This window comes from Mobula hypostoma, chromosome 1, assembly GCF_963921235.1.
Source record: "Mobula hypostoma chromosome 1, sMobHyp1.1, whole genome shotgun sequence".
Lineage (NCBI taxonomy): Eukaryota > Metazoa > Chordata > Chondrichthyes > Myliobatiformes > Myliobatidae > Mobula > Mobula hypostoma.
In genome coordinates, this window is record NC_086097.1 from 203,322,001 (window position 1) to 203,466,179 (window position 144,179).

At 41.1% G+C, this 144,179-nt stretch overlaps 1 protein-coding gene across 1 annotated transcript; it reads left to right on the top strand.

Annotated features, from left to right (window-relative positions):
* The first annotated feature begins 531 nt into the window (after window positions 1–531).
* LOC134342966 (chloride channel protein C-like) lies at window positions 532–91,333 on the top strand. The gene is made up of 17 exons (XM_063041718.1): window positions 532–977; window positions 3,927–4,379; window positions 10,734–10,863; window positions 11,550–11,630; window positions 15,584–15,759; window positions 17,330–17,422; window positions 18,022–18,265; window positions 20,061–20,255; window positions 21,494–21,582; window positions 22,725–22,864; window positions 27,044–27,215; window positions 28,256–28,427; window positions 42,801–42,967; window positions 74,094–74,273; window positions 81,161–81,254; window positions 85,846–85,938; window positions 87,951–91,333. The coding sequence occupies exons 2-17, from the start codon at window positions 4,150–4,152 to the stop codon at window positions 88,155–88,157; spliced, it is 2,463 nt and encodes an 820-aa protein (XP_062897788.1). The 5' UTR covers window positions 532–977; window positions 3,927–4,149; the 3' UTR covers window positions 88,158–91,333.
* Window positions 91,334–144,179: the final 52,846 nt, after the last annotated feature.

Below are 144,179 nucleotides of genomic sequence, written 5' to 3' on the forward strand. Positions count from 1 at the left end.
TTTCTTGCAACAGTCTGCATTCTCTTTACAAATTTGTTCCTCTAAATCCCTAGGATTGTTGGCTGGTCTGTAATATAGCCCTATTAACATGGTCATATCTTTCTTATTCTCAGTTCCACCCATAAAGCCTCACCAGTCGAGTTCTCCAGGATGTCCTGACGGGGCACCTGCCATGGCATTTTCCCTGACCAGTAATGTTCCCCTTCTCCTTTAAACCCTCCCATTCACATCTAAAACAACAGAACCCTGGAATATTGAGCTGCCAGCCCTGCCCCTCCTGCAATTAAGTCTCACTAATGGCTATAATATCATAATTCCAAGTGTTGATCCATGCCCTGGGCTCATCAGCTTACACTTGTTTTCAATGCCTTGATCAGTGAAGGCAAGCATGCCATACAGCATCTTTACCACCCTTTCAATTTGTGTGGGCACTCTCAGGAAGAGATGGACTGGGTCTCAAAGATCATTATCAATTCCTCCTCATTGTGTAATGCTTATTTCAGTATTCTTTAATAAATACTAGAATCTGCTAATGCACCAGTTTTATGATAAATTATTCCTATAATGTAGAGATCAAAATTTGCATTAGTTTTACTTGTTGTCTCAATACTGCAATCTTTGAGCTGAATGTTCATTACAGTTCCTAAAAGTTTGGTGTAATATGTTAGCCTTCCATATTTCATATGCAAGAACATACAATGCTCCCAGACAGCAAAAACTAATCATTTTCTATACAACCTCACATTTTCCTGAAATGCGAGCAGCAACGTACACCTTCATTAATGTCTCTATTCCTTTTCACATATTATTTCCTCACAGGTTACCTTGCAACGCTTCAAGTGAACAAGTAAATCTTACCAACACACATCAAAGTTGCTGGTGAACGCAGCAGGCCAGGCAGCATCTGTAGGAAGAGGTGCAGTCGACGTTTCAGGCCGAGACCCTTCGTCAGGACTCAGAATTCCTGTTGTTTGCAAGTAAATCTTACCATTCTGTCTTTTAATCAATGATTTTTGAGGACCTCCATTGGTCGGGATCAACCATAAATATTGCCTCCTAGCTGTCTACGTGCCAGGGCAGTACGATATGGAGAGCAAGCTGTTGTCCATGCAGCAGACTCTCCCTCTCCACGCAGCTGATGAATGCAAAGGCAGAGACTGACAACAGCCTGGTACCAGTGCCATCGCCAGAGTTACCAGTCAGCATTGTACCCAATGTAGGACTGCCTTAGGGACTCCAGCTTCAGATTTTTCCTTGGGGTTTACCCCCAAAGCCTTCTCCATGAGTGGTTACAGCTGCAAGGCAGTAGAGGTTTGAGATCAGAGCTTTCATTCTGCTAGATGTGCAGCCAATCACAGTTGATGAGCCTCAACTGCCCAAAATGACTGGTTTTACGGTACCAGTAACCCTTCTCCTGTCAGTCAAAATGGTTCCACTGGACTTAGTAGCTAAGCCACACATGAATGCTAGGAGTTGGACTTGGTTATTGGCAGTTCACACCATTGAGAGCCTTTAATAGGTAGTGGAAGCTTATCCCCACTACCTCCCTCGGCTATGACAACTTTAAGGAGCCATCAATAATTTGAACATGCTATCAGCACCTTATTTCCTTTAACATCTGCTGGACGATGCTGAGGATGTTCCTTTAACATCTGCCAGACGATGCTGAGGATGTTCTACGAGTCTGTGGTGGCCAGTACGATCATGTTTGCTGTTGTGTGCTGGGGCAGCAGGCTGAGGGTAGCAGACACCAACAGAATCAACAAACTCATTCATAAGGCCAGTGATTTTGTGGGGATGGAACTGGACTCTCTGACGGTGGTGTCTGAAAAGAGGATGCTGTCCAAGTTGCATGCCATCTTGGTCAATGTCTCCCATCCACTACATAATGTACTGGGTGGGCACAGGAGTACATTCAGCCAGAGACTCATTCCACCGAGATGCAGCACAGAGCGTCATAGGAAGTCATTCCTGCCTGTGGCCATCAAACTTTACAACTCCTCCCTTGGAGAGTCGGACACCCTGAGCCAATAGGCTGGTCCTGGACTTATTAAATAATTTATTGACATAATTTACATATTACTATTTAACTATTTATGGTTCTATTACTATTTATTATTTATGGTGCAACTGTAATGAAAACCAGTTTCCCCTGGGATCAATAAAGTATGACTATGACTATATGAGCCCTTGTGTTTAACAACCTCACATGTTGTCCACAAAAAAATGCTCATGATTGTATGGTTACGTACAGCTCAAATACAGACAAATCAAAGGTGGTGACAAATTGGCATACAGGAGGGCAAATGAAAATCTGATTGACTGGTTCCACAACAACCTCTCATTCAGCATCAGCAAAACCAGAGAGCTGCTTATTGAATACAGTGGGAAGAAGCTGGAGGCCCATGAGACTGTGCTCATTAGCGGAATGAAGGTGGAGAGGGTCGATACTTAAAGGACTTGGTGTTAACATTTCAGAGACTGGAGACGAGCATATTAAGTATCATCACTAACGCCACTATAGAGCCTCCACTTTCTCAGAAGTTGGTGCAGATTAACATAGCACCAAAAATTCTGACAAACTTCTATAGATGTATAATGGAGAGTATCCTAACTGGTTGCATCACAGCCTGGTATGGAAACACCAATGCCCAAGAATGGTAAAGAGCAGAGAAAGTGGTGGATACAGCCTAGTCCATCACAGGCAAAGCCCTCCCCACCATTGAATACATTTACATGGATCGATGTCACAAGAAAGCAGTATCTTTCAACAAAAAACCTCACCATCTAATTCATGCCTTCTTCTTTCTACTACCGTCAGTTAGCAGCTACAGAAACTTTGCATCCCACACTACCAGATTCAAGAATAGTTATTACCTTACAATCATTAGGCTGCTGAACTGGCATGGATAACTTCAATCACCACTACTCTGAACTGATTCTATGACTTACAGACTTTAAGCAGACTTCAGACTCTGATAATACATTTTACTTTGAACTTTAAACTATATGATAACATGCTATCTGATCATAATTTACTTTGGACTTTGAAAATGGTGAATAAAACTGACAAAGAGCTAGTCAATAATAATGATTTATAATTATGAAAAAATCCAAAACCAAAAGAAAAATCAAAGAAACTCTGTACACAAACCAACATATAGGCTTCCAGAGATTATGGAAAATTCTAAACTGAGTACTGTTCATCTCAGTGAAGTGAATGGAATGCCAGTGCCAGGCCCATATAGACCAATTCCCTCTTTTCTCCAGGTTCTGATGGAAGCCTTTGTCTCCCATGTCATTCTTTAAACGCTAAGTGCTTTATTTACCCTGGTGGGAGTGATTTTGGAATTACTAAATTGGTTTCCAGGGGGTACATTAGAAATGAGAACATCTGAGCAAGGGTTAACTATCCTGGAATGTCAGAATTTGGCTAAGACTTCACTGATGCTTCAGGGTCAAATGGCTGACAAGCGGACTGCTGCTCCTGAGAGCCATGTTGGGTGCTGCGGTGTCTCAGTTCCAGGAAACTAGATTTCACCTGGATCGCAGGTGTTGTATGTGTGGAGCTTGCATTTTCTTCCAACAATGTGGATTTCTGCTCAGGCTTGATCACCCATTCCCAAAGATGTCCTGACAGGTCAATTGGCTGCTGTAAACCACTGCATAGTCCAGATAAGTGCCAGAAGAGTAATAAGGGGAGTTGATAGACATATTGAGAGGGAATAAATTTCACATGGAAATCAGAAGCATGGTTCTGATGGAAGTAATCTGCTGAGAGCAGGCATGGATCCGATGAGCTAAAAGGACCTTCTCTCTCTTACTATCGTAGGCAATCTACCTGAGATTGGTGGCAGTAATTAGTTCACAATGTCGTGTAACTTATATGTGATCCTCTTACACCTAGAAAATTTCTATGTTATTAGGAAGGCTGTGCCTCTGTTGACTCATTATCTGCTGACAAAACTGGAAAAAGCAGGTTCATGGAAGCTCTCACCAGATGGTTCTATACATTACAAGAAGCAACCAAAATCTAGTTCCGACATCATTTTCTCTTCATATTAATACGCACTGACAGTTCAGCAAGGATCACAGCTGTTTTGACTTTTTGAAGCTGGATACAGAGTCTCTGAAAGCCAGTGGAGCTAAATGACTTCTCTGTTTAAACCTATCAAGAAATGGAGGGATTCTGAGGAAGATCCCTTGATCAGACCAGTGACAGATAAACTGAATGCTCAGAGAAGAAATGCTGGGGCTGATTTGATAAGAGTTAAGTACACTCAGAAGGATCGAGAGAGACTGGCATCACATGAGAGTCTGGATTATTTGCCTTCTCACAGTGAAGTTTATAAAAAATGGCTGAGAGAAGAGCCTTACAGGTAATGAACACAATTTCTAACCATTCTTCGTTTTTCCTTTCAAAGTTAAGAAATTAATGTCGACATATAAAAATGGAAGAATTATAAAGGTTATCACTACTTTCCTCTACTTAGTCAAGGGGCAGAAGAGTAGCCAGCATTTTTACAATCAACTCTAAAACTATGAGTAATACATATGGGGTACTTGTGTCACGTACAAAAATTGACTGTGGAGGAGATTGGTCTCAGATGGGATTTCTTTCATGATGGAATAGCCCACATATGCTTCCTGCATGCACGAAGAAAGGGTACTTAGCCAAAGGGCTGGTGGTACTTGGTGTCCATAGAATTGTATCCTAGCAGAAGTAAATGGCTTTGTATGAAAGTACTAAAGATGAAAAAGGGAGAAGCCCTTTTTCAGAAAATAATCACTTAAATTCATGAGTTCAGAATCAGAATTAGGCTTAATATCACTGGTATATGTAGCAAAATTTGTTGTTTAGCGGGGAAGAAGCAGTTCCTGAAACATTGAATGTGTGTCCTCTGGTTCCTGTACCATTTCCTTGATGGTACCAATTGGAAGAGGATGATAGGGGTCTTTAATAATGAATGCTACTTTTTTGAGGCATCACCTTTTGAAGATGTCCTCGATGCTGGAGAGGCTTGTGCCCATGATGGAAATGGCTGAGTTTACAACTACTTGCAGCTTTTTCTGCTCCTATGCAGTGGCCCCTCCATACCAAGCAGTGATACCTCCAGAGCACATCAGTGGAAATGTCTTTGGTTACATACCAATTATCCTCAAACTCGTTATGAAATGTGGAAAAAAGTACAGTTGATGTTTTGGCCCATTCTTTTTCCTATAGATGCTGCCTGACCTGCTGATTTCCTCCAGCATTTTGTGTGTGTTGCTTGGATTTACAGCATCTGCAGATTTTCCCTTCCTTATGGCACTGTCATGCCTTCTTTGTAACTGCATCAATATGTTGAGCTCAGGATAGATCTTCAGAGATATTGGCACCCAAGAACTTGAAACTGCTCACAATTTCTACTACTGATCCCTTGATGAGAACTGGTGTGTGTTCTCTAAAAACTGTATGGGAATTCAGTTTGTATTCAGCTAGTTCCAGTGGGCAAGATTTTCCATTTATTATTTGGTGGCCTTTTAAATTCGCTGGAGAGTTTTCTCAAAACCCATCCATGAGATTTGTTGGACATTGTTACAAATTTATACGCAGCTACTGTGTGGAGAATTGGTGTGTGTCTTGGAAGTGATATGCTATAATTAGATAATTTGTTATTGTGTATATTCATGTTAGAAATAAGCTATTGGCATATAAATAAAGACAATCTTTATTTACAGAACTTTGGATATAAAACAGATACAGAATTATTATTTTCCTGGCTGATGATAGTAGTAATATTATCTAATAACATTTACAACTCATTCACAAGAAGATGTCTTTCAAATTACTGATTTAATTGCATAGTATTTTCTAATTGGTCACTAGTTCTAAGAATTACTTCTCTCCATCTATTAATGAATATTTCCTCTTTTCGACGTTCAAGAAACGATGGGAGTCGGATGGTGTACATGGTGGAAGCAAGTAGAACATAGAACGGTACAGTACAGTAACAGGCCCTTTGGCCCGTGATGTCTGTCACTTGCAGGGAGAAGCAGGCAACATGGTGCAGGAATAACAAACTAGCTATTATACTGCGGCTACAGGAAACACCACTTACTTCGCAAACAGAATAGTAAAATAACTTACCTTACAAATCGGAATCAGGTTTAATATCATTGAAATTTGTTGTTTTGCAGCAGCAGCACAGTTCAATACCTAATCAACTTTAAAATATAAGATATATGTCCTGGGCATTGGGGTCCTTAATGATGAATGCCGCTTTTTTGAGACATCGCCTTTTGAAGGTGTCCTTGATGCTGGGAGACTAGTGTCAATGATGGAGCCGGCTAAGTTTGCAACCCTCTGCAGCTTTTTCTTATCCTCTGCAGTGGCCCCTCCAGACGAGATGATGCAACCAGTTAGAATGCTTCCCATAGTACATCTAGGGAAACTTGCTGGAGCCTTTGGTGACATATCAAATCTCCTCAAACTGCTAATGAAGTATAGCCGCTGATGTGCCTTCTGATGTAGTCCCATTTCACCTGCAAGCTATCATTAAAAAAGAATTCTTGTTAACATGAAGACATGTAGTCTCATTCAAGAATTTCAGAGGCCCTACAGCCTCCAGTGAGCAGATCACTCCTCTGGCCTTCTTTCTGTCTTCTGATGGGTTAGCATGCAGTTCCAGATTTTTTTGAGTTTCAATCTCTGATCCAGCCCTTGCCCAACTGTTCTGAGAAGTTAAAATTCAGCCCCTGGTGTCTGTGAGATCTGAAGGATAACCCTTCAGATTTGCTCTCTGATTGCAACTTCCAAATCAGTATTTCAATATACTATTGCCCTGCAACTGTTAGACAGATTACCCACCATACTAGCGGCACGCTGTGCTTTAAAAATACACTAAAAATACCTTATGCTGAGCTGAAATATTCTGTAAGTTGCAAATCGTTATTAATGTCATGTGATGTGCTGTGTCACTGTTAGTCTCATATGTGTTGACCAATTATGAGATTTGTGCTGTAAGCACAAACTAAATAGTGCAAGAAGATAGAGCTGCTAATTCACAATGGAAACACCCTGATAAGGAAATAAGGAAATAAATTAAAATCATGAAATGCCAGTTAACTTGGGAGGCCCTTAAAAGGAATAATTGAAGTTGTGAACTCTTATATTTCAAATAGTGGATTGATGGTAGGGTTTGTTAAATTTTAAATTTTAACCTCCTTTATTGATTTATTTTCAACGCAAAGTCCTGACGAAGGGTCTCGGCCCGAAATGTCGACTGTACCTCTTCCTAGAGATGCTGCCTGGCCTGCTGCGTTCACCAGCAACTTTTATGTGTGTTGATTTATTTTCAATCTTATTCCAATCTTATTTCTCTTCCTTTTACCTGCTTCTCTATCTAATTTGAGACTTATTTCCTTTTCCAACATCTTCCAGTTATTTTGTGTACCCTTAAAATATTATTGATTGTGACAGACTTCAAAATAATATTTTAATTTTACAGAAAGTAAATGGCAAATGATTGAGAAGAAAATGAGACAGGAATATTTCCAATTAAGTACAGAAGTCAAACACTAGGTTAATATTCCCCACTGTCCACATTAACAGTTTGCATTGTTAGATATCCAAAGTTGAATATAATTGGAACTGAAGGAAAGGAAGACAGTCCCATTCAGGGCACAGGGAATCAAAGAGAAAGGAAGAAAGGTCAACTAAAGGCAAACCACAAGATGAGCATTAGTTCTCCAACATTGGTGCACGAAACTCTTAGATTTAATGAATTGGAACTTGTTAGAAAATGACATCTGCTGTGTTTCCCAGTGTGTTAGAAGTTTAACAAGTTTAGCTAAGCCTGGGCAAGTTTAGGTTTCTGTGTGTATGTAGAAGTACTGAACCTGTTGAGCATGCTTCAGCTGTGATTCCCTGAACAAGTTGCAATTCCCCAGAAATTTTGCTATGGATTCTGCCTTCTAAGTCTGCAGTGTGTTAGATTTGAAGTAGAAACATCAATTAGAATCATTTGAATAGAGAACTATTGCAAGAGGCAAAGGCAACGTGCATTGTTTTAATCAATGGAGTTTGTTTTTAAATTCTTAATGCTCTTTTTTAAGTGATTTTGAAAATATATGTATATAAATGCAATTTAGTTTTTAAGTTGTTTGATTCAGTTTTAAAATTCTTCTGATTGTCAAGGAAATTTTAACTCTTATCTGTGGATAGTCCTATTGATGTGTCTTAGCTGGCTGTCTAAAATTTTTAGGGTGTTTCATGTGTAGGGTTTACACTGCCCCACCTATATGAAAAGTTATGCTGTGTAATAACTTACCAGCACTGGACCTTAACATTTTGGATTGAGACGACTTTGGGATGCAAGTTAGCATTGTGAGATCTGGACAAAGATGGTCTATATTTGTAAGCATATGGGCAGGGAGTGCATGTGGTTGTCTCTGGCAGCATTTATGGCCATAGTATTTTCCATTCTTTCATTATTGATGTATTATTCTGGATGGCCCAAGAATTGGCAGAAAAGGAGGAGCAATAACCGCGTCAACCTTTACCAAAAACTTCTCTATCTTTCTAAGGACAGGAAACAGAAGCTATAAGACCTATGTAATTGAGGAGCAGTACATGAGACTTAGCAGCTCAAAACCAGGTACCCACGAGCAGTCTGTAAATTTTCAATCCAACACTACCTGTAACCTTGAAAGCTGGCATACCATTCACTCTACTAATACCATCAAAGTTAGGGATTTGAAAGTGTTCAATAAAGAGTGTGGAAGAGAATGGCAGGAACAGCAACATCCATCCTACAGATGCACTGTAGAAAGTACCTTAATCGGGTGCATCATGGCCTGATAGATTAATTCCAACACACAGGAACACAAGACCCTGCAAAGAGAGGTGGATGCAGCCCAGTCCATTGTGTGCACAACCTTTCCCACCAATGACAGCATCTACAGGAGGTACAGCCTCAAAATGGCAGTATCTATCATCAAGGATCTCCACCATCCAGATCATGCCATCTTCTCACTGCTACCATCAAGCAGGAGGTACAGAAGCCTTGAGTCCCAGATCGCTGGGTTCAGGAACAGTTGTATTCCTACAACCATCAACCATTCTTGAGCTGATCTGCATGACCCTAACCCTGGGCCAGCAATGGGACACCAAAGATCACTTTTTGCACTGTCATTGACTACGTCTGATTCTTTTTTCCTTTCTTTCTTTCCTTGCTGTCTTGCATTATTTATATTTTGTGTTGGCTGTGCCCATATGCCTGTGATGCTGCTTCAAGCAAGATGTTTATTGTACCTGCACCTCAATGTACTTAGGCATGTGCCAACAAACTCAGCAGAAAGTTGCCTTCTAAATAGCAGCAAACTGTGAAAGGATTAAATGATCAAAGCTCTGCAGACCTGCCACATCCATGTGTGTGATAATGTACAATCAATGAGGGGGAGCCTCCATGAAAGTCACCCTCCTCAAAAAACAAGGTCAAAGCATTTGTGATGTTCTTTTGCCAGAAGAGCAGAGTCTTTGGTCACTCCCTGATGTTATCTCCTTCACAGAGGCTAATCTTTATCAAATGTTGTTCTATTCACATGATGTCAAGAGCGGCTTAGAACAGTGGTCACATTAGAGGCTATTGTGCCCCAAAAACATCCTTGACTTGGTACTGTGGAGTCATACTCCGGCACTAGCTGTGCCTCCCACCAAGCCAATCCAGTGCATCAACTCAACAATGTGGAACATTGCCTAGTTAATTAATACTCAGAACACACAGGGCAAATCTATATGCTAGTTTGTTCTCAATTCCGATGGTGCAAGTTCACACTCAATAATGATCAAAACAATGAAAGGTAATGTCCACTAACAAATTAGACATAATGTGACTCCAGTAGAAAGCACTCTAATGGCTTGAAGTAACCCCAGCCCCAGGAAAGTCCCCAAATGTTGTTTTAACTGTTTTATCAACTACCTTCTCTCTATTAAAGTATCTTAACTGGTGGTGTTCATTAATGACTGCACAATAATAAAATTATGAAGACCAGTTGTGTAGAATTAGCATGTGCTTCCTCATGTTTAGGAGAAGGAGTGGTATGTTAAGGCTATTATTTCCTCTTGTAGAAATATCCAGAATGAGTAACTCTTCAATGAATTTCATTAATTTGTGAGTGAAATTACTGGGTACTTTTTAGAATATAGAGCATGCAGCACAGGAAAAGGCCCTTTGGCCAACAATGTCTGTGCCAAACATGAAGCCGAATTAAGTTAAATCTCTTCTGCCTGCACATGATCTATATTCCTCTATTCCCTACATTTTCACGTGCCTATTTCAAAGCCTTATAAATGCCACAATTGAATGCCTCCACTAGTACCCATGGAGCTGGTTCTAAGCACCTACCACACTGTACAAACAGACATCCTGCCCTCACATCTCTTAAGCTTTCCCGCCTCTCACCTTAAATGCATGTCCTCTATTATCTGAAGTTTCCATTCTTTGCCAGAAAGGTTAGATGTAATTTGGAAATTGCTCACCCAAGAAGCTCCAGGCACTGGATCAATTGAATCTTCAAGTCTGAAAGCGACAGTTTTTTTGGTTAAATACAGGGGTTGTTTGACATGGATGAAAAAACAAGTAAATGGAATTGTCAGTCAAGATTTGATGTTAAACCAGCATGGTGGAGCAGAATAGTTGAACTTCTCATGTGCCTGTTTGAGTACACTCATTTTTTCCCTTCTCTTCTAGGTCAGACTGGGACCACTGGTTTATGATGGGATTGATTGGAATAGCAGTTGGAATCCTGGGTTTTTTTGTATACCAGGCCATTGACACAATTAATACATTGAAATGGAAGTTGGTTCTGCATTATATCCAGGTAAAGAACAATTACAAAAGACTGTGTGTTAATGAATACTAAATTTTCTTTTCAGTTTCTGAATTGTAATTTGTTTTCTTTGTGTTTAAATTATGCAACTGTGAAAGCAGAAATAACACAGTTCCACTTGTTTCTAATTTTCTTGTTAAGTTAACTCATTACTTTATAATAATTTTATTTCTGGCACAGCAGGCCAGATGAAGAGTCTCGACATAAAATGCTGACTGTCCATTTTTCTCCTCAGATGCTGCCTGACCCATTGATTTCCTCTGGCATGTTTGTTGCTCCAAGTTCCAGCATCTGTTGTCTCTTGTGTCTCTAAAACATTTCTCTACTTTTATATATAAACATTGAGCAGTCATTTTCCTCCTTAGCTCGTATGTCATGCATCATTTCTGGCTGAGTGCCAAGAGATAGGCTGTGATCAGTTAAGAGAGTGTTGCGAGGGAAGAGTGGGTGTGTTGGGCAGTCTGGATGGGTGGGTTAGTAGTGCCTCCCTTGAAATACACTGATCAGCACCATGAAAGACACAGATCAGTCCCATGGTAAGCCACAGTTCAAGGAATGTGTATACTTAATGTTTCATTGATGAAATGTACCCCATCTTTCCTTAGGAATAATTTACATGAGAGATAACATATTCGGTTTCCAACCTAACCAAACTTATTTTTAAAAACTATATATAGAACAATCAATTTTTCCTCACGTGGATCTATGTCGTTGGAATTGGAGCAGTAATGGTCACACTGTCATCTGGAGTGGTGCTGGTAAGCTCCTCTCTTGTAAACTTTTCACAAGCTAGTTTCTAATAAGTTAATTATGAAACATTGTAGATCAAATGGTTCATATTTAATGAGATGGATAATGAAGTGGGACTGGAGAATCAGAATCAGGATCAAGTTTAATATTACTGGCATATATCGTGAAATTTGTAACTTTTCAACAGCAGTACAATGCAATACATGGTAAATATAGGAAAAAAGCTGAATTACAATAAGTATATATGTATATTAAATAGTTCAATTAAAATAAGTGGTACAAAAACAGGAATTAAAGAAAATAGTGACGTAGTGTTCATGGGTTCAATGCCCATTTAGGAATCGGATGGCAGAGGGGAAGAAGCTGTTCCTGAATTGCTGAGTGTGTGCCTTCAGGCTTCCATACCTCCTACCTGATGGTAACGGTGAGAAAAGGGCATGCCCTGGGTGCTGGAGGTCCTTAACAATGGACCCTACCTTTCTGAGGCACCGCTCCCTGAAGATGTCTTGGATATTATGGAGGCTAGTACCCATGATGGAGCTGACTAATTTTACCACTTACTGCAGCTTACTTCGATCCTGTGCAGTAGGCCCTCCATACCAGACAGTGATTGTTTAAGGTGACAAACCCTTGTCTTACCTTTCCTGAAGTCCACAATCAGCTCTTTGGTCTCACTAACGTTGGGTGCAAGGTTATTGCTATGTCACCACTCAACTAGCTGGTAGTCCTCTCATCGCCATCTCTGATTCTGCCAACAGTGGTTGTTTATATATGGCATTTAAGCCATGCCTAGACACACAGTCATGTGTGTAGCGACAGTAGAGCAGAGGGCTAAGCACACATCCCTGAGGTGCGCCAATCCGCACAAATTGTAGTCTTTCCGCTTAGTAAGTTGAGGATTTAGTAGCAGAGGGAGGTACAGAGGCCCAGATTCTACAGATATCGAAATCATACAAGTGAAGAGAAGGGCAGCTGGGAATGGCTTATCCATTGAAGAAAGCAGTCAAAGAAATATTTAAGTGTTTGAATTGTTCCTTGGGCTTTCATTTATCAAGTTACTTTGCTTGCCTTTATTAAGGTGGTTAGGCGAGTTGGAATGTTAATTCTGATTACAGTACTGTACCTCTCTACAGATGTTGCCTGACCTATTCAAAGTAAAAATCAAAGTAAAATTTATTATCAGAGTACATATATGTCACCACATCCAACCCTGAGATTCTTTTTCTGCGGGCATACTTGGCAAATCTATAGAACAGTAGCTGTAGACTTAAACGTCAGGAACTGTAAACTGTAAACAAACTGTTCAGATGCAGATATAAATAAATAGCAATAAATAACAAGCATGAAATAATAATATAGCAAAGTCCTTAAATGAGTGTTGCTATTCCCGTTTGTTCAAGAGCCTGATGGTTAAGGGGTAGTAACTGTTCTTGAACCTGGTGGTGCAAGTCCTGAGGCTCCTGTACTTCTACCTGATGGCAGCAGTGATAAAAGAGCATAGCCTGGGTGGTGAGCATCTTTGATGACGGATGCTGCTTTTCTACGGCAGTGTTTCAAGTTGATGTGCACAATGGTTGGGAGGGATTTACCTGTGATGTACTGGACCGGATCCACTACCTTTTGTAGGATTTTCTGCTCAGAGGTTTTGGTGTTTCCGTACCAGGCCATAACGCAGCCAGTTAGCACACTTCCCACCACACATCTATAGAAGTTTGTGAAGGTTTTTGATAACATGCCGAATCTCCACAGACTCCTGAGCCAAGGAAGTAGAGGCACTGTCATGCTTTCTTCACAATAATATTCATATGATGGGTTGAGGACTTAGTGACTCCCAGGAATTTAAAGTTACTGACCCTCTCCCCCTCTGATCCTCTGATGATTACTGGTTCATGGACCTCTGGTTTCCCTCTGAAGTTTATGATTAGTTCCTTAGTCTTGTTGATATTGAGTGAGAAGTTGCTGTTATTACACCACTCAGCTACGTTTTCAATCTCCCTCCTGTATGCTGATTCATCGCCACCTTTGATACAAGCCACAGCAGAGATGTCGTCAGCAAACTTATATATGGCGTTGGAGTTGTACTTAGCCTCGCAGTCATAGGTATAAAGCCAGTAGATCAGGGGGCTAAGTACACATCCCTGTGGTGCTCCTGTGCTGGTGGAAATTATGGAGGAGATATTTTTGGCAATCCGAACTGTAGTCATAAAGAGCATCCTGATGTATGCATCTTTGCTGTCAGCTGATCCAGGGTTGTGTGAAGAGCCAATGAGATAGCATCTGCTGTAGGCATGTTGCTTCAGTAGGTGAATTGGAAAGGATCCAAGTCACCATTCAGACAGGAGCTGTGTGGAGGGTTTTGGCCAACTGGGGTTGGGTAAGTACCTTTGCAAGACCATAGAATTGTGTGTCTGTATTGCTTAAGAGTTAGTCAGCAGAAAATCATGAAGCTGTCCTCTGCCCTACTGCTGTAGACATAAAATGACATGGTGTTGCTCTCTAGCTTGCAGCTGTACACCACGAGGCTACGTGACTTAGGTGTTCCTCCCTGTAGCTTGCCTAGGACAATACAAAACATGGAAATGTTGAACAAACTAGTCCTGTTAGAACTAACCATAAAGGGGGTGCATGTGCTGATTGTAAATGGAGTTGTTGCTCTCTGGTGCGGGATGGTTCTCCGTGTCACATAAATAAAGAGTCTCCTAATGAATACCTTGGTCTGAGTCTTGTGGGGAAAACAAATTCTCTAACAAGTTGATATGCTTCAACACCGACCACTCAAAACACTTCATCACTGTGGATGTAAGTGCCACTGTATGATAGTCATTTAGACAGGTTACCACGCTCTTCTTGGGCACTGGTACAATTGAAGCCTGCTTGAAGCGGATGGGTACCACACTCTGCGGGAGTGAGAGGTTGAAGATACCCGGGAATTCACCAGCCAGTTGGTTGGCACATGTCTTCAGTACATGTCTTCTCACTCCTTCAGGAGACTGCAGCATCAACCTCCATTTGGTCTGTTAGGAGCACAGGACCTCCCACCTTGCATCTGCACTGTCTTTTCAGTGAAAGTGGGAGCTGTTTCCTGACCCTTGCAGCCTCTATTTCCTTCAAAGTTTATGATGTTGCTACCATGAGAAATGAAGCTCCATGAGCTGATAACCTTCTTTGAAGGCTACGCAAAATTGGGTGAGGTCCTGTCAAGATTTGCACAAGTCTCGTACTGGTAATTATTTCTGGGTGTAAAACATGCAACAGCGTTTCATACTGCTGACTGTGTCAGTTTTGCAGTTTATTCATAGAATGGCAGAGTCGTGCAATGCAGAAACAGGCTCTCCAGTCCACACCGTCCATGCTGCCCATGGTACTCATCTATCTGCATTATGTCCATAATCTTCTATGCCATGGTAGTTCAAGTACTTGCCTTGATATTTTTTAACCATTTCTTAAAGCAACCAGTGCAAACTACAGCCACCCTCTGTGGGGAAAAATATTCCCTTCAGATCCCCTCTAAAGTTTCTACTTCTCACTTTAAGCTTATTGCTTCTTGTCTCTTGCACCCTCCTCGCAGGAATAAGATTTACTTTCTACTGTATGTGCCTCGTAATTTTATACACTTTTCTCAAGTCACCTCTTAGTTTTATCTGCTCTAGGGAAAACAAACCCAGCCTATCCAGTCTCTCCTTATATCTGAAATGTTCCAATCCAGGCAACATTCTGATGAATCTCCTCTGCACTCTCACCAACACAATCAAATCTTAAGTGTAGCCATATCTTGCAGCACCAAAAGTAAATTCACTCCATTTACAAGACATATTAAATGAATCATTTTTCTGACATCATCCTATGCCCCAAAATATTTAATGATCAGAAAGAAGAACTTGTCTAAATTCACTTTTGTAAAAAACTTGAAGGATTCACTATAATTATCGCTGATTAACATTATTTGGTTTGGTATTTCCAGTTTCTTTGTCCATTAGGAATGCCAAGTGGCTTGCCTGAAGTGATTGGATTTCTGAATGGTGCCTCAGTTCAATACATCTTTAACATTAGAACACTGATTGGGACCATGGTGTCTTGTGTGTTAGCTGTAGCCTCTGGGCTTTTCTGTGGGCCAGAAGGACCAATGATTCATATGGGGTAAGAAGATTACCACTGTGATTCAAGTACAATGCTAATTAGTCAAAAACAGAAAAAAAACCTGTGACGTTGTACTGGATTCAATGCCTGATTGAATCAAGATAAATAATGATTGTCAATATCACTTTCCAGAGTCCACAAGTGCCTCCTCTTTCAGATTGTACAAAAGAGGTCTGATACCAGTTGCAATTTGATTTTCTGAATCAATAGTAAAACTTGACAGAAATTGAAGCAGTGTTTTTGTTGTGTGATATTGGCATCAAAGTATTGTCCTGGTAGGAAAAAGTTCTATGTCAGCTACATTTGGACACTAATAACAAGATCTTCCTGTACAAAGTCCAAATGAAGAAATCTTCAAAAGTCATTATAAACTGTCCTAAGTCATCCATACACTATATCTTCAACGGCTATCTGTCTTCTGCCGTGATTTAAGGTGGCTACAAGTCAGATAGTCCAGTTTTTTCTGAAACTTGTAATGTTAAATTTGAGGGTCAGTATATGATCTAACAAGTCCAGAAAGAAATAATAATAATCATAATTATTTAGAATTGAGTAAAACCAGAATTTGCAAAGGACAATATTATTTAATGTGTTTCACTCAATTCAGTAGATGTTGGAAAGGTCAAAGAAAAGGTCAATATAGAAAAACTGAAAAACACTTTTAAATAAATGTGGAACTCTGGATCACATCTGAAAGATACTTTTGGTTCATTCTGAAAGTAATTTAACACCTGTATACTAAATTGGTAGGTTTTAATGTTCTGCTGGATACAAAAAAAAGGCAAAACATGTATTTCCCATAACTGATGTTCCACCATGTATTCAAAACAAATAATCTGAGTCACTGAAACAATGAGAACTGCCATCTGGGATATTTCCATGTCATGTGTTTTGATCAACAACATTCAAAGACATGTATGCTTTTTCACTGTTTGTTGATCCAGGCTATTCTCCTTTGTACCTGCATAAGCAAGTTTGTCAAAGTTTTAGATGACATGCCAAATTAGCACAAACTTCTAAGAAAGCAGAAGTGCTGCTGTTCCTTTGAAATTCACTTGTGTGCTGGTCTTAGGACAGCACAAGTCATCAGAATAAATCTGGGATTCTGGAGCTGTGAGGTTGTTCCATTACCTGCAGCCTTTGTCTGTGTAAACTTCATTTAATCTAATGTATGTGATAAAACTAGATTAAATCATGGAACCAACTTTACTGATTAGAACTCGTGCAGGGTTAATGTTACCAATAAGTATTATGGACTAATAATAGGAACATTTTGAGTAGCAGGCCTACTTACAGGATTGCTGAATACAAAGAAATGTTTATCACAAAGCACCAAAATTGCAGTAATACTTAAGTTCAATGTGAAAAAATGCCTTTGTTAGTGAAAAAAGGATTTTGTCAGTTTTTCAGTCTTGGTCTGTCCTGTGTTTCTGTGATACCACACCGGAGGAATATTGTATCATTTCTTAATGCATGCATTACTAAATGACAATAAAAGAGGACTGCGTGTCCTCATAATCTAAACTAATAATCTAATCTAAATGCACTTGTAATAACTGTTGCTTTGCAGTTCAATTTTAGGAAGTGGCCTGAGTCAGTTTAAATCTGACACACTTGGAGTACAATTGCCTTTCTTCACAAGGTTTCGGAACTGTGCTAACAGGTAACTGATCAGTTTTGAGTTAATAATTATTTATAAATAAAATAGTTATTTATTTATCTATTTATTGATTGATTGAGATGCAGTGTGGAATAGGCCCCACTGGGCCTTTGAGCTACACTACCCAGCAATCCCATGATTTAACCCTAGCCTAATCATGAGATAATTTACGATGACCAACTAACCTATCGACTGGTACGTCTTTGGACTGTGGGAGGAAGCCGGGTCACCCGGAGGAAGCCCACGCGGTCAGGGGGAGAATGTATAAACTCCTTACAGGCAGCGGCGAGAATTGAACCCAATCACCCTTACTGTAAAGCATTGTGCTAACCACTAGGCTACTGAATCTGAAGGTAAATTTTAACAGTAGTGGGAAACAGTTGATTTTATTTGTGCATTGCATTTGTAGATTAGGATCATGAATTTCTTGGTGTAATTAATGAGTCTGACACAAATTATTTTTCCTGTTGTCTGAACCATGAGTATAGCATGAATTAAAGTATAAAATTTTACTTTAATTGTAGGTGAAGGTACAGCATTTATCATAAATTTCCTGTTTAGAAGTGGTTAAAAATTATCCTCAGTTTGTCAATCTGTTTCAGGAGAAACTTCATTACTGCAGGGGCAGGAGCAGGGATAGCCTCTGTGTTCCGAGCCCCTGTGGGTGGGCTGCTGTTCACTTTTGAAGAGGTGGCTTCTTTCTGGGATATCAAACTAGCCTGGCAGACCTTCTTCTGTTGTTTGATGGCTGCATTCACCACTGATCTCCTCTCATCCTCTTTCCATGGATTCACTTATCAGGGCCATTTTGGATTCTTCAAGGCGGAAGAAAGTATTTTATTTGGGGTACGTTTTGTGAAAAGTCAAGAAACAGAGCTGCATTAAGTTAATATGCTGGTTACTGAAGAATATTCTAAATGCTCTAATATGCAAATAATAGTCAATCAAAACATCAAGCAACATTTAAAAAACAATAATAATGCCTTGGAAAGGGACAAACTCTCATCTGGTTTTCATGATTTGGAATATTGCAAAAACAATTTTTATTCTCTTTATGATGTCAATGAGGATGACTTTACAAGCGAATGGAGAATTTTATTAGGGAAACTCACCATCAAAAAATTTCCAGTTCAAGGTAACCTCCCATTCAGATGACAAACTCTTTATTCCGTTCATACCACCAGAGGGCTTCCCAGTTTTACATCATTGCCCTCTCAGTCAGCAGGCAATACACTTATTAAAGTGGAATAAATTAATTTAATAAATAAATACAAGATAATATAATAATAATACTTCAGATAATTGGTCTGTTCTTTGGAAAACACTGTTGTACCAGGAAGCATGCTCCCTACCTGCTGTGGGCTATTCTTCTCACCTTAGCATCTTTTTGTAAAATGCAACTGAGGTAAGAAATTAGTCATCTCAATGACACCACTCGCTATAATGTGATCATAACACAATTTGGGTAATTTCTTCCTTTCTTACCTTTTTGAAGGAAATCGTCTTAAACTGTTTAGAGCTTGAAGTATACATAAAATAGAAGCCAGAAATCTATTTCCTTAAAATTAACAGATTCCCTCGCTACAACAGCAACCATACTTCAGAAGTACTGACTTGTCTGTAAAAGTACTTTGATACATCTTGAAAGAATTGTGAAATGTGCTGTTTACATGCAAGAATACACAAAAAACCTGTTTTGTACCTTCAAAGCTGCCTGGAGGGGTGGTTTGAAACATGTTTTATACATTGGGCCCCTATAGAATGAGGCAGAGAGTGTTTTATGCAATAGACCAGTCTGGGTAAATGTGCTCAAAGGCCTTTCCTACATATTTATTGATGGAAAAGACATAATGTTATAAATTGTGCCAAGCTGATAAAGGGATGGAGGTAGTGTTTGCGGAGGAAGACCCAGAATGGGATTATTAGGATATTAGGGGTGAGTTCAGGGCATCAGGAGTGATGGGAAAAGGTGGTCATGACTTCCAGGGGCATGATTTGTCAGCAGCATGTAATTGGCTCAGCTGGATGAATTAGGTATCAGGAAAGCAGTTAGGCCAGAAGCTAGCGACAGGTAGCCAGAAAGGCTTTTGGGTGGGTGGTTATGGGAGGAGGTGTTAGTAATTAGAAACTTGAGTGGTAAATAAAAGACAAATTCTGTTGAAAATCAGATACTGTAACATGGTGGCCACTTTAAACAGTGTTAAAGCAATTTCTGGTGCCTTTTGAAGAACAGATTTTAAGTGGCGTGGATCACCCACGTAATCCTCTGCAAACTCTTAACTCAGCATTGACCAGGGTTTTAGTAAATTCCATCCTCTGCATTGTTAAGATGCAGATTTCCTTTACCAATATTTTCCTGAAATCTGTTTTGGTACTGTCATTCTTTAAAGAGATAAAGCTTCTTAAGTTAAATTAGTGCAACACACATAAAAGTTGCTGGTGAACACAGCAGGCCAGGCAGCATCTCTAGGAAGAGGTGCAGTCGACGTTTCAGGCCGAGACCCTTCATCAGGACCCTTGCATTCACCAGCAACTTTTATGTGTGTTGCTTGAATTTCCAGCATCTGCAGAATTCCTGTTGTTTAAGTTAAGTTAGTATTGGTATTTACCAGCTATTCTCTTTCATGACGCCTACATCTAGGTGAAATATTTGCTGGACATGAACATTTTGATCTTCATTCCAACCATTATCCTGGGAATAATAGGAGGTCTGCTGGGAGCATTGTTTATCTCAATGAACATAAGAGTCAACCAATTTCGGATAAAATTCTATAACTTAATTAAGCATCCATTAATCGGAAAGATAAGCAAGCTCTTGGAGGCAATCCTGATTTTGGTAAGTTTTTATTGTATTATACAGTTGAATGTAGGTAATTTTGTTATTGATTTCTCTCTAATGTGTTTACTTATGCCTTTCAATTGGATTTCACACAGTTTTTGACTGAACTGTTATATTTCATTAAAACTGGCTCTTAAATGATAACTTCCATAATTACCTTTGTATTATTGGACTGTAAATTCATGTAATTTGCCATGAGAAAATGGTATATCCTGTCCAAGGGCACTGGAAGAGAATAGTTGCTTGTGTATGTTTACAAAGCTTTAAAATCTTGTAATATAGATTGATGGAATATACGTGGAATATTTTGAAATGAACTTATAACCTGCCCTGCACCCCGCGGCTCTCTGGTTTGTGGCAATATTGCTTAATGCAGAAAATCCTGGAGTATCTCCGTCTGTGTGAAATCCACAGAAAGAAAATGTAGTCTGTCAAATTTTATTTAATAAGGTATGCTTGTTTACTCGCTATTTTCCAATACCCAAGAAAGATTTACTGAAACAATGCTCGAATTAACTTACGGACATTTACCATCGTCCCATGACACTATTAATGCTGGCCAGTGCCTTTGAAAAAACAGCGAATTTGCTTTGATGTCTGTAAGCGCTGTGTGCCGCTTACCCGAAGCAAAATTACTGAAAGTACAAATTCTGTACTGTGGCATTTATTAGCAATATAGAGGTATAATTGTGATTTTTTTCCCAAGTGGGTCTCGTGGGTTTTTTTGTATGTTTTTGTCAGTTAAAAATAACCAAACCTTACTACCGTTTATTTTACTGATTGTATAATATTTTATACGCCTCCAACAGCCCATCGTACCCCATCATAAAACAAAGTTTTAACACACGGTGTCCATCATATCTTTACTGAAAGCTACGTGGCTGAATTGGGTCCGTATCACAGAGTTAACACTCTCATGTCCAGTAGTCGCAGCAATTCTTGTTTCACGTTTGCTCGAGACGTGGAATAACCAAGAAAAACCTGTGGTCTTAAAACTGCAGTCAGGCTTGACAAAATCATAAAAGATCGCAAGCGACTTATTTTATCTAACTCTTGAAATAATTGGAAGATTTTTTATTGGGGAACAGATCGGCTGGAATTTTAACTACTTTTAAACAAAATTCGTTAAAATATTTTTGAATAAAACGTCCATTATTTATATACATGTTTTATTTTAAATCTCGAATAGCGAGGTGAGATAAATTATTCCTAAAGATTAATGTTTTTGTGAACAGGTATTCACAATTACAGCCACAGTCTACGTGCCTGCCCTCTTCCCGTGCACCCCGTTCACTCCCTACTGGCACTACGCACCGGAAAACGGGTGAGACACGCTTCTTTCCTTTTTGATATCCTACCCTCCCTTCCTGCATTCTCGAGATTTTCTATTGGTCAATGCGTTGCAATTTCACGAGATCCAAGTTTCTCCTTATTCACGTGTGCGATTTGACAACGAATACTGTACTCACAGACCTACCTGTACGAGTCATCATAATTGAGTTTGATTTTGTTTAGAGCGGAATCAGAAACAGGTTTATTGTCATTGGCATAAGTCGTGATTTTTTTTGGTTTAGCGGCAGCAGTGCAGTGCCGGCAATTGTTCAGACATATGGTTAGGGTCTTTGTATAAAGTTGGCCTATCAGTACGGACTGGTTGAATAAATTAAATTCAGCCTTTAGCTAAAGATAAAAGCCAAAAAAGAAAAAAATGGTGGGGAATAAACACAGCAGGCCATGCAGCGTCTTTGTGGAGAGAAATAGAAGGTGAATAATCCTTCATCAGAACTTAATTACCTGGAATTCCAGTAATCAGGTTAATGGGGATTCAGCTTTGAATTCTGTACAATTCTATACAATTTCCCCAAAGGTCTAAATAACTACATTTTCTTGTTGTTCGGGAATGATATTGATAGACACTCTGCCTTTCCTCTTCTAGCTTGTTGCAAGCAATTTTGGTGTTCAGACAGTTAACTCAGTGTCCACTAGGAATTTAAACCCATGGCCTGACCTTTCTGGTTAGCAAATTATACTCTGAGCCAATATGTACCCCTGATAAGGACATTTTTATTCAAAAGAAAAAGCTGAAACTATGTTCATTGGAAAACCTGAAAGATCAACTGTTTATTTCCCTCTGAGGATACTATCTGACCTGTTCCTCCAGCATTCTGTATGTGCTCTGCCGCTATATATCTTAACCCAAGTCCCTCCTGCCCTCGCTGCTTCCTCAGGAGCAACTTAGAGACGCACCGTTTGATTCTTAACTGAATATTGATTCACATTAATACGCATTGTTGACAGGACAAATAGATGATTTCTTTCTAAATGATGATAAGAATTGTGGACAAGCAGATTTAATAATATAAGACAGAAATCACTAGCGTTACAAGGGGCTGTAATTTCCTCATTACTTTTATATCTTGTTAGTGAGAGACAAAGTTGATTTTTTTTTCTCTTACAATTTACCAGGTCACTTTATCATAACAGCTCAACAAAAGTCACTCACCTCCTGAGTAAGACAGAGCCTTTCTACCTCTATAACTGTCCTGAAGGAACAACATGGATTGGACCTGATGGCATTCAACATTCAAATTTTAGTTACAACCAAGGTAAACCTAGATTAAACCCTCCCAGAATATTGCAGGATATCAAAGTTCAGTTTAGTGGCAGGAGCAGTGTTGTTTTAAGTGGTGATTATTGCACTCCTGTCAAGACATGTAAAATGCAAAGAGCTGTTTGATGGGAGAGGTGGGGTCAGGAGTTGAGATTCTGATTGTAGCATGGCTTGCTACAGGCCCTTATCCAATAAATATGTTTTTGATATTGTTACTGTATTTAAGTTCTGTATCATGTCTTAGTGTTGGGTGAACTTGATTATAGAGTTGTTGACAAAGATATTAGCTGAAAGTATTTGGCTTTTCAGTTCAGAAGCCATTTAACGTTGCAATGGATGGATGTATAACAATCTACAGGTCATGAGCTGAGAATGGATGTTCTTGAATATAATACTGCCATTTCTTTCTTTAAAATCCTCTTAGCTACATTATAAATTTTATACTTGATGCTGGAATTATAAAAAGACAATAATTAAAAATATATATAGCCACAAAAGCAAATGGTGTATACATTACTTATGAAACAATCAACATTTTTGTTCTGCTCATTGTTTTACACTTGTTGTCATTTCCTATTCAATATCTTTATCTCTTTTCAGTTGTTTTTGATAATTTTAGGCACTCCTGGTTCACCTTTTTTGTTTTCCCCACAGTTTCTAATATTGTAAAACTCAGACTGTCACTGCAGTGCTGTAATTAGGGAGTTCTGCCCATTCTGAGGAGCAATAGGTAGCACTGGGTTTGATCACCTCCTCTTGGACCTCTTGCTAATCCGGTAGCTGAAACTGACTGGACCATTCTAGAGGCATCCACACCCTGCAAGGAGGCAGAGTGACTGCAAGTGGTGATGAGACCTCAAATAGTGGATCCCTGAGAGCCCAGATCCCAGCACTACACTGATTTAGTTTTAACTATCCTCCACTGTCACAGGCTTTATTCAATTTTCTAAATGTCTCAGATTATTCTGACATTTAAAAACAGTTGAAGTAATAATAATAAAAACATTGGAAAAAAATTTAGAGCAAAACGCATTACATTTCTGTTAATTTGAAACATAAATATATGTGAAATATAGAAGAAATAAACAAACTAACTTGTATAAATCTCTCATTTTTCTGAAGCTTGTTGACACTTTACAAATAATGTGTTTGCTGCCCATGCAAGTCGATGCTAAGGGGCTCAGCACAGAATGGATCTGGCCTTTCTGGAGCCACCCAGGACACCAGCAGCAGAAGGAGAAGAGCCATATTCTGGCATCTAACCTCTGGCATGTCACTTGCTTTCACAGTGCAATGCGCAAAAGAAAGCGTCAAAGATAATTTGAACAGCAGAGGATGGAGGAGTGGCCCCTCCCTTCAGAACAGCTGCTAATAACAAAGCACAAGCCTGCTCATTAAACTAATACTAGCTCTTTCACAGGAATACAATATTATTGAAAAAAGAAAAAGAATTCTTGTAATGTCTTGATTTATATCACAAATAAATAATTCAAATCACTTACCTCTGTGCTGTTTGTAAATTGTTACACAGACATCGACTAGCATTTCCCTTCATCACATCCATGACTCATGTAGAGGCCAATTCTAACTGCCAACTGCTGGCAACCACCACGGATTGTTATCTTAGTGTGATGCGCCCTCCAATCATTCCGGTAATGACGTTCCAAAAGTTGACGAATTGTATTTGATCCTTTGTTAGCAACTAGCAAAACATACAATCCTGAAGTGATGAAACTGAAGCGTAATTAAGTGTATCTAAGCAGTCAACGGAAGATATGACATCCATCGGTTCCCAGCTCCAAACTGCTCAGAACACAGCACAAATCCGTAACTTATTCCCTTTGCCTTTGCCATGCTCCCACGTACATGACTAGTTACAATAATACACATAATAAACTTGCAACATAGAATACAATGCAGATAGAAAACAGATGTGTGGCTCCTCTATTCTGGCCCCCTAATTATTGAACTATAATAATTACAACCACATACTACCAAAACACAGGAGACATGAAATCTTAACATTCACACAAATGTCCTCTTTCCAGGAAACTGTCTATCCCGGATTGTGATCTTCTCTTGACAAAAACCAAGTTGTTCATCTAGACTACATTTGGGGAAATCTGCTCCGAATTGCTGCTGCCAAAGCGCATCCAAGTTCAAAACTGAAATCCTATTACTTGTCAGCTCAGGCTGAGCATAATCTCTCCCACCACCACAGTCTCCTTTCAGTGGTCCATTAACAGTCCAGTCCAACATTGTTCTGATTGTATAGGGCCCATCGTTAACACTGTGAATCACTTGCAATTGTTCCAGTGCTTCACTCCATCAGCAACTCAATATCTGAATCAATTTCCAGCAAATGAACAGGCTTCAGGTGAGACCATTCCTGCAGATCTCTCTGATGAGGAATGTTCTCTTTGTGGACAAGCATATGTTCCTGTGTATAGATATTAGACAGTTCATAGTAGTTTTCAATACCCAAGCCAGTCATTTCTAATCCTGAATCGACATAGCTACTCTCAACCCTCTCTTGACCCATGGTGCATAAGAGAATGTGTGTTCGTTTTCTTGCCAGGTTGAGCTTGTTCGCAAGGTGCTCTGTACTTCCTTGATCTTGGAAAGAATAAGTAACCACTGTCTTGTTACTCTTCTTAGACTTCCCTTGAACTGGAATTATAGGAAGCTTACAATCATGATCACCAGCCCCCATAAGGCCATCAGATACCAGGACATTACTCGCTGTTGCGTTTGATCCCTTCATGGCTTGTTTCGAATCTGCACCCTTTTAACCATATAACCATATAACAATTGCAGCATGGAAACAGGCCATCTCGGTCCTTCTAGTCCGTGCCGAACTCTTACTCTCACCTAGTCCCACCGACCGGCACTCAGCCCATAACCCTCGATTCCTTTCTTGTCCATATGGCTGTCCAATTTAACTTTAAACAACAACATTGAACCTGCCCCAACCACTTCTGCTGGAAGCTCGTTCCACACAGCTACCACTCTCTGAGTAAAGAAGTTCCCCCTCATGTTACCCCTAACCTTTTGCCCTTTAACTCTCAACTCATGTCCTCTTGTTTGAATCTCCCCCACTCTCAATGGAAAAAGCCTATCCACATCAACTCTGTCTATCCCCCTCATAATTTAAAATACCTCTATCAAGTCCCCCCTCAATCTTCTATGTTCCGAAGAATAAAGGCCCGACTTATTCACCTTTCTCTGTAACTTAAGTGATGAAACCCAGGTAACATTCTAGTAAATCTTCTCTGTACTCTCTCTATTGTGTTAATATCTTTCCTATAATTCAGTGACCAAAACTGTACACAATACTCCAAATTTGGCCTCACCAATGCCTTGTACAATTTCAACATTACATCCCAACTCCTATACTCAATGCTCTGATTTATAAAGGCCAGCATACCAAAAGCTTTCTTCACCACCCCATCCACATGAGATTCCACCTTTATCTGCTCCAGGCTCAGTTTTGACTTCACTTTTCACAGTAGCCTCAGTAGTGACAAAGGTGCTTCCTATAGCTTTAGAACAACTTTGTGACTTAGTTGTGTTTACATTGGTGATGAAGCATCCTGTATACTCCTAAATACTGGGTGTTTTGCAATCCTTACTTGCCTTTTAGTAAAATCGACAATGTCACTGACAGTAATCTCATGGTTGTGATTTATCTAGTTGCTCACAGACAAAACATCTCCATTTATCCTTAAGCATATAAGGCAACTTCTTTACAACAATCAATGTATTAATAGGCCTTTCCAGATCTTGCATATACTGAAAATCTCCCATTGCGTTACATCAGCTTCTGAGAAAAAGTGTAATCTTGAAGAGCTTTCCTGTCTGCTGATTTGCTTTTACCATATCTCCATTCATGTGACTAATTACAATAACACACATAATAGATATGCAACACAGAATACAGTGCAGATAGAGAACAGATGCATGGCTCCTACAACTCAATTTTAAACAAATACTCAAACATAGGTTATAAATCACATTGGATGAAAGGTCATCAACCTGAAACACTAACTCTTCTTCGTTCCATAGGTGCCGTTTAACATGCTGAATATTTCCAGCAGTTTGTGCCTTTATTTCAGATATTCGGCATCTGCAGTATTTTATGTTTGGCTTCCTAAACTGTTGTATCTATCTTCAGCTGCTGCACTTTTGGTTGAAAATGGAAAGAATGGGATTATTTATCTCTTCAGAAGAGGAACACACAAAGAATTTGGATTTGCTGCCCTCTTCACAGCCCTCGTTATTTACTACTTGTTTTCTTGTTGGACAGCTGGTACTGCTATGGCATGTGGACTTGTCATACCGATGCTGTAAGATAACATTTTATGGCTGTAAGCCTTTCAAAGAGTCTGACAGACCAGTCTGAAGCTTTCTTTATGCAGGTAGTCTCCAAGCTGCAAATCTTACCGTCTGTCATCTTCAGCTCTCCATCACCTTCAACTGATCCCTGTATTCTAGTTACTGTCCTTTCCAATGTTCATTGCTGCAGCATCTAGATAAGAAGCTCTCGATTTTAAATCTTGATGCTCCTTGCTTTAAATCCCTTTATGGCTTTCTCCTTCTCCATTTCTGTAACCTTTTCCAGCTTTGCTCATACATTCCTCACTTTTTGCACATCTCTGATTTTAATAATCTCATTAGTGCCTGCAGGTGCAAAGAGGGACTCTGAAATTGTTCCTAAATCATCCTCTTTAATTCCTTAAACCCTGCAGCTCTGAGCATAGACCTGCTCTACTAATTCGTAATCAAGTTCTGTTTGGTATCATTCCCATGAAGTAGTTGAGATGTTGCATAAATCCAAGTTGATAGAGTTGATGTTAAAGTAATGTTGATTGTGCAATCTGATTCATCCCACCTTTGCATGAAGGATATCTTTCTCTATGTGATAGAATCTGGAAGGAAATATTTAAGCTTCTTACTGCATTTCTCCTTTGGCTTGATTTAACTTGTAAAAGGCCTTCACCAATAGTGGTCGATACCAGGAGAGGAAAACTAAAGTCACCCCTACTTCCATGGAATAGGTCTTCAATATGACCACAGGGGATAGAAGATCATGCATATTCTCAAACTCTGCCAAAGTGACTCGTGAACAGTCCATTTTGGTGTCTTTCCTTTGGAGAATTTTGTTTAATATTTGATCCCTCTTGCTTGTTTATCAAAACTTAAATTTCACATGGGAAATAAGGAGTTGTTTAGTTCTGTTCTTGTTCGTATTATATTTTATTTGAATACCTTCTGTACAATGTAACCAGAGAGTGTAACGCATTTCAATTTTGATAGACTTGACAGAATTTTCCTCCAATTATAATAGCGTTCGTGGTGCTGTGCAACTGACCGTCTTCTCCATTAGGTACACAGGAGCCTTATATGGCAGAATAGTCGGCTTGATCATGGTGTCGATATTTGGTGTCCAATCTGACCAATATGGAGCCTGGATAGATCCTGGTCTTTTTGCAGTAATTGGAGCTGCCTCATACTTCTGTGGAGTTTCAAGACTGACAATATCCCTCACTGCCATCATGGTAAGAATTTTTTTATAACAAATATTTTTTAGGCATAATGGCCTAGAAATGCAATTGACTAGCACTACCTTTTCAACTCTATGGTCACAGTTGTGCGGAGCATTGATTGTTAGCTGGTCTTCAGGATTAATCAGGATAGGACGTTGTAACATCAACCTCAGAGTAACATTAATGCAATGGACACACCGTGTGAACCCCGGATGGAGAGTCATGTCTGAATAGCAAGAATTCTTATTCAGGCATTATCTTAACTGTTTAAAGGTACAGTTAATTGGGCGTGATGTTATAGGTGTAAAGAGCTCATTGTGTTTAAATAAAAATTGAGGTTTTTGGGTGACTTTTACTAAATGCAGAGGTGAAGTTTGTTTTTCGTTATGTAATGGTCCAGCTACAATGTTACTCGGAATGTGAGGAGCAGTTTCATGGATTATCCTTGTCAAAGGCAACTAAAAGTAGTGAGTCAGAAAGTGTTTGGCTGATCCCCCATGAGGATTCTGAGAGTAACAACCTCATCTCTGCTTGAAACCAGAGCATTGTGTCTGTAGACTAAGACTTTCACAGGGAAAGTCCATCTGCTGCAGCTGGAGCTCAGCTTCACGGCTGTGTCTGCTTCTCTCAGACCATGGTAGCAAAGGCAACATTAGTCCTGAACTTCTCAGCCTATAGATTAAGTGGATGTGGCTGAGCTTTGGTATTGGTCATGTTTTAAAGTTTACAGTCCACTTTTTTAATGTGATGCTGCGAATGCTCTCTGCTCAAGGAGAATCGGATTCATCGATACCTTGTGAACGCTGCCTGAGCACGCAGACGGTAGGTAATCTGGGCATCGATATCTTGTGAACGCTGCCTGAGCACGCAGATGGTAGTTAATCTGGGCACACGACTGTTCCCAGAAAGCAGCTTCCTGAAGCTTGAGAGAGTAGTAGACTGTTTACATGTGACTTCACAGGTATACAGTTTGACTCTAATTTGTTCCAAGAACTTTGTTCGATGATTGTTAAAGAATTTTCATGGTCGACATACATTTGTTTTATTTACTTTGAAGCATTCTGCTCCACACATCATATTTCGTCCAATGGGTAGGGTTTGGGGACAAGGACTATTCTCTAAATCTCTTCGCTCTGTGTGGGCTGCTGTAATTGCTGATGATAGACATGCAATGGGAGGGAAGGGGAGATATCAGGAGACAAGTAGAGATATTAGAGAGATTAAGATAGATGTCTGTCTATGCTACGATAGTCTGGCATTAAACTTCAGAGGTAGTCTTTCTTTGCTGTGCACTTGATAGGTTGGCCATGGCGGTATATTCCCCATCTGCTGTGCTGTAGGAGGAGGAGGTGGAGGAGTGATGGAGCAGGTAAAGATGATTATTTCTCTCTGAATGTGCTGTCGGGACACATACCACCTTACTGGTCAAATGAGGACTCTGTTCCTTTGAAGGGGAACTCTGTATGCATTCATCAAGGCCTTGCCAACATTTAGACTTTGGAAGATGTGGCAAGTTACGGTTGAGCCATATAAATGAATAACTCCAACAAGAGTAGTGTGACTACTTTGTTTTGTCTATCAATAGCGGTACCCATTTCTCCACCTGTATCATCCTGCTGATCAATTCTGACTCAGACCAGGTAGTTAAAGAAAAGAATGATGAGAAAGTGGGCAGCAAGATAAAGGATTAGATATCAGCTTCCAATCAGCTCGTTGTTTTTGCAGGCCAAAATCTTTGTGGTTTCAAACCTCAGTTGACAGCATTCTTTCCTTTAGATCATATAGTCCATGAGCTACGTACAAGTAACTTCCAAAATATTACATGTTAGTTTCTCCTAAAAGAAAAAGAGATGTATGTCAATGAATGTGTTACAACTTGTCAATATATCAATGTCTTTTTCCTTCCACGGTTACGTGTATGTGTAGACAAGACATGTCTATGTGCTGCCTCATCTGCATCTCCACCTTTTCTTGAATATCCACACTCACTCCATCTTCAGACTGCCTTAACAGTGATAGAGTTCCTCTTGCCCTTATCTACCACCCAATGAACCTCCACATCCAACACATCTTCCTTGGCAACTTCCGCCACCAAACATAATCTGTACCTCCCCCCACCTCTCCGCTTTCTGCAGGGATCACTCCATCTGTGATTTCCTTCTCCATTTGTCCCTCCCCACTAATCTCCCTCCTGGCACTTATCCCTGCAAGCAGCAAAAGTGCGACACCTGCCCATTCACCTCCTCTCTCACCTCCATTTGGGGTCTAAAATACTCCTTCCAGGTGGGGTAACAATTCACCTGTGAATCTGCTGGGTGTGTCTATTGTGTCTGGTGCTACCGATGTGGCCTTCTCTATGTTGGTGAGTCCCATCATAAACGAGGGCACAGCTTGGTTGGGTACCTCTGCGCCATCTACCAAAAGCGGAACTTCCCGGTGGCCAAGCAATTTAATTCCAATTCCAATTCCCATTCCCATGCCCATTCTGACATACACCAAGATAAGATCACCCTCAGGATGGAGTAGCAAAACCTTATATTTCATCTGGGTAGTCTCCAACCTGATTGCATGTATATTGATTTCTCCTTCTGGTAAGAAAATTCCCTCCCCCCCTCCTCTTCTGTTCCCTACTCTGGCTTCTTACCTCTTTCCATCTGCCTATCATGTCCCCCAGGTCCTCTTCTTCTCTTATGGTCCATTCTCCTCTCCTATCAGGTTCCTTCCTCTCCAGTCCTTTATTTTTCCTACTCACCTGGCTTCACCTATCACCTTCTAGCAATTCTCCGTCTCCTCCCCCACCTTTTTATCCTGGCATCTTCCTCCTTCCTTTCCAGTCCATAAAACCATAAGGCCATAAGACATAGGAGCATGAATCAGGCCATTCAGCCCATCAAGTGTGCTCTGCCATTCCATCATGGCTGATCCCAGATCCCACTCAACCCCATACACCTGCCCTCTCGCCATATCCTTTGATGCCCTGACTGATCAGGAAACTATCAACTCCTGCCTTAAATATACCCACGGACTTGGCCTCCACTGGAGTCTGTGACATAGAATTCCACAGATTCACTACTCTCTGACTTAAAAATAAAATACCTCCTTACCTCTGTTCTAAAAGGTTGCCCCTCAATTTTGAGGCTGCGCCCTTGAGTTCTGGATACCGCCACCATCTAGTCCTTTCAACATTCAGTAGGTTTCAATGAGGTTCCCCTGCATTCTTCTAAATTCCAGTGAGTTCAGGCCCAAAGCTGTTAATCACTCCTCATATGTTAACCCCTTCATTCCCGGAATTATCCTTGTGACCCTCCTCCAGACTCTTTCCAATGACAACACATTATTTCTGAGAAATGGGGCCCAAAACTGTTGACAATACTCCAAGTGCAACTTAACTAGTGCAACTAGTGTCTAATAAAGCCTCAGCAGTATCTCCTTGCTTTTATATTCTATTCTCCTTGAAAGAAATGCCAATATTCATTTGCCGCCTTTACCACAGACTCAACCTATAAATTAACCTTCTGGGAGTCTTGCACAAGGACTTCTAAGTTTCTCTGCACCTCTGATGTTTGAACCTTCTCCCCATTTAGATAATAGTACACGCTAATGTTCCTTTTACCAAAATGCATTATCATACATTTCCCAAAAATATATACCACCTGCCACTTTTTTGCCCATTCTTCCAATTTGACTGAGCCCCGCTGCAATCACATTGCTTCCTCAGTACTACCTACCCCTCCATCTATCTTCATATCATCCACAAACTTTGCCATAAAGTCATCAATTCCATTATCCAAGTCATTGACAAACAATATGAAAACTAGTGGTCCCAATACTAGTCACTGGCAGCCAACCGAAAAGGCCCCCTTTATTCCCACTTGCTGTCTCCTGCATGTCAGCCATTCCTCTATCCAAGGCAGTATCTTTCCTGTAATGCCATAGGATTTTATCTTGTTAAGCAGCCTCATGTGTGACACCTTATCAAATGTCTTTTGAAAATCCAAGTAAATGATATACACTGCCTTTCCTTTGTCCACCCTGCTTGTTACATCCTCAAAGAACTCTGATTTGTCAGATAAGATCTCCCTTTACAGAAACCATGCTGACTTGGACATATTTTATTATTAGTCTCCAAGTACCCCGAAACCTCATTCTTAATAATAGACTCCAACACTTTCCCAACCTCTGAGATTAGGCTAACTGGCCTATAATTTCCTTTCTTTTGCTTTCCTCCCTTCTTAAAGAGTAGAGTGACACTTGCAATCTTACAGTCCTCCGCAACTATGCCAAAATCAAGTGATTCTTGAAAGATCCTTCATCTCTTCAGCAACCACTCTCAGGACTCTGGGATGTAGTCCTTCTCACCTTACTCACCTTAAGACTTTTCAGTTTGCTTAGAACTTTTTCCTTTGTAACAGTAATGGCACTCACTCACGGACCTCTGACACTTGCAGACCTCTGGCACACTGCTACTCTTCCACAGTGAAGACTGATGCAAAGTACCCATTAAGCTCATCTGCCATTTCTTTGTCCCCCATTACTACCTCATCAGCATCATTTACCATTGTGCAATATCAACTCTCACCTCCCTTTTACTCTTCATATAATTGAAAAAACTTTTGGTATCCTACTTTCTATGATTAGCTAGTTTGTCCTCATATTTCATCTTTTCCCTTCTTATTGTTTTTTTAGTTGCCTTTTGTTGGATTTTAAAAGCGCCCCAATCATGCAACTTCCTTCTCACTTCTGCTACCTTGTATGCCCTTTCCTTGGCTTTTATGCAGCGTTTAACTTCCTTTGTCAGCCACGGTTGCCTACCCCTGCCATTTGAGAACTACTTTCTCTGTGGGACATATCTATTCTGCACCTTGTGAACTATTGAAAGAAACTTTGGCAATCTCTGCTCTGCTGTCATCCCCGCCAGTATCCTCCTCCAATCCACCTGGGCAAGCTCTTCTCTCATGCCTCTGTAGTCCCCTTTATTCCATTGTGATACTGATACATCTGACTTGTGCTTCTCCCTCTCAAGTTGCAGTATGAATTCAATCATATTATCATCACCACTGTCTCCTAAGTGTTCCTTTCCATTAAGTTCCTTAATAAGATCTAGGTTATTACACAACACCCAAGCTAAGATAGCCTTTCCTTGAGAAGGTTCAAGCACAAGCTGCTCTAAGAAGCCATCTCATAGGCATTCAACAAATACCCTCTCTTGTGATTTGCCACCAACCTGATTTTCCCAATCCCCTTGCATATTGAAATCCCCCATTACAATGGTGTCATTACCCTTATTACATGCCTTTTCCAGATCCCTTTGCAATCTCAACACCACATCCTGGCTACTACTTGGAGGCCCATAATGGCTTTTATTTTAACTCCGCCCACAAAGATTCAACATTTTTTGACATTATATCACCTCTTTCTAAAGATGTAATTCCATCTCTCACCAACAGATCTACACCACCGCCTTTGCCTTCCTGCCTTTCCTTTCGATACAAAGTATATCCTTTGATGGTATTCTCCCAAGTATGGCTTTCTTTCAGCCGTGACTCAGCGATGCCCACAACATCATACTGATCAATCTCTAATTGCGCCATGAGTTCGTCCACCTTATTTTGAATGCTACGCATATTTAAATACAGCACCTTCAGTCCTGCATTCTTCACCCTTTTGAATTTTGCCTCTGTGGTACAATTTATCTCTTTGCTCTGTCTGCATTTGTACCCAATCATTGGCTTGTCCTTCCTTACATTCATGTTACACCCATCATCTTCTTGTAAATCTGCTGGCTCATCCTCAGCTCTATCATACTGGTTCCCATCCCCATGCTATATTAGTTTAAACCACTCCCAGTCCTGAAGAAGAGTCTCACCCTGAAGGGTTGACTGTTCATTGATTTCCATAGATGCTGCCTGACCTGCTGAGTTCCTCCAGCATTATGTGTGTGTTGCTGTGTGTGTTAGTGTTTATTTTTCGTGGGATATTAATTAAGCTTAGAGATTGATGCAGAGTGGATGTTTGTGATTTTATAAGGAGACAGATGTTCTGGTTAAGAAGCTCTTGGTTTTAAATCTTATCCTTGCTTTAAATCTCTTCACGCCTTCCCCTTTTTTGTTTCTGTCACCTTCTCCAGCTTTGCAGCCAAGGTATCTGCACTCATCCCTTCCTGGCTCCTTGCACATCTCTGATTTTAATTATCCCATCATTGATGGCATTGCCTGCCGCATAGATTATTTTACTGGCATTGTTCACTGTAAACTGCAATTAGGAGCTAATTAAGCAGCTGAAATTGTCATGGAAAGACAAGGCAAATGGCAACTGTTTGTTTAAAAAAAATATGTTGAAGACCGGACATTGCAGAAGGAAGGAAAAACAAACTGTAGGCAATAGCTTGACACACTTCCACTAAGATTAATTTTCCAAATACTTCCTTGCTCTGGTCCTATCATGTCTTTGTTACCCTGGTGATCGGTAGTGACTATCCTGTAGGGTGTGCTAAAACCTTAGGTGCATGCAAACTTGAGCTGCATATGGTACTGCTTGTGTGGTCTCAGTTGACTTCCTTACTTAGTACTCCAATTCTTTACAATAAACAACACAACATTCCTAACTTGGAGTTGAATTTGCAAGTTTACTTTTGGATTTCATGAACCAGTAAATCAAGAGCACCTTTTTACCCCACATTTATCAGTTCCACACTTTTACAATTTAAGACCTTTCTGTTCTTCCCACCAATTTCACTTACTGCTCATTTTCCAGCTGGCTTTATATTATCTAGATTATCTTATACACTATTTCTGTAATATTACTGAAAAGTTTGCGATGATATATTCAGTGATACCACTAGGTGTCAGGATTTCCAAAGTTTTAGGATATTGGAATATTTGTGTCCTGGTGGATGTTGAATGATTAGAAGCTTGAAAAAAATAACAATGCAACAATGGTGTTTATATTATTGTTAACTCCTCTCCAGTCCAGGTCCAAAGTGATTATGCATTTGGTAGTTGGCAGTGTTATTTTGGTGGTAACTGTAGCACAGGAAAACAACATATTCCCCCCCCCCCCACCACAGGAAGCAGTACAGCTATGATTGTCAATGTGATTAACACAGTATTTATTCTATTCTGATTTAAATGTCTCAGCAGATGCTGGTTTTTCAAACAACAATTATGGTGTTTTGGATTGGTCATAGAGCCCACTTTTCTGCACAATTTTTATCACCCTCATTGCAATTTTCCAAGATACAAGTCAGAAGCCAATACTGACTTTTAGGTTTTCAGAGGAGATGTAGTTTCAGGAAGCAGGTGTGTCCTTCACTCATGGTTCTGACTCAGAACTCCAGTTCCACTTGGATAAATGTATAGGTAAATGGACGAGGTCAACAATGTTAGTTCAGAAACTAAACAATTCTCAGATTGACTTCCCTTATGAAAATAAAAGGCACCAGAGCTTTTGTTTTAAAAATAGATTCCACCAACTGCAGCTCACTGGGAAACAAAGGTAATGATAGACATGGAGTGGGTCTGACAGCTCCCAACTGATGTTGTTTACTCATCATCAGGCTGTTCCATTAATTCCATTGCTTTTTATAAAGAGGAGAACAATCAAAGTAACCTTTTATTTCAGAAAGTGCAATCATTTGGTAATTTGTAAAACTGTACTAATTGTCATTATGTTAACTAGACTTAGAGTTCAGAGTTAACTAGACTGGAGTTTAGAAGAATGAGGGGGTAATCTCATTGAAACCTGTCAAATATTGAAATGCCTAGGTAGAGTGGAGTGGAGAGGATGTTTCCTATAGTGGGAGAGTCTGGGATCAGAGGGCACAAACTCAGAATAGAAGAATGTACCTTTAGAGTAGAGGTGAAGAATTTCTTAAGCCAAAATGTCGTGAATCTGTGGAATTCATTGCCACAGACAGTTGTGGAAGCATTGGGTATACTTAGAGTTATAGGGTCATAGAAAACTATGGCATAGAAACAGGCCCTTTGGCCCATCAGGTTTGTGCCAAACCGTTCATCTGACTAGTTCTATTGACCTGCACCTGGACCATAACCCTCCATCATGAAGTGCTTTGAACAGCTAGTAATATCAGAAACTCCATTCCTGCCCTATTGGACACTCACCAGTGTGCTTACGGACAGAATGGCTCTAAGACAGATGTCACAGCATCTGTCATGCACATGGCCCTGACACATGTAGAAAGCATGGATACTTGTATCAGAATACTGTTTCTGGATTTCAGTTCGCCACTCAACACTATTGTCCTACAGACCTTAGTGAACCAACTCCTGCTCCTCAGCCTAAATACACCACTGTGCAACTGGGTGTTGGACTTCCTAAGCACAGACCCCAGACAGTCAGGATGCAACTGCTCTTCCCTCCCCAACATCGTCAACATGGTGCCTCCCAGGGCTGTGTGCTGAACCCACTGCTGTACTCTCTGCTCACCCATGACTGCACGGCCACACACCTGCGTAACCACATTGTTAAGTTCGTTGATGACACAGCAGTGGTGGGGCTCATTACCTACAACAATGAAGCAGTCTACAGACAGAAGGTGGGAGAGCTCGAGCCCTGGTGCCAGGCAAATAATCTCTTCCTCAATGTCAACAAGACAAGGAGACAGTTATCAACTTCACGAGAACTTGTACCACTCTCATCCCGCTTTACATCAGTGGATCAGCAGTGGAAACTGCTAGCAGTTTCAAACTCCTCCTGGGAGAACACAGCTCGCACAGTCACTCATGGTACCAGAGCACATTCTACACAGTCAGGAAAGCTCACCTCTCTGAGGAGGTTGAACAGAATTGGACTATGCACATCTATTCTCACGTCCCTTTTTCAGGTGCACATTAGAGAGCGTCCTAAGATGCTGTATCACTGCACGGTATGGAAACTGCATTGCAGTGGAGAATGAGTAGTCAAAACTGGCCAAAGCATCACTGGGACCAGCCTACCCACCATTAGGGACATGTATACAGAAAGATGCCAGAAAAGGGCCGGTAACATTATGAAGAATCCCACCTAGTTTGCCCATGGTCTGCTTGTCCCTCTCCTGTCAGGACCACCAGACTCAAAGACAGTTACTTTCCCCAAGCAGTAATGCTGATCAACACCTCCACACAGTAACCCACCCTGTTAGAGTCACCTCTGCACAGGCACTCCAGTGTCTGGCATCACTTTATGGACATACGATCAGTCTATGTATATAAGCTATCTTATGTTTTTATATTTATTGTGCTTTTTACATTGCTATTGTGTTTTTTTGTGCTGCATCGGATCCAGCGTAACAATTATTCCAATGTCCTTTATACTTGTGTACTGGAAATGACATAAAACAATCTTGAATCTTGAAAATCTTTTTTGTGCTCACTCCAAGCAACTGCAGATTTTTAAGTTAAGTTTTTATTCTGTTCAAAGAAACCTATGTACTAAAAGCCATTGTGACTTCTTGGTTATATTTTGTATACTAAACTAAAACTTTTAAGATACTAAAGGAAATTGAGCATTTCCACCGATATTGTACACTTTGAACAAGAAGCTGAAATGAATGGAATAAATTTAAGAACTAAGCTGCCCTTAGGCTGGAACCCATTATAAGCATTAACTAGGATATCCTGCATAAAGAACAAATACAATTCAACATTTTAATTTCTGATGAACAATTTATAAATTTATGTATATGTTCAAACCAGGTTCAAAGTAAATTTATTATCAAATTACATAGTCACCATGTACAACCCTTCAGGTTCATTTTGCTGCGAACATTTGAAGTAAATACAAGAAACACAATAAAATAAATGAAAGACCTCACTCAACAGCACAGACAACCAACCTATGTATAAAAGATAGCAAATTGTGCAAAAGCAAAAAGGAAGAAAATAAGATAAATAATAATAATAAATAAGCAATAAATATGGAGAACACGAGATGAAGGGTCCTTGAAAGTGAGTCCATAGGGTGTGGGAACAATTCAGTGGTGGGGCAAGTGAAGTTGATTGAAGTTATCCCCTCTGGATCAAGAGCCCGATGGTTGAGAGATAATAACTGCTCCTGAACCTGGTGGTTTGGGTCCTGTGGCTCCTGTACCTCCTTCCTAATGGCAGCAGCAAGAAGAGAGCAAGGCTTGGATGGTGGGGTATTATTTTTGATAAATTACTCTAATACACTGTTTAGAACATTGTATGCAGTCATAAAATGTGCGTGTGACAGCTCAATGAATATTTTCTGGTTTATCTTAGACTTTGAAGTATTTTGAGTCCAATATTTTAATGACTATTATATTTAACAAGCCACACTAGATTTTGTCAAATCCCCATCTACAGTTTTGCTAAATTCCAAATTTTGCAAAGCAGTATTTTTCTACAAATATTGTACGTGGTGCTTAAGAGGGTGACAAGAAATTGGAATGCATCTACAGTATTTTTGATGCATTGAAACGTGGAATTGTTTGATGTGAATACCTAATTGGATACCTCCACAAAAAAATGTCAAAAAATTTCATGACATATGCCAATAATATTCAACCTGATGCTGCTTCTGCCTAGTTGGTAATGATATCAGAGTAGCTTGTACCAAGAAACAGGAGCTAATGTGAGAGCTGTGTGTTTCCCAACATACAATTTTGCACACCACCCAACACTTTAATGCATAGCTTTCATCTCTTAAAGCTACATTTTTCATTAATAACTTTGTTACAACATTCAGTTGGCCTGCAGAAGAGAAAGCAAAAATTGCAGGGGAGAGACGACTGCTGCCACAAATACTTAAAGAGACATGCAAGTCCTGGTCAACTAGATACATGGTGTGAGGGAAGCCCAATGCACCAGTAGGGCTTAGAAACTCCCCATGGCCACCATAGAAGGACCCTATTACAGATAGCTACAGACCTCTCCACCAAGAGTGAGAAGCCCTGCACAATGCAATGAGGAAAGAAGCTTAATGATCTCACAAAATATGCCCAATTGATCTGCACGTGGTGATCATTATTTAAAAAAATGCAGATATCTGAGTTCGGTAAGTGAGATGCCATTCATTAGGAAATAGAAAGATGTTATAAAAATCCTTTAAGGTAATCGAGGCAGAGATTAATTAATTCCATTCATTCACACTCAGTACAGATGGTCTTGCAAAGCTGGATCTGAGGGGCTATTATACAACCTCTAGGCTCTCCCAGCTAATTATTGGTGCTACGAATCAAGTATGGAGTCAATCACTTGGTTTGTATTGGGGAATTCTAATTTGCAGGCTTCTTATGAATATCTTCTATTTATTGGAGAATATCTTAAATTCATGTCGCCATTGTTTGCCCTCTCAACTTAGCTGGGCATGAAGCTGTGGATACCGAGCAAGGACATGCCCTAATAGTCTTCAAAGTTCAAAGTAAAATTTATTACCAGAGTACATACATCCCACCACATACAGCCCTGGGATTCTTTTTCTGCGGGCATACTTTACTTTATTGTCGCCAAACAATTGATACTAGAGCGTACAGTCATCACAGCGATATTTGATTCTGCGCTTCGCTCCCTGGATTACAAATTGATAGTAAATAGTAAAAATTTAAATTATAAATCATTAATAGAAAATAGAAAAGGGAAAGTAAGGTAGTGCAAAAAAAAAACCGAGAGGCAGGTCCAGATATTTGGAGGTTTCGGCCCAGATCCGGGTCAGGATCCGTTCAGCAGTCTTATCACAGTTGGAAAGAAGCTGTTCCTAAATCTGGCCGTATGAGTCTTCAAGCTCCTGAGCCTTCTCCCGGAGGGAAGAGGGACGAAAAGTGTGTTGGCTGGGCGGGTCGTGTCCTTGATTATTCTGGCAGCACTGCTCCGACAGCGTGCGGTGTAAAGTGAGTCCAAGGACGGAAGATTGGTTTGTGTGATGTGCTGGACTGTGTTCATGATCTTCTGCAGCTTCTTCCAGTCTTGGACAGGACAACTTCCATACCAGGTTGTGGTGCACCCTAGAAGAATGCTTTCTATGGCGCATCTATAAAAATTAGTGAGGGTTTTAGGGGACAGGCCAAATTTCTTTAGTTTTCTCAGGAAGTAAAGGCGCTGGTGGGCCTTCTTGGCAGTGGACTCTGCTTGATTGGACCAAGTCAGGTCATTTACTTAGCAAACCTATATATCAGTAACTGTAAACAGGAGTCTTCACCATTATCCTCCTCCTCCTCCTGCTGTTCCCATGATTTCAACTCAGATCCTTACATTTTATTGCTTTCCCTCTGCTAGTAGCTGGTATCTTTGATTGGCAAAGTTGTGCAGCATGCAGCAGGCAATAATAAATTCTCCCACAACCTCTATTGTGGTTGAAAAGTGCACCTGTGTAAGCAGCATGGGAAGTAGAAGGAAGATTCCACCCCTCTTGTATCTACTGGATGAAGAAGTCATATGTGCAACCCAGAAACATGGCATTCACCATCAGGATTTTTTTGTTGTAATCCACAATGATCTGCATATTGAGAAACTGGAGACTTGTCCTGTCTATCAAAAATTACAGCTTATTTAAGGAGACTCCATGGGTGTAAGGGTGAGTCCAAGGCTGCACACACAAAATGTTGGAGGAACTCAGCAGGTCAGGCAGGATGCTGGTTTCTCCAGCATTTCGTGTGTGCTGCTAACCATTTCGTGTGTGCTGCTCTTGATTTCTAGCACCTGCAGAATCTCTAGTGTTTGAGTCCACGGCTATGTGTATGTGCGACTAGTGATGTTAACTATTCCTCTTATTTATGTTAACAATTATTTTCTATTTGAGCATAGAGTAGGAGCGATATTTCTGATGCAGCAGTGAGGGGCAATGTGAGAGATGTGGCAGAGATCTGTTGTGAATACTTAGAAGGATCATGTGGTGAGCAAATTGAGAAGGGACATGATGTTGAACTCCATGGAGATGCCAGTCCATGCTCTTAAGTTTAGCTATAAGTCATATCACTGAACCTCATGTTACTTGGTGATGACAGCCTTGAAGAAGCTGAAATGTCTGGGTGGGATGAAGTGTCTCTGAAGATATTTTGAGCCAAGTAGAGAATATGAATTAGGACCTGGGTCCATGAGCAGCAAACATGCTCATTGACTTCACGTGTTTTAACTTTGGAGCTTCACAGTATATGAAGAGCAGGCCACCTGTCTGATCAACTGAGTGATGGGAAGCCTTCTCTATTGTTCTCTTCTGTCAAGCACACTGGGAAATCTGCCAGCTCTCATTCTTATTCCAAATGCATGCTTATCTGTTATTGCTGCTCTCACTGCTGACTTCAATAGCATTTTATTCTCACATGGTAATGATTTCAATTTGTGATAGTAGAGAGAACAAAAAGTATTTTAACACAAGGGAATTTTTAAAATTGAGGCACTGGAGGGCTATGAGTCAATAAATAGATTTTGGGTACATAGGACTTAGAACATATGTTGTAGACAGAGTTTTGAATGAACTGATGTTTTTTAGAGTATGGGAGATTAGCTGGAAGAGATTTACAATAATTAGAGGCGATGAAGTTTCGGCTGAAAAGCAGTATAGGAGAGTATTGGGTTATGCAGGGTAAAGTTGGAGATAATTGTGAGGGAGATTACATAGGTTTGGAATTTGAATTTGTGGTCAGAAAAGACAATGGGATTGCATGCTAATTTGATTTGTGACAATAGCTGAAGAAGAGTACAGTAATAATGGTAGTGGAACAGATTATTAGATGGAAACTTTTGTTGATGGATTTAAATTCCTTAGTTTTAAACTGGAGGAAACTATATTTTATTCAAGAATAGGTTGTTAGAACAGGAATGAGATATGCAGATGCAGGAGAAATACTATTAAGCCCAGCAGCATTATAGAGCTTGATGACATCAATATATGTTTGAAGCTGATCCCTTGTGAAGGCATATTTCTGAAAAAGAGAAATGGTCTTGGCACACTCTGGAGGTAACAATGCCAGAGAGGGATTCTGGCTCCCACTGCATCAGCTTCTGCAGCAAATGACCACTGCAGCACCTCCAGATTTCCCTGAATTGTACAAGTGAAAATATTGCTGCATGAGTCATTTCCAACTCCCTGTCTGGGAGGATCTGGGTACCAGATGAAAGTTTCACTCCAACACAACATTTCTGTTTTCTTATTCCTTTATTTATTTGCAGTTTTTGTTTGCTGTCAATATAACAAGACAATAGACATTTCAAACATTTCTCAGGACAGCTGTTTGGTCATTCTGATTTGCTTTTTCTTGAAGGCACATATCAATTTATCAGCATTGTAATTCACTTTTATTACTTTCTACCCTACAGCTTTCTTAAAGTTGTCTAATTACATTAACCCTTACCTAAACAACCCTGCTTAACACTGTTTTCAGGACTCATTCTGTAAAAAAAATACTAGTCTAGTATTTCCTATTTCTTGCAGGTGGAGCTAACCAATGATGTTCAGTCCTTGCTACCAACAATGGTAGCTGTCATGGTGGCCAGGATGATTGGAGACATGTTCAACCATTCATTGTACAGTTCCCTACTGAAGCAAAAATGTATTCCATTCTTGGAGCCAGAGCCATGTGTCTTGTACCATAAGAAACAGTAAGTATCTACTGAATCTTCCAGTAAGCTCAGTATCTCATCCAGATATGAAAACTGGAACTGCTTTGCCACGGAGTGGCAATGGCATACAATTAAGGTAAGCAAAGGTGTTACATTTTGGGAAGTCATACTAGTGTAGGATTTTCACAGTGAATAGCAGGGTTCTAGAAGAGAGGAACTGAATTTTGTTCTTGTGGTGTCAGAGGTAGACTGGGTAATGAAGAAGACATTTAGTGTGAATATAGGAGCTAAGATGTTGTGTTTCAGTTTTACAAGATAATACTGAGGCCAAACTTGGAGTGTTGTTTTTAGTTTTGATTGACTATTCTGTTATAGGAAACACATCGTTAAGCTGGAAAGAGTGCGAGCAAAATTTATGAGACTGCTGCCATGACTCAAGGGCCTATTTTAGGACAAGGATGGGCAGGATAGGACTTTATTCCTTGGAGCATAGGAGACTGAGGGGGGTTTTATAAAGGTGTATAAAATCATGAGAAGCTCCATAGGGTGAATGCATACAGTGTTTTTCCTAGGGAAAGAGATTCAAAAACTAGGTGGCATAGATTTAAGGTGGGAGAAGAATCAGAATGAGGTTTAATATGACTGGCATATGTCATGAAATATGTTGTTTTGTGCCAGCAGTACATTACAATACATGATGAAAAATGATACATTCCAATCAGAAATATATAATATAAGCTATTCCTAAAGCATTAAGTGTTTGTCTTTAGGCTCCTGTACCTCTCCACTGATGGTGGCAATCAGAGGAAAGCGTATCCCGGGTCATGGGGGTCCTTAATAAAGAATACCACCTTTCTGAGGCATTGCCTTTTGAAGATGTCCTTGATGATGGGGAGGCTAGTGCCCGTGATAGAGCTGGCTGAGTTTGCAACTTTCTGCGGCTTTTTCCAGTTCAGTGTATTGGTGCCTCCATATCAAATGATGATGCAGCCAGTCAGAATGTTCTGCACGGTACATCTGTAGAAATTTGCGAGATTCTTTGGTGACATACCAATTCTCCTCAAACTCGTAATGAAATATAACTGCTGTTGTGTCTTGTTTGTAATTGCATCAATATGTTAGATCTTCAGAGATGTTGACACCTGGGAACTAGAAACTGCTCTCCCTTTCCACTGCTGATCCTCTCATGAGGACTGGTGTGTGTTCCCTCGACTTCCCTTGACATCAGCTCTGGCAAGATTTACAGGCCAATACTTTCTACAAGCCAAAATCTAACAAGATTTTGGCTTGTAGGAAGTATTGGCCTGCAAATCCTGCCAGAGCTGATGTGCATCTGATTCTGTCTCTAACTTCAATCAGAATTGTTTTTTTTGTTCTTAAAAAGCCTTCTGTAGGTTGTACCTAGACATCTTGTAAAGTTCTGGATCAGAAGTCTTAAATGCCACAGATCAAGTTTGTAGCTGACTGCAGATCTGCTGGTTCATCCATGGCTTTTGGTTTAGATATGTCCAGTATGTTCTTGAAGGCATATACTCTCCAGACAGGTCTTGATGAAGTTGGTGACACTGTAATGTATTCATTCAGATCCAAAGAAGAATCCCTGAATATTGTCCTGTACACCTACTCAAAGCAGTCCTGTAGGCGCTGCTCTGCCTCCCTTGACCTTACCTTCTTGGTCCTCACCACGGGTCTTCAGTCTCTGCCTGAACACCGGGAGTAGAAGTGCAGCCAGGTGATCGGACTTTCCAAAGTGCGGGTGTAGGATGGCATGGTCAGCGTTCTTGATGGTGGAATAATGGTGAAGTGTATTGGCTCTTTTGGTTCCACAGGTGATATGTTGGTGATAGTTGTGCAGAGATTTCTACAAGCTGGACAGATTGAAATCCCCTGCAATGATAGGGAAGGCATCAGGGTGTGGAGTTTCATGACTGCTGATTACGGAGATCAGCTCCTTCAGTGCCTGCCTGAGGTGAAATGCACACGTGACTAGAATGAGGCAGAAAGCCCCCTTGGCAGATAAAATGGATGATACTTGACCCACTAGATGTCCCAGCAGGACAGAGACAGTACTGTCACGTCCATGCACAACGTTGACTTAATCATGAACCATTCTCCCCCTCCTCTGCTTTTAAGAAAGATTTAGAAGAGACCTGAAGCACAGATCCTTCAGGCAGAGGATGGTGCATGTATGGAATGAGTTCCCAGAGGAAGTGACACAACATTGAAAAGATATTTGGACTGGTACATGGATAGGGGACAAATGTGTGCATGTTGGTCTACATGGACAAATTGGGCTGAAAGACCATAAGACATAGGTGCAGAATTAGGTCATTCAGCCCATTGAGGCTCTTCTGCCATTCCGTCATAGCTGATTTATTATCTCTGTGAACCCTATCCTGCCTTCTCTCCATAACATTTGATGCCCTTACTAATCCAGAATTTATCATCCTCTGCTTTAAATATACCCAATGACTTAGCCTCTACAATCATCTATGGCAATGAATTCCACAGATTCATCATCCTCTAGATGAAGAAATTCCTCCTCATCTCTGTTCTAAAGGGATATACCTTGATTCTGAGGCTGTGCCCTCAAGTCCTATATTGCCCCACTGTAGGAAACATTCTTTTCATATTCACTCTATCTAGTCCTTTCAGTATTCGATAGGTTTCAATAAGATTCCAACGTCATTCTTGTATCTTCAGTAAATACAGGCCCAGAGCCGTCAATTGCTCCTCGTATGTTAACTTCTTCATTCCTGGAATCATTCTTATGAACAATCTCTGGACTGTCTCCAATGCCAGCACATCCTTTCTTAGATAAGACCACCAAAACTGCTCGTAGTACTCCAGGTGCGCTCTGACCAATGTCTTATGAAGCATCAGCATTACATTCTTGCTTTTATATTCTAATCCTTTTGAAATTAATGCTAACATTGAATTCCTTACCACTGACTCAAACTGCAAACTGCAAGTTAACCTTAGGGAATGTTGCATGATGACTCCTAACTCCCTTTGCACATTGGATTTCTGAGTTTGTTCCCCATTTAGAAAATAGAGTACACCTTTATTCCTTCTACTGAAGTGCCTGACCATATACTTCCCTACACTGTATTCCATCAGCCATTTCTTTGCCCATTTTCCTAATCTGTCTAAATCTTCAGCAGACTCCTTGCTTCCTTAGCATGAGCTGCCATTCCACCTATCTTTGTATTGTCTGCAAACCTGGTCGCAAAGCAATCAATCCCATCATCCTATAATGCCATGGGCTCTTATCTTGTTTAGCTGCCTCATGTGTGGCACCTCAGAATCAGGACCAGGTTTAACATCACTGGCATATGTTGTGTAATTTGTTTACTTAGCAGCAGCAGTATGATGTAATACATGATAATGTAGAAAAAAATCAATCACAGGAATATATATACTGCATATAAAATAAAGTAAAAATAGTACAAAAACAGAAATAAGTGAGGTAGTATTCATGGATTCAAAGTCCATTTAGGAATTGGATGGAAAAGGGGAAGAAGCTGTTCCTGAATCGCTGAGTGTGTGCCTTCAGGCTTCTGAACCTCCTACCTGATGGTAAAAGTGAGAAAAGGGCATGCCCTGGGTGCTGGAAGTCCTTAATAATAGATGCTGCCTTTCTGAGACACCGCTCCCTGAAGATGTTCTGCGTACTTTGCAGGCTGGTACCCAAGATGGAGCCGACTAATTTTACAACTTTCTGTAGCTTCTTTCAGCCCTATACAGTAGCCTTCCTCTCCCCCACATACTACACAGTGCTGCAGCCTGTCAGAATGCTCTCCACAGTACATCTGTAGAAGTTTTCAAGTGTCTTAGGTGGCAAAACTCCTCAAGCTCCTAATGAAATATAGCTGCTGTATGCTTTGTTTATAACTGCATTGATATGTTGGGACCAAGTTAGGTCCTCAGAGATCTTGACACCTAGGAACTTGAAATTGATCACTTTCTCCACTTCTGATCCCTCTATGAGGATTGGTGTCTGTTCCCTTGTCTTACCCTTCCCAAGGTCCACAATCAGCTCTTTGGTCTTACTGACATCGAGTGTAAAGTTGTAGTTGCAACATCACTCAACTAGCTGGTATATCTTGCTCCTGTTCGCCCTCTCATCTCCATCTGAGATTCTACCAACAATGCTTGTATCATCAGCAAAGTTATAGATGGCATTTGAGCGATACCTAGCCACATAGTCATGTGTATAGACAGAGTAGAGCAGTGGGCTAAGCACACACGCTGAGCACACTCCTCCATCAGTGAGGAGGAGATATTGTCACCAATCTGCACAGATTGTGCTCTTTTGTTAGGAAGTCAAGGATCCAATTGCATAGGGAGGTACAAAGGCCCAAGTTCTGTAGCTAATTGATCAGGATTGTGGGAATGATGGTAGTAAATGCTGAGCTATAGTCAATGAACAGCATCCTGATATAGGGGTTTGTATTGTCCAGGTGGTCTAAGCCAGTGTGAAGAGACATTGAGATTGTGCCTGCCATAGACCTATTGTAGCGATAGACAAATTGCAGTGGGTCCAGGTCCTTGCTGAGGCAGGAGTTGATCCCGGCCGTGACCAATCCCTCAAAGCATTTCATCACTGTAGATGGAAGTGCTGCTGGTGTAATTGTTATCCTTTTGAAGCAGATGGGAGCTTCCGACCATAGCAATGAGAGGCTGAAAATGTCCTAGAATATTCCCGCCAGCTGGTTGAAACAAGTGTTCAGAGCACACCAGGTATTCCATCAGGGCCTTCCGCCTTGCGAGGGTTCACCCTCCTTAAAGACAGCCTGACATCGGCCTCTCAGACAGAGATCACAGGGTCACCCGGGTACAGCAGGGATCTTCACAGCTGTAGTTATATCCTGCCTTTCAAAGTGGGCATAGGAGGCGCTGAGCTTGTCTGATAGTGAAGCATTGCTGCCATTCATGCAATTAGATTTCGTTTTGTAGGAAGTAATGTCCCACAAACCCTGCCAGAGTTGACGTGCATCCAATGTCACCTCCAACCTTGCTCTGAATCGTTTCTTCACTCCTGAAGTAACCCTCTGCAAGTCATCCCTGGTCTTCTTGTATAGACCTGGGTCACCAGACTTAAATGCCACATACCTAGCCCTCGGCAGATGACGAACCTCCTGGTTCATCCACGGCACTTTGTCAAAGGCTTTCTAAAAATACAAGTAAACAGCATCCACTAATTCTTTGTCTATCCTGCTTGTTATTTCCTCAAAGAATTCCAACAGATTTGTCAGGCAAGATTTCCCCTGAAGGAAATCATTCTGACTTTGGCTTATTTTATCAGGCCGCTGTGGTTTCCTTTATTCCACAGTAATACCGATACATCTGACGTTAGCTTCTCCCTCTCTAACAGCTGGGTGAATTCTATCATATTATGATCGCTGCTTCTTAAGTGTTACTTTTTCCCTGGTGGGCTCAATCTCAAGCTGCTCTAACAAGCCATCTCATAGGCATTCTACAAATGCTTTCTCTTGGGATCCTGTTACCTAGCTGTAATCTCCATTACTCTAATTGCCAGGGCTATTAACTACAACACGAATAAATAATAATTTCCTAACTATTCAACAAATCATCTAACGGTTAGAAAAAAAAGATTTGTTGCTACAATACGTGGCACTTGTGCATGAAGCTCCCTGCCTCTTAAGTTCTTCACCATAAATATAAATAGATTCTATAAACAGAGAAATTCTGGCACCCAGGTTTTTAAGCTTACGGCTTAGTAAAGAAGAAGAGTGTTACAATTATAGTTTTATTGTTTATAATTTTAGGGAAAAAAAGAGGATAGGCAGGAAAAAAAAACCTGGAAGCTATTTGTGGGATTCTTGGAAGTCTGACTTAGGAAGGGAAAGCCATGCTTGAGAAATCTCTTGGTGTTCTTTGAGGATCTGGTTAGCAGAATGGATGGCAAAGTGTATCACAGCTATGATATTTAACTTCCAGGTGAGCCCAACACCTTTAATGCATGCTTTGAAGGAGAGAATAAAACTGTGCAAATCCCTGCAGCACCTGTGATCTCTGTCTTGGAGGCCAACAGCAGAACATCTTTCAAGAGTGTGAACCTTCACAAGCCGTCAGACGTTGATGGTGTACCTGGTAGGGCTCTAAAAACCCGTGCCAACCAGCTGGCGGGAGTGTTCAAGGCCATCTTCAACCTCTCGCTGCTGCAGTTGGAGGTTCCCACCTCTTTCAAAAGGGCGACAATCATACCAGTGTCGAAGAACGTCGGGTGAACTGCCTCAATGACTATCACCCTGTTGCACACAAATCTACTGTGATGGAGTGCTTTGAGAGTTGGTCATGGCTAGAATAAGCTCCTCCCTAAGCAAGGACCTGGACCATTGTAATTTTCTTATCACCGCAATAGATCTACAGCGGATGCAATTCCACTGGCTCTCCACTAGGCCTTGGATCACCTGGACAATAGCAATACCTACATCAGGCTGCTGTTTATTGATTACAGTTCAGCGTACAACAGCATCATACTCTCAGTCCTAATCAACCAGCTCCAAAACCTGAGTCTCTGTACCTTCCTCTGAAACTAGACTTACTCTCCAAGAGACCACATTCAGTGTGGATTGGAAATAACATCTATTCCAACACTGGCACACCTCGAGGTTACGTGCTTAGCCCACTGCTTTACTCTCTCTACACCCACGGCTGTGTGGTTAGGCACAGCTCAAACACCATCTATAAATTTGCTGATGATACAGTTATTGTTGGCAGAATTTCAGATGGTAATGAAGAGGCACACAGGAGTGAGACAGATCAGCTGGTTGAGTGGTGTTGCAATAACAACAATGTCAATAAGATCATGGAATTGATTGTGGACTTCAGGAAGAAGAAATTGAGGGATCAGCAGTGGAAAGGGTGAACAGATTCAAGTTCCTGGGTGTCAACATCTCTGAAGATCTAACCTGGGCCCAACATTTTGATGCAATTACAAAGAAGTCATGGCAGCAGCTATATTTCATTAGGATTTTGAGGAGACTTGGTATGTCACAAAATACTCTTGCAAATTTCTGCAGGTTTATCACGGAGGGCATTCTAACTGGTTGCATCGTGATCTGGTGTGGAGGAACCACTGAACAGGATCAAAAAGAACTGCAGAGAGTTGTGAACTCAGCCAGCTTCATCATGGTCACTAGCCTCCCCAGCATCGAGGATACCTTCTAAAGGCGATGCCTCAAGATGGTGGCATCCATCATTAAGGACCCCTATCACCAACAACATGCTGTCTCATTGCTGCCGTCACGGAGAATGTATAGGAGCCTGAAAGCACACACTCAAATGTTTCAGGAAAAGCTTCTTCCTCATCGCCATTAGATTTCTGAATGGACAATGAACCCATGAAGACTACCTTATTACTTGCTATCTTTTTGCACTATTCACTTAATTTAATTCTTTATATATATTTCTTATAGTATGTGGCCAAGTGGTTAAGGTGTTCATCTAGTGATCTGAAGGTTGCCAGTTTGAGCCTTAGCTGTGGCAGCGTGTTTGTGTCCTTCAGCAAGGCACTTAACCACACATTGCTCTAGTGTCTGTGGGAGGAGTGGCGCCCCACACAGACTTCCAATCTGCGCCTTGTAAGGCATGAAAATGCCCGATGCAGGCTTCTCATGGTCTGAGTCAATGTTCCCTCCCCCTCTTATAGTAATTTATTTAAAAAAATTATTATATGCTACAATGTACAGCTGCTGCAAAGCAACATATTTCACAGCATATGCCAGTGATATTAAACCTGATTCTGGATAAGGTGGTAAAGCAGTTGATGAGTGTTTGGATTTGCAAAAGGATTTTGATTACATGTGGCACAAGAGGTTGATTATTGACTTCATGGAATTAGAGGTAATGTACAGACATGGATTTAAAACTGATTATTCAACCAGTATGAACACATCTTTCTTGTGTTGGTAAACTATGACTTGTGAGGTACCACATGGATCACTGATTGGATCCCAGCATTTCACAATTTTTCTGAACAATTGGACTGAGGATAAGACATATCATATTTCCATTTCTGTTGATGAAACTCAGTGGGATTGTGAATATGGAAGAAGATGCAAAGAAAGCGAATTGGATGTTGATTAAGGAGAAGAAAAATGTGAGGTCACCTACTTGGATGCACATATATGAAAATCAAAGGATTTATTAAGTAGTAGGATATTGGTTCACATCAATATTCAAAAGGACCAAGTTTTGCTTGTGTACAAGTCACTAAAGGCCAACGTACAGGTTCAGCAAAGGATTAGGCAGGCATATATGACTAGTAACTTTGATTATAGAAGTTAGAAAATCTTATTGTGATTTCATTCAACCTTAAGGCTGATTTATACTTGTGTGTCAGATTGACGCTGTATTTACGGCATAGCTGCGAACCCTACACAGAGCCTATGTGGATCCCTACGCCGTAGCCTGACGCGCACCTCTCCTAAAATGTAACTACGCGTCGCGGCAATGCAGACCGCAACAACTGTGATTGGTCTGCTTGGTAGCATCGCATTTCCTCCTACGCTGCAATAGCTTCCCATTGGGCGATTGAAGGGCAGGGAAGGAACTCTGGCTGCAATGCTTTCCATAAAGCTTTACAGACCTCTGAAATTATGGAGGACACATTTTGCTTTTACGAAAAAAGACACTCACTTTAAACTTGTTTACCCTGAGAAAGACTATCATGACCATGGAGCCTTTCACAGGCAGGTGTGTGCACATGCGTGTATGTGCCCGAATTGCAGCGTGACGTAGACACACCAACGGACAAGTATAACTCACAATGCCATAGCTCATTTGCATAGGCTACGGCGTAAGCTGGTACGCACAAATATAAATCAGCCTTTAGTGAAACTACAATTTTGATCTCTTTGTTTGTACTTGCCATTGACAGAGGGTAGCAGTGCAGAGGGCAGAAGATTCACTCGGTTCGTTTCAGGGAGATTAAAATCATAGAATGATTTATACAGCATTTTTACAAGCCCTTTTGCCCAAGGAGCCTTACCATTTGCCTGTGTTTGGCTTAAATCTCTAAATTTTTTTTTATTTGTATACCTATCCAAATGTCTTTTAAACATTGCAGTTGCACCCGCCTCTACTACTTCCTCTAACAGCTTATTCCAGATATCCACCATCCTCTATATGAGAAACTCACCTCTCAGATTCCTTTAAATATTTCTCCTCTCATGCAATACTTTCTAGATTTAGACTCCCCTAACCTGGGATAAACACTGTAACTGTCTCTCCTATAGTATTCTGCTCATGATTTTAGAAACTACAATAAGGTTATCCCTAATCTCCTTCACTCCAGGAAAAACTCTCCAGGCCTCTCCAGTCTCTCCTCATAACTCAAACTCTCCAGTCTTGGAAATATCCATGTGAATCTTTTTCTGGACCCTTTCCAACTTAGTGACATTCATCCTACAGCTAGATTATCAGAACTGCACACAATACTCCAGGCATGGTCTTATTAACATCTTGTACAGTCTGAACATGATGTCCCAATTCCTGTTCTCAATGCCCTAACCAATGACCAATGAAAACCCAACACCGATACCTACATCACACCACAGGTCTCAAGCCTCCAATCTGAAAGACAGCCCTCCATTATCACCCTCTGCATCTTACCATCAAACTAATTTTGCATCTGATTGTCCAGCATATTCTGGATCCTATGTGATCTCACCTTTGGAACCAGCCTGCCAATGCGGGTCCTTACAACTGTTTTGGAGGTTGACAGGAAATTCCATTGAAACTTGCAGAAATGTAAATGGCTTTGACAGATTAGGTACACAGAAGATGCTTCCCTGAATGAAGTGTCTAGAATTGTAAGTCCACAGTCTGGGAATAAGAGGTAGCCTGATTTGAAAGTGAAATAAAAAGGAATCTCTTCTTCTTATCGCATGGTAGCACAATGATTAGTGCAACTCCATTACTGCTCAGGGTGTTCTGGAGTTTGGAGTTCAATTCCGCTGCCACCTGTAAGGTGTTTGTACGTTATCCCTGTGAACTGTGCAGGTTTCTTCGGGATGCTCTGGTTTCCTCCCACAGTCCAAAGATTTTCGAGTTAGTAGGTTAATCAGTTGTTGGAAATTGTCCTATCATTAGGCAAGTGTTAAATACTAGGTGGGTTGTTGTGTGCTGCAGCTTTCTGAGCTGGAAGGGGCTGTTCCACACTGTATCTCTACGTAAATAATAAATACTTCACTTGGAAGATGGTGCACCATTGGAATTCTCTAGGCCAGATAACTGTGGAAACTCAGAATTCCTTATATTTTTGGGCATTCTGGGAATCAAGGGAAAGTGCTGGAAAAGAGCCTGTACTGTGCTGTACTGTTCTGTGTTCTGTGAGGTGGAAGATCTGTTTTGGTCTCAATGAATGGCTCAAAGAGCTGATAGCTTACTTCTGCTCCACATGGCATTTTGCTATTTAAAATAAAAAGATTGGGGAACACTTGCTTCCCTGTATTAGAGTCAAAGAGAAAGCTGTAAGATCTTCGGACTTAACTATTGCCACAGATTGTACTAGATTGTGATAAGATTGGGAGGTTCCTTTTAACAGTTTCCCTCTCTGCATTTGGAATCTGTTCTCCAACCTTCTTCAATCAGTAGGTCACCTAGCAAGGAAATACCTTTGCTGTTCAGCATCTGGCTTGCCTGTCAATTTGGCTGGCTGCCTGGAAGAATTGTAAAATAAATAATGTGGTTCTGTTGTTAATTTCACTAGTGCTCCCATGTCCCCAGCATAACTGAGTTCTTTAGATACATTATCAATCCTGCCCTACCAAATCATTCTGTCTGCCATTCCCCACTCCTTTCCAGCTTTTCTGAAAAAACAGAATTGCTAAAGTCTATTGGACAAAGAAAATTATTAGACAATAATTATTAGGCTTGTCATATGAAGAGAATTTGATGGCTCTGGACTTGTGTTCACTGGATTTTAGAAGAAAGAGGGGTGACCTAATTGAAACCCATTGAATGGTGAAAGTCCTTGATAGAGTGGATGTGGAAAGAATTTTTCCCATAGTGGGAATATCGAAGAACAGAGGACACAGCCTCAAAATAGAGTGACATCCTTTCAGAATGGAGATGAAGATGAATTCCTTTAGCCAGAGAATGGTGAATCTGTGGAATTCTTTGCCACAGGCAGATGTGGAGGCCAAGTCTTTATGTATACAGTATTTAAGGCAGAGGTTGAATGATTCTTCAGAAAATGGGTGAGGGAAAGTTATGCACCTGCACAGCTTATATTTAAGATAGATATCCCCAGCCAGTAATGGTGAAAGATTTTACATTGAGCAGACATATCAAGTCAGGGACATCTTGGATCAAATCTACAGCATTCTTAAGTGGGAGGGTGACCAGCCAGAGGTTGTGATCCACGTTGGTATGAATGTCGGTACAGGCTTTGGCTCAAACCAGGCTTTGGCTCGAAGAGGCGTTGACTCTGTGTAAAGCGTCTGTTAAGGTTTCCTTTTTTCCCCCCCCTCTTACTGTAACATTTAAATGGCTGTGATGTGATCTTCGTGCTGGATGTTGGAGAACTGGGAGACCCAGAGTCTCTCGGGGAACTACATCTGTGTGAAGTGCATCCAGCTACAGCCTGAAGACCGTGTTAGGGATCCGGAGCAGCAACTGGATGACCTGCAGCTTGTATGGGAGAGGGAGGATATAATTGATTAAAATTACAGGGAGTAGTCACCCGGAAGTTGCAGGAGGCGAGTAGCTGGGTGACCGTCAGGAGAAATGGAAATAGGCAGTTAGAGCAGAGCACCCCTATGGCCATTCTCCTCAAAAACAAGTATACCGCTTTAAATACTTCTGTGGGGGATGACCTCCTGGGGAATGCCATGTCAACCGGGTTACAGGCACTGAGTATGAGTCCGTGGTGCGGAAGGGAAAGAGAGAGAAGAAGGAAGTGGTAGTGATAGAGGACTCAACAGTTAGCATAACAGAAAGGAGATTCTGTGGACGTGAACAGGACACCCGGATGGTATGTTGCCTCCCAGGTACCAGGGTCAGGGATGTCTCAGATTGCATCCATAACATTTTGGAGAGGAAGGGGGAGCAGCCAGATGTCTTAGTACATATTGGTACCATTGACATAGGAAGGAAAAGCAATGAGGTCCTGAAAAGAGAATTTAGAGAGCAAGGCAGGAAGCTAAGAAGCAGGACCTCCGGGTTAGCAATTTCTGGATTGCTACCTGTGCCATGCGCCATTGAGGGTTGAAACAGGATGATTTGTCAGATAAATGCGTGGCTGAGAATCTGGTGCAGGGGGCAAGGCTTCAGGTTCTTGGATCATTGGGATCTCTTCCGGGGGAAGGTATGACCTGTTCAAAAGTGACGGGTTGCACCTGAACCCGAGGGGGACCAATATTCTTGCGGGCAGGTTTGTTAGAACTGTTGGGGAGGGTTTAAACTAACTTGGCAGGGGGTTGGGAACCGGAGTGAAGGGACTCAGGAAAGGACTGATGGTAAAAAAGTAAAGGTAGTGTGCAGTCAGATTGTCAGGAAGGGCAGGCAGGTGATGGGACTTAGTTGCAGCCAACAGGCTGAGTATCAAAACATTAGGGATGCAGAGTCAGAAAGGACAGCAAATACGGTACTCAAGGTGTTGTATCTAAATGCGCGTAGTATAAGAAATAAGGTGGATGATCTTGTTGTAATATTACAGATTGCCAGGTATGATGTTGTGGCCATCACTGAATCGTGGCTGAAGGATGGTTGTAGTTGAGAGCTGAATGTTCGAGGTTACATAGTCATAGTCATACTTTATTGATCCCGAGGGAGATTGGTTTTCATTACACCAACCAAGAATAGAGTATAAATATAGCAATATAAAACCATAAATAAATAAATAACCACATATATTGGAGGGATAGGAAGGTAGGCAGAGGGGGTTGTGTGGCTTTACTGGTAAGGAATGGCATCAAATCAGTAGAAAGATGTGACATAGGATCAGAAGATGTTGAATCCTTGTGGGTTGAATTAAGAGACTGCAAGGGTAAAAGGTCGTTGATAGGAGTTATATACAGGCCTCCCAACAGTGGCTGGGAGGTGGACCACAGGTTACAACAGGAAATAGAAAAAGCGTGTCGAAAGGGCAATGTTATGGTAGTCATGGGAGATTTTAACATGCAGATCGATTGGAAAAAATCAGGTTAGTAATGGATCTCAAGAGAGTGAGTTTGTTGAGTGCCTAAGAGATAGCTTTTTAGAGCAGTTTGTTGTTGAACCTACTAGGGGATCAGCTATACTGGATTGGGTGTTATGTAATGAACTGGAGGTGATTAGGGAGCTTAAAGTAAAAGAACCCTTAGGAACCAGTGATCAGAATATCATTGAACTCAACTTGAAAATAGGGAGAAAGTAAAGTCTGATGTAGTAATATTTCAGTGGAGTAAGGGAAATTACAGTGGTATGAGAGAGGAGCTGGCCAAAGTAAATTGGAAGGAGCAACTGGCAGGGATGTCAGCAGAGCAGTAATAGCGTGAGTTTCTGGGAAAAATGAGGAAGGTGCAGGACATGTGTATTCCAAAAATGAAAAAAATACTCAAATCGTAAAATAGTACAACTGTGGCTGACAAGGGAAGTCAAAGCTATTGTAAAAGCAAAAGAAAGGGCATAAAACAAAACAAAAATTAGTGGGAAGATAGAGGATTGGGAAGTTTTTTAAAAACCTACAGAGAGCAACTAAAAAACTCATTAGAAGGGAAAAGATGAAATATGAAAGCAAGCTAGAAAATAATATCAAAGCGAATAGTAAAAGGCCGGCTGGTGGCATAGTGGCATCAGTGCTGGACTTTGGGGTGGAAGGTCCCGAGTTCAAATCCAGCCGGCTCCCGTGCACGCTTTCCATTCATGCTGGGTTGAGCGTCGAGCTAGCAACTCGACCTCGTAAAAAAGAAATTGCCTACTACAGAAACACTAACAGCAAAATTGATGGCCTGTGCTCTCTTGTGAGTTGAAAGGCAGTTTCTTTCTCTTCTTTCTGGATAGTAAAAGTTTTTTCAAGTATGTTAAAATTAAAAGAGAAATGAGAGTGGATCCAGGACTGCTAGAAAAAGAGGCAGGAGAAATAATAATGGGGGACAAGGAGATGGCTGATGAATTAAATAAGCATTTTTGTATCAATCATCACTGTGGAGGGCACTAGCAGTATGCCTGATGTTGTAGCATGTGAAGGAAATTGGGTGCAGTTACTGTTATGAGAGAAGGTGCTCAAAAAGCTGAGAGACCCAAAGGTACATAGGTCATCCGGACCAGAGGAACTGCACCCTACGGTTCTGGAAGAGGTAGCGTTAGAGATTGTGGTGGCATGATCTTTCAAAAATCACTGGACTCTGACAGTGCCAGAGGACTGGAAAATTGCTAATATCACTCCACTCTTTAAGAAAGGAGGAAGGCATGAGAAAGGAAATTATAGACCAGTTAGCCTGAGCTCAGTGATTGAGAAGATGTTAGAGTCAATTGTTAAGGATGAGGTAATGGAGTACTTGGTGACACAGGATAAGATAGTACAAAGTCAACATGGTGGCCTAATTCTGCTCCTATGCCTTATGGTCTTATGGAATGACATGACTAGGAACGGTGATGAGGTCCTGCAAAGTGAGCTCAGGGAGTTAGGTGCTAAGTTAAAGGAAAGGACCTCCAGTGTTGTGATCTCTGGATTGCAACCTGTATCACATTCTAGTGAGGACAGAAATAGGAAGGTACTACAGTGGCTACGGTTGAGAATGGTGGGAATAATGTTCTGAGCTGCATATATTTCAATGAAAGGAGTATTGTGGGAAAGGCGGATCAGCTTAGGGCATGGATCTGCAGGTAGAATTATGACATTGTAGCTATTAGTGAGACTTGGTTTCAGGAGGGTGAGGACTGGCAGCTCAGTGTTCTGGGGTTCCATTGTTTTAGATGTGATAGAGCTGGAGGGATTAAAGGGGGAGCGGTGGCAGTACTAGTAAGGGAAAATGTCACAGTAGTGCTCAGTCAGGACAGACTGGAGAACTTACCTAGTGAGGTTTTATGGTAGAACTGAGGAAGAAGAAAAGTATGACTCTACTCATGGGATTAAGTCATAGACCACCCAACAGTCTGGGGAAATTAGAGGAGCCAATTTGTAGAGAAATCGCAGGCTGTTGCAAGGAACCTAAGGTTGTTTTAGTAGGTGATTTAAATTTTCCACATATTGACTATAAAAGGGCTGGATGGGAAAGAGTTTGTCAGATGTGTTTAGGAAATTTTCCTTAATCAGTACATTGAAGTCCCAACTAGAGAGAGTGTGATACTAAATCTGCAATTAGGGAATGAGACAGGGCAGGTGTCAGAAGATTATGTAGGGGAACACTTTGCATCTAGTGATCATAATGCCATTATTTTCAAGGTATTTATGGAAAAGAATAGGTCTGGTCCTTGGGTTAAGATTCTAAATCGGAGAAAGGCCAATTTTGATGCTATCAGAAAGGATCTGGTAAGTGTTGATTGGGACAGGTTGCTTTCTGGCAAAGGTGTACTTGGTAAGTGGGAGGCCTTCAAAAGAGAAATTTTGAGAGTACAGAGTTTGGATGTTGCTGTCAGAATAAAAAAAACGAAGATAATATGTTTATGGAACATTGGTTTTCATGAGAAATTGAGGCTCTGGTTAAAGAAAAGAAGGAGGTGCATAGTAGGTATAGGCAGTAGTAATAACTGAGGTACTTGAGGAGAGTAAGAAAGGCAAGCAAACAGTTAAGAAGGAAATCAGAAGGGCTAAAAGAAAGCATAAGGTTGCTCTAGTAGACAAGGTGAAGGAGAATCCTAAGGGCTTCTACAGATATGTTCAGAGCCAAAGGATTGCAATGGACAAAATTGATCCTCTTAAAGATCAGAATAGTCAACTACGTATTGCCAAAAGAGATTGGTAAGATTTTAAGTGGCTTTTTTGCATCTGTATTTACTTGGGAGATGGACAGCAGGAGCAAGATCATGGAGCCAGTACAGGTTAAAGAGGAGGAGGTGTGTTCTGTCTTGATGCAAACTAGAGTGGATAAATCCTCAGGGCCTGACAACGTGTTCCCTCAGACACTGTGGGAAGCTAGTGCAGAAGTTGCAGGGGCCCTAGCAGAGATATTTAAATCATCTTTAGCCATGTATGAGGTGCTGTAGGATTGGAGGATGGTAAAGTTGTTCTATTGTAAAGGAAAGGTTCTAAGAATAAGCCAGGAAATTATAGACCAGTGAGCCTGACATCAGTAATGGGAAAGGTATTGGAAAGTATTCTACGGTACTTGATATATAAGCTTTTGGATAGACAGGGATAGTCTGTTAGGGGTAGCCTGCCTAGGAGTAGCTGCCTCATTATATCTTCTAACTCTCAAGCCAAGCTCAGTGCTCATTTTTCTGCAGGGTACCTATTGAGATAGATGGCAGGCTGTGTAGTCGCATCCACAACAGTCCCAGCTTTGAATCTAGCCAGCTGATTGCACCCTTTCCATCTGTGCTGGGTTGAGCATCAAGCTAGCAACTCAGCCTCATAAAAAAACAGAAAAAAAAATGGTAACGGAATGGCAAGGTTGCCACCCAATGTGCCACAAGGCGCAGAAAGGAACCACACATCTATTGAAATGGAAGTAAGAGGGCATGTCTCCCCTTGTAAGTGAGTGCAGCTCCAGTTATTGGACGCAATACTGCAACACTCACTTCCAATGGTTATTTTAGAGTTCTGCTTTTAATGGAACACTTCTGTAATTGAAGACATTTTATTAATCTTGCAACATAGTAATATTAAAAGCAGGGCTAAAAGATTCCATCATGAGACACTATCCACAATCACAGTGTTTTCTGTGGGGAGGTGGATATCTTAGAAAAGCATCAGTTGAAGTGAAAGAAAAAATCTGAAGGCAAAAGAATGAGGGAGAGCTGCCAATGGAAAAGAAACAGACAAGGAAATCCATTCGAAAAGTTTCCTTCACCACTCCCTGTGGATCTCAGATCTACAATGATACATAGCAAATGCTCATGCCAGCTGGGCAGCTGCCTGGACAAACAAGGTAGCTGCAAGTGGATACTATAGCTACCAATCTGACTGCTCCTTGTAAGCCTTCTGCTCTATTTTGTTTTACACTGGAATCATACCAGTGGAATTATGAGTGTAGAGAATCCAAATCCAAATATATCTGGGCCTCAGTAGCACATCAGCTGTATAATTGCCCATTGTTAGGATTAAGATGTGAGTGCAAAATAGGTTGAAAGCCCAACCCTCTCCCTAAAGGGACAGGGCAAACAGCATCTTCACTGTACAGGCTGATTTTTATATGGATATTTGTTTTCCTCCCAGATATCTCCCTATAAAATTATACTCTCATAGTTATTAGCCTATTTCCAGCTTGTGTCAAAAAAGTGATAATACCCCACTTGCCTGCCTTGACTCCAGTTGATAGCAGTTTTAAGTCCGATATTTTTGTTGATTTTGTGTAATATTTACGACAATGCTGAATGAATACTATAATGTTGAACTTGATGTCTTTCTAATTAGTTATTAAACGGTGACCCTTTCTGCTGGCCCGTGAGGACATATGGACATTCACAATTGGGGAAACAGTTTATCTAGCCACTTATCTTGCTCCTTTGTGTGGAATCTTTTCTGTAAAACTACTTTCACTTTAAAATAGTTTTAGATCATTGTCTTTCCACAACAGTGCCTTTAAGGCACTAGAAAGGTTCCACCAAATCTGCCCCTGCAAAATCCTCCAAATTCATGGGCAGGATAAGTGAACCAATGTCAATGTCCTCTCCACTGTCCAGGCCAACATCCACAGTAGTGAGGCACTAGTTGCACTCGGTCAACCCCATGGGGAAGAGCACATTGCTCACAAACCCTTACCAGACCCTAGAAACTGACAATTTTTTCTGAGCTCTGTGATGGAATAGGAAGGGACTGTCAGATAAACAAGGGAAAGGATCCAAGGAAGTGAAAATATTCTTGTTTTTTTTTCTTTTATCTGCCTGGTAATGTCTACCTATGACAGAGCTCAAAATTGACTGCCTGTTTTAGGAGTCTAGTGTCAAGTGTGCAAAAGATGTGGCCTGTCCAATGTAGGTGGCTGAATAAAACTGGGTCTCAATACTGGAGTATTGGCCTGTGACAGGTTACTGGCATTGGCTTGTTTGTCTCTCCAGTAAATATGGAGGATTTTGCAGACAACATTCAAAATTCAAATTCAAGTTTAACTATCATTCAACCGTACATGAATACAGCCAAACGAAATATCATTCCTCTGGGCCGATGATGCAAAACACAAAACGGCACATTCAAAATAGCAAGCAAAAAAAAAAATATATGTAGTCCAAGTCCCCGAGTGACATGTCGTGCAATTTGATGGCGCAGTTCCCGCCAGTGCACAACAAATATGCACACATACACTCGCATTTCCAGCCTGTCATTCCACTGATTGATCACTGGAGGGCAGCACTGACAGGAAAGGCCAGTCCCCAACTGAGCATGGCTGCCACGCTGTACCAACTCCAGCATCTCTTCTCCTGAACTGCAGCAGCAGGCAAGCCAGGGGCTTGAGGCCTAGTCCTTGCTACAACTGAGGCCATGCGGCTCCCCTGACATCTGCCGTGCCACCAAACAAAGGAAGCAGGCCTGCGGCATCTTACGTTATCAATGTCCGACAGGGTCTTGCAATCGCCAGACTAACATCCAAGACAATCACCGATGGTTACACTGCTCACCACCTTTGTGCACCAACTCTGATGCCTTCGATTCCTTCCTGTAGCACGCAGCAACGCGGTCGGTATGCAGTCCCGCTCCTCTGACACTCACTCCAGCTCCTCCAATCAACGAGCAGTTCACTGAAAGGGTAGACCTGAAGTACCCGAATTTCTTGGAGTTCAGCATTGTCTTGCGATCATAAAAGAGACTTTTAACAAAGTAAAAACACCATTGGTTTGCACCACATTGGTAGTGCTTTTCCAGTGTTTTGCGTTGCCTACTGTATGTAGTCCATGTCTCAGGGATATATAGATGGCATCACAGAGCAAGTAAGGTTCATACCTGCTATGTCACTGGATGAACAAACTCTAAGAGCCAGCTTTCCCTGGTTTCTTGAAGGTGGCTCCAATTATGACATCTTAAGTCCCATGGAATATGCTCCTCTTCCCAGAGGAGGGCAGTGAAATCGTGGGTTTGCAACATGAACTCTTCACTGTCAATTTTTGGGACTTTTGAGTAATTTCAGCATGACAGACTAGCACAGGCAGGATGCAAACTTAATGTGAACTTCTGAATTATTTTAAGAAACCAGCTTAGAAATCTCCTGCAGCTTGTTGTGGAAGACTCAGCTCTGTAAGGTTTCCATGAATTCTGTGGTTGTTGAATTTAGCAGCTCATTATAACAATTGTACAGAGGTGAAAACAAAACGTACATTACTTTAAAAAAAAAATCGGAAAACAGCAATCAAAATTCTTTGGACACATCATGTGAAGAGAGACATTAGAACATTTAGTTACAACTGGAAAGCTGGAAGGAAAAAAGAAGCAGAGGCAAACGGAATGAAAATGATAGAAGGAATAACATCATGGTTAGAAACAGAGGAGGCAACAACTACAATTTGGAGGGTCAGGGACCGTGATGGATGGAGAGACACGATCGCCCAGGCCGAATGGCAAGGCACCTGAATGATGAATGACATAGATGGTGCAATTCAATTTTTATATTAAATGCTACATGTGCGCATTAATAACAAATGGTGCAGATTAAGTATAATGGGAGGAAACGTTAGAGCACCATGAAAGGATCTCTTGACATGTAAAATGGAATAGCTAAATTCTGCACCAAATTAGTCAAAAGTGCCAGATGTTTTTATTTTCCATGTTGCTTGCAGCAGCCTCTACCTACTTGCCAGTACTTCATTGTAGCTGCATCCCAATTGATTATACTTCTTCTGTACAAATTGTATAACATGCAGGTACAGTAAAAAGGTGTTGTTCATAAACAAGAACTATATAAACTTAGGCAACTAAAAAGGCTTTTGCTTACATTAATAGCTGGATTGCCTTGAAATAGCAGTAGGAATTGAAGCTGTGCAATATGTTAAAATTCTGGCAGTTTAAGATGCTTTGTGGGGAGCTGGATGCAGCAGAACTGCATATCAGACATTTTGATGCTTGATTTTCCAACCATATAAAATTAATGGTAGGAAAACTATGCCCAGATTTCCAATATGTGGCCTCAATTGCAGAGGATTCCTTCCCTGCCAGTAATGTGAAGTTGGATTATATTTTCTTATTCATTCCTGCCACTCCCAACCTTCCTTTTCAGAGTCGATTGATAAAACCTGGCCATTTGACATTTAGGATTTAACTTTGCTTCTGCTTTCATAAAATATCAGTGTTTTATACAGAAGAAGTAATGCCATGCATCTCAGGTGATTTGATAAAATAGTTATGATAGTTCTGGGGCATTTACCCTTAGTGGCCATGTTATTAGGTACCTCCTGTACCTAATAAATTGCTCACTGAGTTTATATTCATGGTCTTCTGCTGCTGTAGCCTATTCTCTTCAAAGTTCAATGTGTTGTGCTTTCAGAATGCTCTTCTGCACCCCACTGTTGTAAGACATGGATATTTGAGTTTGCTGATGCCTTCCTGTCAGTTTGAACCAGTCTGTCTATTCTCCTTTAACCTCTCTTGTTAGCGAAACATTTTGGCCCAGAACTGCTGCTGATTGGATGTCTTTTCTTTTGCACTGTTTTCTGTAAACTTTAAAGACTATTATGCGTGAAAATCCCAGGAGATCAGCAGTTTCTGAGGTACTTAAATCACCCCCCCTGGCACCAACAATCAATCCATAGTCAACATCACTTAGATTCAGGATCAGTTCCTGCGGATTGGAGGGTGGCTAATGTTATCCCACTTTTTAAGAAAGGAGGGAGAGAGAAAACAGGCAATTATAGACCAGTTAGTCTGACATCAGTGGTGGGGAAGATGCTGGAATCAATTATAAAAGATGTAATAGCGGTATATTTGGATAGCAGTGGCAGGATAGGTCCGAGTCAGCATGGATTTACGAAGGGGAAATCATGCTTGACTAATCTTCTGGAATTTTTTGAGAATGTGACTATGAAAATGGACATGGAAAAGCCAGTGGATGTAGTGTACCTGGACTTTCAGAAAGCCTTTGATAAGGTCCCACATAGGATGTTAGTGTGCAAAATTAGAGCAAATGGTATTGGGGATAGGGTACTGACATGGATAGAAAATTGGTTGGCAGACAGGAAACAATCAGTAGGGATTAATGGGTCCTTTTCAGAATGGCAGGTAGTGACTAGTGGGGTACCATAAGGCTCGGTTCTGGGACCGCAGCTATTTGTAATATACATTAATGATTTAGATGAAGGGATTAAAAGTAACATTAGTAAATTTGGAGATGACACAAAGCTGGGTGACAGTGTGAAATGTGAGGAGGATGTTATGAGAATGCAGGGTGACTTGGACAGGTTGGGTGAGTAGGCAGATGCATGGCAGATGCAGTTTAATGTGGATAAATGTGAGGTCATCCACTTTGGTGGCAAGAACAGGAAGGCAGATTGCTATCTGAATGGTGTCAAGTTAGGAAAAGGGGAAGTACAATGAGATCTAGGTGTCCTTGTTCATTAGTCACTGAAAGTAAGCATGCAGGTACAGCAGGCAGTGAAGAAAGCTAATGGCATGCTGGCCTTCATAACAAGGGAAGTTGAGTATAGGAGCAAAGAGGTCCTTCTGCAGTTGTACAGGGCCCTGGTGAGACCACACCTGGAATATTGTGTACAGTTTTGGTCTCCAAATTTGAGGAAGGACATTCTAAGTATTGCGGGAGTGCAGCGTAGGTTCACGAGGTTAATTCCCGGGATGACGGGACTGTCGTATGTCGAAAGATTGGAGCGACTGGGGTTGTATACACTGGAATTTAGAAGGATGAGAGGGGATCTGATTGAAACATATAAGATTATTAAGGGATTGGACATGCTAGAGGCAGGAAACATGTTCCCGATGTTGGGGGAGTCCAGAACCAGAGGCCACAGTTTAAGAATAAGGGGTAGACAATTTAGAACCGAGTTGAGGAAAAACTTTTTTACACAGATGGTTGTGGTTCTGTGGAATGCTCTGCCTCAGAAGGCAGTGGAGGCCAATTCTCTTGATTCTTTCAAAAAAGAGTTAGATAGAGCTCTTAAAGATAGCAGGGATATGGGGAGAAGGCAGGAAAAGGGTACTGATTGTGGATGATCAGCCATGATCACAGTGAATGGTGGTGCTGGCTCGAAGGGCTGAATGGCCTACTCCTGTACCTATTGTCTGTTGTCTATAACATTTCTTCCTAATTCTGATGTTTGAACTGAACAACAACTGAGCATCTTGACCATGCCTCTGCTTTTATGCATTGAGTTGCAGATGTATGGGTGTACCTAATAAAGTAGTCATTGAGTATGCATGATACTATATTAATTTACAACATTTATTTCAGGTTAATTTTTCTGGCAAATCTTATATGTCCTTTAAAAGCATGTGTTTAGGATCTTATTACAAATGGAAAGACAAAAATATGTGTAACATGTTTCCATTATAATTATGGCTTCCATTCAGAGTTATTTATAGACATCTTCCTCCAGTCTTTAGATTTGAATATAACCCTACACAATCTATATCTCTCTATCTCTCAATCTATCTACCTCAATTGCTATCTCTCTCTTGCCCCTCCTGGTGTTTGTATGGGCATATGATGGGAGTAAGCAGCAATATTGCTTTCTCTCTCTTGCCCCTCCTGGTGTTTATATTGTGTGTTGCAAAGAAACAAACAAATATCTAAACACAAGGAAATCTGCAGATGCTGGAAATTCAAGCAACACACAAAAAATGCTGGTGAACGCAGCCGGCCAGGCAGCACCTCTGTCAACCCCATTCTCCTTCATTTTCCCTGTAACTTTTGATATCCTGACTAATCAGAGCCTATCAACCTCCACTTTAAATATACCCAATGACTTTGCCTCCACAGCTATCTGTGGCAATAAGTTCCACAGTTTCCCTACCCTTGTCTAAAACAAATTCCTCCTTATTTCTGTTCTAAATAGAAATTCCTCTATTCTGAGACTGTACCCCCGGTCCTAGACTCCCCATTATAGGAAACATTCTCTTCACATCCACTCTATATAGGCCTTTCAGTGTTTGAAAGGTCTCTATGAGATCCCCCACCATTCTTCTAGACTCCAACAAGTACAGGCCCAGAACCATGAAACAATCCTTGTATGTTAACCCTTTCATTCCCAGAATCATTCTCATGAACCTTCTCTTTTCTAAGATAAGGTGCCCAAAGCTGCTCACGATATTCCATGGGCAGTCTGACCAAAGACTTACAAAGCCTCAGCATTATGTCCTTGCATTTATATTCTAGTCCTCTTGAAATTTATGCTAACATTGCATTTGCCTTCTTTACCACCGACTCAGCCTGCAAGTTAACCTTTAGGGAATCCTGCACAAGGACCCCCAAGCCCTTGGATGTTAAGCTCCCAAATATGATCTTCTTCCAGCCATGAATCAGTGATGCACGTGTGCAAGAAAGGCTGGTGCACAAGCGTGACTTGTGTTCTTACAAAGAAAGAAGATTCTTTCTGAAACTGAAGACATCTCCCTAGTTTGCGGCAATGTCATTAAACGATGGATTACAAAGTAGCTGACATGACCTGAAGCTGCAACCAGTAACAGGGAAGTAATTTGATGGGATTTGTGAAGAATTAGATAATTGTATTTTTGGGTTCATGACGAGCCTAAATTTGAACACATTGTGACGTGAAATTTGTTAATTTAGCAACAGCAGTTCAATGTAATACATAATCTAGCAGAGAGAGAAAAAAATAATAAATAAAACATAATAATAAATAAGTAAATCAATTACGTATATTGAATAGATTTTTTAAAATGTGGAAAAACAGAAATACTGTATATTAAAATAAGTGAGGTAGTGTCCAAAGCTTCAATGTCCATTTAGGAATCAGATGACAGAGGGGTAGAAGCTGTTCCTGAATTGCTGAGTGTGTGCCTTCAGGCTTCTGTATCCATAACAGAGTGAGAAAAGTATTTTTAATGGGTATTCTTTGGGATATATCCAGTAGCATTGATTAAAATCTCCAAAGGACTGGAATAAACAATTTTAGCAAATAAAAAACGTATATTTGGTGTTTGGTTTTATGTTCTCCAGTAGCTGCTGTTTTCACTAGTTACAAGGTGATAGATCAGACATAGCACATAAACCAGACAGACTTGCGCCAAAGTATTAGCCTGTAAAAAGAAAATTATTTGAAAGGTGCCCTGATAAACACTGCTTTCTTGGCAATTTATTCAGTCTTCATGGAACTGAATACTAGCATGATTTGCAGCTTTCAAGAAAGTCAGGAATTATGATGGACTTTTTGATTCTGAGAGAATTCAAAGGTGAAGTTACAATAGGAATGTGGTTCTGCAGTAGAAGATCAGATGGCCTACTGCTTCTATTTCTCCTTTTCAGCTATTCTTAACTATGAGAAAAAAACTTTCTGTGTGAATTCTATTCAAAGAGGAGTCCCCCCCCCCATACAAATGAACAAGGATATCTGTACTTAATACATGAACCTTGTTAATTCATTAGTACATTCAATGGAAGGTTACTGGATATAATCTGGTCAAGTCACTCGTCTGAGTGCTACTGGTACCATGTAACCCAGTACTACCTGTGGCATGGTCGGGTGGTGGGCTTGCCTGGTGAGGGGGGTGGCTAGACACCCTGCAGGACGAAAAACAAGACCTGTCAAAGGGCGGATTAACCCTCTCGTAGGGTCAACGGCCATCTAGCAAACACGTGTCATGAAGAGTGGAAAGGGCATCCCTTCCATCAGAGCTTGGTCTGGCCATTCACTGCAACAGAACTTCCCCCAGCCGTCTTGGACCCCACCATGCCACTGGATCCGGGAGGGGATGTTGAGAGGGTGGGTCTGGACCTGTGCAACTCCCTCCTCACTTAAAATCCACTCACACACACTGTTCCTTTCTGAGGAGTGGGGTACCACCCCACTAATTGACTGAAAGGAACCATCATCATTTTATGGGGTGGATAGCCAGAAAGAGAGAGAGACTGGATATATGAAAAATGGTAGTTGATCCATTATTTGTCTGCTGCATCTTACCATGGAGTGTTTGTCAGTGATGGGCATATTTGCGTCCTTCCCAAGTTCCAGAAATCAATTATTTTTGACATTCTTTCCTTTCGTTTTCCTTATTAGTAGTATCATAAAAATCTGTATTTCCATGTACACGAGGAAAAAGCTGCAAAAATATTTACTGGTGTAAAATTTTTCTAAGTATTAAAATGTAGAATGATTAAAATTTAGTTGTTTCAAATTTTAATACTTGCAAAAATATTTACCTGATGTCACAAGGTAGGAAAATAATGAAGTGTGAGAAAACCTCCCTATAACAACCATAATAAATCTCTGAGCTTCTATTTCTCATTGGCAGAGTGAACTAAAGCATCTTTTAAAATATCTGGTCACTTTAAAGTAGAAATGTTAGAAAGGATATATTACAGTTAAGTAATAATCTTATGTGTTCGTGTTTATGTGTCATTAGCACTAAAGTCCAGTTCAAACTGATGAAATGAAAATGGTATTTGCCTATTAACATTTAATGTATTGTGTGGAACTAGGCCAATTATCTTTAACCAAATCAATAAACAAAAGGGAAAGAACATGTGTCTAAATGAGTGGCTTTTTACACATAATTTTGAGTAACATTAGTTGGTCATGGTTAAAAAGCTTTACTCCCATGTTTAGTTGTGTTTAATCTAATTTAAAGAGAATCTGATGGTACAATTGGGTGCCTGAAAACAGAAATCTTTAATTCCCTTATCATAATGTTTTTTTCTCTTGGAAAAACAAGTGACATTTGTTATTTTAGCAACTCAATTATTTTTTACTTTAATAAGATATTTTGAACTCCCTCTGTTGCATGATTTTCCATTCACTGGAAAATCTGGGATATTGTTCTTTAAACTTTATATCTAGTCCTCTGTTTTGCACTCTAAGGACATAAGAAATTGAGGCTTACAAAGGTTTATTCCCAGGAAAATTTACATCTTGCTTGTGATTAGAATCAGAAGAAAACCCAACTAGGACATGCTGCCATTCACTTATTCATAGTCCCTGTGTATTTATATTGTTGGACAATGGGGAGGGGCGGGAGGGGGTGGGTAAAAAGATTGACAGCATGGGAACCAAGGCACTGATTAAAGCCTTTTAAAACCTTCCCTTCTCCACGATTGCTCCATTTCTATAAATTCCCACAGACATCAGGGTGTTTTCTACAAAATTACTTAAATTGCAATGCAAATTCTAACACATTATCATATCTTGATAACGTGTCGAGCTGTTAATTACTCGAATGAACAACTTGAATCAGAGAATGGGATCAAGTGCTTAAATGGACAAAAATCCTTGAAAACTCAATTACAGCAGGAGATAAACTATCAAGGCTAACTTCATGAGACAGCACTCAATTATCTATAAATAAGCAGTATAAGTGCACTAATTTTTTCAACAGGACACCTAAAAAAAACTAGTGAGTGTGGAAGCTATTATATCCCTCCCATAACCAAAGGAGGTAATGCAAATACAAGAAAACTTGCCATTTATCATTATACGTAATATAAATCCACTGTAAACTTATAGTTGAGCTTATTTATTCAAAACACAATGATCCATCATGATAATATAAATCAGTTTACACTAAGGCTAATTTAACATGAATACCATCCAGAGCAAATAGCTTTCAGTCCAGACAGTGAATAAACAAAGTTCACCACATATTTCTTCCTGAATGCCCCTATTATTGCTAGTGCATATTCACAATAAAGTATAGGATTAAGTACGTTTAATAGGAAGAAATTGTTTTGAATGCTTATTTTAATTGGCTAAAAGAGCAATATTGTCCAATGTTTTGTGAAAAAATATTATTACAAGGTTACTAAAACACTGTCACAAGGATTAGAAGATGCAGTGCCTGCTTTTTTTAAAAGTAGCAAATCACAGAAGTGCTCATTTCCAGAAGATTTCCCACCCACTGGGTAAGGGACCAGGCAGTTCCAGGCTCCAGTTGCCTTGGTGTTGTTTCAGTGGCATTTGCACATGTACTTAACCTGCACAATTCTCAACAGAAATTGATGCCATAGTGTGCAACCTCTGACCAATACTACTAAAACATTGGGCCAAGTTGTCCAAGAGCTGTGAATTAAAGGACTGATTAGGAAAACAATGTGTGCTATCTGGAGGTAGCTGACTAAGGTTTGATCACTGTGTATATTTGTTACATCAATGATAGTCTTGGTGCTTATTTCTGACTTTCAAGATCATGCATAGGACAGGCATACAGTAACTTCTGCCTGAATAATAAGTCCACAGCTTGATGTGGGCATAAGACTTGATCTATAAGGATGATCATGAAGAGGGGAGGATGTGTCCTTCTTCCTTCCCAAAGCACCCTATTAAGTTGCTCTGTTGTGACTGTCATGGGGAGTGTTCTTTAAGAATATAGCATGTTCCTGAAACTTCCTGTGGTAAAGATACAACAGCTACCACCAGAAGCAGTGAGGTCCTATTTTAATGTGTTTAGTAGTTGGAGAATTGCTGTAATAATTTTTAAAGGTAAGTGTCTCCAAGTGTGCAATTTTTATGGGGAAGCTGTGGGTTGCTATTGAATGCAATGTTTAATGTACCAAATAAGACAAATAAATGTATTTTTTCAGTTCAAATGGGCCATTGTCTGTCAAAAAAGGAATATGCATGCACAGATAGCTTAGAATCTGTATTCTGGTGTAGATCAGAATACTCAGGATACTTTCCATCTTTAATGAGGCAGTTTGGCAAGGAATGTAGCATGAATTTTATGCGGTTTTTCTTTTAAGACAGACCCTCATGACAGAATGTACACAGAAAAGTTTGGGTGGTGGTGGGGGGAGGCAGCAGTAAATTCCTACTTCCTCATGTGAAGCATTGAAAACCAGGGAATTTAGAAATCAGGCTCATTGAAATTGAGACATCATTGAAACCTGATGGCATGAACATTGACTTCTCTAACTTCCGCTAATGCCCCACCTCCCCCTCGTACCCCATCCGTTATTTATTGTTATACACACATTCTTTCTCTCACTCTCCTTTTTCTCCCTCTGTCCCTCTGACTATACCCCTTGCCCATCCTCTGGGTTTCCCCCCCACCCTTGTCTTTCTCCCTGGGCCTCCTGTCCCATGATCCTCTTATATCCCCTTTGCCAATCACCTGTCCAGCTCTTGGCTCCATCCCTCCTCCTCCTGTCTTCTCCTATCATTTTGGATCTCCCCCTCCCCCTCCCACTTTCAAATCTCTTACTAACTCTTCCATCAGTTAGTCCTGATGAAGGGTATCAGCCTGAAACCTCGACTGTACCTCTTCCTAGAGATGCTGCCTGGCCTGCTGCGTTCACCAGCAACTTTGATGTGTGTTGCTTGAATTTCCAGCTTCTGCAGAATTCCTGTCGTTTGCATCATTAAAATTTTCATTTGTTTCTCTGATCTGTATTCTAACTTTGGAAGAGTCTATACCAGAATCCCAGTGGGTCAAAAATTAATGCCATGAACATCAGTTGCTTTATGTTTGTTTTTAGAATCAGAGCAGCAATCCCAATTTAGAATCCCAATCCTCATGTGAGATTTTGACTTGAAATGTTGACAATTCCTTTCTTCCCACAGATGCAGTTCGACTCACTATGTTCATCCAACACATTGTTGCTTCAGATTCCAGCATCTGTAGTCTTTTGTGATCGCAGTATAGATACTTTGACATCCACTGCTTTATGGTTTATTTATATTGTTTAATGAAATCAAATCCATGGTTGCTTTGCCCACATATAAAGCTAGAATTCTATAAAGTTACTCCTAACTTTTCCCATACCAAACTAAGACACTGTATTTTTTTCTCACATAATGTTACAATAACTCAATATTGTAAAACTTCTTTCCCAACACTATTGCTTTCAGTGATCAAAAAGAGTATTCAACCTTTAGAGAATAGCAGCAAGTTTCATGAAGGTAACAGGATTAATTTGATAACTAAAATAAATTATAGCATATTTTAGATGCCTTTTTTATCTATGGGCCATTTGATGTTCTCATTCTGTGGATGGAGAAGTAATGTGAGAAACACAATCATTCAAAACTGAAAGAAACTGTTTGCAACTATAGTTTGCATTCAAACCATTTTCAACATTTAACATGAGAATTTAATTTAAGTAAATATTGCTATTTCATGTGACAATATACATATAATAATGCTGCCAAAGTTCAATCAGTCATAGTTAATATTAATTTTCTCGGAGTAAGTAAGAAAGTTGATCACTTCTGCGCAGCATGATTTATGTTGCTTTCCATGGAAGGTCATTGCACATGGCTTATACTGTACTTTTCCTCCCTACTAGAATGCATTCATTAATTCATTTGGTTTTGACATTTATCTTTGATTGACAGTTTACGCCTGCCTTATTATTATAGTTCTGCTGACAAAATGCCATCATCAGCTTAGCTATCTACTAGGCACCTGACAAATGAGAGAAGGGCATGGTTGTAGTCTATCTGTTAGTCGGAAGGAAAGTGCATTTACCAATTCAGGAAACAGTTTTTGATATTTAAGTTAAAATGTAAACTTGATACAGGAAGAGGGATGAAAAGCTCTTAATCAGTATTTTATTTTGATTGTTCGACTCGATGCAAAACTGATAAGAAAATAAATAAATATGAACTTTCAACAAGGTTAAAACATATGCTGCCTGGCCTGCTGCGTTCCACCAGCATTTTGTGTGTGTTGCTTAAAACATATTTCTTGCTTTTTTGAAAATATGAAGAGTAAAAGTTTGTGATTAATGTAAAAATTGAAAAGGCATCTAAGAAGATATATATATGAAGCTTTTTCCCCACTTCAAGTATAGTTGCAAGTGTTTTAGATTTGGTTTGTGAATAATTTGTTTCTGAAGAAGATGGAAAATAGGAAGTAAATATAAAAGTTCAATTAAAGTCATCAGGATATTTGGTGAGAAGTGTTTACTCCTATGCATATTTGAGAGGAGCCAATTCATAAGAATCGGTAGAAATCCAGGGTCATATTGTTCTCATGATAATATTCTGTCTGTTAAAGAATTCCACTGTCCTGGTGGCTTTTGGTTCAGATGTTCTTTGACCACTTTTACTAACATACATTTTTCTTTAGGCTGACAGAGAAAATCAGATTCTTGGTTAATATATTGTACAGTGTATATTGCAGATGTGTTACACCTTTTTCTTCCAGTGCAAAACGTTTTGCCTTAAATAAAAATTAATTCTTACCTAAATCCTATTCACTTCTCTGATTTATCAAACTGGCAACAACACAACAATGAAATAAAATGATAATATAGTCTGCTATTAACAAATAATAAAAAATGTACAATATTCACACCTTTCCATTATCCTAGACAACATTGTTATATTTGGGCAAGTGCTCAGATTGTTGTAGTTATAAGTACAACTTTTATTTCCAGTCCCATTAGAATATACTATTAAAAATAATATAGGATCAGAAGCAAAATACAAAAGTTACAAAGTGCTTTTTCCAGCCCAGGATACTTCAAGTTTTCACTTTATAATGTGTCATTTTTACATTTATATATCAAGTCTGACTATTACCTTGGCACATATTACAATTACAGCTCAGTTTCAGTGATATGTGGATGGATAACTTGGAAATCTAGCTGCAAGTACTTGGCAGTTCAGTATAATTTGTGTGAATGCTACAAGTGTTGATTTTATGTAAAGGACTTTCAAAAGTATAATTGATCTTAGTTTAAGCCAACCTTTTTATTAAGTCCTAACGAAGGGTCTCGGCCTGAAACGTCGACTGCGCCTCTTCCTATAGATGCTGCTTGGCCTGCTGCGTTCACCAGCAACTTTGATGTGTGTTGCTTAGTTTAAGCCAAGCTAGGTTGCTGTTAAGCTGTTTTCAGTTTCAATTTTAAAGTTCCTTTTAATACACTGTAATAACCTGCAGTATGTGTGACTATGAAATAGCTTCAATATTGCCAGATGTTTTTCTTCAATTCTGCAGGCTAAATTTAGAGTTGTTTACAGCCAAAGACATCATGGAGCTTCAAGTAAAGGTCCTCCACCTGAAAGAAAAGGTGTCTGAACTGGCTGACCTTCTACTAGAGACAACCCATGGTGGATTTCCTGTGATTTATCGGCCGGCACATGCCCAGGAGGAAGTATTCATAGGAAATATCACCAGGTGAGTAGGCTTTTGTGTTAAAACCATGCCACATACTGCTAGGATAAACGTTCATGAAATGGTTTGACATTTTTTTGTTTTCAACAGTAAGGTACCACTAGCAGCTGGTGGTAGCAACTATCATGTCATGAGTGTTTCAAATCTAAATTTAAACCACAGTGCTTGGTAAAGCATGATTTCAATTTATCATACTGTCGTTATTCAAAGGAACTGATTGTACAAAATACCTGAAATATTAAACCAATGACTATAAATTAATAAAGTTTAAACAATTTTCAGGAAACAGTCATACGCAATGGGTTTGTAGCAATTGGAATGCATTATTAACAACTTACTTCACAGGACTCTAACTGTAGTATGCAATAATGTGTTCTCCTCATTGATATGTTTCAGGAGTCAGTAAATACTCCTTCAGGATTCCACAAACAAAAAAAACCCATATCTTATGGATGTGCAAATCAATGGAAATTAAATTCTGTTAATCCTAACCAATATTGTAATGCATCACTAATGTCCAATGTTATTTTTGTTAGGTTTGAAAATGTGTTGTAGGGCCTGGCATTCAACCAATTGGATCTGAATTGTAAAAAACAACCCAGCAATAAAAGTGAAAACAGCAAAACCATGTAATTACGACAATGGCCGCAAAATGTTTGATAATATATCTTTATTCTTGCATTTATGCTTGTTTCATTCCATGTTCAATTGTGGCAGAATAGATTAAGTCTACAGTCAAGACTTTACAGATATGTCTCATGATCCACAATCTGCCAACAATTTGTTTGCTTTTTTTAATGCTTCGTTGTTTTCTCTATTCATTGCTTTCTTTCCCTTTTCTTTTACTAATTTTAACTTAGAGGGGAGGAAATAAACCCTGCGGCAAGCATCTGTGAATCTCATCAGGATGTCTATAGAACAGTTTAGGGATAAATCTTTTCTTGAAAAGGAAAGATGCATGTTGATAACACACTGTTATATCATCAAGATGTCTCAAATGACCATCCGAGTAAATTCTTTTTTTTAAAGGTACTCTAGGGAAAACTGCAGACAGTGTGATTGTGGTTGTAACTAACATCAGCAAAAAGAGAGGCACTACTTAACAAGATGAAGTACAAGCCAGGGTCTCAACATGGGTCTTACTGCTCACATAATGTCACAGGATTTTATCAGCAGCCAGTCAAGTCTTCAGTTTCAGCTGAGGTCAAGGATACAAATGATAAATGGCACTGGATTAGGCCATTCAGCTAAACAAGTCTGTGCTGGCATTTTGTTTCTCTTGGTATTCCTCCCATCCTTCCTCAACCCAGTCAATTCTCTTTATTCTCTAACAGCACAATGATACACTGATAAATTTGCACTAAAGTGGACTTCTGTCTATTTTTGTTCTAATTGTGTTCTTTCTTGCAAAAACTGGGTATAATTTATGTCTGATTTCTGCTTTTTTTGTGAATGCTATTTATATATTGCCTGTGCTGCTGCTTCATGTGAGTTTTTCATTGCACCCTGTGTATAGTTTTTGCATATGACAATACATTCAACTCTGAACTTTTGAACTTCGGTTTGAAAGTGAATTTGTATTATTCATTTCAACTTCCTCTGGCAGAAAGTTCCATACTTTCACTAATCTTTGGTTAAAAAATTTTTTCTAAATTTCCTGCAGGAAGTTTTGGTGACTATCTTGTAATTACGATCTATCCTCCAAGTGGTAACTTCCCCTTTTGATATGCTCTGTGAAAATCTTTATAATTTTAAAGGCATGTATTAAGTCATCATTTAGCTTTCTTTTCCATGAAGAAAGAGACCCAATCTGATCAACCTTTTGAGCTGTATATATATGTTCACATATCTGTTACTAGCTTTGTAATTCTTCTCTGCACTTCCTCTTCTGCCTGTACATCTTTCTATGTTTCTATGTACTTGATGTTGCACTCTAAGAAGCATATGATACTTCACAAATCAACCAAATGATTCCAATGGCATGGAAACCACAACGATTGGAGCTGATGGATTTGTTGCAGCCTTTGTCCACCTTCACAGACATTGAGTTCAAAGTAACTTCATCCGCCTGTTCCACCGTTGAGGTCTTGGTTGGATTGTTCTTTGTCAGGGACCTCACCCTCGACCTTACCGCCATGGGTGACCCTACCAGGAGCATAGCTCCAGACGGCATCGCTCCCGGGATCTCAGAGTAGGTTACATGGTCGGCACAACATTGTGGACTGAAGGGCCTGTAATATGCTGTAAATTTCTATGTTCTATAATACCATGGGCTTATCTTGCTAAGCACCCTCGTCTGGCACTTTGTCAAAGGAAATTTTGAGTGACATCATTATAATTTGGCATGAGCAATGAGTCAAAAACAGATGTGCAATGTGAACAGTACGCTATGATGTCATATCATAACTTCTATCATTTCAGCTGAAGATGGACGGCATATATTTCAAGCTTTTGTTTTGTTTTATAATTACTTCCTGTTTTATGGTCCCATCTATTGGAGCATAAGGCTGGAACTCAGTGGCATAATAGAGAATGAAACTATCTGCAGAACTATATTTTCATGGACCAATTATCCAAAAAGCTTCAAGGGAATTAACAATTAATAATTATTAATTTGCAAATTAGATAAATCTCTGCACGGCATTTTGTTATATTCTGCTCAAATGCTGGCTAGATATTCTGTGAGGATACGGAGATGGGTAGGGAAAGGATAAGGATGGCAGCAGTGATAGGGGACTCTATAGTTAGGGGGTCAGATAGGCAATTCTGTGGACGCAGGAGAGAAACGCAGATGGTAGTTTGCCTTCCAGCTGCCAGGGCCGGGATGCTTCTGATTGCATCCATGATATCTTGAAGTGGGAAGGAGAATAGCCAGAGATCGTGGTACATATTGGTACCAACGGCATAGGTAGGAAAAGGGAGGAGGTCCTGAAAAAAGACTATAGCGAGTTAGGAAAGAAATTGAGAAGCAGGACCTCAAAGGTAGTAATCTCCGGATTATTGCCTGTGCCCTGTGACAGTGAGTATAGGAATAGAATGAAGTGGAGGATAAATGCGTGGCTGAGGGATTGGAGCAGGGGGTAGGGATTCAGATCTCTGGACCATTGGGACCTCTTTTGGTGCAGGTGTGACCTGTACAAAAAGGATGGGTTGCACTTGAATCTGAGGGGGACCAATATCTTGGCAGGAAAGTTTGCTGAGGCTATTGGGGAAAGTTTAAACTAGAAATGCTAGGGGGTGGGAACCAAACTGAAGTGATGGAGGAAAGGGAGGTTGGGTCACAAATAGAGAAAGTTTGGAAACAGTGCAAAAGGGAGGATAGGCAGGTGATAGAGAAGGGATGCACTCAGTCCGATGATTTGAGATGTGTCTACTTTAATGCGAGGAGTATCATGAATAAAACGGATAAGCTTAGAGCGTGGATCAGCACTTGGAGCAATGATGTTGTGGCCATTACAGAGACTTGGATGGTGCAGGGGCAGGAAAGGCTACTTCAAGTGCCAGGCTTTAGGTGTTTCAGAAAGGACAGGGAGGGAGGCAAAAGAGGTGGGGGTGTGGCACTGTTGATCAGAGATAGTGTCACGGCTGCAGGAAAGGAGAAAGTCATAGAGGGGTTGTCTACGGAGTCTCTGTGGGTGGAAGTTAGGAATAGGAAGGGGTCAATAACTACTGGGTGTTTTTTATAGACAACCCAATAGTAACAGGGACATCGAGGAGCAGATAGGGAGACAGATTCTGGAAAGGAGTAATAATAACAGGGTTGTTGTGGCGGGAGATTTGTGGAAACCATAGAAAGTGTGCAGAGGAGATTTACAAGGATGTTGCTGGATTGGGGAGCTTGCCTTATGAGAATAGGTTGAGTGAACTCAGCCTTTTCTCCTTGGAGCGACAGAGGCTGAGAGATGACTTGATAGAGGTGTACAAGATAATGAGAGGCATTGATCATGTGGATAGTCAGAGGCTTTTCCCCAGGGCTGAAATGGCTAGCATGAGAGGGCATAGTTTTAAGGTGCTTGGAAGTAAGTACAGAGGAGATGTCAGGGGTAAATTTTTTACGCAGAGAGTGCTGAGTGCATGGAATGGGCTGCTGGCGACGGTGGTGGAGGTGGAAACGATAGGGTCTTTTAAGAGAATCCTGGATGGGTACATAGAGCTTAGAAAAATAGAGGGCTATGGGTAAAGCCTAGGTAGTTCTAAGGTAGGGACATGTTTGGCACAGCTTTGTGGGCTGAAGGGCCTGTATTGTGCTGTATGTTTTCTATGTTTCTATGTTTTTCTGTTTTTCTACGTTTCTATGACCATAAGAGTAGAATTAGGCCATTTGGCCCATTGAGTCTGCTTTACATTCCATCGTAGCTGATCGCGGATCCCACTCAATCCCAAACACCTGCCTTCTCGCCATATCCTTTGATGCCTCCTGCCTGTCAGCCATTCCTCTATCCATGCCAGTATCTTTCCTGTACTGCCAAAGGATTTTATCTTGTTAAGTAGCCTCATGTGTAGCACCTTATCAAATGCCTTCTGAAAATCCAATTAACTGAGACCCACTGCCTCTCCTTTGTCCACCCTGATTGTTACTTCCTTGAAGAACTCTAACAGATTTGTCAGGCAAGGTTTCCCTTTACAGAAACCATGCCAACTTTGATTTATTTTATCATTAGTCTCCAAGTACCTCAAAATCTCATCCTTAATAATAGACTCCTGCACTTTCCCATCCACTGAGGTTAGGCTAACTGGCCTATAATTTCCTTTCTTTTGCCTTCCTCCTTTCTTAAAGAGTAGAGTGACATTCACAATTTTCCAGCCCTCTAGGACCATGCCAGAATCAAGTGGTTCTTGAAAGATCATGACCAATGCATCTGTTATCTCCTCAGCATTCTCTCTCAGGACTCTAGGATGTAGTCCATCTGGTCCAGGTGACTTATCCACCTGAGGACCTTTGAGTTTGCCCAGTACTTTTTCCTTTGTAATACCAATGGCACTCACTCCTTTTCTCTGACACTCACAGACCTCTGGCACACTGCTAGTGTCTTCCACAGTGAAGACAGATATAAAGTACACTGACAGAGTGATCAGCAGCACTGGGGCTCCACAGGGGACTGTCTTGTCTCCCTTTCTCTTCACCATTTACACCTCGGACTTCAACTACTGCACAGAGTCTTGTCATCTTCAGAAGTTTTCTGATGACTCTGCCATTGTTGGATGCATCAGCAAAGGAGATGAGGCTGAGTACAGGGCTACAGTAGGAAACTTTGTCACATGGTGTGAGCAGAATTATCTGCAGCTTAATGTGAAAAAGACTAAGGAGCTGGTGGTAGACCTGAGGAGGGCTAAGGCACCGGTGACCCCTGTTTCCATCCAGGGGGTCAGTGTGGACATGGTGGAGGATTACAAATACTTGGGGATACGAATTGACAATAAACTGGACTGATCAAAGAACACTGAGGCTGTCTACAAGAAGGGTCAGAGCCGTCTCTATTTCCTGAGGAGACTGAGGTCCTTTAACATCTGTTGGACGATGCTGAGGATGTTCTTCGAGTCTGCGGTGGCCAGTGCTACCATGTTTGCTGTTGTGTGCTGGGGCAGCAGGCTGAGGGTAGCAGACACCAACAGAATCAACAAACTCATTCGTAAGGCCAGTGATGTTGTGGGGATGGAACTGGACTCTCTGATGGTGGTGTCTGAAAAGAGGATGCTGTCCAAGTTGCATGCCATCTTGGACAATGTCTCCCATCCACTACATAATGTACTGGTTGGGCACAGGAGTACGTTCAACCAGGGACTCATTCCACCGAGATACAACATAGAGCGTCATAGGAAGTCATTCCTGCCTGTGGCCATCAAACTTTACAACTCTTCCCTTGGAGGGTCAGACACCCTGAGCCAATAGGCTGGTCCTGGACTTACTTCCTGGCATAATTTACATATTACTGTTTAACTATTTATGGTTTTATTACTATTTATTATTTATGGTGCAACTGTAACGAAAACCAATTTCCCTCGGGATCAATAAAGTATGACTATGACTATGACTATGACTAAGTTCATCTGCCATTTCTTTGTCCCCTATTACTACCTCACCAGTATCATTTTCCGGTGGTCCAATATCAACTCTCAGGAAAGGGATCAAGGGGCATAAACCAGTTAAGTAATTGAGTGAGATGGCATATTATGATGAAAAGTGAAATTATGTGTTTTCGTGGAATATTGGAAGGATGTGACTTTTTTTTTACGAAGTAAGTAGATATTGATATTCAAAATAAATTGGGGGCCTATACACAGATCAGAACGATTAAAGGGAAACAGCTAAAAGCAGATTGGGTGGGTATGGGGTAAGTGTTAGGAAGTCTTGATACAGTTATGACTGGCACTGTTAGGAATGAGCCTGGGAGTACTGTGTACAATTTTAGCTTTGCGTTCTATGGGAAACTAAGCTTTTCTAGGAAGGAGTAAAATAATTATTTACAAGATTGATTCCTGGAATAGGGGAACAGTTCCATGAGCAGTGATAGATTTAGGCTAACCCTTTGCTCTTTGGAGTTATGATGAGTAAGAGATATTTTTAAAAGGCTCGACAGGATAGAGGCTCCTTCCTCTGGTTGGATATAAACATTGCCTCAGGATAAGAGTTGGTACTTTAGGACTGAGATTGGTAGCCATTTCTCTATTCACGGTGTTGTGTATCTCTGGAATTTTCTACCCAGGGGATTGTGGCTACCCCATTCCCTGCACACTGTCCATTAACCCAGCCTCCCAGATGTGGAAGGTTGAATGAGTTGCTGCTTTGTGTTTAACAGGTATCTGACAAAGTAGAGTAAATAGCAGGTAGGCCTCGTACATAGCATCCTGTTTGGTGTTCTTATTTGTGCTCTTACCTGTTTTGGAACTAGGCTGGAACTCTACAGAATCTTGGAAAATGAGGAACTTTTTGAAACACAGAACAAAGAGAACTATGACCAACATGCTCAGCTGAGTTACCATGAGGTGAGAATTACTGGAGGAACTTGTATGTTGATAATTGTCTATGCAAGGTGGCTTGGGACCTCACCCCGGAACCCACACACATGGGCAAAAGTAAAATATTCTCAAAAATTCTTCAGATGCACAGTTTCTTGTCTAGATCTCGCTGAGGATTGTTTTTGCAGATTCAGGTTTTCAAAGACGCTCATGATGGAGATAAGTGAGGGAAGGATTTTGTTATGCATTGGTTCTGGGACTGCTTTACTAATGAGATCAAGTTCATGTGGAGTGTCATCCTTATCACTACAGGATAATTTGAAGTGGCCACAGCAGATCTCTCAATGTTTCCCAAGTTGTTGCTCATTACTCAAGTGGGATTGCTTTCTCTGCTTTGTTTTAGCAAGAGCGGGTCACTTCTTGAACAGTGGAATATGCAAGATTTGTCAGCTTCCAACGAGTGCAGCTAGAAATTAATTGAACTTACTTGTCATAACAGCTCTGCTCAGTAATCCTGACCTTTTCACCAGCAGCGAAGGCTCTCGCTCAATAAACGTACAGTCACGGTGGACCGTCAGAAGCTTGATGCGAATGGTCAGTGCAATGTACTCTGGGGAAAGGAAACAGGTTTAGGGGAGTGAGGGTTGCCAGATATTCTCAGAGGTCATTACTGCTTGGCTGCATGGATTTATGGGGCAAAGATTGGCCCCTCAATATTTTTAGCATTTTAGAGATATCTTGATCAAATGGGTGAGTGGTCCAAGGAATGGCAAATGGAGTCTAATTCAGGTAAGTGCAAGATGATGGAATTTGTGAAGACAAATCAGGGTTGTGGAGCCAATGGTAAGGCCCTGGGATTGAATATGGCAGTACAGAGGGACCTAGGAGTACAAATATTCAGTACCCTGAGAGGGGTATTACAGTTAGACAGGGAGGTGAAGAAGACTCTGACAAGCTAGCCTTCATTCGTCAGGGCAGTGAGTATTGAAGCTGGGATGTTATAATGCAGTTGTATAAGATGTTGGTGAGGCTGGATTTGGAAAGTTATGTTCAGTTTTGCTCACCATGTCATACAAAAGATACCATCAATCTGGAAAGAATGCAGAGGAGATTTACAAGGAGTTGCTTGGATTTGTGGGTATAGGTCTAAGGTGAGGGGTGAGTGGTTTACTAGGAACCTGAGGGGCAATGAATTGTTTACTTTCTCACCTGCACTTGACCTGTCACTTAGCAGTCCTGCTTGGGGAGTTTACAACCCAATGGTCTGAATACAGAATTTTCTAAGTTCAAGGTAACACTCACACCAATATGTTACACTTAAACACACATACATGCATGCACGCACACACACACACACACACACACACACACACACACACAAACACATACTCATCTATCCACTTAATTTTTTTCTCCCTTTATTTAGTCTTGCCATCTGCTCACCATCTGGTTTCACCCATCACCTACCAGACTCTGAAGCAACCCCCCCCCACCACCATTTACTGCTACATACTGACGATTTTCCCCTTTCCTTCTCAGTCCTAATGCAGGGTTTTAACCCGCAATGTTGACTAACATCTTTTGCCTCCACAAATGCTGCTTGCTGAATTAATGATACAGCAGGAGCAGTTTGCTGATGTTCAGTGTCTCTATCGGAGTGAACAGAGCACTGGTCACAGACAGCCTCCCCATCCGCTGAGATTGGTAATTTGGTCATGACTAGCATCTCATTGCTCCATGATGACCGAAGTCTGCTGTGATATGGCTTCTCTCTGTGCCACAGGGATGTCCAGCTGCTCCCTAGGGGCATATTACAGGTATGCTTGAAAGGCTTCCATGTGATAAAGTCTACCAAAAGTAGAAATGAGGCCAAGACCATATCAGCTATGCCCTTCACGAATGGCCCTTCACGAATGGTGGCTTTGATCTCTTTTATTCTCAAAGTTCAAAAGCTTTATAGTTCAAAGTATGTACATGTTACCATATACTACCTCGAGATTAATTTTCTTGCAGGCATTTATAGGAAAGTAAAGAAATACAATAAAATTCATACATAAGCAAAGACTGGCAAACAAAGTGCAAAGAAGACAAAAATGAGAACATGATTTGTAAAGAGTCTTGAAAGAGAGTCTGTGGGTCATAGGATCAGTTCAGATTAGTGGTGAGTGAAATTATCCATGCCAGTTCAGCAGTCTGATGGTTGTAGGGTAATAACTATTCCTGAGGCTGGTGGTGTGGGACCTAATGCTTCCTTACCTCCTGCCTGATGTTTGTAGCAAGAAGAGAGCATTGTCTGAATGATAGGGCTCTTTGATGATGGATTCTGCTTTCTTGTCATTGCCCTGACACAGTGGTGTCAAGAAAACAATCTCTCCTTCAACGTCACAAAAACAATGTGCACTACAGGAGGAACGGACACAGGCTAGCCCCTATTGATATCAATGGGTCTGGGGTTGAGAGGGTGAACTGCTTTAAATTCCTCAGCATACACATCACATTCTGCAGTATGGTCTGTACATACTGGCTGTGTGGTGTAAAAAGCACAACAGCATCTCTTTCACCTCAGGCGGTTGAAGAAGTTTGGCATGAGTTCCCAAATCCTAAAGACTTTCTACAGGGGCACAATTAACAGCATCCTGACTGGCTGTATTACTGGTATGGGAACTGTACTTCCCTCAATTGCAGCGCTCTGCAGACAGCCCAGCGCATCTGTAGATGTGAACTTCCCACTATTCAGGACATTTATAGTGACAGGTGCATAACAAGGGCCTGAAGGGTCTTTGGGGACCCGAGTCACCCCAACCACAAACTGTTCCAAGTGCTACCATCTGGGGAAAGGTACTGCAGCATAAAAGCCAGGACCAACAGGGTCCGGGACAGCTTCTTCCACCAGGCCATCAGAATGATTAATTCACACTGATACAATTGAATTTTTATGCTATATTGGCTGTCCTGTTGTACATACTATTTATTACAAATTACCATAAATTACACATTGCACATTTAGACAGAGATGTAACATAAAGATTTTTACTCCTCATGTACGTGAAGGATGTAAGAAATAAAGTTAATTCAATTAAATATACTCGATACTGGAGAGAGTGATGGACTGGGTGGTATCCAGCACTTTCTGATGTCTTTTCTGTTCCTGGGCTTTGGTGTTTCCATACTAGGCCTTGATACAACCAGTTAGGATACTCTCCTCTGTGCATCTATAGAAGTTTGTTGAAGTTTTATTGACATGCTGAATCTTCACAAATTTGTAAGAAAGTAAAGGTTCTGTTCTTTGCGATGGTATTAACATACTGGTCCCATTATAGATCCTCTGATAAGTTAACACCAAGGAAATTAAAGCTACTGACACTCTCCACCTCCAATCCCCTAAAGAGGACTGGCTCATAGACTTCTGGCTTCTTCCACTTGTTGTCGATATCAGCTCTTTAGTTTTGCTGATATTGAGTGAGAGGTTGTTTTCAGCCCATTTTCCAATTTGGTCCAGATCCTGGGGCAAACGTTGATAGCCTTCCTTGTTGTCCACTATGTGTCCAATCTTGGTGTCATCCGCAGATTTGCTGAACCAGTTTACCACATTATTACATTACTACTTTAGTTATTTAAATGTCTACAAATATTTATTTTTTAATTTTATATTTTTTAATAAAATAGTTTTGTAATTTAACATTGTGATACATTTTAAACATATACTAGAACTGCAAATGAAACAAATTAAAACCAGAGATAAGCACAAACTGGAACCTACTGGTCAGACCAACTAGCATTATAATTATTTTATTACAATCATTTTCTTCCAGCTCACCACACTGACTTTTGCCCATGAGTATCACTCCTGATACGTGCAATAAAAGCACTTCCATAAAGAAACACAGCAAACTTTCCATACATCTTGGGTGGCCTTATAAGAAAAACGGAACTGAACAAGATAGATAGGAGGTCAAACAATGCAGTTTTCCTCTTCTCTGCACTGGATATACACCTGCACTGTCAGGGAATACCAGTTCTGCTCCATTTTTAGTAACACAATCAACTGAGATATTCAAAACTTGATGAAAGTATATTTGGGAAGCCAGCTTACCTATGATTTTAACTGTTGCTCAATGGGCTGTATAGATATGTTCCCAGTATCTTATAGTCTTTTCTTAATCCTACATGATCATTGACTAGTAATAAAAAGCTAACATTGATCATTTTTGTGAGAGCTGAAAAAACGAGAACTTGTTCCATAAATATTTCTCATCCAAACAGTGGAGCAAATTAATGGACAGTCCTGTTCTACTTTAAGTCCAAGCAGAATGTTCTTTTTGATCTTCTCAAGAGATCCAGTAGAATTTTTCTTTAATTCAAAAATAGACAAAATAAATTGAAAGGCCAGGATGTTTCACAGAACTGTTCCTAATCTGCCAATATTAATTCATGGAAGCATGTCAGAAAGTTCTCTTGCACTTGCAAATAGAGTTTGGACCATACTTCTGGTGAGGCAATATAATGTAAGTGGAGTAGGAAAAATCTCAGTCAATATTTTACTGATCAGCTCTTTGCTAAATTTGCACTTATAATCCAGATATGCTACTATTCTGTCTTTTACCCAATTTCTTGATAGATTTCTATCAAGTTGCAAAATATGACAAAGATAAATCTGCTCCTGAACATGTACAGAACTGACAACCGATATAAGGACTACTATATCAACTTGGTAAGCAGGTTATGCAAAAAGCTGAATAAATTCTCTTGAATTAAGGGTGGGCTTATTAGACTTATCACTCAGAACCTTTAGAGTTCTTATTAAAAATTCTTCTGAAAATAGCTTGATTGTAAATGATTAATTCTTCACACAGATCAATTGTGCATGGTTTGTATAATTACAAATGATAACAGCAATGGACAGACAAGATATATAATCTTTACACTGAGTGACTTGATGGTATTCTCATTTAAGAGAAACTACTTGAATTTGATCATTTGGAGCAGATGATGGTGAAAGATAATGATATTTTAGAGGGTATTTTGTCTTCATAATCTGTCAATGTGGAGCACAGATGTCCTTTAGCTCTACAAGTTCATGTCCTAGTTCATGTTTCAATGCCTTCATTGACACCTTCCTCACTGAATTAGAGTCGTAGAAAAGTACAGCACAGATACAGGTCCTCTGACCCATCTAGTCCATGCTGAAACATTTAACCTGCCTGCTCCCATTGACCTGCACCGGGACCTTTGCCCTCCATACCTCTGTCACTCATGTACCCATCTCTTAAATGTTGAAATCGAGCTTGCATGTACCACTTATGCTAGCTCTCATTCCACACTCTCACGACCTCTGAATGAAGAAGTTTCCCCTCATGTTCCCTTAACTTTTCACCTTTCGCTCTTAACCCATGATCTATAGTTGTAGTCCCACCCAACCTCAGTGGAAAAAGCCTGCTTGCCTGTACCCAATCTGTACCCCTTGTAATTTGTATACCTCTATCAAATCTCTTCTATGTTCCAAGAAATAAAATCTTACCCTATTCAATCTTCCCTTATAACTCAGGTCTCCCAGACCCAGTAACATCCTTGTAAATGTTATCTCTTTAAACCTTATTTACATCTTTCCTGCAGGTAGCTGACCAGAACTGCACATGGTACACTAAATTAGGCCTCACCAATGTCTTATACAACCTCAACATAACATCCCATCTCCTGTACTCAGTAATTTGATTTATGAAGGCCAATGTGCCAAAAGCTTTCTTTATGACCCTATTTACCTGTGATGTCATTTTCAATGAATTATGGACCTGTATTCCCAGGTCCCTTTGTCCTACTGCGCTCCTCGGTGCTCTATCATTCACCGGGTAAGGCCTACCCTGGCTGGTTCTACTAAAGTACAATAGCTTGCACTTAAGTTCAATCTGCCACTTTTCCAGCTGGTCCAGATCCTGCTGCATGCCATGCACTATCCACTGCATCCCCAATCTTGGTGTCATCTGCAAGTTTACTGATCCAGTTAACCACATTGTCATTCAGATCATTGATATAAATGACAAACAACAATGGACCCAGTATGGATCCCTGCAGTACTCCACTAGGCACAGGCCTCCAGTCAGAGAGGTAACCATCTACTGCAATTCTCTGGCTTCTACCACAACTCTAATATCTTAATGTACTATATCACTTTGAATACCGAGTGACCGAACCTTCTTGTGGGACCTTGTCAAAGGCTGTACTTAAATAAACGTAGACAACATTCACTACCTTACTTTCATCAACTTCCTTAGTAACTTCCTTGAAAAACTCAATAAGAATGGTTAGACATGACCTACCATACACAAAGCCATGCTGACTATCTAATCAGTCCTTGAATTGCATCAGCTTGCCATTTAATTCCTTGAGTACATCTATTCACACATACCATATCATAACTCTACATTCTAACCACTTTCTGGGTGTAGATTTTTCTCTTGAATTTCTAGTTCATGTGTTCGTGACTGTTTGGTAAGTATGAATGAAATTTCTTCATGTTTCATTATTTTTTCTTGACTGGAATTTTATTTTATGTGCAGTTATTTGGGTATTAAGCTAAAAATGTTAAGCCAAGTTTTAAGAATGTTATTTGCAATTACAGATGATTCCAATCAATTACCCTGACATCTGTGTTAACTTGATGACACTCCTCTTGTTGATTAAAGCAAAAAGTGAAATCTCCTCTTCTCTTTTGTTTGTTGCCTACAGAAACCATACATCAACCAGTCAGCCATGACTGTCCATGCTAATTTTTCCCTTCAACGCACTTATATCATTTTTCGAACATTAGGACTTCGCCACTTGACTGTTGTTGACTTGCAAAATCGTGTTCTTGGCATCATTACACGGAAAGATCTAATGGGATTCCGAATTGAGGAGAAACTGTTGGAATCTAAGAAGTTGGAGAGTTTATGAAAGATAAAACTTATGATGGAAATTTTCACTTAATACTCGCTTGAAGTAGGGAAGTTGGCAACTGTTTCTGAGAGACACTTGACCATTCCTATCTTTCACCTTCTATTCACCTTTATTTACAGACTCAGTCAGCCTGCCACAACTTTTTAGAACAAATATTTTATTTCACTTGGGGAGAGTAGCATTGAAGCGTTTGCCATAGCATGTAATGTCTCTTTACCACACTTTAAAAAAATTACTATTGATTTTTTGTTTGTTCGTCAGTGGTGAAGGATAGTAATTAGCAACCATCACCTGAAGTGCAGTTGCTCACATCTTAGAATCATAGCTATAGAACACTACAGCACAGAAACAGGTGCTTCAGCCAATCTAGTCCATGCTGAACCATTAATCTGCCTAGTTCCATGCACTGCACCTGGAACATAGCCCTCCATATCCAACTTTCTCTTAAATGTTGAAATCAAACCTGCATCCACTGCTTGCACCGGTAACTCGTTCTACAATTTAACCACCCTCTAAGTGAAGAACTTTCCCTTCAGGTTCCCCTTAAACTGTTTTACTTTTCACCCTTAACCCATGACTTGTAGTTGTAGTCTCATCCACCCTCAGTAGAAAAATGCCTGCTGCATTTACCCTATCTATATCCCTCATAATTTTGTATACTTCTGATCAAATCTTCCCTCAGACTTTCTCTGTCACTCATGTCTTCAACTCCCAGCAACATCATTGTAAATTTCCTCTGCAGCCTTTCAACCTAATTTACATCCTTCCAGAAGGTAGGTGACCAAAACTGCACACAATGCTCCAAATTAGGCCTCATGAATGTCTTGTACAATATCAATATAATATCACAACTCCTGTACTCAATACATTGATTTATGAAAGTCAATGTGCCAAAAACTTTCTTTACGAGCCAATCAACTTGTGAAGTCACTAACAAGGAATTACAATCCTGTATTCCCATATCACTCTGTTCTATCACACTCCTCAGTGTCCTACAACTCACCATGTAAGACCTAGCTTGGTTGGTCCTCCCCAAATGCAACAACTCATACTAGTCTGCATTAAATCCCATCTGCCATTTTTCAGACCATTTTTCCAGCTAGTCCAGGTCCTGCTTCAAACTTTGATAGTCTTCTTCACTGGGCACTACACTCCTGGTCTTGGTGCCATCCACAAATTTGCAGATCCAGTTTACCACATTATCATACAGATTGTTGATATAGATGACAAACAACAATGGATACAGCACTGATTCCTGTGGCATGCCACTAGTCACAGGCCTCCAGTCAGAGAGACAACCACTTACTACCACTCTCTGGATTCTTCCACAAAGCCGATGTCTGATACAATTTACTAGCTTATAATGAATACCAAGTGACTGAAACTCCTTGACCAACCTCCCATGCGGACCTTGTCAAAGACAATTTCCATCGCCTTGCCTTCATCAACTTTCCTGGTAACTTCCTTGAAAAACCCTTTTAAGTTTCATTATACACGACCTACCATGCACAAAGCTATGTTGACTATTCCTAAGTCCCTGTCTATCCAAATACTTATATATCCAGTCCCTTAGAGTAGCAGCCAATACCTTTCTCACTACTGATGTCAGGCTCATTTGCACCTCTAAATCCTGCGGACTATTGCGTGGTCTATGTTATAATCCCATTAATGTGGTCATACATTTCATATTCCTCAGTTCTACGCATAAGTCCTCACTAGACGAGCTCTCCAGTCTATCCTAACTGAGCAGTGCAATGACATTTTTTCTGGCTAGAAATGCCACCCCTCCCCCTTTTATCCCTCCTGCTCCGTCACATGTAAAACAGTGGAAACTCAGAACACTGAGCTGCCATTCCTGCCCCTCTTCAAACTAAGTCTTTACAATGTCATAATTCCATGTGTTGATCCATGCCCTTAGCTCAGCCACCTTTCCTACAGTTGTCCTGGCATTGAATTATATGCAGCTCAGAACATTAGCCCCACCATGCTCAACCTTTCATTTCCTGACTTTGTATCTAGGCTTAACAGCATCTTTCTCCACAACCACTCCACCACCTGTTATGGCACTTTGGTTCCTATCCCCCCAGCAACTTCAGTTTAAACCACCTCCCCGTGCAGCATTCGCGAACCTTCCTGCTGGGATATTAGTCCTCTCCAGTTCAGGTGCAACCTCCTCTTACACAAATCCCACCTTCATTAGAAGAGAGCCCAGTGATCCAAAAATCTGAAGCCTCCCTACTTCACCATCTCCTCAGCTATGTGTTAAACTGTATGATCTTCACACTTCTGTCTTCACTTGACCGTGGTACTGGTAGTAATCCTGAGATCACAACCCTAGAGGTCCTGTCCTTCAACTTAGCACCTCACTCCCTGAATTCACTTTGCAGGACCTTGTCATTGCTCCTACCCATGTCATTGGTACCGACATGGGCCACAAGCTTTGGCTGCTCACCTACTTGAGGACTTGATTTGAGATGTCCTGGACCCTGGCACCCAGGAGGCAACATACCATCCTGGAATCTTGTTATTGTCCACAGAACTTCCTGTCTGTTCCCCAACCAACAAATCTCCTATCATTACAGCTCGACTTTTCTCCCTCCCTTCCCTTCTGATTCACTGAGCCAGACTCCGTGTGACCACTGTGCCTTTCCTTTGCTAGGTTATGCCCCCATCCTCAACAATATCCAAAGTGGTATACCTGTTATTGAGTGGAATGGGACGGGGTACACTGCGCTGGCTGTCCATTCCCTTTCCCCTCCCTGATGGTCACCCAGTTACCTGTGTTCAGCACCTTGGGTGTAACTACCTCTCTAAATGTCCTGTCTATCAACCTCTCAAGCCTCCTGAATGATCTAGAGTTCATTCAGTTGATGCTCCAACTCCTTAATGCAGTCTATTAGAAGCTGCAGCTGGATGTTTGCAGGTGAAGACTTCTGGGACACTGGAGGTCTCCTGCTTTCTCACATCCTACAAGAGGAGCATCCTAATCTCCTGCCTGGCATCCCCACTGCTTTAACTGTCCAATAAAAAAGAAAGAAAGAATAAACCATGAAAAAAATCTGCCTACAATCTATCTTAGAACTTCCCAGTTTGACTGTAGTAAGTTACTACTTTTGTTGATGAATTAAACAGTGATCAGATATAGATTAATAATAAATATTAATGTTTTTAATGGTATCATTTGAACAATGATGTCTGTTTGCTTTTCTCAGAATTTCTTTAACTGAGATAGTAATCAATAGACCTTCAATACAAGAACTAACATTAAATAGGAAATGTTGCCTTGCGTTGCAGTAAAGGGTAAAGGATAATTTGATAGTCTTAATTTTAGTGGATTTTTCAAATAAAACTTTTATCTTCATTTACAAGTGGCAAATCAATTATGAATATTAGTAACTCTATTGATTCAATGTTTATTGTCATACCTATGCTCTTTTATTATGTTGTGAAGTGTTGAACAAGCTTACAAAGAGTAAAGTTCCAACAAATATGACGGATTTTTCTAATAGTTACTATACATTTTTGTGGAGAAAACTGCCAATCATCTGACATTTTATTTTTAAAAGAAGTACTGTCTTTAATGTCCCTTAAAATTGTTATAGCTAGTGGAGATGGTGGGGATAATCTCCCACTACCTTTTAAATGCTCCCAATGGAGTGCATCGCAATTAGCCTCTGCCAACTTAGTCCAGCTCCTGACTCCTCAGCCTGGTGGAACTCTGAACTGATAGGAGAAGGGGCAAAGGTGGGTTATTGGCACCTTAAAACCAGTCGCTTTGAGCAGATGGGGTTCATTGAAGGAAAACTCTGATCTCAAACCTCCGCTGTCTTGCGGCTATACCGACTCATGGGGAAGGCTTCAGCAGTAAACTCCAAGAAAAAATTTGGAGCTCTAGTCCCTAAGGTAGTCCTATGTTTGGTGCCAGAATGTATCGGTCTCTACTGTTCCTTTGGACTCATCAGCTGCATGGGGAGTGGGAGACTACTGCCTGGGCAACAGCCTGCTCTCCATATCTATTGTACTGCCTTAGCTTGCGTACTAGTTTGCATATCACATAGACAGCTAGGATGCAATATCCATGATTGACTCTGACCAATGGAGGGCCTCAAAAATGTGTCCTCACCACAGTTCTTTTACAGCCAATTTAGCCGATACTACACTAGTTTATTTTAACATTGAAAGAGTGTACAGTTGCACACATTTAGGTATATAATATATACGTTTACAGGTTCATGCCAAACTATGGATATTCGCAGTCTTTGACGCCTTCTTGTACCCTTTTAGAATCCACATCATATCTCTCTCGGTTGTTGAGTTCACCACCTCTTCCCAACACTTAAGTGTATTCTTTTGTACACCAAACATATATGACAAATTGGTTTAAACTGCACCATATCAAGACTGTTTACTGGCTTGAGGAAAGTATTATATGCTGCTCCTGTGTAAACCTGTAATATCTCTGGGTGCAATTGCACCAATGTCCTAGAATGGATAACATTTGTGGGAGTTCCTTTCACAGAGCTGATTTTATTTGACACTAAATAGATTGTGTTCAATTGATAATTCTGAATGTAACCCTGCCCCTTCTTTGAATGTCTCATCTTGTCCATTCTTGAGATGCATATTGTTTGTGGGAATTATTTTCCCTTCTAAATTTCCCATGTAGAAAGCAATTCATTTACAGCCACTCATATTCTATTCATTATCCATTATATTTGCAGTATCTAAGCAACCATAGATAATCTTTCCCTATTCTGCCTTTTGAATCATGCTTCATTATATGTATCTCCCCCATCTAATATTTTTAGATTGGCTCTGCGAAGCCTTGCAGTTCTGTTTACTTGCGTGCTCTTATTTCTGAGTTAACACTGTCTCATATAGCAGCCGTTTTCTCAGGCTGGTCTCCTGGATTCCAAAAATAACCCCATCTCTGATGAGTGACTCCTTTAAATCTACAAAATTACAATTATCTGTTAAAACCCTTGATTCTGTAAAAGAAATATGATGTGAAAAATGAGCGACCGTGTATTTTTGCTAGGTAGGTTGCAATTTTTGCTTGTAGAGCATACAATGCATTTGAGGATCTTATGATGTGATATAATTCTCTGTCATTGTGACCAAAAGGACACAGTAACGTCCCTTCTTTCATGTGGTCTAGTTTATCTTCTATATCTTCTATAGGTAGAAGAGTGGCCTTTTCCTTTCTTTTGAGACAAGTTAGTTGCCTGCAAATTCCATGATTTATTTGCTCCATTGTGTACAATCCCAACTGAATCACACAGATTTGATATTTATCTTTTGATATGTATCAAATACTGTATATCTTCTGATATATTTCTCTGTTTATCTCAATTGGGAGAATTAGTCTGGGTGTGCAGTATTCTGAATCACCATCTACTGTAATAAATTGTGTACTTTCATCAACCAGCGTATTTGGCATCATATCTTAATATCATAACTAATATATTGGAAAACAGATGGTAATCCAAGCTAACAGTGGAGGTCTTTATGAAATTAAGAAATAAAGTTGAGTGACAAATTTCTACTTACTTTGGCTACCAGCATAGATTAAGCTGCCTGGCAAGCTCTCCACTAAACAACACTGAGAGCAATCAGTTACCAAGTAAATCTCCAAGCAATAGCAATGCTCATGTCTTGTCAAACATGAGCTCAGGTGCATCAAAAGCACCTTTTGAATTTGCACATCTATAAGCTTATGGACCAAACAGTTGTTTAAAAAACAGTCTGGGAAGTTCTTCAGCTCAGTCATCTATCCCCTGTTTGCTTTTTCAGGGTTAAAGCTGAAGGGTTGTGGATTTATCTCTTTTGCAAATGCCTAATGGTGCTGGTTTAATGCGGTTGCACAGTATTTCGGGAATATAGGTAAATGAGACATCAACTGTGCTAGGTGCATTAAAATGATCCTCATTCTTGCCCTCATGAATGGCATAATCAGTTTATTATCGCTTCCTCCTATTCCAATCCAAATGATTTTGTAGAAGTAATATCTCTATGCACTCAACATACATCAAAGTTGCTGGTGAACACAGCAGGCCAAGCAGCATCTATAGGAAGAGGTGCAGTCGACGTTTCAGGCCGAGACCCTTCGTCAGGACTAACTGAAGGAAGAGTGAGTAAGGGATTTGAAAGTTGGAGGGGGAGGGGGAGATGCAAAATGATAGGAGAAGACAGGAGGGGGAGGGATAGAGCCGAGAGCTGGACAGGTGATAGGCAAAAGGGGATACGAGAGGATCATGGGACAGGAGGTCTATGCACTAATCACTTTGCACATACTGTATTATCATGATGCTTAATCTTCCAATATATCCAACCCAAGTCTGACTTGGCATTTTCCACAAGCTTCATTTGAGCTCTTAGCTCCCAATGAATAATGCTCTTGATGCTGACAGCCTTACTTTTAATAGATTGAGCTTTGGCAGGCTTGCATCCTCACCTGCAATATAGCTTTAGGGTTCTAGATGTCGATATAAAGCACTGAACAAATTCATGGTCACAGCTGTCTGTGGCAATGAATTCAACACCCTCTGGGTAAGAAAATTCCTCCTCATCTCTGTTCTAAAGGGACATCCCTCCCTTCTGAGGTTTTGACTTTTCAACCTAGACTCCTCCACAATAGGAAACATTCTTTCCACATCTACTATAATACTTCCACAATCTCTTCATCTGCTTCTTTCAGAACCCTAGGCTGTAGTTCATCTGGTCCAGGCGAATTATCTATCTTCAGACCTTTGACCTTCCGAAGTACGGTACCTTCTCCCAAGTGTTAGCGATTGTACTCACTTCTGCCCCCTGGCACTCTTGAATTTCTGGTATAGTGCTGGTGTCTTCCACAGTGAAAACTGATGCAAAATTCTTATTAAATTCATCACCATTTTTGTCCCCCATTGCTACCTCTCCAGCATTATTTTCCAGTTGTCCAGTATCCACTCTTGCCTCTCTTTTATTCTTTATATATCTGAAAATACTTCTGGATAAATGTGAGGTTATCCACTTTGGTGGTAAGAACAGGAAGGCAGATTATTATCTAAATGGAGTCATTTAGGAAAAGGGGAAGTACAACACAATCTAGGTGTTCTTGTACATCCGTCACTGAAAGCAAGCATGCAAGTACAGCAGGCAGTGAAGAAAGCTAATGACATGCTGGCCTTCATAACAAGGGGAATTGAGTATAAGAGCAAAGAGGTCCTTCTGCAGCTGCACAGGGCCCTGGTGAGACCACACCTGGAGTACTGTGTGCAGTTTTGGTCTCCAAATTTGAGGAAGGACATTCTTGCTATTGAAGGAGCGCAACGTAGGTTCACAAGGTTGATTCCTGGGATGGCGGGACTGTCATATGTTGAAAGATTGGAGTGACTGGGCTTGTATACTCTGGAATTTAGAAGGCTGAGAGGGGATCTGATTGAAACATATAAGATTATTAAGGGATTGGACAAACTGGAAGCAGGAAGCATGTTCCCACTGATGGGTGAGTCCAGAACCAGAGGCCACAGTTTAAGAATAAGGGGTAGGCCATTTAGAACGGAGTTGAGGAAAAACTTTTTCACCCAGAGAGTGGTGGATATATGGAGTGCTCTGCCCCAGAAGGCTGTGGAGGCCAAGTCTCTGGATGCTTTCAAGAAAGAGATGGATAGAGCTCTTAAAGATAGCGGAATCAAAGGTTATGGGGATAAGGCAGGAACTGGATACTGATTGTGGATGATCAGCCAAGCTCACAGTGAATGGTGGTGCTGGCTCGGAGGGCCAAATGGCCTACTCCTGCGCCTATTGTCTATTGTGTCCTCTTGTTATTTGGCTAGTTTATGTTCATATTTCATCTTTTCCCTCATAACCTTTTAGTTGCCTTCCGTTGGTTTTTAAAAGCTTAGCAATCCTCTAACTTCCCTTTAATTTTTTGTATAATATAACCTCTCTTTTGCTTTTATGTGTCATGGTCTGGACCGTGAGGTCTGCATTCCGGTTCACGGTCCGGTCCATCAACCCTTGCTCCAGGTTTCCCTGTCTACCCTGCTTCTGTTCCTGTTGAGCACGAATTGAGGCAGCTGATTCTCATTGGGGCTGACTGCATAAATATCTCCAGAGACCAGGGCGTGGCTGCTGGATTGTTCTTGTCCCTTCCCCTGCCTTCTGTTTCCTCACCTGAAGCCCTGCCTTGTCTTGCCGGTAACTTTCGCCTCGCTTCGCCTGTAGTCTTGTCTTGGAGCCACCCTGTACCTAGCTCTCTTCCTGTCCCTTGCCTCCGCCGGGTAAGTCAGGCCATCTTGCTGTTACCCTGCGGTTGGTTCTGTCCCTTCCTGTCCTTTGCCTCTGTCGGGTAAGCCAGGCCAGAGTGCCATTACCCTGTGGTGGGTCCTGTCCCTTCCTGTCCCTTGCTTTCCTAGGGTAAGCCAGGCCAGATTGCCGTTACCCTGTGGTGGGTCCTGTCCCTTCCTGTCCCTTGCCTCTGTCGGGTAAGTCAGGCCAGATTGCCGTTACCCTGTGGTGGGTCCTGTCCCTTCCTGTCCCTTGCCTCTGTCGGGTAAGTCAGGCCAGATTGCCGTTACCCTGCAGTGGGTTCTGTCCCTTCCTGTCCCTTGCCTCCGTTGGGTGGAGATCTGCGTCCTACCCAGGAGTACTGCGCTCTGCCCAGGAGGAGCTTCAAGACCCCAAGCCTCTAGCCAAGCCTTGCCTCTAGTCTCTAGCCAAGCCTTGCCTCTGGTCTCCAGCCTTGCCTCGCCTTTGGTCTCCAGCCTTGCCTCACCTCAAGCCTGAAGACTCCAGCCTCGTCCTGCCTGCCAGCCAAATCACGTACTTGCCTAGTTCTGGGGTCCGAGCCAGAGGCAAGACCCGGGTTCTGGGTCCTTGTCCAGTCTCTGGCTCGGAGTCCAAGCCCGGGCTCCTAGCTCTCTTGTCCAGTCCTGTTCCAGGTTCCCGGTTTTCGTGTCCATGTCCTAGCCCTCACCCTCACCCTGTATCCTAGCCTGTCTCTAGTACTTCAGTGTCTGTGTCTTGCACTTAGGTCTGTCTGCAGCCACCACCTTATGACACTATGCTGTCTGAATTATTTTGTCAGCCAAAGTTGTTTCATCCTCCCTTTAGAATACTTCTTATTTTTTTAAGACATGTCTATCCTGCGCCTCCAGAATTGCTCCCCAGAACTCTGGCCATTGGTGTTCTGCCGTCATCTCTGCTAGTGTCCCCTTCCAATCAACTTTGGACAACTTCTCCCTCATGCCTCTATAATTCTTGTTACTCCACTTCAATAGAGTCACAGAGTCATAGACAATTACAGCACAGAAACAGGCCCTTTAGCCCATCTAGTCCATGTAAGGATAAGAGATTTAAAGAGGTACTGGGGAGGAGTACATTGATTTGGGTGACATTTAAGAAGTGTCTAGCTGATCACTTGAATTGCTTATACATGGGTCAAGTATGGGATGATTGGATTAATGCAGATGGATGTTCATTTGTCAGCATAGGCATGTGGGCTGAATAGCCTGCTCCCTTGCTCTATGAGTCTGTGAGTACTGGACTGAAATGGTAGCCTGGTATACATGTGTACAAGTTTCTGGAGGAAATTGATTCAAAGTCAAAACCCAGCCCCGTGTAGACAGTCACAAGGAATTCTGCAGATGCTGGAAATTCAAGCAACACACATCAAAGTTGCTAGGGAACACAGCAGGCCAGGCAGTATCTCTAGGAAGAAGTACAATCGAGACCCTTTCAGGCCGAGACTCTTTGTCAGGATGAACAGTCTCGACCCGAAATGTCAACTGTACCTCTTCCTAGAGATGCTACCTGGCCTGCTGCATTCACCAGCAACTTTGATGTGTGTTCCATGTGCTCTTCTTATTTGCCCTACCATAAGGTGCATGCATCCCCTTGTTCTTTGAGATAGCCCTTTCCTGTCTGTCACAATTCATTCAGGCTGGTAATGTTATAACATGCTGAATTCTATGCCACTTTGGCAGGGCAATATTCAGGTCCATTGCTTTTAGGGTTGTCCATGACCTTCATATTCCAGCTCCCAAAATTCACATTGTGGAGTGGAGGTGATTTATTTTAGCATGTGATCATGAGTGCAGAAGTGTTACCACACGGACTCAACAGAGCAAGGTCTTGATGCAGTACAAGACAACTCGAGACCAGAATCCAGACTGTGGTGCATTTCTGACTAACTCGTACACCACAGCTATGTGTACAAGGATTATGAAGTGTACTTTTTTACAATATCATCAAGGCTGTTTTGCAGAAAAAACAGGGTCTAAAGTAATGATCAGCTGTACTGTTCAACCATGGGATAAGGGATAAGTACTTGATGAACTCTACTTAATTTCTAGTTGAGATGTAAAATTTACAAAATTTCAAATTTGTTGTGAAAATTAAAAGTAAAATTGCAGGTGCTAGAAATCTGAAACAAATCAAAAAATGCTGGAAAACTTGGCGCCACCTTTAGCGGGAGAAACATTTTGTGTCTGCAATCCTTTGCCACATAAGGTCACAGAACTGAAATATTGACTGTTCCCTCTTTCTAAGGGTGTTTCCTGACCATGTGTGCTTCCAAGCTTTTGTAATGCCTCGTCTGCAAATAGCCCTCCTCCATCACTGGACTGAGATATCAGCCTGGATTATCTACTCAGAACTCTGAAGAAGGATTTGAGAAGCTCAAGTGACCCAACGGAGAAAGAGAGTCAGGTTAACATTTCAAGATTCACGTGGATTGGAGTATGTGGACTGTTGAGTCCAACAGGAAGGTGCAGGAGAGGAGGGTAAAGTCAGAGATGGGACATTGCAGGGTTATTGGATTTTGAGGAATTTGTGTGGATTCAAGGAGTGATGTCCCAAAGGCAAAGGTATGTAATGCGTGTAGCTAAATGGATGTCTTAGGCCAGCAGATATCCATATTATCCTACGAATGTTCGAACAATAGATTCTCCAGGCAAACCATAGTGCAAGTTCTTGGAAATGTTCCAAAAGGAGTATGGCCTGGTGTGAAAATTAAATAAATGTGTTAATGTTGAGTCAAGAATGACACCGAAGAGCAGAATCCTCAATGGCTGGACATCAGATTAAACTCTTTGGTATAATTGGTAGTGTGAGGGAGGGATCAGCAGTAATTCTTCTTTCAGTGAAGAATTCTTCCTTCAACTGGGATATAGCATTCAGAAAACTGCATTAACAGAATTTCCATGTTTCAAAAATAGAATCCCATGACTCTGTTTTGGAAGTATTCAAGACATTTTAAAAGTATATTTTTTTATAAACATGGAAATTAGGGGCCTGAGTTGACCATACAGCTTGGTACTGGTACCTCAAAGGAGGCTATAGATAAATGAAAACTTTAGAATAACATCGGCTACTTTTCCCTTTGATTTTGATGACACTTGGCAACAAAGTTTTAGAGGTTACTTTATCATGAGGGATAACATAACAAGGTTTATTTGCACTGAATAATTAACCTTCTTGAATTTTGTGGAGATCTAGATGAGGATGGGAAAAAGTTTTTACCTTCTCTGATAAAGTAGTCTGTAATGAATTGTAGTTCAAGTTTAATTATCATTCAACCATACATGAATACAGCCAACAACAGGAATTCTGCAGATGCTGGAAATTCAAGCAACACACATAAAAGTTGCTGGTGAACACAGCAGGACAGGCAGCATTTCTAGGAAGAGGTGCAGTCGACGTTTCAGGCCGAGACCCTTCGTCAGGACTAACTGAAGGAAGAGTGAGTAAGGGATTTGAAAGTTGGAGGGGGAGGGGGAGATCCAAAATGATAGGAGAAGACAGGAGGGGGAGGGATAGAGCCAAGAGCTGGACAGGTGATTGGCAAAAGGGATACGAGAGGATCATGGGACAGGAGGTCCGGGAAGAAAGACAAGGGGGGGGGAACCCAGAGGATGGGCAAGGGGTATATTCAGAGGGACAGAGGGAGAAAAAGGAGAGTGAGAGAAAGAATGTGTGTATAAAAATAAGTAACAGATGGGGTATGAGGGGGAGGTGGGGCATTAGCGGAAGTTAGAGAAGTCGATGTTCATGCCATCAGGTTGGAGGCTACCCAGATGGAATATAAGGTGTTGTTCCTCCAACCTGAGTGTAGCTTCATCTTTACAGTAGAGGAGGCCGTGGATAGACTTGTCAGAATGGGAATGGGATGTGGAATTAAAATGTGTGGCCACTGGGAGATCCTGCTTTCTCTGGCGGACAGAGCGTAGATGTTCAGCAAAGCGGTCTCCCAGTCTGTGTCGGGTCTCGCCAATATATAAAAGGCCACATCGGGAGCACTGGACGCAGTATATCACCCCAGCCGACTCACAGGTGAAGTGTTGCCTCACCTGGAAGGACAGTTTGGGGCCCTGAATGGTGGTAAGGGAGGAAGTGTAACGGCATGTGTAGCACTTGTTCCGCTTACACGGATAAGTGCCTGGAGGGAGATCAGTGGGGAGGGATGGGGGGGACAAATGGACAAGGGAGTTGCGTAGGGAGCGATCCCTGCGGAATGCAGAGAGAGGGGGTGAGGGAAAGATGTGCTTAGTGGTGGGATCCCGTTGGAGGTGGCGGAAGTTACGGAGAATAATATGTTGGACCCGGAGGCTGGTGGGGTGGTAGGTGAGGACCAGGGGAACCCTATTCCTAGTGGGGTGGCGGGAGGATGGAGTGAGAGCAGATGTACGTGAAATGGGGGAGATGCGTTTAAGAGCAGAGTTGATAGTGGAGGAAGGGAAGCCCCTTTCTTTAAAAAAGGAAGACATCTCCCTCGTCCTAGAATGAAAAGCCTCATCCTGAGAGCAGATGCGGCGGAGACGGAGGAATTGCGAGAAGGGGATGGCGTTTTTGCAAGAGGCAGGGTGAGAAGAGGAATAGTCCAGATAGCTGTGACAGTCAGTAGGCTTATAGTAGACATCAGTGGATAAGCTGTCTGCAGAGACAGCGACAGAAAGATCTAGAAAGGGGAGGGAGGTGTCGGAAATGGACCAGGTCAACTTGAGGGCAGGGTGAAAGTTGGAGGCAAAGTTAATAAAGTCAACGAGCTCTGCATGCGTGCAGGAAGCAGCGCCAATGCAGTCGTCGATGTAGTGAAGGAAAAGTGGGGGACAGATACCAGAATAGGCATGGAATATAGATTGTTCCACAAAGCCAACAAAAAGGCAGGCATAGCTAGGACCCATACGTGTTCCCATAGCTACACCTTTAGTTTGGAGGAAGTGGGAGGAGCAAAAGGAGAAATTATTAAGAGTAAGGACTAATTCCGCTAGACGGAGCAGAGTGGTGGTAGAGGGGAACTGATTAGGTCTGGAATCCAAAAAGAAACGTAGAGCTTTGAGACCTTCCTGATGGGGGATGGAAGTATATAGGGACTGGACATCCATGGTGAAAATAAAGCGGTGGGGGCCAGGGAACTTAAAATCATCGAAAAGTTTAAGAGCGTGAGAAGTGTCACGAACATAGGTCGGAAGGGATTGAACAAGGGGGGATAAAACCGTGTCGAGGTATGCAGAAACGAATTCAGTGGGGCAGGAGCAAGCTGAGACAATAGGTCGGCCAGGACAGGCAGGTTTGTGGATCTTGGGTAGGAGGTAGAAACGGGAAGTGCGAGGTGTGGGAACTATAAGGTTGGTAGCAGTGGATGGGAGATCCCCTGAGCGGATAAACTCGGTGATGGTGTGGGAGACAATGGCCTGGTGCTCCTTAGTGGGGTCACGATCAAGGGGTAAATAAGAGGAGGTATCCGCGAGTTGTCGCTGTGCCTCGGCAAGGTAGAGGTCAGAACGCCAGACTACAACAGCCAAATATGAATGAATACAGCCAAACTGAACACCATTCCTTTGGGGCCAAGGTGGAGAACACTGTACCAACAGTCATACAAAGCACAAATAGCAGATATAAGATAGCAAGTAAACATACATTCATGCAAAAATCATACATCCTGAATCAAAAATCCTGAGTGACATGTCCTGTAAATTGATGGTGCATGGGTGTTATTGGCAAGTAAAAAACAGTCCTTGGCAGTCTGCAGATGAACGAACATACATGCACACACACACACACACACACACACACACACACACACACACACACACACACACAATCCAGCTTGTTATTCCACTGATTGGACACCGGAGGGCAGCACCAACTGGAGAGGCCAGCCCCCAGCTCCGCACCGCCTCAGACGTGTCCTCTCCTGGACTGCGACTTGAAGTCTGGTCCTTGCTGTAACGGAGTCCGTGCAGCTCCCCCACTGACTGTCTGTAGTAACCCCTTGTGACTTTTGCTGGGATCAACTAACAAAATATAAAATTTACCTTTATAATTTACAGCCCTGAGATTGAATTGCAGGAGAAGCGTATACCATAGTTAACGAACCCATCTGAAACTTACTCAATTACTATTTTGGAAGATGGTTTACCCACTTATTTTAAGAAAATTAAGGTCTTTTTTAAAACGTTGGAGGGAGGAATTTCAGATGAATGTGCGAAGTATCCATATACAGCTTACTCACAACATGAATTCAGAGACTATAAAGAATCTTCTTGTATATTTGAGCAAAGAAAAGTGGAGATCAGGATTAGGCAAATCAAAGAGAAGGAAACAGTCAAAATTTAGCATTGTTGTTCAAAGGCACTGAGTCGACCTTTGACCCTTCAGTGAGATGAATTGTTTTCAATGTTTAGATTCTTATCTTAGCTGTACATACACCGTAAAGTGTTAATTGAGATGTTTGGAGTTACTTCTGAGAATTTATTGTTCATTTTTCATATGAACAATCCTTCTTACATTAACGAAACCTTTCTTCAAAGGATTATAATAGAAATCCTTCCTCCTCTAGGGAGGTTAGTAAGTTACAGCTGGATATTTTAAATTAATACAAATAAATGCTACTTTGAAAAGTACCTTAATATTGAGAAAAAAAAGATCTATCTTTCATTTTGAGGAGCTGGCATTCTAGGGCTCTGCGATAGCTGGCAATTGTTCCCCAGTGTCCTCTAGATGACACGGGCAATGTAGCCACAGGATTTTTCAGTGTCAGACTCGAGGAGAGGAAGTGGGTAATAAAACAAAAATCCAAACTGCTCACTAGAACTACTGACTCGGAGCTTGAGTTAATTGCATTAAAATGGGAAAGAATTTAAACTAACCTTTTTTTTCTCATCTAATTTGATCTTGTAAATTTGCCAGCTCTCCACTCTTGTTTATGAGGCAGTAACGGCATTTTTCTATCCAGTTCCTTTTGCCGATATGCTTTCAGCTACCTTCTGGAACTGGGCTGCTTGATAATGAAAGTTTCTTGCAGTTAAATGTTAGTTGTCATTAAGCTGATCTCGTGCGAGGGTGCCAGACTGCAATGCTGGCAGATTCCTGACTCAGTTTCCATGAATGGCTGAAGGCTGTCTAATTCAGGTTCATCCTCACTTACTGATCTGGGCAAGGACTGGATTAAACAGTGTACATTACTCTGGGAAGTTGCTGATGTACAATGGCCCAAGGACTATTGCGGTTAGTGCTTCAGAAGCTTATCGTTAGATCCAGTCATCCAGATGGAGCGATGGCTGTGCATTTTTGCACTGGCGTCTCCTCTTGTCTGGAAATTAATGGTGCAGATTGTAGTTGGACTCCAGCATCTTTTTGGAAATTTAACATAAGGGTGGTATTGACACATAAAACTTAAGGCTGGAAAAGCAGATTTACCAGAGTGCATTTACTTGGAGCAAGTCTCATTTGGGTAATTGTAATATTCGATAACAGTGCTAAACAGGTGATGTTAGTTTGCCCAAGTATAACTAACCAGGATGTTGCCAATTGTACAGTACTGACAAAAGATAAAATTATTCATTGATTCAATTTGATAAGCCTGCAGAACAGATGAATATGGGGCACGGAGTTTATATTGTTTGTGTGTGAGGAGAAGGGGGTGAACACTGCGAGAGAAGAAACATTTCTGCTCTGTCCTTTGATTAAAGCACGTTCACCACTTCCATATGAGATCTGGAATGTTTTTATTTGAAAGCATTACCTAACTGAACTCTCAGCTAAACTGTATATTGTATTTCTGAGAATGAAAAGGAAGTTAACCCTCTCAATACTGAAAATCTTGAAGTGCAACCTGCTGCGAATGAGCTCCAGAATTTTTAGTAATGTGACATAACACTCCAAGACGTTCGTTTAACTTCTGAATCTGGGGAAGTTCTTACAACACCTCTATTGTACAAGACAGGTACAAGGAAAACTTATTGCCTGAGAACCATTCTTTGTCAGCCATCTGTTACTACTAGCCAATGCATTATCTTTCTCTGTCTTTTGTAGCCTTGGTCCTCCTCTATCTTTCCTACTCTACAGATCGTCTGAATGTCACTTGCCTTTTCAGAACTCCCAGAGTTTTAGCTGTTCTTCCACTTCTCTTCAGTTTCCCCTGTTTTGAAGTAATTGTTTAGCATCACACGCTTCTCATTCTTTCCTCAGAACCAAAGAACTCATGACTTCCATTTTCTTTTAATACTCAAACTTTCAAAAATACAGACATCATTCAATCTAAGCACTGCTCCCAGTTTTTCCCAAAGCTGATGCAATTCTGTTCTCTCTGCCCTTTCATTTTGACTAAATGAGTTGCACATGAAGATGGGAGTGAATATAATCCAAATAATCATTATAATAATGAAAACAGTGAACAGTACAGTACAGGAACAGGCCCTTTGGTCCATGATGCCTGTGCCAATGGCATAATGTGAATCCAAACCCAACCTATCTGCCTGCACTTGGTCTGTATGCCTCTTAAACTTTGCTATTATATCTGGTTCCCCCACTTCAACTGCAACAAGTTCCAGAATCCTTTCACTCTGAGCAAAAAAGAAAAGCTACTTTCTTAAAAAAAGGAGTGAATGGGAATGAAAGGATACCGGTGACTACTGGATTTCTGCAGGGGTTGGTGTTGGGACCACTTCGGTGATGTCCATTAATGATTTAGATGATGGTTGATTGCTTTGTTGCCAAGTTTTCAGGTGATATGAAGATTGGTGGAGGGGCAGGTAGTGTTGAGGAAACAGGAAGGCTGCAGAAAGACTTAGACAGATTAGAATAGGCAAGATAGTGGCAAATGAAATACAATGTTGGAAAATGCATGGTCATGCACTTTAGTAGTAGAAATAAATGTGCAGACTATTTTCTAAACAGGGAGAAAATCCAAAAATCTTAAATGCAAAGGGACTTGGGAGTCCCTGTGCAGAACACCCTAAAGGTTAACTTGCAGGTTGAGCTGGTGGTGAGGAAGGCAATTGCCATGTTAGCATTCATTTTGAGAGGTCGAGAATACAAAAGCAAGGATGTGATGCTGAGGTTTTATAAGGCACTGGTGAGCTTGAGTATTGCGAACATTTTTGGGCTCCTCATCTAAGAAAAGATGTGCTGGCATAGGAGTGGGTTCAGGGGAGGTTCGTAAGGATGATTCCAGGAATGAAAGGGTTATCATACGAGGAACGTTTGATGGCTCTGGCTCTGTACTTGCTGGAATTTAGAAGGATGAGGGGGGACCTCATTGAAACCTTTTGAATATTGAAAGGCCTAGACAGAGTAGATGTGGAAAGGATGCTTCCCATGGTGGGGGAGTCTAGGACAAGAGGGCACAGCCTCAGGATAGAGGGGAGTCCATTTAAAACAGAGATGTGGAGAAATTTCTTCAGCCAGAGGAGGGTGAATTTGTGGAATTTATTACCACAGGCAGCTGTGGAGGTCAGGTTGCTGGGTGTACTTAAGGCAGAGCTTGTTAATTTCTTGATTGGACATGACATCAAAGGTTACAGGGAGAAGGCTGGGGAGTGGGGTTGAGAAAGTGAAATATAAGATCAGCCATGATTGAATGGCGGAGCAGACTTGATGGGCCAAATGGCCTAATTCTCTTCCTATGCCTTATGGTCTTCTGGTCTAAATCTCTTTTAAACATTCTCCCTTCACCTTAATCTGTGCCCTATTGTATTTGACATTTCCACCCTAGGAAAATGACACAATTTATGCCCCTCGTGATTTTATATCCTTCTATCAGGTGCACAGCATTTCATGCTCCAGAGACAACATTCCTAAGTTGTTCAACCTCTCATAGAGCTAATGCCCTTTAACCCAGGCAACATTTTGGTGAACCTCTTTTGCACCTTCTTCTGTAATGTGGCAACCAGAAATGCATACCAGGTCAAATCCTCATTATTAATCATGAGTTATAAGGAAGAGAATTTGTGTCATTGTGTTGTATTACTGGAAAGTAACAACTAGTCCTCTCTGACAATTACTCGAGCGTATGTTTTCTCACTGGCTACTTCACGTCATAGGATGGAATTTTATGTTCTAAGTCTGTTGGAAGTTCTGACAGCTTTTGACAGATTTGATCCTCTTCACAAGATAGTTCCAAGAGTAGACCTTCTTTTTTCTGAAGTGTTCTACAACATTAATGTTTACAATATAAATACTGACAAGCATAAATATCTTAAACTTGTTTATTGTCTTTTCAAGAGTCAATATTTATGCTACCATGGTTACAATATGCTTTTGCATTAAACCAACTTTTGTGGTTTAGCTGCTTCCCTGCTTGCAAGATCTGTTCTCCTACAGTCTGCCCACATAGATTTTAATATCATGAGTATGTTTGAAAGATGCCAACTAGCTAGTGCTATTTTCTCAAACAATGAAGTTAAGGAAAGTAACTGTTTATATTCATTCACTCAAATACCCATAGGTTCTTCTATATTGTTGCTCAAGAATCAAGGATGGATTCTTTGTTGAAGTGAAATAGCATTATACAACAGTGGCTGATACACCAACATATTAAAAGTCAGACTGTATAGTATGCTTAGTTCTTCAAGGAAAATGCACATTCAATGTATTCTACATTGCTTCAGCTCAAAAAATTAACAAACGGAAGTATCAATATCTGTATCTAGATATGACATTATATTGTTAATTGACTATTTGTATTTTCTTAGTTAACAGCTACGTATGTAATCAATTTACTGACTTCCTTAACCTCAAATGCAAGAGTGCTTTTGTTACTCCCAAAAGTGTCCACTGCAGAAATTCCTGACTGATTGCCAACTGCTCAACAATGGGGCTTCATCATTCACACCATATAGTTTTCCATTTCCAGATCATCTGCATTCTCCTTACTGCTCCATCTTGACAATTCCTTTTGATGGTCTCACTGGATAATTCTTATGATGGTCTCCACCTGTAACCATTTCTCCTGACCTTGCATCTTGAGCTCTTCCTGCCTGTTTACTTTGCTCCACTCACCCTTCCAAAACAAACCGCCCAGAGCTCAACTGCGCAACAGGAGTAGTAGTAGTAGTAGTAGTAGTCATACTTTATTGATCCCGGGGAAATTGGTTTTCGTTACAGTTGCACCAAAAATAATAAATAGTAATAGAACCATAAATAGTTAGATAGTAATATGTAAATTATGCCAGTAAATTATGAAAATAAGTCCAGGACCAGCCTATTGGCTCAGGGTGTCTGACCGTCCAAGGGAGGAGTTGTAAAGTTTGATGGCCACAGACAGGAATGACTTCCTATGACGCTCTGTGCTGCATCTCGGTGGAACGAGTCTCTGGCTGAATGTACTCCTGACCCCAACCAGTACATTATGTAGTGGATGGGAGACATTGTCCAAGATGGCATGCAACTTGGACAGCATCCTCTTTTCAGACACCACCATCAGAGAGTCCAGTTCCATCCCCACAACATCACTGGCATTATGAATGAGTTTGTTGATTCTGTTGGGGTCTGCTACCCTCAGCCTGCTGCCCCAGCACACAACAGCAAACATGATAGTACTGGCCACCACAGACTCGTAGAACATCCTCAGCATCATCCTGCAGATGTTAAAAGTCTCCTCAGGAAATAGAGGCGGCTCTGACCCTTCTTGTAGACAGCAGCATGATAAAGATTGAATGGGGTGGTTCTGTGTATAATCAAAATAGTGCCAGTTACTGACTCAGCAACCATTCATTCTCTTTGTCCAATATGTGGCTCTTCATTAACCCTTCATGATGGGGATAAATTGTTCTGCCTCCTCATTAGACACGTGGATGTTTGGGCACTGTGGTAGTGTATGGTTCGCGCAAAGCTATTACAGCTCAGAGTTCAGAATTCAAATCCAGCACCGCCTGTAAGGAGCTTGTACATTCTCCCAATGACTGCATGGGTTTCTCTCCCACAGTCCAAAGATTTACCAGTTAGTAGGTTAACTGGTTATTTAAAAATTGTCCTGTGATTAAGCTAGTGTTAAAGGAAAACAGAATATGAAAGTAAACTGGTGGAAACTTGAAAATGAAGTGTGAGAGCTTTATAGTTAAGTAAAAACGGGAAGACTAGCTAGTTCCAATGTGGAATCCCTTACATATAGAGATAAAGAATTTATATTGGGCAATTATGAAATGGCAGAGGAATTAAACAAATAACTCCATGAAAGCAGACACAAAAACACTCTCAGAAATACTAAGAACAAATGAGGGAATAAAAGAAGCAATATTAATAAAAAGTCATTAAAGAAATTAATGTACCTGGAAACTCATTAGTCCCAAGGGTTCAGTAGCCTAGAGTTTATAAAATGGGTAATGGGTACTACCTTCCAGATTTCTGGAGATTCTGGAATGTTTCAGTGATTTCACTATTTAAGAAAGGAAGGGGAGAGAAAACAGAAAACTGTCTCCCCCTCCATTACTGAAATGTTATAAACCTATGAAACTGTTCTCTCCTGTGTTGTACTGCAAGTCTCAACAAATTGTATGGTACATGGAAATAAGATCTGAGTTTCACACCTGCTCTCTTCTAGTAAAGATTTCTCCAACAATCAAACTACCACAAACAGAGCAAACTATCATCTAATTTGCAGATTGCGTGACTTTGCTGAATCGTCTGCTTGTGTTTTTTCTCTTTTTAAATGTCTTTTTTATGATCGCAGGACAATGTTGGACATTCAGAATTTCAGATCCTGCAGGTCTACCTCATCAGCAAGCTGCTCATTGGCAGAGAAGCTGGAGGAGTTGAAACTGGTGCAGACTGTCTTACTGCCTGCTACAGGAAGGCATTGCAGTCAATGCACGAAGATACTATGCAGTCTAACCACGGGTGATTGTCTTGGATGTGTCTCCATGGCAACGATCACAGGACCCTGTTAGTCATTGTAATGTAAAATGCTGTAAGTCCATTTCCCTTGTTTATTGGTGAGATATACAGCAGGGGAGTTGTGTGGCCTCAGTTGTAATGAAGACTAGGCCTCAAGCCATGGGCTTACCTGTTGCAGCAGTCCAGGAGAGGCGATGCTGGAGGCAATGTAGCACGGCTTCTGTGCTGGGTTGGGGGTTGGTCCCTCCCATTTGGTGCTGTACTCCAGTGTCTGATCTGTGGAACAACAGGCAAGCGTATATTTGTCTGTGGACTGCTAAGAACTGCTTGTTCTTCCCGATAACACCTATGCACCCTCAATTTACAGGACATGTCACTCAGGGACTTGGGCTGTATATATATTTTTGTGTGACTGTATATTTACTTGCTGTCTTATATGCGCTATATGTGCCTTGTGCTGTGTATGACTGTTGGTACTATGTTGTGTACCTTGGCCCCAGAGGAACACTGTTTGGTTTAGCTGCATTCATGTATGGTTGAATGATAATTAAACTTGCACTTGAGCTGTGGTCTGCTTTATGTGAGCAAAGTTCCTTTGTGTACTGAGTGTATGCTATATTCACCACAATGAAAATATTTGCAAGGAAGGATATTATAGAAGCAGATGGGAACTGCATCTCATGAATTTCAAATGCAAAAACTCATGGGGTCCAACTCATAGAGTTTCCAGGAAATAATTCTTGCATTATTGAAGCACATTCCACTAGCTAAAATTATACTTTAAGTCAAAGATTCCCAGCCGGGTGGTACCTAAAAGGGCATTAGGGGAACTACAAGTCACTGGGGGATGCTCAAGATTCTTGGGGAGGGGCAGTAAGTGGCACCCTAATTTGAAGCATGAGACCTGGCTGACTGTTAGTAGAACAGGCACCTCCAAAAAAAAGGAATAGGCATTGGAACATAGGAAGAACCACAGCTCTGCAGGTGGTAAGCACTCATCATCACAACGCACCTGAAACTTGGCAATTTCATCCAACCTTACTAACCAAATAGACATTATTGGAGATGAATAAATCAGCAACCAGACTGTTCAATAGTTCCCATTGACTCACGGCATGGAACAAATTCATGCAATTCAACAGTTGGTAAGTCAAGTACACCCTCTTAGCTTTTACAGATCGATGGAAAACAGTCGCCCAAGGACACCCTGGAAAGGTTACTTATGGTATTATTCAGTTCCAGAAGATGAAAGAAGCATTCAAAAAATGTTGCACACTTGAGTCATTTGCCAAGAAAGCTAAAAATGACCTTGATAGTGGTCTCATTGCTTTTTATAACATTTCCAAAATGATAGCAAAGTGTGGAAAATCTCATAGAATCAGTGAAGGATTAATAATGCCTGCTGTATCAGAAGTGCTCACCACTGTTCTCAAAATGGATACCAGTATTTTAAAATCAATTCCTCTGTGTAATAACTGTGTAGCTCGTATTGACAAAATGAGTATCAACTATGCACAGAGCTACAAAAACAGAATTTTGGATACTATTGGATGAGTCAACTGTGTGAGACAATGCGGCATTGCTAATGGAATAGGTACAGTTTATCAAAAATGGAAATGTTTATGAAGAGATCCTTTTTTGTAAAATGTTTAAAAAAATTAATGGAGAAACAATTTATGACAAGCTTATAATGTGTATTGAAGATGAAAGTACTCTGTTGATGAACATGATTTCTTGTGCAACAGATGGAGCACCATATATGACAGTTCGCCATGCTGGTTTAGTGGCACTTATGAAAAATAAATTCCAAATCTGCTTGCAGTCCATTATGTAATTCATTGCCAATATCTCACAGCCAAACACCTCAGCCAGCACTTTTTTCAAGCATAATTCTTGTAATATCTGTGATCAACAAAATTAAAGCTCATCCATTAAATAGCAGAATATTCAACTCGTTATGCCAAGGTAATGATGAAGAGTTTGAATGCTTGCTTCTTCACACTGAAGTGCATTGGCTGTCAAAAGGCTGCTGCTTAAAACATTACTTTGATCATTTTGACACTGTGGTTGAATTTTTGCTCAAAGTTGACAAGAGCTCGCGAAATAAGATTGAACTTCTACATGGAGATGTGCCATACCTAGCTGAACTGTATGACAAAATGAACATTCAAAATATGAAACTGCAGGGTGAGTATTTCAATTTTATCCAGGCAAAAAGTACAGTGTCCACTTTTATCAGAAAATTGGAGATATATAAGCAAAATATTGGGAGAAGAATGTTCTCACAGTTTCCCTCCATGAAAAACACAACACTGTCTTTCATAGATGGTGATTTGCAAGAGTACTGCTTACACCCGCAGTCACTGAAGAAGGATATTCAGAATCGATTCAAGGATCTAAACAATTTGAAAATTCTGGACTGGGTAGTTAACCCATTTCTTTGCAAAGTGGAAGAACAGGAAGAGAGCTTGCATGTAGAAATGATTGAAATTCAGAATGACGAAGAAGCAAAAAATGCTTTTCAAAAATGTTAGCTTTTGTGGTATGTGGCTAAACTGTCATACAAAATTTCCTGGTTTTTGGAGAAGAGCCAAACTGCTCTTTATTGCATTTCCATCCTCCTACCTTAGATAGGAACATAGAAAACCTATAGCACAATACAGGCCCTTTGGCCCACAATGCTGTGCTAAACATGTACTTACTTTAGAAATTACCTAGGGTTAGCCATAGCCCTCTATTTTTTCTAAGCTCCATGTACCTATTCAGGAGTCTCTTAAAAGACCCTATCGTATCTGCCTCCACCACTGTCGCTGGCAGCCCGTTCCATGCACTCACCACTCCTTGTGTAAAAAACGTACCCCTGACATCTCCTCTGTACCTACTTCCAAGCACCTTAAAACTGTGCCCTCTTCTGTTAGCCATTTCAGCCCTGGGAAAAAGCCTCTGACTATCCACACGCTAAATGCCTCTCATCATCTTATACACCTCTATCAGGTCACCTCTCATCCCCCGTCACTCAAAGGAGAAAAGGCTGAGTTCACTCAACCTATTCTCATAAGGCATGCTCCCTAATCCAAGCAACATCCTTGTAAATTTCCTCCGCACCCTTTCTATCGTTTCCATATCCTTCCTGTAGTGAGGTGACCAGAGCTGAGCACAGTACTCCAAGTGGGATCTGACCAGGGTCCTATATAGCTGTAATATTACCTCTGGGCTCTTAAACTCAATCCCATAGTTGATGAAGGCCAATGCACCATATTCTTTCTTAACCACAGAGTCAACCTGCGCAGCAGCTTTGTGTGTCCTAACGACTCAGATCCCAAGATCCCTCTGACCTCCACACTGCTAAGAGTCTTACTATTAATACTATATTCTGCCATCATATTTAACCTACCAAAATGAACCACCTCACACTTATCTGGGTTGAACTCCATCTGTCACTTCTCAGCCCAGTTTTGCATCCTATCAATATCCCACTGAAATCTCTGACAGCCCTCCACACTGTCCACAGCACCCCCAACCTTTGTGTCATCTTCAAATTTACTAACCCATCCCTCCACTTCCTCATCCAGGTCAATTATAAAGATCATGAAGACAGGGGGTCCCAGAAGAGATCCCTGGGGCACACCACTGGTCACCGATCTCCATGCAGAATATGACTTATCTACAACCACTTTTTGCCTCCTGCTTACCAAGGCCTTCTCATGGCCCCTCTGGATCCACAAAGCAAGGTCCCCTTGGATCCCATGCCTCCTTACTTTCTCAATAAGCCTTGCATGGGGTACCTTATCAAATGCCTTGCTAAAATCCATATACACTACATCTACTGCTCTACCTTCATCAATGTGTAAGGGGTTTCGTCTCTTATGTTACTGCGTAGGCTAAATAAAATGGCTTCTTTGTTATGTTATACTTGGGAATGCTTCTTTGTTATGTTAAATGCTGAGAAAGTCCTCCCGCTAGCAGTTTGTTGAATCACGTTACTGATAGGAAGATGTTATGAACCAATTGGGATAGTTGTTATATTTTTGGTGTATCTGTAAGATATTGTATGTGTGGAGTTTTAGGGCAGAAGGCGGGAGAGAGAGACAGAGGATGGACCAGGTGCTGTGATGTCCGCTAACGGGGTTGGACCCCAAGGGCATTCGGCGAGGAGATGGAGATGGACTCGTGTGGAGCGTCTGGTCGACCATGGTTGTTGGTCCCAGGTGGCCGGTCAAGGTGGTCCGGGGGATCGCAGGGTGAAGAAGAAGGGTCCTGAGCTCCAACTGTTTGTGCACGAAGAGATTGAACTTTGATAAGTGTGGTGCCTTTTATTTTCCTTTTATATTTTATTCTCTATTAATTATATAGCTCCAGTGATATCAATAAACTGTAAATCATTTAATTGTGTCTGGTGTATTGTCTGTTATTTGGGTGGGGTGGGGTACACAGTATCCACACAAACTAATTACCCAGTCTGGCGGGGCCGAGGGCTGTTTCCCTAGACGACAATGAGCCGAGCGACCCTGAGGGTGGCCAGGGGGGCTACAAGTGTGTTTAGTCAATCAGGCTCGTAAGGCACAACCTGCCTTTGACAAAGCCATGCTGACTATTCCTAATCATATTATGTCTCTCCAAATGTTCATAAATCCTGCCTTTCAGGATCTTCTCCATCTACTTACCAACCACTGAAATAAGACTCACTGGTTTATAATTTCCTGGGTTATCTCTACTCCCTTTCTTGAATAAGGGAACAACATCTGCAACCTCCAATCCTCCGGAACCTCTCACGTCCCCATTAATGATGCAAAGATCATTGCCATAGGCTCAGCAATCGCCTCCCACAGTAGCCTGGGTACATCTCATCCGGTCCCAGAGACTTATCCAACTTGATTCTTTCCAAAAGCTCCAGCACATCCTCTTTCTTAATGTCTATACGCTCAAGCTTTGCAATCTGCTGTAAATCATCCCTACAATCGCCAAGATCCTTTTCTGTAGTGAATACTGAAGCAAAGTTTTCATTAAGTATCTCTGCTATCTCCTTCAGTTCCGTACACACTTTTCCACTGTCACACTTGATTGGTCCTATTCTCTCATGTCTTATCCTCTTGCTTTTTACATACTTGTAGAATGCCTTGAGGTTTTCCTTAATCCTGTCCGCCAAGGTCTTCTCATGGCCCCTCTGACTCTCTTAATTTCATTCTTCAGCTCCTTCCTGCTAGCCTTATAATCTTCTTGATCTCTATCATTACCTAGTTTTTTGAACCTTTCATAAGCTTGTTGAACCTTGTTGAAAGAGGCTTCTGTGCGGTGAACCTCATACTCACAAAAATCAGAAACCTCTTGGATGTTTTTACGCGTAGGGACTTAAGGCTTTGCTGTCACAACTTGAACCAGATATTTCAACTCTTTCTAAAAACCATCATGCTCAAGGATCACATTGATATCGAAGCTGCTGTACAGTGCACAGCTGAAATGAAATATCTTTATTGTCATTGCATAGTACAATTTGTCATGCACCAATTTTGCGAAAATGACTTTGCAACTCTCGTACTCAATGCTATAAAACAACAAATAAAATCAAGTAACCAGCCAGTACAAGCAATGTCCAGCAGTACAAAAGCACAACTCAGATACATGACAGCCATAAAACCAGTATTAAAGTAGCAATAAACAAATTTATGGATGATGCCTGATCAATTGGTTCAGTGCAATTATACCTCTGGGGAAAAAGCTATTTTTCAGTCTGGAAGTGCGGGCATAGAAAATCTTACAACATCTGCCAGATGGAAGAAGATCAAACAGATGATTGCATGGATGTGTATTGTCCTTACAGATGCTTGTAGCTTTCCTTAGGCAGCGAGAGCTGTAGGTGTCCTCCAGGGCTGGGAGCTGTGTCCTGATGATCTCCTGTGCGTGAGAAACAACCTGCTGAAGTGCCTTCCTACTGTGCAAGTTAGGTTTAAAGACAAATAAAAATTTAAAGTGGAATCATTTTTCTTTTGTTAGCATATGGAAGACATGTTTTTACACTATGGGGGCAATGGAAAGTATATTGTGCCTCAGAGGAGTATGAAGGTACTTGAAGGGGGTGTTGGTAAGTATGAAAATGCTTTAGGCTGAAAAAGTCTGGGAAACACTGGATAAGATTATACTTTTTATCTGTATTACAATTCATACATCTTAGATGTAGTTGCAGACATGTCTCAGGGAGTTTAACTCGACCGCCTCACGGTGTCAGGGATGCAGATTTGATTCTGACCATGGGTGCTGATTGGTTAAGTGGCTCAGGTTTTCTGGTTTCCTCCCACATTTCAAAGATACGCTGATAGGCTAAGTGGCTCCTGTAAATTTTTCTTGGGTAGATTGATAGCAAAAAGAATCAAATGAAATGTTAAGGGGCATCTGTGAGAAAGGATAGGTTACAGGTGTACAGAGAAATCAGGAAGGGTATGTGGGACAAATGAGATTGCTCTTCTGGGAATTGGTCTCAATGGGCTTTATGGTGTCCTACATTTTTATTAGCATAAGATAAAATATGACAAGGGGGTTGTGCACTAGGGAGAGTTTATTGTCCAAATTGTGAGGGCAGAGAGCGAGGGGGAGGGAGTAGGGAGAGATGTATTTACCGAAGTGTATCCATGTATTTTCTACACTGACCCTGTGTGACTTTTGATGATCTGAGTCAAAATACAGAAATAAATTGAGGCCATATTTAGAAACACAGTTGTGTGTGTTTAAAGGACTTGTTTATTTTCACTATAATATGCTGTTAGCTGGTTTTGTTGGAAGTGCAGATGTATTTCCATTGAAATTGAAAATCCCACTGAAGCAAAAACCCATTATAAGTGCAACAACATTTTAAATGTTGAAGTTGTGTTTGAGCAGCTGGAAGGAAATCCAAGATTGCACTTTTGTACCATATTAAAATTGACTCAAGCAGTTCATATACAGTGGATACCAAAGTTGAAATTTCAATGTAAATTTATTATCAAAATATATTAAGTACATATATGTCACCATATAAAACCCTGAGATTCATTTTCTTGTGAGCATTCACGGTAAGTACAAGAAACACAATAGAATCAATGAAAGACTTTTCCTGGACCTGGTGGTGTGAGTACTGAGGCTCCTGCACCTTCTTCCTGATTGCAGCAGCAAGAGGAAAGCATGACTTGATGGTGGGTGTCTTTGATGACGAATGCTGCTCTCCCATGACAGCGCTCTGTGTAGATGTGTTCATTGGTAGGAGGGCTTTACCAGACTGGGCTATGCAGCGGTATGCAAAAGTTTGGGCACCCCTGGTCAAAATTTCTGTTACTGTGAATAGCTTAGCGAGTAAAAGATGACCTGATTTCCAAAAGGCATAAAGTTAAAGATGACACATTTCTTTAATATTTTAAGTAAGATTACTTTTTTATTTCCATCTTTTACAGTTTCAAAATAACAAAAAAGGAAAAGGGCCTGAACCAAAAGTTTGGGCACCCTGCATGGTCGGTACTTAGTAGCACCCCCTTTGGCAAGTATCACAGCTTGTAAACGCTTTCTGTAGCCAGCTAAGAGTCTTTCAATTCTTGTTTGGAGGATTTTCACCCATTCTTTCTTGCAAAAGTTTTCTAGTTCTGTGAGATTCTTGGGCCGTCTTGCATGTACTGTTCTTTTGAGGTCTATCCCCAGATTTTCAATGATGTTTAGGTCAGGGGACTGTGAGGGCCATGGCAAAACCTTCAGCTTGCGCCTCTTGAGGTAGTCCATTGTGGATTTTGAGGTGTGTTTACGATCATTATCCTGTTGTAGAAGCCATCCTCTTTTCATCTTCGGCTTTTTTACAGACGGTGTGATGTTTGCTTCCAGTATTTGATTGAATTCATTCTTCCCTCTACCAGTGAAATGTTCCCCATGCCACTGGCTGCAACACAAGCCTAAAGCATGATCGATTCACCCCCGTGCTTAACGGGGAGAGGTGTTCTTTTCATGAAATTTTGCACCCTTTTTTCTCCAATCATACCTTTGCTCACTGTGGCCAAAAAGCTCTATTTTAACTTCCTCAGTCCACAGGACTTGTTTCCAAAATGCATTAGGCTTGTTCAGATGTTCCTTTGCAAACTTCTGATGCTGAATTTTGTGGTGAGGACTCAGGAAAGGTTTTTTTCTGATGACTCTTCCATGAAGGTCATATTTGTGCACCACCACTCCAGAGTCTGCTAAATCTTCCTGAACATCTTTTGCAGTCAAACAGGGGTTTTGATTTGTCTTTCTTGCAATCCTACGAGCAGTTCTCTCAGAAAGTTTTCTTGGTCTTCCAGACCTCAACTTGACCTCCACCTTTCCTGTTAACTGCCATTTCTTAATTACATCACGGACTGAGGAAACGGCTACCTGAAAACACTTTGCTATCTTCTTATAGCCTTCTCCTGCTTTGTGGGCATCATTTATTTTAATTTTCAGAGTGCTAGGTAGCTGCTTAGAGAAGCCCATGGCTGCTGATTGTTGGGACAAGGTCTGAGGAATCAGGGTATTTATAATGCTTTGAAATTTGCATCACCTGGCCTTTCCTAATGATGACTGTGAACAAGCCATAGCCCTAACAAGATAATTAAGGTCAGAGACCTTGGTAAAAGTTATAAGAGAGCTCGAATCTCTTGGGGTGCCCAAACTTTTGCATGGTGCTCCTTTCCTTTTTTTCACTCTAAAATTGTACAAAACAAAAATAATACACTAATCTTGCTTAAAATGTTGAAAAGAATGTTTCAGCTTTAACTTTATGACTTTTGGAGATCAGTTCATCTTCTACTCACTTAACTATTCACAGTAACAGAAATTTTGACCAGAGGTGCCCAAGCATTTGCATGCCGCTGTATTCACAACTTCTGGTAGAGGTTTCCATCCAAGGGCATTGGAGTTTCCATACCAGGTTGTAATGCAACCAGTCAATATACTCTCTGCCGCACATTGATAGAAGTTTGTCAAAGGGTTAGAGGACATGACAAATCCTTGCAAACTTCTGAGAAATTAGAGGTACTGCTGTGCTCTCTTCATAATGGTGTTTATATGCTGGACCCAGGACAGATCCGCTGAAATGATAACACCGAGGAATTTAAAGTTGCTGGCCCTCTCCATCTCTGATCTCCCTATGATGACTGACTTATAGAACTCTGATTTCCTCCTTCTGAAGCCAATAATCAGCTCCTTGGTCTTGTTAATATTGAGTGAGAGGTTGTTGCCCTGACTGCTCTGACTTTCCTCTGCTGGGTCATCCCCACCCAACAGTATCCAAAGTGGTATAGCTGTTGTTGAGGGGGATGGCCTCAGGAGTACTCTACACTGGCTGTCTAACCCCCATCACCCTCCTGACTTTCACCCAGATCCCTGTTTCCTGCACCCTGGGTGTAACTACCCCTCTATATTTCCTGTCTATTATCCCCTCAGCCTCCCAAAAGATCTGAAGTTCATTTAGTTCTATCTCCAACTGCTTAACGTGGAGATTTGGAAGATAGATGCACTTTTGCAGAGGAAGTCTAATGCCTTTGAGTAGAAAATCACACAAAAGGTAGTGGATTCGGCTCAGTACATCACAGGTAAAGCCCTCCCAACCATTGAGCACATTTGCATGAAATGTTGTCGTAGAAAAGCAGCATCCATCATCGAAGATCCTCACCACCCAGGGTCATGCTCTTTTTTTGCTGCTGCCATCAGGTAGAAGGTAGAAGTGCTTCAGGACTCGCACCACCGGGTTCAAGCACAGTTACTACCCCTCAACCATTAGGCTCTTGAACAAAAGGAGATAATTACACTCATTCTATTTCTGGTGTTCCCACAACAATGGTCTCACTTTAAGGATTCCTTATCTTATTTCATGCTCTCATTATTTAGTTATTTATTTACATTTGCAATGACACAGTTCGTTGTTCATTGATCCTGCTTAAATTACTGTTCTATAGATTTGCTAAGTATGCTCGCAGGAAGAATAATCTCAGGGTTGTATATGGTGACATGTAGGTACTCTGATAATATATTTTACTTTGGCGTTGAACTTTGAAGTTGTCAGGGACACTGCAGGTCTCCCTGCCTTCCCACATAACTGCAAGAGTGGGATTCAACTATCCTTCATGGCATTCGCCTTCTCTCACTCAGGCTTCTCCTTGATGAAGCCCCGAAGAGCTAAAACCTCAAAATTCCCACTCTAACATTGCCTACTCCAACAATGGCCGCTCTAACAAAGGCTGCTCTGTCTACCCCAAACTTATTTGAATTTGCACTTATTTATTTATTATTATTATTACTTATTTATTTTTGTATTTGCACAATTTGCTGTCTTCTGCATAGTGGTTGACCATCCAATTGGTGCGGTCTTTCATTGATTCTGCTATGGTTATTATTCTGTCATGGATTTATGAGTATGCCCACAAGGAAATGAATCTCTGGGTTGTATATGGTGACATATATGTATTTTGATAATAAATTTACTTTGAACTTTCAACTTTGAAAAGGAATCTTGTGACTTGCAATAAAGCATCGGAAAGGCGACATCCATCATTAAGGACCCCCATCACCCAGGACATGCCCTCTTCTCATTGTTACCATCAGGAAGGAGGTATAGAGGTCCAAAGGTACACACTCAGCAATTAAGGAACAGCTTCTTCCCCTCTGCCATATGATTTGTAAATGGATATTACTACCAATACATCAATACTACCTCACTTTGGAAAAATATATATTATTTTTGCATTATTTTTAATCCATTCAATATACATATATATACTTACTGTAATTAATTTACTTATTTAATTATTGTACTGCTGCTATTAAGTTAACAAATTTCATGACACATGCTGGTGATAATAAACCTGATTCTGATTCACCTTCACTTCTAAATGCAGTTGCTGCTCCTCAGTGCTTCAATTGATAGAGAGCATTTCTCACCCAGAAAATACTTTGAGATATGGACTAGAAAGCATCCAGGCCACTTTCCATTAATGGAATAGCTACACTCAGCAGTATCAGAGTTCAACCTGATTTTTGTTTCTATATTGTAACTATATAGCTAATAAAGCTAATAGATTCATGGAAAACACAAGCGATTCCTCAGCTGCTTAAAATCCAGACTAACGCAGGAGGATCTCAGCAGGTCAGGCAGCATCTCTGGAAAGGAAAAGAGTCTACGTTTTGGGACAACTCAGCCATGTATTCAGCCCATGAATGCATTCTAAATGCAGTATGTGGGGATAGACTGGAAGAAGATGTGCTATCCACACTGCTGAAAAGACTTTTGACTTTGTGTTCTTGAATTAGGATTTTGTTTATGTGAGTCATTGGAATGACATGGGTAAGCTTTAACAGAATGACATGGGTAAGCTTTAACAGAATGGGGATCTCCTATGATGCATGAGAACATTTGTGGTCTCTATGCCTGCAAAAGGTAAGTTTTCTTTTCATCTGAGGAAGGCTATGATCTCTGAATATACCTCTGAGATCAGATAACTATAGTCTTTTCTTAATTTGAAAATCAAATGCAAATATGCCCACAGTTAATTAACAGATCACAACTAACCCAGTTATACACTTATTGTTTTCACTAACTATTTCAATGCTACCCTTCAATTTGGATTGATTTCAATGGCTGCTACTGTGGCCACCATTTTAGTTCTGATACTACCTGACCTTGAATGGAAAGCTTCTGACCTCCAGTCGTAAATAATGCATTAGAATTTATAAACAACTTGGTAAGAAATGTTGTTGGGTGGGACATTGCATGTTGGGAATAGCAATGGGACTTCTCTTAATCATAATTTTGCAAAACATTCCAAGGTGCATAATCCAAGAAGATTGTAAGGTGAATGATGGATGGGAAATCAGGGGAGAATTTGAATAGTGAAGAGTTTCAGTAATGTCCTTCAGTCCTGTGTACCCAGTGTTTGAGCATGCAGCACAGAGGGGCTGGTAGGAGGAGGAATGGATGTGGAACTTCTTGGTTGATTGGTCAAGGTGCTATTCACAGTACACTCGAGGTCTGGTCTAACTGGTTTGCACAGTGGAGATTAAACTGTATCCTGGCTGATGAGGATAATTAAAATTTTTTTTTTGTTTTGTTTTTGCTCGCTTTGGACAATGAAGTTATTTTGAAAAGAAACAGAAACCACTTAAAAGAACTGACAGCTCCAATAATCAGGGTTCAATCCTAACACCAGTGCTCTCTGTGTGGAGTTTGCAGACCTCTCCCTATGACAGTAGCGGTTTTCTGCAGGCGGTCTGGATTTTTCCCACGTCCCAGAGATGTGCATGTTGATAGGTTTGTAGGGCACAGTGAATTGTCCCTTATGTGCAGGTGAGTGGAGGAAACTTGAGGAGATGGTATAATGTGGGGAGTAATAAAATGGGCTTGGATAGGATCATTATGAACATACTGTAGGTGCCTGATGGCCAGTGTGGAGTCTATGATTCTATTACTAAATGTAGGTAAGCTGAGGCAGGGGGTCAGTTGAAGTTGTGGATGTGGAAACAATCTGTCCTTGTGAGGAAAACTGAACCAGAAACACCTTGAACAAACTGCTTAATGCTTATATTGTAATATGGTGTCTAAAATATTTATTTGAAATTTTAAATAGGTGGCAAATATTCTAAAATAATGACTTTGAATTTTAAGCTGAATGTTGACTTTGAATTCAGCCAAAACACACAATCAATAAATAAAAGGATAAATAAAGATCATTGCTTTAGCCAGTGGTCTGTGTGCCAATCCCCAGCGTTTGCAAGTGCCTGTTTTATGTGTCTAATAAACATTGCTTTGCTTCCAGAGTATTATGCTCCCAAACTTATCACCTATTTGTTGAACTCCTCAATTATATTACAAAAATGCACCATATTCAACCTCAGCATATCAAAATAAAGCTTTCCAATTATATTTTATCATTAATTCTGAAAGTAACCACAATCCGTGGGAACCAGTTTGCATTGCTACTGAAGAAATGAGGTGGGAAGGTGGCAGAACATAATTAACCAGTTATAACCAGCCCATTCATTGTACTACAGGCATGAGGAGCAGTACCAGCAGAGGGCAAGAATAGGATGTACTCCAGCCTCTCTCAAGAGTTCTGTTCCTGTGGATGAAGAGGACTAAAGGGTCCAGGATGTCTCAGGCCAGCTGCAAAAGATTCTGAAGAGGGAGGGTGAGCAGCCAGAGGGTGAGGTGCTACATAGGTAGAAAGGGAAAGAGGTCCTGCGCAGTGAGTATTGGCAGTTAGGGAAGAGGCTGAAGATCAGGACCTCCAAGGAAGGAGAATTACATCCAGCATCACATGTTGGTCAGGGCAGGAATCAGATAATGGTACAGAATGGCTGAGGAACTGGTGTGGTGTGGAGTGGGGTTACAGATTTCTGTATCATTGGGATCTGGGGAAGGTATAACTTGTACAAAAAGGATGGGTTACACCTGAAACTGAGGGGACCAATATCCTTGTGGACAGGGGTGCTAGAGCCAGTGGGGAGGGTTTAAGCTAAGTTGGCAGGGGGAGGGGAACCAAGTGATAGTGCTGAGGATGAGGTAGTTACTTTGCAAACAGAGGCAATGTATAGTGAGACTCCTAGTAAGGAGAGGCTGATGATAAGGCAAAAATTGCCATCAACAGGATGAGTTGCAATGTGAAAGATGGAAAAAATCAAAAGGGGTGATGAATACAGGACTGAAGGTGTTATATTTGAATGTGTGCTGTATATGGAATAAGGTAAATGAACTTGTAGCACAGTTGAGATTAGCAGGAATGATGTTGTGGGCATCACTGAGTTGTGGGTGAAAGAAGATTATAGCTGGGAGCATAACATCCAAGGAAACACCTTGTATCAAAAGGACATGCAGGTAGGCAGAAGGGGCAGGGTGGTTCTGTTGGTAAAAAAAATGAGAAAGAGGTGAAAAGTTAGAAAGAGGTGGCATAGGATTGGAACTCTACCTTGTGGGTAGAGTTAGGGAACTGCAAGGGTAAAAAGACCCTGATGGGAGTTACATACAGGGTCCAAACAGTAGGCAGCATGTGGGATATAAATTTAGGCTTTTTAGAGCTGTTTGTGTTTGAACCCACTAGGGGAAAGGCATTTCTGGTTTGGATGTCATGTAATGAACTAGATTTGATTAGGAACTTAAGGTAAAGGAACATTTGGGAAGCAATGATCATAATATGATAGAATTCACCCTGCAGTTTGAGAGGGAAAATCTAAAGTCAGATGTATCAGTATTGCAGTGGAATAAAGGGAATTACAAAGGTATGAGAGAGGAGGTGGCCAAACTTGACTGGAAGGGGACATTAGCAGGGATGATGACAGAAGAGAAATGGTTGGGGTATCTGGGAACAATTCAGAAAGCACAGAACAGATACATCCCAAAGTTGGAGAAGTATTCTGAAAGTAGGAATAGGCAATCCTGGATGACATGAAAAGTCAAAGACGGCATAAAAGCTTAAGGAAAGGCATATGAAATAGCAAAAATTAATGGAATATTAGTGGGTCACCATTTCCCCCGAGATCAATAAAGTATGACTATGACTATGACTATGATCGAGAAGCTTTTAGAAACGAACAGAAGGCAAGTAAAAAAAAAACTAGAGCAAGTAGATGATATATGAATGTAAGCTAGCCAAAAATATCAAAGGGGATACCAAAAGTTTTATTTTCAGATATATAAAGAGTAAAATAGAAGTGAGAATGGATTTGGACCGCTGGAAAATGACACAATAGAAGTAGTAATGGGGTGACAATAAAATGGAGAACAAACCTAATAAGTATTTTGTGTCAGTCTTCACTGTGATAGACACCAGCCATATGCCAGAAATTTGAGAGTGCCAGGGGGCAGAAGTGAGTGTAGTTGGTATTACTAAGGAGAAGGTGCTGGAGAAGTTGAAAGGTCTGAAGGTAGATAAATCCTTCAGAGGGACTAGATGGATTACACCCCTGGTTTCTGAAAGAGGTGGCTGAAGAGATTGTGGAGGCATTAGTAATGATCTTTCACTAAATTCTGGAATGGTTCCAGAGGACTGGAAACTTGCAAATGTCACTCCACCCTTTAAGAAGGGAAGGAGGCAGAAGAAAGGAAATTATAGGCCAGTTAGCTTGACTTCAGCGGTTGGGAAGATGTTGGAATCCATTATTAAGGATGAGGTTTCAGGGCATTTGGAGGCACATGATAAAGCAGGCCGACATCAGCATGGTATCTACAATCTTGCCTGACAAATCTGTTGGAATTCTTTGAGGTAATAACAGGCAAGATGGACTTAGGAGAGTCAGTGGATGCTGTTTACTTGGATTTTCAGAAGGCCTTTTGACAAGGTGCCTCACATGATAAGAGCCCATGGCATTACAGGAAAGATACTAACACTGATAGAAGATACATTGATTGACAAGTGGTGTTCCACAGGTGCTGATATTGGGACTGCTTCTTTTCACATTAAATGTGAATGATTTGGATGATGAAATTGATGGCTTTGTGCCCAAGTTTGCAGATGATATTAAGATAGGTGGAGGGGCAAATAGTGTTGAGGAAGCTGGGAATCTGCAGAAGGACCTGGACAGATTGGGAGAATGGGCAAAGAAGTGGCAGATTGAATATAATGTAGGGAAGTGCATGTTTATACACTTTAGTAGAAGCAATTAAGATGTAGTCTATCTTCCAAATGGTAGTCTTTGCGCAGGATTCCCTAAAGGTTAACTTGCAGGGTGAGTCAGGAAAGCAAATGCAATGGTAGCATTCATTTCGAGCATATAAGAGCAAGGATGTGATGCTGAGGCTGTATAAGGCATTGGTCAGACCGTACTTGGAGTATTGTGAGCAATGCTGGGCCCTTTATCTAAGAAAGGATGTGCTGGCTTTGGAGAGAACCCAGAGGAGGTTCTTGAGAATGATTCTAGGAATGAAGGGATTAACATATGAGGAACACTTGATGGCTCTTGGCCTTGCTCAATGGAGATTAGAAGAATGGGAGGTGAGGAGGGGGGGGATCTCCTGGAAGCCTTTAAAATGTTGAAATGCCTTTATCCAGGGAGTGGTGTATCTGTGGAATTCATTGCTACAGATGGCTGTGGAGATCAGGTCACTGATTATGTTGGGAGCAGAGGTTGATAGGTTCTTGGTTAGTCAGTGTGTCAAAGGTTACGTGGAGAAGGCAGGAGAATGGGTCTGAGAGGGAGAGTAAATCAGCCATGATGGATTGGCAGGCTCAGTGGGCCGAGAGGCCAAACTCTGCTCCTATGCCTTATGGTGTCATGGACTACACTGTGTTGAGGGTACAGAGAGAGACTGATGGGCGTAAATCAAAACGTTTGATCTCTTGGTACTCTTCTAGAACATCTTTGTTGGGTGTTAAGGAACATGGAGGAGTACTTTTGGTAGCAGCTTGGCTTTGGGCTTTGTGATTCCTTTGGAACAGTTCCTTCCCAGCAAGTATTGTGAGCACTTTTGGGCCCCTTGTCTAAGTAAGAATATGCTGACATTGGAGGAGATTCAAAGGAGGTTCACAAAAATGATTCCGGGATTGAAAGACAATAAGAGCATAAGACCATGATATAGGAGCAGAATTAGGCCATTTGGCCTTTCGAGTCAGCTCTGCCATTTCATTGTGGCGGATCCAATTTTTCTCTCAGCCCTAATCTTCTGCCTTCTCCCTGTATCCCTTCATGAGCTGACCAATCAAGAATCTATCAATCTCTACATAAAGACATGGCCTCCTTAGCTGCCTGTGGCAAAAAATTCCACAGATTCACTACTCTCTGGCTAAAGAAATTCCTCCTCATCTCCATTCTAAAAGGACACCCCTCTATTCTGAGGCTTATTATATGAGAAGCGTTTGATGGCTCTGGGCCTATACTCACTGGAATTCAGAAGAATGAGGGGGGGATCTCATTAAACCTATTGAATTTTGAAAGCCTTGGTAGAGTGAATGTGGAATGTTGGGGGAGTCTAGGAACTGAGGACACAGCTTCAGAATAGAGGGACATAAATTTGGGATGGAGATGAGGAATTTCTTCAGCCAGAGAGTGGTGAATCTGTGAAATATGTTGCCACAGGCAGCTGTGGAGGCCAAGTCATTGCGTATATTTATGGAAGAGTTTGATAGATTCATGATTAGTCAGGGCATGAAGGGATACGAGGAGAAGTCAGGAGATTGAGGCTAAGAAGGAAAATGGATCAGCCATGATGAAAAGGTGGAGGAGACTCGATGGGACAAATGGGACTAATTCTGCTCCTATACCTTATGGTCTTATGGACATCTCGCTCAACAACAGCTATGTCACTTTGGACACTGTTGTGAAGGGCAGGGGATTGACCTAACCGAGGAAAGTCACAGTGGTTGGGTCTCTGGCACTGAGTCTAGCTCGATGACTCAGAAGGGAAGCAGGGTGAAGAGGCACGTGATAGGGGATTTGTTAGTTAGGGGAACAAACATAAGGTTCTGTAGCTGAGAATGAGATTCCCAGATGGTATGTTGCCTCCCGCATGCCAGGGTCCAGGATATCTCGGATCGATTTCTCAGCATTCCTCAGCAGAGTCCTCAGGAAGGGTGAACAGCCAGAAGTCACGGTCCACATAGGTACCAATGAGATGGATAGGACAAGTGATGAAGTTCTGCACAGGGAGTTCAGGGAATTAGGTGCTAATTTAAAGAGCAGGGCCTCCAGGATTGAGATCTCAGGATTTCTACTTGTGCTGCATGCTAGTGAGGCCAGAACTAGGAAGATTATACAGTTTAATACATGGCTAAGGAGTTGGTGTAGGAGGGAGGGCAGAAGATTTTTGAATTATTGGGCTCTTTTCCAGGGATGATTTGGATCTGAACTGGAGGGAGACTAATATCCTAGCATGAAGGTTTGTTAATGCTGCACAGTGGGGTTTAAACTAGAGTTGCAGGGGATGGGAACCAGAGTGCCAGAACAGTTAGTGGAGAGGCTGTGGAGGCAGATGTTGTTAAGACCTCAGTCAAAGCTAGGAATCAAAAGGTTGAGCATGGTGCAACTAGGGCGTATATTTCAATGCAAGAGGTAACGTAGAAAAGGCAGATGAGCTCAGGGCATGGAGGAGGGGCAGGACTGGCAGCTCAGTATTTCGGGGTTCTGTTGTTTTATATGTGACAGAGTGGGAGGGGTTAAAGAATGAAGAGTTGCATTACAAGTCAGGGAAAATGTCACGGCAGTGCTCTGTCAGGATAGACTGGAGAACTTGACTAGTGAGGTGTTATAGGTGGAAATGAGAAATAAGAAAGGTATCACCACATTAATGGGGCTATATTACAGACCACCCAACAGTCCTAGGGATTTAGAGGAACAAATTTGTCAAGAGATTGCAGACTGTTGCAAGAAATATTAGGTTGTTGTATTAGGTGATTTTGACTTTCCACATATTGGCCGGAAATCCCATACTGTAAAAGGACTAGGCGGGATACAGTATGTCAAATGTGTTTCCTTCATCAGTGAATAGAAGTCCTAACAGGAGAGTGTACGATACCAACTAGATCTGCTGTTCGGGAGTGAGTCAGGCAGGTGACAGAAGTTTGTGGTGGGGAACACTTTGCATCCAGTGACCACTATGCTATTTGTTTCCAGGTAAATATGCAAAGAGATGGGTCTGGTCTGTGGGTTGAGATTCTAAACTGGAGAAAGGCCAATTTTGATGGTATCCGAAATGAACTAGCCAGTATGGATTAGGACAGGCTGTTTTCTTGCGAATGTGTACTTGGAAAGTGAAAGGCCCACAAAAATGAAATTTTGAAATTTTGTAAGTGTCTGCCAGAATAAAAGGTAAAGAAAAGAAGTGTAGGGAGCTTCGGTTTTCAAGAGATATTGAGGCTCTGGCTAAGAGAGAAAAGGAGATGCATAGCAAGTATAGACAAGTAGGAAGAAATGAGCTGCTTAAGAAAGAAATCAGGAAGGCTGAAAGAAGGCATAAAGTTGCTCTAGCAGACAAGGTGAAGGTGAATCCAAAGGGATTCTACAAGCATGTTCAGAGCAAAAGGATTGCTAGGACAAAATTAGTTCTCTGGAAGACCTGAATGGTAGTCCATATGTGGAGCCAAAACAGATGGGGGAGATCTTAAATGCACTCTTTGCATCTGTATTTGCTTGGGAGATAGCTACAGAGTCTATTGAAGTGAGGGAAAGCAGCATTAACTTCATGGACCCTGTACATATTACAGGGTCCATGTTTCTGTGCTGTACTTCTCTATGACTCTGTAACTCTATGACATTGATAGAGACCCCTTCCTTTTGCTGGTCTTCCCACCAGCTCACACTGCTGCTGCTCATGCCCATGTGAGATGGGGTAATTTAGACTTTTCAGGTCACAGCTACTCAAAGTTGCCCTCTTTAGTCATCTGTAGAAAGTTAGCAGCTCTCTGTCTGTCATACTGTAATTGTTTACACTGGTCCTGTGTGGCAGTTTAATCAAAAAAAAAGGCACACAGACAGCAGGCAAGAAAGGATGCATACAAATTATTGCGTTATGTAAATACAGTGCAATTTTACTCATAAACTTTGATATGTTTAGTTAGTGATGGCTTTCGTTTTTGTATTGTGGATAAGAGGGTGATATCATAAGTGACAGAGGAAACTTAAGTGTGGGGTTGTCTGTGCTTTTACAGATAGCTGACTAGAAATAATTCTTCACACCCAGAGTAGAAACTTTCTTACTGCCCATTGCACCATAGGTTCTTAGGGTAGCAATGAAGTTCCTCCATTTTTGTCTGTATAAAAAGATTCTTTATTGCTGTTTCCATAACAATTGTTTTTTGACCAGTCAGGTTTGTTATCCCTGATCTGACCCCTGAATCTGGAAGACTGGCGGACCACTCTTAGTCTGACCTCTACCCTTTGACCTGTTTGGCATGGGTGACCCTACCAAGAGGTAAAGCATGAGGCCCTGACTCCAGACAACATTGCTCTCCAAGTCATTGAGGCACACAAGCCTCCAAACCTTATGACAAGGTTGTGGAACTCTTGGAGGCCAGAATAGAAAGAGACAGTTTGATTCATTGCCAATCTTTTCGTATATTAAAAACATTCATGTGTGACTAAACTGGCAAGGTGTGCCTTGAGACGTCGCACAGAAATTAATTAATGACCGGGTGGGAGAACAAAACCTGGAGAGAAATGGGCAGCAGTTGGGCTGAGGTGACAAGAGTTCACCGTTGTAGTATAGGTAATATTGGTAATGGGCAACTGTTGTCAGCTTTAAGGGTTGTATCATGTGACTAATGGCTCTCTGGCCAGTAACAATGCCACAAGAAAGTTCTGGGTGGCAGTTCTGAGTCAGCCCTGAATAATGTGGGCATACCTTGTTTTGAGCTCCCAGTGTTCTAGACCATTTGTTTGCAATGGTGCAAGGTCACTGAGAAATAGCAAAATATCACAGCCATCAAAAATGACAAAGTTGTTCCAATTTGTTGGTGAAAGTCTGGGAAACTCAAGATCAGGTCAATTACGTTGAAGGACTAAGATGAATGAGTGAGGAACACAAAACTATATTCCACTTCTAACTATATTACCACTTCTGAAGATGAAAACAATAGTTTGGCCAATTCAAACTAAATATTGTTTAATTATTTAATTGATGTAAACACTGGCCTAACCATAGATTGTTCTGACATAAGAAAGGATATTTACTGTATAACCAGAAGTTGAGTCAGATGGCATTGGTAAGAAGAACTTTAAAATTAAGAGCATCCTATAGTGACACCTTAATAACATTAGGATACATGGAGTGTGTGAAATTGTATTATTACAGAAAGCAGAGGCATTGAATTATAATGGCTTATTATAATTACAGACCGAGGAAATGATTGGTTGAAGGACTTCAGGATGGATTGGAAATACTTCACAACTAGGTTTAAGCAATCTTCTGTGACAACGAAGATATGTTTCAGGATTCAGATATGGGCATTAAGAAGACAAATCTCACATGTATCTCACAAAACTGTCAGAAGTGTCCATTGTGTACCTTGACTTAAGTCCTATGTAATGAGAGTAAACGTAGATGGGTAAAAGTAAACTTGAGTGACATCAGTGGTGGTGGTCTCCAAGGCAGAAAAACCTGTCCAGTTCTGTGGCAATCATGGAGTGACACGGTACATGATGCCCAATGCCCTCTGCAGCTATACCAAAATTATCATGCCAAATTGCCAATGGCTTTTTTTTTACAGAACTAGACTTCTCGCATTCCTTTGCTCAACCTAATAACATAGATGAAGAAAGCTAACATTTCTTGCTAATTAATACTCAAAAGGGAAAGGTCCTGATAATGGATGTTTGACTTAAGCATTAATTGTTTCCTTTTCCACAGATGCTGCCTGATCTATTGAGTGTTTTCAGTATTTTCTGCTTTTAATATCCACAAAGGGATATACATTTATACCACATGGAATAATTCCTTGTGATTTTAGGTATGATGTTACAGGTAATCCAGCATAGTCTTGTGTGGTCAGGACAATGACCAAATTGCTTCAGATGCAGAAACGTATTGAACATTTACAGAGTGCACACACGGGAAACAACTACAAGGTGTGTCTACTTTCCACAAGAACTCTTTACAAATGGGCAGTTTTTCCAACCTTTAGACGTTATTCCTATTACTACCCCCACGCATTATTAGTGGAAATGGAGTGTGGGGACCAGGGCACCAGTGAATTGTAAAAGAATGTGGTAATTTGGGCCCCAAAGAGTTGAAAGGAATGCAGGAGCCAGAGACCAGCTTGGGATTGTGGGCCTTTAAATTTTATTACAACCTAGATTATAGTCAGTCAAATAATTCAATTTTTAAAGAAATAATAATTTTAAAACAATTATTGTTCACAACCACTGTGACATATTCAGGTTCAAATTAATTGTCATTCAACCGTACACATGTATACAGCTAAATGAAACAATGTTCCTCTGGATGCAAAATGCTGTACATATATCATGTAGAGAACATAAACACAATAATATTAACAGATAAAAATATTCTGTAGATGTACAAGCTGACATAAAGTGCATGAATGCCATATAGTCTGGCGCTGTCATAAATAATGTGCAGCAGATGGTAGCAGGGTGCTCTGAAGTTGAACAGCCTGGGGGAAGAAGCTGTCCCCCAGCCTAACAGCCTTTTTCTTATACTGTGGTACTTTCTGCCTGACAGTGGGAGGGCAAAGAGATTGTGGGCTGGATGGGAGGGGTCCTCACCATACTATGTAAACAGTCTTTTGAACATCAAGATGATATGCAATTGGTAATGAATTTTTAAAGATAACGGATTAAGTTACTTGGATTCAAATAATGTGTTTTGGTCCCTATGGGTGCCTCACCATGGTTGAGCTAATCGGCCTTACTCCCACTTTCCAACCTGATCCTCTTAACTCCTGGTTCCCTTCAACAATTGTTACAACTGTTTATCTCTTGTACAGCTGTGGGTTCACGAGAGAATTCTACCTGAACCACAGAGGTGCCAGGTAGCAGCCTTTGACTTTAAATGGGCATTACATGTTCTTTGGTATCACACAGTACCCACCATACATACAATACTTCTGGAAGGTGTTCATTCTGCACATACATTAGCCTATTCCAGTTTGTGTTTGGTGTGCTTCATGTTCAGAGGTCTGCACCTCACCTATCATGTTGTATTTTTAAAAAGAAATGTAGTGATGAAGAAAGTTACAGGCCTAGCTTTTTCCTGCTAGCCTTTAATTCTACTGCTGTTTTATTAAAACAGTTGCTGCTTGAGTCACAGAAGAGGAAATAGTTTATGTTTACGTTTTATCAAGGGGTCACTGAATTCAATTCCTTTAAGTGAGATTAAGATATTTGAATCAGTTTTTCAGATCTAATACTTACATGGCACTGGATGACCTCTTCAGCGTATTGCAAAAGAGTAGTGATTGTTTTTATTAACAAATCCAGAATTTTAAACACCATTTCAATGCTATCAGATTATTTCCTATCAGATTCCTTCTTCTCCAGCCCTTGACCTTTCCCACCCACCAGGCTTCAGCTATCACCTTCAGCTAGCTTCCTTCCCCTCCCCCAACCTTTCTCTTCTGGCACCTTCCCCCTTTCTTCTCAGTCCTGAAGAAGGGCCTCGGCCTGTAACATTGTCTATCTATTCATTTTCATAGGTATTGCCTGACCTGCTGAGTTCCTCCAGCATTTTATGTGTGTTGCTTTGGATTTCCAGCATCTGCAGACTTTCTTGTGTTTACCATTTCTAAGACACGAGGAAATCTGCAGATGCTGGAAATTCAAGCCACACACACAAAAAATGCTGGTGAATGCAGCAGGCCAGGCAGCATCTATAGGAAGAAGTACAGTCGACGTTTTGGGCTGGGACCTGACCAAGGGTCCTGGCCCGAAACGTCGACTGTACTTCTTCCTATAGATGCTGCCTGGCCTGCTGCGTTCATCAGCATTTTTTGTGTGCATTACCATTTCTAAGCTGCTTTGTTGCCACTCAAGATATTCAAGTCTTTACAAACTCTGTGTTTATGTATGAAAGAATTTTCAGATATGCTGAAACTACTTAGCCCAAATGTTCTACAGCAGGAATGAGAGGAGTGTATGTTTCTTTCAAGATAAGATGTTATTTTAATAACCCTTCAAAATGCCACATGAAACACAGTTTGTTACTTCTCATGAACGTTCCAATGTAAGGGTGTCTGCAACTGCACTTGTTTGCACAGTGAGACAAAGAGTAGAATTTCTTTCTCACAGCTCCTATGGTCCAGATTTAATTTTGACCTCAGCTGCTCTCTCTGTGGAGTTTGCACGTTCTCCCTGTTTTTATGTGGGTTTCCTTCCATATCGCAAAGGTCAGTTAATTGGCTCTTGTAAATTTGGCTCTAGTGTTAGAATCTGGAAGAGGTGATAGAAATGTGTGCATATGGGTTATTGGAAAATTTAGTGCAGTAAAGGATTTGTAAACCAGCATAGACTCAATGGGCTGAAATGATCTATATTCTAAGGGAATTCATAAAATGGAAATTCATTGCTAGCACTGAAGGAGTTAAATGCTGTGTATACAGGTTGTTTTTTCAGCCAGATTAAAAAAAGTGGCATTGTAACACAAAGACCCTGAAGCTACTAATTCTATGACAGAACATGGCCTTTGCAACCTTTGAAATTTTTTTTTGTTGAATTACAGTCACAATTATCATGCAACAATAATGAAATGCCATCATTTGATCATCCTGTAATTTGAAGTCCTGTCTTCAGCAGGTTTTAAAAAAACGCATACACAATAGCTGGGAAATGAGATGAAAATGGTTTTCCTCTAACAGTGGTTCAATGTGTTCTGTAAGCACTTCCATCCTGTGTCGTCCCTGGTTGGTCTCCACCTGCTAGGAGGCACCAGCGACCCAGCCTCCCCCTCATCTTGCTGGCGCCAGAGCTGGATGGGTCTTGCACTTTGATTATTTGTGTTAACAGTTAATTTAACACGGTGGACACGTGTGCCAAAGCTGCCTGCACTTCCTAATGCATCCCAACAAATGTGACTTTTATAGGTTCCTCTGCATCACCCTTCCCCCCACCCTGATCCTTTCCACATCTCACAGGAAAAAGCTATTTCTGGCTGCTGTGCCCTTAATGTTTGCTCTGTACGGTTTGAATTTAATGGAGATTTATGGACCCAGGGGCATGTAGCTCTTAAGAAATTTCATAAACTCAAGCAGTTATATTTAGAGATTACAGATGAAGTTCCTTTGTGCAGCTTGGAGATTTTCTGACATTTTCTCATTAACTTTCTGCTTGTATGTTTAAGTTAAATATTTTACTGACACATGGCCCTGGTAACAGTACTAAGTCTCATTTTTATGAGTGAAAATGTATAAATTAAGAGGCTACAAACAGGCTGCCAATGACAACAAGAGGAGATTGAAAATGTTTGGATTTGTCAACAGTGAAGCAGTCTACATGGTTCTGAGAGAGCAGAACGAAAACTACTCTGACATACATAGTCTTGCCAGGCCCACTCTTAAAAGACGTTAATGATGGATTTCAGATCTGAAATCAGAAAACACAGATCTCCAAATGCCTCCGTATATAAACATGAAGCTTCTCCAGAGTCACAGTGCAATGTTTATAGTTAAATAATAGCCCAAATGGATCTTACATTGTGTATTTTTTTGTGATTTGGCATTATTCTAACAAAGTAAAACTCAAATACTTTTAATATTCACTGGGTCTGTTGAACACATGAAGACATTAGGAAATAACAAATCGTTATGTATGTTAATACAAACTGGGCTTAATCTTCTTTCCTTTCCACTTGTTTTCCATTTTATAGTCAGGCACTTGTAGATAAGGTGGTGGGACTTAACTACATTGATAAAACTTCAGGGATCATACACACTGATGGATTCTGGTCAGCCTGAAATACAGATCAAAAAGCTAGGGATTGAAAACATATGAAAACATATATAAACATATATATAGAGAGAGTATGAAACACAATACAAGAAAATAAAGGCAGAAGTAACTTTTCCTTCAGAACTTTCTCAGAATAGTACAATGCACTCTTCTGCTATCCATTCCCCCACCCTAGCCACCCCACCTCCAATTTAATCTTCCAGGGCTTATGTAAAAATGCTTCTTTATACATGAAGGTCCAACGAGGAGCAGAGTTAATCAGGTGTTTCACACAGCTGAGAACTACAAAATGCTGAGGTTTATAAAGTACACTCGACCACTTGATTTGTAGAGATAGGTAAGATAAACGCATTGAATAGGGGTAGGTGCACTGGTAGTCAGAGTGGGAGGATTAGAAAATAGAGGATTTGGTTGCAGATTGAATTGAATTGACTTATTTCTTACAACCTTCACATACATGAGGAGTAAAAATCTTTAAGTTATGTCTCCATCTGAATGTTCAATGTGCAATTTATAGTCATTTGTAATAAATAATATGTACAGTAAGATATACAACAGAACAGTCAATATAGCTTAGAAGAACAATTGTGTCAACGTGAGTTCATCAGTCTGATGGTCTGGTGAAAGAAGTTGTCCCGGAGCCTGTTGGTCCTGGCTTTAATGCTGTGGTACCATTTCCCGGATGGTAGCAGTTGGAACAGTTTGTGGTTAGTGTGACTTGGGTCCCCAATGATCCTTCGGGCCCTTTTTATGCACCTGTCTCTGCAAATGTCCTGAATAGTGGGAAGTTCACATCCACAGATGCACTGGGGTGTCCGCACGACTCTCTGCAGAGTCCTGTGATTGAGGGAATTACAGTTCCCATACCAGGCAGTGATGCAGCCAGTCAGGATGCTCTCAGTTGTGCCCCTGTAGAAAGTCCTTAGGATCTGGGGACTCACGCCAAACATCTTCAACCATCTGAGGTGAAAGAGGTGCTGTTGTGCTTTTTTCACCACACAGCCAGTATGTACAGACCACGTGAGATCCTCAGTGATGTGTATGCTGAGAAACTTAAACCTGTTCACCCTCTCAACCCCAGATCTACTGATGTCAATATGGGTGAGCCTGTCTCCATTCCTCCTGTAGTTCACAACCAGCTCCTTTATTTTTGTGACATTGAGGGAGAGGTTGTTTTCTTGACATCACTCTGTCAGAGAGATGACTTCTTCCCTGTAGGCTGCCTCATTATTATTTGAGATTAGGCCAATCAGTGGAGTGTTGTCAGCAAATTTAATTAGCAGATTGGAACTGTGGGTGGCAACACAGATATGGATATACAGAGAGTAAAGGAGAGGGCTTAGCACACATCACTGAGGGGGCTGCTTTTTTGAGAGTCAGAGGGGCAGAGGTGAGTGAGCCCACTCTTACCACTTGCCGGCGATCTGACAGGAAGATCACTGTTGTGGAGGGTTAGTGACACCATATATGGCCTATATTCAAGCAGTTTTCCTTCCTAGGAGCTGCACTGATTGACAGACTTGTAGGGTTGGGTTCTATTGGGAGGGGCATCTCAGGTCTGGAGACAGCAGAGAGACTACGTGTTAGAGTGGCCAGGATTTGGCTCAGTGTACTTCAGTGAGAACAAGCACAGGCTAGAACTTGAGCTTGAGAAGTTAGAATTGAAGGTATAACAAGTGTAAGTAGAATGGTAGCTAAAGCAGTGGGATGCTTCTGCTGTAATATGTGAGGTTGCAGGATGCCTGATGGTTTCCCTGAAGGCTACATCTGTGGGAAATGCATCCAACTTCAGCTACTGACTGACAGGGTCAAGGAATTGGAGCTGGAGCTGGATGCACTCAGGACTATCCGGGAGGCTGGAAACCTCCTCAATAAAACTATTACTGAGGTGGTCACACCCAGGGTGCGAGCTTCAGAGAATAGGTGTGTGAAATAAGGAGAAATAAGGGGAGTAAGCAGTCACTGAGGGGCTGCCCTGTGGCTATGTCCCTCAGCATCCCCTTTGGATACTGCTAAGTGAATGATCTAACTGGGCACAGTAGCAACAGCCAGGCCAGTAGCACTGTGGCCGGCTCGAGGCTCAGCGGTGAAGGGTAAAGACAGGCAGAGCAACAGTGATAGGAGATTCGATACTTAGGGGGATGGACAAGAGATTCTGTGGCTGTGAAAGAGACACCAGGATGGTGTGTTGCATCCCAGGTGCCAGGGTCCAAGATATCTCAGAGCAGTTACAGAACATTCCCAAGAAGGAGGGTGAGCAGCCAGAGGGATAATTGGAACCTCTTCTGGGGCAAGAGTAATCTGTGCAAGAGGGAAGGGTTGCGCCTAAACCGGAGGAGAACAAGTATCCTGGCTGTGAGGTTCACTGTTGCTACTCAGGAGGGTTTAAACTATTTTGGCAGGGTGATGGGAACCAGAGCATCAGAGCACCAGAGCACTAGATCAGAAAGTGGAGAGATAGAATGGAAGGTAGATGTCAAGGCCAGTAAAAACAGGCAGGAGCAAAGTAATAGATACTATGGGATGGATAGTTTGAAGAATGTGTATTTTAATGCCAAGAGTATTATGGGTAAAGGTGATGAACTTAGAGCATGGATCTGTACATGGAACAATGATATTGTGTCCATTACAGAGACTTGGCTTAGAGAGGGACAGAAATGAGTGCTTAATGTAATAGGGGTTTTGATGTTTTAGAAAAGATAAAGAGGGAGGTAAAAGAGCTGGGTGAGTTGCACCACTAATCAGGGACAATATCACAGCTGCACTCAGAGGGGACATAATGGGGGGCTCGTCCACTGAGTCTGTATGGGTAGAACCCAAAAATAGGAAAGGTGCAAACAGTCTGATGTTGTACCTTGAAGATCAAATGCAAAGAGGCAGTACACTGTTAAGGGCAATATCCTTAAGAGTGTTGATGAGCAGAGGAATCCTGGGATTCAATTCAGATCTCCCTGACAGTGGCTGCACAGGTTGATAGGGTGGGTAAGAAGGCATATCAGAAGTTCAGAAGTCTGGAAGTTGTGTTGCAGCTTTATAAAGCTCTAGTTAGGCCGCATCTGGAGTATTGCTTACAGTCCTGGTCACCCCATTATAAGTAGAATGACAAGGCTTTGGGGTGGGTGCAGGAGAAGTTTACCAGGATGCTGTCTGGATTGGAGGGCATGTACTGTAATGAGAGGCTGGACAAAGTTGGGTTGTTTTCTCTGGACTGGCGGAGGCTGAGAGGAGATCTGACAGATTTATAAGATTATGAGAGAGATAGACAGACAATAACTTTTCCCAAGGATTGAAATTTCTAATAACAGTGGGCATGCATTGAAGGTGAGAAAGGGGTAATTTCAAAGGAGATGTGAGTGGCAAGTTTTTTTTTACACAGAGAGTGGTGGGTGCCTGGAATACACTGACTGGGGTGGTGGTAGAGACAGAAAATTTAGAGACTTTTAAGAGACATTTAGATAGACACATGAATGTGAGGAAAGTGGAAGGATATAGACATTGTGTAGGCAGAAGGGATTAGTTTAGTTAGCCTTTTGATTACTAATTTAAATGGTTCAGCAAAACATTGTATCCTGTACTGTTCTGTGTCCATCTGTGTTGCTGAGATTATTGGGTGATTGGGCAAGGAGCAGGTCATGACACTTGAGGGACTTGAGGGTGTGGTTCACTCTGGGATGTTGTCAAATTTTAAATTCTGGGGTTGGGGCTGAGGTCAGTGTTGATGTGGGGTCAAATCTGTGATCCTGTGGAGGGTGGAAATGGGGGGGTGCAGCTGAAAGAATGGCTGTCCATTAAAGTGGGGAAACCCGACCCCCTTTTCCGGAAACAGGGACTACTCACAGGGTAGGGGGTGGGGGTGGGGTTATGTTGCACTCTCAAGGGCGATTACAATAGAAGGTAGTGAAGAAAGAAGGTGAAATGTAAGTGAGCAAGTTAAAGACTGGCTGAAGTTACTTGAAGTTAGCTCTGAAACTAAAAATACTTTAACATTCCATCTAACACAAACTTTCTTATTTTTCAAGCTCTAGAATTGAGAGCTCCTGGTAGTATGTCAGGTAATGAAGGGGAATGAGTAGATAATTAGTGATCTGATTAGTTCCAATGTTTGGCAAGAAGATTCAATATGCAGAAAAATAGACTAAAGGGAGAAATGGAAAAGCCAAGATAAGAGTTCTGCAGTTGCTCAGTCAATTACTTGAGTAAAGACTAAATGATCTTCTACTGGTTTCGTGTGTTTTTCGATTGCCCTGTAGTAGGGAAATATCACTTCACTAAAAGAAAAATTATGAACATTGAGGAGGTCTCATGAAATGAGTCAAGTAGTTTTGAATTTCAGAATAAGATTTTTGAAGAATCAATCTTTTGGCATGGCAACTGAAGTAACAGGAATTGCATCAAGCTCACAAAGGTGGATATGGATACTGTGTTTGGGACACTAGTCTAACTAACAATCTGGACCCCATAGTAGACACATTCAGAAAGTCAGGAGGCATGGGATATAGGGAAAATCTCTGTTTGGATTCTAAATGGCTTGCTGAGAGAAGGCAGAGAGTGGTCGTAGATGGAGCATATTCTCCCTGGAGACTGGTGACAAGTGGTGTTCTGCAAGGACTTGTTCTTTTACCCTGCTCTTCATGATTTTTATACCATAATTGACTTGAATGAGGAAGTGGAGGCTGGGTAGGTAAGTTTGCAGTTGACAGGAAGGTTGGCAGTGTTGTGGATCGTGTAGAAGGTTGCTGTAGGTTGCAGAGGGACATTGACAGGTTGCAGAGCTGGGCTGAGAAGTGGCAGATGGAGTTCAATCTGGAAAAGCATGAAGTTATTCATTTTGGAAGGTTGAACTTGTTGGCAGAATACAGGGTTAATGGCATGATTCTCAGCAGTGTGGATAAAGTATCTTGGCATTCACGTCCACAGATCCTTCAAAGTTGCCGCACAAGTTAACAAGGTGGTTAAGAAGGCAAATAGTGTGTTGGCCTTCATTAGTCAAGGGATTGAGTTCAAGAGCTCAGAGGTGATTTTGCAGCTCGATAAAACCGTGGTTAGACCACACTTGTGGCAACTGATCTCCCTCCTGGTACTTATCTTTGCAAGTGCAAGTGGCCAAACCTGCCCCTACACATCCTCCCTTACTACCATTCAAGGCCCCAACCAGTGCTTCCAGGTGAGGTGACACTTCACCTGTAAGTCTGTTGGGTTCATCTACTGTACCTGGTGCTCCCGGTATGGCTTCCTGTATATCGCTGAGACCTGATGTAGATTGGGAGTCCTCTTCTCCAACCACTAGAAAAAGTGATATCTCCTGGCGGCCACCCACTTCAATTCTACTTCCCATTCCTATTCGGACATGTCAGTCCATGTCCTCCTCTACTGGCATGATGAGGCCACACTCAGGCTGGAGGAGAAACGCCTTGTATTCTGCCTGGGTAGCCTCCTGCATGATGGCATGAACATTCATTTCTCGAACTTCCGGAATTGCCCCCCCTTCTCCTTCACCATTCCCAGTCCCATTTCCCTTTACCTCTTCATCTCCTTACCCTCTAGTGCTCCTCCCCTTTCCCTTATTTCTGTGGTCATCTACCCTTTACTATCAGATTCCCCCTTCTCCAGCCCTTTATCTCTTTCACCTATCAGCTTCCCAGCTTTGCTTAACCCCTCCCACTCTCCTGGTTTCACCTATCACATACCACCTTGTAATTCTTCCACCCTTCCCCCCACCCCCACATTTTGCTCTGACTTCTCATCTTTTCTCCTCATCCTGATGAAGGGTCTTGAACCAAAACGTCAACTGTTTACTCTTTTCCAATGATGCCGCCTGGCCTGCAGTTCCTCCAGCATTTTGTGTGTGTTGCTTGGATTTCCAGCATCTGCAGATTTTCTCTTGCTTGTAGTATTGTGTTCAGTTTTGGTTGCCTAAGTATAGGAAGGATGTGGAAGCTTTAGAGAGGATGCAGAGGAGATCTACCAGGATGCTGCCTGGATTAGATAGCATGTCTTATGAGGATAGGTTGAGTAAGCTAGAACTTTTTTCTTTGGAGAGAAGGAGGATAGGAGATGACTTGATAGAGGTGTACAAGTTGATAAGTTAGAGCGGACACCCAGAGACTTTTCCCCCCAAAAGAGTTATGGCTAATATGAGGGTGCATAACTTTAAGGTAATTGGAGAAAAGTATAGAGGGATGTCAGAGTAATTTTGTTTTACGCACACAGAGTGGTAGGTGCATGGAACACACTGCCAGGGATGGTGGTAGAGGCAGATGCATTAGGGATATTTAAGAGACTCTTCGATAGGCACATGGATGAAAGAAGAATAGAGGTCTTTGTGGGAGGGAAGGATTTTATTGACCTTGAAGTGGTTTAAAGGGTTGCCACAGCATCATGGGCAGAAGGGTTTGTATGATTTTACTATCTGGCAAGGAATTTATTGTGCACATCTGACACAAAAATGAAGATTAAGTTAGTGTATAAGGGGTACACAGGAATTTGTGGAATTTGATAGAGCAGGGGGTTATTACATTTTCCTTAGTCTCTGCAATCTAATTCTAAAGCTGGTCAAGATTAAGGAGATGTAAATTTCCATTCTCTCCCACTGCCTTAGCATTAAGTACGCTATTGTAAAATATATTTGGGCTGCTTTGATCTAGTTCATGATAAAAGTTATCTACAGAGTTATCAAAACCTAACTCTAAATAGGTCTCAATTGGTGATGAGATTCATGCTAAACAGTCAAAGAAATTCATGAGGATAAAATAAAGTGCTGGTGAAGAAAGATAGGCTCATATAGAATTGGTAGCCCACTTTTCTTCAAACCCACTTGTCTTTCCCATTGAAGTCAGCAGAAATTAATAGCAGGATGGACTCCGGTATTTGATTGCACCCTGTATTCTGGCATAGATGCATTTTCAGCTGCTTGCGCAGATAAACACCTGTAATGGTGTCCTAATGTTGGGAGAAAACTATGGAGCCATAGATCCAACATAGCTGAGACTCAGATAACCCTGCGATAGCTGCCATATCCTTAGCGGATATGATTCCTGCTACACAGACATCAAGCTCCGTATAACAGTGTAGGGAGCTAGTTTCTGTGTGATGGAATCATTTCCACTGCTGTGCTTGAACCTTGTCTACCAGGCCCTCTGGACCTCAGGACTTGCTCCAAAATGTTGCAAAGTCCTGCCAACACATGCCATGATACCCTGAATCTTCTTGGACACTGGTGTTCAGACAAGTCAAAGAAACTCTTTCTGTGCCTGAAGACCTGTCTGCAGGGGCTTGCTACTGAACTTTGAAAGTTCTGTGATGAAGTGGGCTTATCCATGGGAACTAAGAAAGGTGAACTGAAAATCACACAACATTGGAACAGATCTATCTTGTTTCAAAGTTCTTTACACAAAGAACCAGCTCATCTTCTGAGATGAAAGCTTTTGCATTCACTCTGTAAAGCAACATTGCAGCTGTAGTTTACATTGTTACGTTTGGATGTTAACATTTTTAGTCTCTTCCAAAGCTCTTGTGTTTAACTGGCAAGTTAAGGGAAGATTGGAAAACCTGCGTACTGAGCAAAAACTCAAACTTCTGTTAAAACTACTCCCATTGAATGATTACCATATTGGAATTACAATCCAGCCTCTGAGAAGAGGGAGGAACAATTCTTGGCCATGCGGGGGGGGGGGAGGAGAGTTGGGTTCCAATTGTAACCTGACATGTTTGAGTTAAATACAGATTCTGCCTGCTCCCAAATCTGTTGACATTGGCTAAAATTCTCTCCAGTATCTCCCTGCAAGAAATACAGTTGCTAAACATTCAGCAAATTGACCCTATATTTTAGACTGAGCAGGACATCAGGGACACACTTATAGTGCAGGGATCACAATATTGATATCCCTTTAATCATACAATATATGTAGTTGAGGTTTGTTATAAAGAGAAATTCGTATTTGCTCAGTGATCTCCTTACTGTTATGAGAAAGGACTCTTGCCCTGATATTTAGAGTCCAGGCCTGATAGGTTATGGCAATACAGGTGTACAAAAAATATTTTCTAAAATGGCAAATAGGATTAGACAGGTGGGCAAAAAGGCTGGCATGGATGTGTTGGGCTGAAGGGCCTGTTTCAGTGTTGTACAATTCAATGACCCTATAATGACAGCCCAATACATTCCTCCCACAGGGCATCGGACAGAAAAAATTGTTGCTAGACAAATTGTCAGAGCTCATTATTTAGCTTAATACTAAAGTTCATAAGGACTGTGACCAGTGCCAACTTAATGGTAACACATGAGGGCACAACAAAGCAAAGTGGCATTTCATAATCTTTACTAGTAATCCTTTCAAACAGTGCCATAGAAAACTTAAAGAGTTTGTGCCTGATAGATATCAGCTGGGGAAACTGTGTGAACTAATTGTTTATGTCTAGCTATCCTGATAAGATAGCTATTTTCAAACAGACCCAGACTGTGCGGTTTGTTCTGCAAAGTTATGACCTTTAGTTACCTTTGGATCTGTGAAGATTTATATAAAAAGTTAGACCCATTCATTCAGCCAAGTCAGCAAAAGGCATTGGGTAGTTAGTAATGATACAGGCTGAGATAATAATCACCAATTAGTTAAGTAAGAAAGAAGCATGAGAATTAAACTAGATATAGGCATTGACGTTCCTTGAAGCTGGTAGTGTGACTTTGTGTAATATCATTTTTCTGCACATATAGAAGTCATAAGTGCGTAAAATTATTCATCTCTGGGCTAACTGATCAGAATCATCTGCTGTGATCCTTTGCTACACTATTCCTTTTGTGGCAAAGTCAGCATTCATCTTGAATTAGTCATGACCAGAAAGGCTTTCTTTTCTATTTTGAAGTCAAACTACATTGCCATGGGTTTGGAGTCACATACACACCAGACTAGAAAAGGAGGGGAGGAAATCTATCCTGAAGGACTTAAGACAACAATCCATAGGCTATATGGTCATCATTGCCAAGGCTAGTTTTTCAACAAAATAAAACTTCAGCTTATTAGCTAAGCCTAATTTCCACACAAATGCCATGGTGAGATTTGGATTCTAGATGATTAGTCCAAGCCTAAACAGCAGCTACTTATTGGATTCAACAAGTTCCCTTGCACACCCCAAGGATGAATGGATTGGTAGATTAAATGGCTACTGTAAATTGTTATTAGTGTATAGATGTGTGTTGGAATTTGGGGAGAGGGGTGAACTGATGTGAATTTGGGGGAACTAATATGAAAATGGTAGTTGGTTGCACAAACTCGGGTCCTATTTCGATGCTGTATCTCCCTCTGACTTTATGATTGTAAATAGGGAAAAATTATGGAAAATTTAAATATTTGGGCAGCAAACCAAATGCCACAGTACTGAGAGGATTTCTGTAATTTAGAGGTCTGAATATAACTTGAATGTCAGCAGCAACCTGTGAAGGCTAAATGGGAACCCTGAAGGAGCATGTTAGTTTTGGTCACCATGACATTTGCAAGGTTAAAAACAAGATTAATGAGCTGTTTTAAAGTTAAATGTGTAAAACAAGTTTGTCTCGCATTCTGTTAGCTGCTTAGTGATAGG

Bases quoted from the DNA above. Each gene is read 5' to 3' on its own strand.
- LOC134342966 (XM_063041718.1), top strand. From the start codon at position 4,150: ATGACTTCTCTGTTTAAACCTATCAAGAAATGGAGGGATTCTGAGGAA. The intron at 42,968-74,093 runs GTAAGTATCTAC...TCAATTCTGCAG, and splicing joins GTCTTGTACCATAAGAAACA to GCTAAATTTAGAGTTGTTTA. The intron at 85,939-87,950 runs GTAAGCAGGTTA...TGTTGCCTACAG, and splicing joins AGGACTACTATATCAACTTG to AAACCATACATCAACCAGTC.